A 107,978-nucleotide genomic window follows, 5' to 3' on the forward strand; every position below is an offset into this window, starting at 1 on the left:
TGCACGACTTGGATAAGTAGTTGCATTCTACCACTGGTGTGCTTGAAGTGTGTGTGTGTGTGTGTGTGTGTGTGTGTGTGTGTGTGTGTGTATGAAGGTAACAGCATGTCACACAACCCCTGGGTCCACCACAGAAGAAGAAAAAAAAAGACAAACTCTTCAGCTGCAGTGACAGCTGAGGTCCCTGCTCTCACCAGCTCAAGCTTCACACTGTCACTAACGGAGCACTTTGATATTCAAATGCAGCAAATCTTTTTTCTTCCATATATGGAAATGCAGCTGGAGCCAAAGTGAAGTTTTATAGAGAGAGAAAAATAACAAGGTCTGTGTTATAAATAAGTCTAAGGGTTGTATGAGCATTTTTTTGGATCAGCTTTCATGTCAGTAATGAGTAGTGATGTGTGGCCTACAGGTGGCACAAGTGACCTGTGAATTAGTTAGAAATAATCTGAGTTTAATCCGTCTGAAAAGACAGTATTACAATTCAATTAAGTAAATTTCTCAAATCATTTGCAAAACAGTAAGTGCATATCTCAAAAAAAGCACAGAATGGATTTCCTGAGACTCTCAAAATCAGAAAAATATCAGAAAGACAAGTCCTTGTTTTATTGTTCATAAACAAGGTAGTGAAAATGCTTAGTCATATTATCATCAGTGTATTCTGTAAGTCTTTCCTGACATGAATTATGGTTAATGTTTCGATTACATGATTGAAAATACACCAGACTGCAACTTTTTTATGTGACATTTTAATTTTTAACATTACAAAATTCAAATTGTTAAATGGGGGAGATTGATTGCACGATAATCAATTTCCCACACTTGATTTATGCCATACAGAAAAAATGCAGCCTTGTGAACTCAAGCATAGCAATAGTAGTCAATATAGTATAAATTATCTGTATATAGTTATTTAAGTGTATTTTCTGTATGCTGTAAAATACAAGCGAAACACAGTGATATAAAGGATTACAGGAAATGTGTTACAGTACAGTGCACATTTTTGGGTTGCATAACTGTTCTCTCTACAAAACCTTTGAATGATTGAGGACACAGTTATTTTTCTTCATCCGGCTGCACCCTGCAAGAAGCCTCGGTCGCTGGAAGGCCACGACAAGAACATGATCCACAATTACTGCCCTTATAATTTATCAGGAAAGGACCTTTGTCTGTGGCTTCTACCTTTCCACCATGCAGTCTTATTCCTCTTCTTTTTCTTCACCGTCGTCCCTGTTGATTCACTTGTTCTTGTCAGAAATTGTAGCATTTTGTTTTACTGAGATGAGACTTTAATGAGATGCTATTTTAGAGAACTGGCTGATCAGTGGTTGAGATTCACCTCAGAGCAATTCATTCATCAAATTCAGGACACATGTCTAAAAGAAATGTCTATAAAATATGATGGACAGATTATAACCAATGGGTCATCCATTTTTCATGCACAACTTATGCAATGAACTAAAGCTTATAGATCAGGGATGGGCAACTTAAATGCTGGAGGGGGCCACAGTTTTTCATCGACACTACCACAGGGCCACATATAGGACCGTGCACTTAACCAGATATGATGAAACTGCAATTTTAAATATGTTTACAGTGCAGTAACTTAACATATTTCATGCTCAAATGCATACACTGCAAAAAAAGGTGTGTCTAAAAACAAGATAAAAACACTAAATCTGAGGGAAATGATCTTGCTGCATGGACAGATAATTTCATTTGACAAGATTTCTTAAATTAAGATTATTGAATTTAGAAATAAGCATAAGTTGCAGTGTATAACAGTATAAATAGGAATACAAAAGGTTTGAAGCAAATAAAAAATAACCACTTACTGTGATTTCTTTTTTTTCAGTGCAAGAACAGCAGACCAACATTAATTGCAAGAAGTCATTTTGTGCATTTTTACACTGCACTTTTAAGATTTCATGCTCAATGCATGTAGCTGTACTGAGGGCCACTTCAAGTGAGGGTGCGGGCTGTATGCGGGTCCCGGGCCTCCAGTTGCCCATCCCTGGCCTAGATGTTGTGGGGTAAAATGATTCAACAGAGAACCAGTGTAATGCATTTTGATTACAGTAATATGAAATAAGCAACTGATACAGAAGTCAAATGTACACAAGCCTTTGCAATTTGTTCGAAAGAATGAGAAATCGCTTTGATTATGTGCACAAGTGATGATATGATGTGAAGGCTGAACAAGTACTTTTGAGTAACTGAGAAAATATATATAAATAATATAGATAGATAGATAGATAGATAGATAGATAGATAGATAGATAGATAGATAGATAGATAGATAGATAGATAGATAGATAGATAGATAGATAGATAGATAGATAGATAGATAAATAGATAGATAGAATACCTTTCATGCCAAAACATCACAAAACAATTTCAAGGCTCCTCCGCATCATATTTTAGCCTTCCCGCTTGTTGGACTTCAGCTGAATAAGACTGAAGTTGTAAGCGTGGGCTGTGTGTCTATTTGCCTCTGAAATGTCTTTGGTAACAATGAGGACTGTGCTCTCTCCGTGTCTCGCATATCCATGATGCAGTCACAGAAAAAAAAGGAGAAGAGTTAGGATGAAAGGATCCTAGCTGCCTCTCCAGAGGATGATGATGCTGTGGTGCATGCTGATGCAGATACTGAATATCATTTTTACAGCGTCACTGTGCCTCCTTTTATTTTCCTATCTCTCTCTCTCTATTTGTGCATCTTTTCTTTCTCCATCGCAAACTCCTCTGTCTTAAAGTCTAACTGTATTTTGTCTTAAGGGACTTACAGTGAGTGGATTTCAGTATAATAATGTGCCCCTCACACTGGATCTATTTTTTGTTTATGCACACTTGCATGCATGTCAGTGTAGAGCTTGGCAGGCAGGCCCAGCTCTTCCCTCTTGTGGGGTTACATCGTCTCATTTTGCTGTTATTGTTTGGGGCACAAGTGCACAATGATGTGAAAAGCATCTCTCATGCATTCTGGCAACTCGAATGACAAGCTGCCATCCAGCCTTCTGTTTGGAAGAAAATAAAAATAACCTGGATCTGGCATCGCATCTCTTTGTGTGCACGGTTTCCTTTTGAATTTGTGTTCTCGTGCTGCTTCATTAATTTGACACAGATTTGGTTCAAGCGATGTGTCTCCTGTCTGAATGCCTGTCAGGCAAATTAACAGGCTTTAGTGCATCAGCGTGCGACAAATACAGGTCGAGAAAGATAAAAAAATAAAGAGTCAAATGCGTCAGGAAACAAAGACTTTTAATAAATGAAACAATACTAATAAATAAAGATTAAACAAGTTGCACATTCAAAATAAAATCCAACAAAACGAACGTAACACTGAACAGTGAAGTACAGTACCATAGCACAGATTATTAAAAAAAAAGAAAAAGAAAAAATCCCAACCCCCCAGACATTTACAAATTTTCTTAAAAACTTCAAGAGGCAAACATAGACATTGTATAAAAGCATCATACAGTAGAGCATTTGTCATCTGAGTATAATTTACAAATTTATTGAAGGATAAATACTTATAGCTGATCTCTTACTTGAGACACACATGTGAAAACTGTCATTTAAACATGTGTTTCTCAGGTGAGGTTCCAGCCCTTTTGTTAGTGATCAATAACAGTGATGAGGTGACGATGAAAGCAGTCCATCAATTCATGGGAAACTCACAAATTATCTATAACCGTAAATAACTTTTAATAGCTTTATCCACATCTCCATTGGTCTCTTCTCTGTTGGTGCATCATAGAATAAAAGTCAAGAGCATCTCTGCCAGCGGATATGGCTACATCAGGCGTTTTGTGGAAGATCACTGCAGCTGTCCTTCATGTGAATCTCCAGAGACGGAACTCGGTGGCTGCATCAGTAAGGAGCAAACTTCTGTCTCTCTGGCTTTTTGATGCAGTTGGCTGAGGAGATTTTGGCGGTGTAGGCGGCCAGAGTGGTGTGGGAGGGCGCTGCAGTGACGGCCACGGTGGGGGCGGCGCTGGACAAAGTCAGAAAGGGGACAGACTTCACCCCCAGCAAGCCAGAGAGGGGCATGGCACCGTACGGGGTGCTCAGCATATGAGCCGGGGTCAGGGCGCCCATTGTGGCCAGGGTGGGCTGGGGGGAGGCAGCTGGGGAGCCGGGCTGGGTGAAGGCCATGTTGAGGTCGACCGGAGCTGCCATGGTGGCTGCCTGGGCCGTAGATTTGGCTGTCTCTAAACTATGAGGGCAGAGATAGGAGGGGGGGGGAGACAGAGAATGAAGATTAGAGGATTAAACTGTTGCAGCAACAGTGAGTGAAGAGTCTGGACATTTTTTAAAGGAGAACTCTACAGTCTTAGTCTGGGGAGTACTGCTGCATCTGTGGAAAAAAAAAGCTGTATAAAGCTTTAAGTGGCTCCAGAGGTAGCAGGGCAAAAATTATTAAATGGCCTTAACCCATTGACGCCTAAAACACCTGTAAAACCTCTGGGCGATTTTAAAATAAGCCCCTAAAACCTGAAGTTTTTCTGGAAATTCAACAGAAGTGTCAACACTTCTACTAAATAATAGATTTTTTAGCCTCTGTAGCAGATAGAAATTAAATTCAAAAAGTATTTGAGAGCTTATACAAATACTACAAAACGACGTATCCGCTTTCCAGGCTTCAATGGGTTAAATTATGTCAGTTGTCTGAGCGTGTGACATGAGAAAGAAGTGAGCTACAGACCTCTGTAGTCGTTCTTCACCTCTGCTTGAGGCAAGCCATTTGAGGCTAAATTAGCACATGTGCATGTCCAGCTATTAATGTTGCCTGCATAAGTAGCCTACTTTTGCTTCTTAACCTCTTAAGAAGCCCAAGGTTTATTAAGTTATTAAGTCAATTAAAATGCTTGATTCTTCATGCTCTGAGAGCTGTGTGTTGCCTGCATAGACTGCGGTTACCCGATGCAGCCAGTTGAACGCTAGCAAAGCTGTCTCTGCATGTTTTGCATAATATTTTATTCATTTTTTATTTAACCTTTATTTAACCAGGAAATATCCCATTGAGATTAAGAACCTCTTTTTCCAGGGAGCCCTGGCCAAGAGGCAGCAAACACAGAATACAGTTACATATTTACATAAGACACAGACCTTAAACGCGTTGTGAGAAACAAGTGCATATTGTGGAATTGGCCTCAATAAATCTCAGTTTGGATTTAAAAGTGCTCAAAGAAATTAAGTCAGTTAGTTTCCAGTCTTTCTGTAGCATATTCCATGCATAAGGTGCAGAGTAAACAAATGTCCTTTTACCCAACTCCATACGAGCATAAGGGACAGAAAGCAACAATTGATCTTGTGAACGAAGAGAGTATTTAAGGTGCAAATGTATGAAGGCAGCAGTCCCAATGTTGCCTTATAAATGAAAGTATAGCAATGACTAGCCCTTCGAGTGGCCAGAGCAGGCCATCCTATATAGTGACCCCCTTTTGAGACAAACCAAATCAAATCACCTGTGACCGGTAGCTGAATCCACCAATGGCTGCATCGCCACGGAACACAGTATTTGCATAAAGACGCAGACTAGACATTACATGACATGCTAGCACAGTTATCAAGACTTTACGATCTCGGTCGTAACAGACCCAAAGCAACGTGCTAAACAATCACGAGTGGAAGATGTTACCTTTCAACTCTTGCATGTATTTATTTTAGTCCAATCCCAACCCTTCACCTACCCTTAAAATCTACCCAGGCAGGTGGGTTTTAAGAGGTTAAGTATATTTTGATGCCAGTTTTCTTACTTTTACTAAAGTAGACAAAGCCATTTTTGTGCACTTTTTAGTATTTAATTACTGCATCCAGATAAGCAAAAATAAATAAATCACTGTTTTAATGCTCCACCCGCCAAGCATGCTAAGTGACACAAATCAAGCGCACCCAGGAAGTTACGTGGACAGGTGAAAGCTGGAACTGGCTGCAAAATGCGCATGGTGGATCCTCCAGTGGTTTCTTCTGTGACTTCTGTAACTTCTGTAACTTTTACTTTCAGAGAGGTGTGTGAGGAGTTTCTACTGTTTGTCACACAGACACTGAGTGGACTGGTTATATTATGCATTGAGAATAAACAAGCAGAAAAGAACCTGCAGCAGATTGAGGATTTCACAGTGTGCAAGACTCATATGCAGACAAGTGAGTCCAACCATTTTACTGTGATAGTTGTAACTCACGAGTGTTTGTGTGTGTACTATAGGTTGTGCAAAAACTGCAATTCTATCCTTGCTTTAAGGTCTTTTTTTGTGCTTAATGTTTTTGGACTGCACATAATTCAACAGAACACAGTGAGGGGGGAAATATTCCTTCACTTTTATTGTGAAACCTTGCACCCCCATTTTGGTTGTATTTATGTTGTATTTTATCTGGCATATGTGTTCTTTTTATTCTGACTTGTTATTTGTGTGAACTACTTCTATGTGCCCAGATTTGTTGTGGGAGCCTGTCTTTGTTCCCCAGTAATATATTATGTTTTAACAAATGAACCCTTCTATTGTGTTTGGATCAAATTTAAAGTTAAAATATGTCAAAAATATTATCCAGTAAAACCCCAACCCATATCATAAGTTGCTAACTAATTAATGCCCTAAATGTAATACACTACTCGGCTTCTACGTCACATTGTGTCTCCCTGTCTGTCACATTGGGAATGGCAACTTGTCCAAAGTTCCATGGCAACTAGTGGAAATAGTGCTGCTAGTGCTGTTGGCTAACTATCGATTTTACTGAACAACTCCGAAGTTTAGTTTTGTGAGAGTAAGAAGGGAAAGCTGTTAAAAAATGCTGTTTGAATAAGGAAAAAAGGAGGTTTCAGGAAAAAAATAACTCATACTCCATCTGACCTTCAGGGAAAGATGAACTTAACTGCCTTTTCTGCAAACAGATCAGTTCAGTGCTGAAGAAATTGAACATTAAACGACATCATGACCAATGTCACAAACGGTTTAACAGTTTCAATGAGACTTATTTGCTCAACAATCCCTGTTCATAAATGTTGTGAGAAGAAGGGGAGGTATATGTGGTACATAAATATGTAGCTCACAAAATTCTTAAGCATTTAAGTCAGTCTCTGGTGGAGTTTGTGCAGACTACTTTGTTAAAGTCTGTACAAACTGCATCAGTGATCGGTGTGTGCTGACCCTGTGCAGCCCTCACTGATTTGCTCTCTCCCTTAATTGGCATTCAGTCATAAAAACTTTAAGCACCCCTGTATTTAGCAAATATAAAGCTGAATAACAGAGCACCCCGGAAATATAGGAATGGCACACGATCTTCACCAATTTACTCATAGACTTTCATAGACTGTGTTGTGTTGCATTATAATCTTTATATGGAAAAAATAATTAAGAAAAAGGTGTCAGAGTTGCACTGAAAATACCGAATTACAATAAGACACTACTTCTAATACAAGCAGGCTATTACTCATTCCCTGGAGGCCAATTACCAGCAGCACAAGGACATGCCTCATTATCACGTATCACTCCACAGCGTGACCTTTGACCCTTTTAAACCAATGTGTTTCTCTCCAGCCTGCACTTGCAGTGAGTCATTACGTGTCTGTACTCTGGGTCTTACCAGGAGGTAATGAGGTACTGGGCCAGGTTGATGCTGACCGGTGTTCCTGTGATAGTGACATGGCGGTCGCTCGTCCCGTCCAGCTGGCTGCCGATCTTGATCTGTGCCCCTGATACCTGCCTGATCTCGTTGATCTTGGTGCCCTGACGGCCGATGATTGAGCCGATCAGCTGCAGAAGAACACAGGCAGAGACAGATCGCTGAGTTTGATGGGGAAAGCTGACATGCTTTACAAGGTAAGAGTTCAATAAATCATGCCAGCTTATGTGGGTTTTTTATTATTGCTGCTTGTATTGCTGATGAAAGTGATTCCGATGTAGAAGGCCAACACAAAAACACTAGAATAATAAAAAAACAGCATGCAGGGCTGTTGGGCTGACTTAATGCAGTCCACTCTGAATATTGCAATTACATTGTCTTCAGTGGATTGGTCATCCATCATGCATGTCAAAAGCACTTTTTTTCCCCTAGAGTCTTCCTTAATTGTTAGTGCGTGTGCACCGGTAAAAGAGACGAGATGAGGCACATTTGCCTCTCATTAATCTGAGTGGCTAAAAGGTTATTGATTCCTCAGAGTGGTGATGACTTCCCAAACAAATCACTTCCCAAACACATGCCAGCTAGATGCATCTCTGCACTAATGGAAAACATAATGGGAAAATAACTCAAATATATAACATACAGTCCCATCGGCTTGAGCTCTCTCTCTGCTGAGAGTAGATTAGACAATGACATGAGTTTTATTGCATTCCAAAATACATTATCACTTTTGTTCTGCTTTCATTACCAAACCTGGACCCCGGCCTATTAGCGACAGTAGATATTTAACAGAGCCAAAGCTCGGGGGCTGCGTATCAGCTCAAGTGCAGGGTGTCAGGGCTCAGTGACAGGGTTATGCTGCCAGATATATAGTGAGTGGGGCAGACAGTGATGAAGTACTTGTAGTATGCGTGTGTGCTAGCAGCTTAACAGCGGCTGACGCGTAGGTAGAAATACACACACAAACGCCGTGTGCGTGCTGCACTCGTCCCTGCATTTCACATTCCTTTCCTGAAAAGTAAGCAGCCCGTTCTACAATGTCTGATTTGTCACACAGCGACCTGACTGCTCGCCCTGGCTATTATTGGCTCAGCAGTTTATTCAAGGGGGCGGGGCGGGGGGGGGCGAAGAGACACAGCCAGCCTAAAGAGCAACTCTAAAGACAATGGCCACTACAGACCTCAAATCACAGATAATGTGTCTCCCCCCACTGAGACCAAGAATCTCACCAGCTGTCAATGGACACCAGCTGTCAACAGCTTTGGTGTGCATGACCTCAGACAACAGCATTCCTATATGAACAACCTGAAAAAAAATGCAACCAGAGCTAAATAAATGACACAGGAGATGCCTCAGGTATGCTTGCTGTGGTGATTATTTTTCCTGAGCATTCAAATAACATTAAAGCTTGCACCATACGCCTGGTCTTCAACTATAAGTGGCCTACATATTGTTGAGTTCCTGCTGAGGCAGTCGTTTGAAAGGACACAGGAAGAGGGATGGGATGTTGAGGGTGCAGCCATTTTTCTTCCGGCTAAATCTTCCTTGCGCAGAAGTACAGTACATACTGCTGACTGGGTGTAAGCAGTTTCTCAATGCATCTGTGTGTGCGTGCACAAGTCTCCTTCGGCGTTCAGTATGTGTGTGTGTGTGAGCACAGAGCGGGATTGTGTGTTCGGCCTGAGGGGGGACGGAGGGCTGAGGAGGCTCAGTCATGGCTATAAGTCCTCTCTTCTGGAACAATGGCTGGAGCTTACAGCTGTCCCTGTCACGTATAGCGCTGGACTCTGATGCATTGTGCCGCTGCCCATGTGGGGGTTTACGTGGTTAAAAAAGCCTTCAGGCATTTTAGAAATGTTGTTGAAGGGCTGTGGCTATATGCTATAGAGGACAGTAAAACCCAATCAATCCAGACCCATTTTTTTCTTCTCTGTAGCAAAATAACATTAATTTTATCGTCTGGTATTTTGTCTTTGCCAATACGTATCATTGATGTAATAGCCTGAACTGCAAATGTGACAGTAAAGAGCATTTCAGAATAAAGTGCAACTTATATATTAGCCTATCACAGTGTATATGTGTCCTGATATGTATGTTTGCAGAACATATAATACAGAAAACGATGCTTGAGGTCTCAATTGTCCTATGGCTGTTTATTATATTTGTATCTTGTCTTCATTTAGGCAATTCATAACGATACTCAACATACATTACTGATGTTTAATTAGTTATTTTATTTGTTTATGTTTATTCTTTGCTTTCTCAGTGTTCATTTCTAGAATTTGTTGACAATGTAATACTTTAGAAAATTGTGTTTTTGCTTTTCCTTCACATGAAAACTGCATGTTAAGGTCACCTTCTTCCAGGGTTATTTTTTTCAGAAACTCCATTTTCAGTGCAAATGGAAAAATTGCAGTTTTTCTTTTTTTGGGCTTATTTTGGCTCACTGTGTGTTGTTATCTCCTTTGTTAGGGATGTATCTGGCCAAAATAGTGCTGGTTCTAGCCTTGCTAACAGGATTCTTTTCATGTTTTCTGTAAATATACAGCTACTCTTCCGCTATATTGAAGAGGGCAGTGCTCTTCCTGGGGGCTTGAGTATCCCAAGGTAGCTTGCTAGCTTTTTCATCGCTTTTTTCCAGCTTCTTTACATCTTATTCTCCTTCTTCTCGTGATTGGCCAACATGCCTTCAGGGTCAGGCTTATAATGCTGCCTCATGATTTGGCATGCTCTTGACAGTGATTCAATTGTGTTTCTGCATTTTCATTTCGATGAAAATCTTCTTTGACTAAGGAAACTAAGGAGGAAAAACCTTGTTTTCAAAGGGCTAAATGGTAACAAACCCCACGAAAAGACCAAAGAAAAGACCAAAAAACGATTAAATATTGAGCTACACTGTTGTACAGGGTGACAAGTACCTTTGCTGTACTGTAGTTTATTTTGAGTCAAACCCACATGCACCATTCTGCTGCTGTAAATACTTCCAGGCGTGTAAAAACCTGCAGTCGAAAATAGTCTCCAGCAAATGTTCTATTCACTCCTGTTTGAGTAACGTTTGCTAAACGCTACAGTGCCCTGCTGTTCCCGGAAAATTGTCAGCCATTAAAAAAAAAAAAAAAAAAAATGAAAGTCCATGTTTTTGGCTCAAATCAAAAGATATACACCCTCATTAGGAAGGTACAAGCCTGAGGAAGTCATTGACAAATTGACTAACACATTGTTTGTTTTGGCCTTTTCATAAGATTTGTTGACAGTGAGAAATATACAGGAAAAAATGTCAGCCTTTATTCTTTCATTTCCTGAACAACATTTCATTCTTATGGATGAATGTTGTTCTGTTTTATACTGAATATAACAACTGCAAATTAAATCATAAATCATAAATGGCTTCATTATAAATTTGAGTTTAGAAGAGAACTTTTTAAATGAAATCCAATAGGAAGAAAATTACTACAATTAATAGCCAGATGCTTTCAGTCCAAACCAGGCAAACTAAATACTAGAGTGCAGATCTGAGGAGAAGTGTAGTTGGGCTTCATTTTGAAGTGAATCTATGCATCTTGATTTCGGCTCTCAGATTGGAGAGACGTTTCATCAAACCCTGGCGGAGGCTAAGTGAAGAGGGAAAGGATCTTTGTCTGTTTTCTTATTGGCTGTTTTGACAGCAGACAGCCTCTAAGTAGGTCAGGGAACATGAGAGGATTTACTGAGCACTCATGGGAGTCACTCTATAAGACACTGCAACTGCAGCCCAGACAATAATGCGAAAGGATCCATATCAGCTCAGAATCCCTTTAACCTTGGGTTAGTCTGAGGTTAGAATAATGAGGATAATTAGTAAGTTGCCAACATGTCTCCCGTCTCTTTTGAAGTCACACTCGATGTCTTTGCAGTTGCAACTGCCGCATCCAAAGTCACCTGCTCCTGTGCTGTGTACATGTGAGATGAGTGCTGATTTCCTGTTGTTTTTCTCCCTGTTCAGATGGGGAAATACTAACAACACGAAGAATAAAAATGCATGAGTTGCTTCTGCTTACATCATTGGGAATAAGCAGCTCCTGAGATGTCTGAGAATTGGAGTCCATCCCTGAAGAGAGAAAAAAACACCAGCACCGACTGAATAAAATTGACATATCTGACATTCTGATATTCATTCAACTCTTTTAGTAAGTGAAGCCACACAAACTGGCATTGATAGGCTGGAAAAAAGCCTTTGAGCGGGGAACAGCTAGATATAGTAAAGCAGTTAATTTCCATTTTAATGGACTGATGTTTAACACGGCACTCATTCTTTTCCTTCTCCCAGTTCTCTGACTCTGCGGAACGTATCATTTCACATAATAGTTTCTATGAGAGAGAGCGAGAGCTATAAAGCCTCGTCTCCTCCTTCCTCACTGACATAAGCACATTATCAGTGCTGCTAATGACAGCGAGCCTTTCTTTCTCAGGTCTAAAGGAAGGTTGGAAATTTATGATAAGTTACAGATGGAGGAGGGATGGCAAAACTCTGCGAGCTGCTTATTTTATTTGAAAACTGTTTATTTTATCATTCGTATGACTCTCTGAGTAATGGGATGTAATTGAGAGCAGATAGGGATTATTTTTACTGCTTTACTTACCAGGTATGATAGTCGAAGCAGGCTGGGCCATTGGACTCAGGCCTTGCTGCACTGACAGCTGATGTAGCTTGGCCATCTGTAAAAGGGAGAACACAACTTAATGCACTGTACAATAAACTATAAACGACTCATGTTATATGAAATCATAATATTTCCACAAATGGTCCTGCCGTACCTCTGAGTGTGGAATGCCATATTGGTTTTGCAAAGTGTAGGCCTGAAAGAGAGCATCCTGCATTAGGTAAATTACAGCAATAAAACATCACATGGGCAATAAATCTGCAGCCTCCTAATGGAAGTGCTTCACTGTCAATACATGCCGGTTTTGTTTTTCAGAATAAGAGAAATGAGCATTCGCAGTTCAGCCCTGAAATGTACATACTTTGTGATACACTTATAACAGCCTCTGCCAATGCAGGTTTTCATTTTAAATATCCAAATGGAGTGAATTGAATTTTGCCTGTGGTTCCCATAGCATTAAAACATGTCATAAAGTAAATGATTCAACAAGAACATCTCCTTCCAAATGCAGTGTCTGTTCTTCCACATCACTTGGGGTCTCGCTGCTTTATCTTACAAAAATGGAAGGAGTCTCTGTCAGCCCGTTTTTTCTTTGTGTCTGTCTGTTTTTGATTTTCTGGGTCATCCGATTGACTTCACACTTGGTGGATGTATTACTGAGGAAGGCGAAGTGTGTCTGAGATCTAAGCGACATATTTATTAGTAGTGTGTTCTGTACACACTGTCAGCCTTACAGACAGGGTGAGGAGTTTCGGGTCTTACATAGGTGCCAGTTGAGGTGTTGGGCATCTGATCAGGATGCCTCCTGGGTGCCTTCTTTAAGAAGTTTTCTGGGCACGTCTAACTGGTAAGCGGCCCCAGGGTAGACCCTGAACACGCAGGGAGATTATGTCTCGTCTGGCCTAGCAACGCCTTAGGGCTCCCCAGGAAAAGCTTGGAAACATTGCTGGGGAGAGGGATGTCTGGAATACTTTTTTTCTTTACTTGCGACCCAGCCTCAGATAAGTGGATGAAAGTGGACAGATGGATGTGTACTGGGACCACTACTTATTCATCCTTTATTTAGCCAGAAAGGTCCCATTGAGATTGCAATTATTTTCTTCAATTATCATCTTTAATAATCTGTTTCCTTTGACCTTTGTCACTCGCTACAGTACGTTCAGGAACAGATAAAGAAAGAGAGAAGGAAGAAGTTAAACCTCTGAAGTCCAGGAGATTTTGGTTCAAAATTGTCAACTTCATATGCATTCGTTTCTGTCTCTGTTTAGCATCTTTCAGTCTGTCCTTACATCACATGCATGGCAAATTTTTCTTGACACAAACTTGGGTATCAGTCAGATTTTTAATTTTATTTTAATTAACAAAGTATAAAGCTGCCAGGAACCGAAAATACAAATAAAAGACACAGGTATCTATGGATTTTTTTTCTTTACCATTTATACACAGAAAAACAGCAGAAAAAATAAGTAATAAAACAACATAAAAAGTCCATTTGCATGTAAATTAAAAATAGTAATAGTTTTCATTGTAGAAAGAAAAATCACAATTTAAAAATGGTCTAGAAAAATGGCACAGTGTGAAAGCTCCTATGATTTCAACTGGCTTTCTCAGCTTATCTACATATCATATACAAATAAAGTTATTACTGTACATAAAACGTATATTTTCAATAAAGAGATGGACTCCAGAGGGTTAAGCAGTTGGCCTGGTCTAAACAGTCACATTTTGATCGGGCACTGCACTAGTGTTTTAAACAATAATTCCAAATTTATGTTATAAAAATTTCCCGAATACTAAAAACTTAACTGTAGTTAGTATACAAGTTGATAAAACAATGATGTATGTATGTTTTTTTAAAAGCTTTTAAAGGGGGCCAGGGGCTTCCTGGACCCCAAACAAATCATTAGGATTAAATGCCATTTATGAAAAAAATCCCTTAATAACAACGTATTGGGATGGAGCACCAAAAAAGTTAAAATATATGAAAAACCAAGACAGATAAAGTTAAAACTATCTGCATGTTTATATCCCACCAGGGGTTCCCTAAAAAGTTTGTTTTGCTTTTTCTGCAATTTGGGTGACCTGACCTCTTTTAAGGATTTGCTAAAAGCAAGTTTTACTTGAAAATAGTTCCTCTTTTGTGCTCTAACAAATTATTTATGGAATCATCTCTATCTCTACCTGCAGCATCACCCATCCCCCCGTTGTCTTAAATTATGCATACTCACAGATGTTAACCCCCTTTTTCTCTCATCCAACCCATCAATACTCACTTTAACTTCATATATATATATATCTATCCATCCATCTGTCTATCTATTGTAACTCAATTCAGCCTGACGCCAGCTGTCTGGCTACTATTACCAGTCCATCCTATATGGTCATTAACTCCAGAGGAGAGCGTTGCCATTACAATGCATCAGTACATTAGAGCTGCGTTTATACAGGATAGCACAAAAACACCACAAATTAGTCACAATAATCTTTCAATTTACAGCCTGAGTGATCTAAATGGGAAAAGTCTTTATATTTCATTACCCTCAATTACACTTTTATTTTTTTAAATCTGGGGCTGATTTGTCAGAGGCTGCTGTTTCCGTTCTGATATTATGACAGTATCTTCTATTGCTGTCATGGGAGGAATAGTCCTAAAGCCGAAATGTTTCTGGTGCAGAGCTAGCAGGACTAAAAAAGAGACTGTGGTGGTGGTGTGTGATGGCATCGTGTTTCAGGAGGGGTTATAGCTCTTATGACAGGCTAGAACAATAGCTGAAGCTTACACTCAGCTGTTGTTTTTAATGCCTCGTGCCAGATGATGGACTGTGTAAATGTGGACATACCACACAACCCTCCGATCCTCACAGTCCAATTCCTGCTCTCTGCACTGAAGTTTAAAACCAGCTTCTGCAGAGATATTTCTATTTCATATTCAGAAGAATGGGGATTATTTGCAGTAATGAATGTTCAGTTACCTGCTGGAGGTCCAGGCCACCCTGGGCGACGGAGTACAGAGGGTGGGGTGCAAATTCTGACGCCTCAAACACCTATTAACACACAAGAGAAGCACAAGAGGAAAATACGTAGCTCATTACTGAAATATCTTCATGTTTATAATGTCCAGAAAGTCATTATTTTTGCACTGGAAGTGATGATTAGTGAGTGTAAATGTGTTCTTATCAGCTGAAACACTCCATAGCACATTTGATGTCGAAATAATGAATAAAAACTTCCAATTTCTTTTTTTTTTTCACCCTGCTCTTTCGCTACAGATCAAATTTGGTCTGAGATGGGCTCTCGAGGCTGCATTTCTGACACTTTAACACACCTAACAGGCTTATAGGCCATGACTCATCCACAGACCCTTTCCCATTCCACTTCATTTTCTGCTCTGACAAATTATACAAACATCTCTTATCACTGTGCTGCCTTCATTAAAGCCGTCTCCCAGTGACCAGGACCTCGCCCCGGGTTTAATTTGATAGCTTATTATGGGGAATATCAAAAACACAAAGCCATTCCATAAATTGACCAGAGTCTGAGGCAGCACAAACACTGTCAGAACTGCTGACAGCTATGCAGAATATCTGACTGCTGCTGCAGCCAGAGGAGACGGCAGGTCTCCAGTCCCACTCGCTAATCTTGTGACTTGCTCCACAGGAGGGTGGATATCTGTCTCTTCTCAAACAGCAGCGTATATACCACTCAACCCTATACTCACACACACACAAAAACACCAATCCCCCACCAGGGAGCACCTGCATGAGTCTTGTTTCCCCAGAGTGAGCCAAGGCCTGAAATAAAAGATCGAGTATTGGAAATACCATCCCCGAACATTCTCTAATGACCGTTTGCAGTTTAATTTAAGTTGGGAAGGTGAAAGAGTGTCAAGCCCAAGTGCTAATCAAGTGGTTTTCAAACTTTTCAGCCATGCTAACAGTATGGCAGCAGTGTTGGTCCATCACTTGCTTGCTTAAATCCACACTGCAAAAAAAGGGTGTATAAAAACACTAAATCTGAGAGAAATTATCTTGCTGCATGGACAGATTGTTAAATCTAGAAATAGGCATAGTGAATGCTTAAAATAAGAAATAACTCTTAAAACAAGATAAATTATCCAACACTTCTAAATCTAAAGTTGTTTTTTTTATCTTGGTAAGAAACAAATAATTTGCAGTGCACTCTGCTCGGGCCAGTTAATTGCTGTTTGCAGCTTTAATTTATTTTGTTTTAAGAGTTAATTTCTTATTTTAAGCGTTCAACATGCTTATTTCTAGATTTAATAATCTTAATTTAAGAAATCTTGTCAAGTGAAATTATCTGTCCATGCAGCAAGATAATTTCCCTCAGATTTAGTGTTTTTATCTTGATTTTTGACACCCTTTTTTGCAGTCCATGCTTAAACATCTGATACTGACATTTTATTTGGCTGATAGCCGATGCTAATGCTTCTTTATACTTTTTTATGTATTTCCCCTTCTGTGCCAGGAAAGCAAAGAAATCTTTATATTCAAGAAATAACCGCAGTTCATTGTATTTCTTGCTGGTGTTTTCTTGACAAACATCCTCTTTTCTTTTCTTTCTTGTAAATAATCTGTTTATCTTGTTAGCAGCAACCCTAACTTACCGTGGGGATGTGTTGGATTGGCCACACAGTTTTGAGAAGTGTGCTAGCGTGTCACAGATAAGCTACAGAACTTGTGTGGTAAAATCTCTCACCTGGTTTCCTGCGATGAGGAGGGCAGCTGGGGAGGGGCTCGGTCGGTAGGGGATGGTGGCACCCTTCGGGGGAGACTGATGGGTCAAAAACAAGACAAAGGGCTCAGAGATTGTAGTAGATCTTTATCACACAGCTCTGGAAAAAATTAAGACACCACTCGGAATAGTTCTCAAATCAGCATCTCTGCATGCATGGCAGCCATTACATTCTAACAGAAGTGCATGTCATTCAACTTAATGAGGTGCTGATAAGGTGGTCACAAACCATATTTAATCATATTTAAAAAGGAAAACCAAGTCAAATGGGTGTGGCTAGCACATGGGCTGAAATGTGTACCACCAGAAACTGAATTTGAATTATTTATATTTGAATTTAAATTGCTTAACTTGTATAATTGCATTAAAAAACTGAATTTGAATCACATAATTTGAATTTGTATTGTTCAATTTGAATCTTTGCATTGAAAAACTGAATCTGAATTGTAATTTAAAATTGAATTTATTAGTTTGGAACTGACCATTCAGTTCTCACAATTCAAATTCAGTTTGCATAACTCAATTTCAATTTTCTGCAACGAACATCCGGGTAGTTGAGGCAGAGCAATCGAGCACAGATACACAGAGCGCCTCTTCGGCCAATCAGCACCTCGGTATTCCTTTGTAACATTTGTTGCCACCCGGTTGCCATAGTGCCTCTTTGGCCAATCCGTGGTCAAGGCAGTCTATTTTCTTTCTCTGTTTCATGGCAAGTGGCAACCAGGTGGCAACAAATGTTTGATCCAATGTTACAAAAGAAAACAGAGGTGCTGATTGGCCGAAGAGGCGATCTGTGTATCTGCACTCGATTGCATTGGATGTTCGTTGCAGAAAATTGAAATTTAATTTTGTGAACTGAGTTTGAATTGTGAGAACTGAATGTTCAGTTCCAAACTAATAAATTAAATTTCAAATTACAATTAAGATTCAGTTTTTCAATGCAATGACTCAAATTGAACAATACTAATTCAATTTATGTGATTCAAATTCAGTTTCTGGTGGTGGATATTTCAGCTCATAGGCCTCCCCGGGGATTCACCTCAGCGGATCAGGGACAGGCACTCAGTGTGGTGCCTATAAATACTAACATTTGAAAAAATCTGATAATTTTGTTGTAATCTTAATTTTTTCCAGAGCTATGAGCAATCTGCTCTAAAATGATGTGTCACAGAATGAGACACTAAGTGCAAATGGTGTGCAACTCTTTGGTACATTAAGATACAATAACAATTAATGATGAACTAAACTGCTAATGACACCGACATTATTCCCAGCCGTGTTTTCCTTTTGATAATATTAGTCATTCATTGAATTATTGAAGCAGTGTAGTGAGAGCTCTTTGTGGTATAATAGCTTTGAGCTTTGGTTTGCATCGGAGCTGCTGGCTCTGCAGCGGTTTGCCCTCTGGATAAATCAAACATCCACTGACACGGAGACATTTGGAGATAAAATTCTTCAAACACCAATGACAAAAGGAGATTATACAGCGTACATGATACCATATATCTTATCGAGTAACTGCAATATTGGCGATTCTGTTTTTTGGGTTTTAAAATGTAGAGCATCTTTTCTGCGGGAGCAGTCACAGCAAATTCTTTGTATAACTTTGCATAATTTAAATCTTGGAGCCAAAAGCAAGAAGCCGCTGGTACAGAATCCTAATGAAACTCGCAAGCCTTTGAAGAAAGCCCTGGAAAACTGGATCAAACTAGCAATTAGTCAGTCAGGTCCAGCTGCAATGCTAAAACAAAAAGGACTTGTGCACTCTCATGAACACACAGGGAGAAACTGTGCTTGGGGTTGTTTTTATCTCATCTCCTCCTCGATTTTCTCAAGAGAGCTGTTGTCTAAAGGTGGACAGATTTCGCTGCAGGCCAGTTTGTTTTCTGTTAGCAGCTTAGTGTCCTCTTCAACAACACTGAGCCTTGACCTGAAAGCTGCACCTTTTGACTCCATCGATGTCTCGCATGGAAGAGTACAGCACAGAAGGTCAAAACATTAAAGAAACTATGCACTTCCTTCATATTCCCTGTGTGAGATGAGGATAATGCAACCAATTCTTTGCTCAGCAGTCGACTTCTGTGCAACGGAGTCGTAAGAAGCATTACATAACACCAAAGACAAACACAGCCTACTAAAAATGCATTAACTTCTGCTGCAGTGGGATAGACTATAACTCCATTCTGGTGGAATAAAAACATGCACGTCAACAGCTATTATTTCCTTCATGAAGCTGCAGGAGCAGAGCTCTGACGACATGTCAGCTAGGTGTGGGTATGTGGAGTAAAAGAGAGGCTTCCTACCTCCAGGATTACTGTGCAGATGAGCTTGACACACTGGATTACAGACTCCTGATTCCCAGATATCGTCACCCCTCGCTCAGTGGAGTTGGGCAGCAAATCCCCTGCCACCTGTATCTGAGCGCCGGTGCTCTGCAAATGATAGGGGTTTAAAAAAAAAGATTAGTTTGATTCCGGAGATAAGACAAGCCGTTATTACTCTGCCAAGGCTTCTTTCCGTGCCTCCGTGCTGGCTTTGCCGACCTGATATTTTTTTCCACCTATACTGACGGAGACCAACAGTGCTGTGGTATGTTTAACGTCAAGTCCTGTCAGGTTCACGATAAATGAATAGTCACCCATGTTCAGCAGACATAATTCTGAGTTTTGGCTGATATATTCCTAATAAAGCATGTCTGCTGGCAGGAAGGACTGCTTTTGAAGATTTATCTACATTTGCTGATGTCTCTGTCAGACTGCAGGGTTTACAGAGGCCATTGTTGAACCCCACACATCACAAAATGCTTCTGTAAGTGAGCATGTGTCCTGTGGCAACCAAACAAACAAAACAAATCTGTAACAAACACGTTTGCGTTATGAACACGATGAGAAAATCCGTCTAACCGCAGTAAATTAACTGGATGCCATTGCCGGCGAAGGTAAAGGCTAAAATGAGAGAGACACTATTTGTAGATGGGTACAGAGCTAAAGTTACAGTGTCAGACGTCACTGGCAAAAGATCTGATGCGTTTAATCCTAATGTTTCAACTGGGCCTAAATGTAGTCAGATGTTTTTCCCTTTCAAAGTTGCCACTGCTGAGTCATACTGTTTGTTGTGTTAAGGGATCTATCCGGACTGCATTGTCTCACTAATTTCCTGCCTTAATGGCCTTTAGTCTGGTGGCAAGCTAAGTGCAGATACCGGCACTTTGGTCCAGGCTGAAATTTCTTAACTACTATTGGATGGATTAAAATAAAATTCCTACATGATCCCTAGAGAAGGAATTGTGAGAGCTACAGTATAATGATGCCCTGATTTTTTTAGTCAAGGTCAGAATATCCTGTCTGAGATTTCCAACTTCCAACCTCCAAGTGTTTCAGATGCACAGTGCCAAATGTACACTGACCATGATAAATACTTTAGGCAAGTATACACACAATAGAAATCCCAGCAATGCATGCTCTTGCATGATGATGGATGAATAATAATGCATGAGGGTAACAGAAGCCATTATGGCCTACATTTCATTTTAGATATTGCAACATTAACTTGCATGCCGAATAGGTTTTACTATACGGTGGTATACAATATTTTAATTAAATACAAGCAAATATATTTGTTGCTGCCTGTTACTTGATAGTTTTTCATCAGCAGTGTTTACATCTATCGGTGCTGCCGTTGTTGTGTGACATCAGATTACTGTGTTCACAAACTCAGACTGTAAGTAGCATGCCATTGTACTTTTACTAATAGGAGTTTGGAAATGTTCAATTTCCTAGTTGCCTGGAATGCAGCATAACAACATTCCCATCAGCCTTGGCTGTTTTTCAGTTTGCTGCTCATTACAAATAGGTCTATCTGCAGGGGCACAGTACTAGAAGTTACATCACTAGCTTGTAAGACTGCTGATAAAAACTTCTTACAAGTTTTAAGTATATAAAGAAGTTAGCTCCATCTTTTCCTGCTGTATCATTTAAGTGATGAGCACATTGATGCGGAACACATAGTGAAGACTTTTGTGCTCTAAGTGTATTGTTAGAAATAATCTGTTATTCTGATTTTGATGCTTTTACTTTTGCACTTTCACTTAAGTAAAGTATTTTGAATGCAGGACTTCTGCAGAGTATTTCACTGTAGTATTGGTACTTTTTACTTAAGGAGTATCGGAGTAGTTCTTTCCCCACTAAGGGTCTGTAGCTCTAATGCAATTTGCATGTTGTGATCTATTACATATTATTCATATATGCATTATTTTATTTTATAGCTGTTTTTTTCTGTAGATAAATGTGATCACCACCTTTCTAACCTTTATAATGTATTAACCCTTTGATGCACAACATATTGACACCCCTTCTAATCCACAACATGGGTCAAAAATGACCCACATTCATTTCCCATGTTATTTAATGCTTGCTGTGTTTCTGTGCTCTATATTTTGATATCAAAGTATTTTATGATTGAATATTCCAAGTATTCTTAAAATATCTTGTTTTTAATAACAACAGATCATTATTTCCATTTTGCCTCCCATACTTTATTAAGAAGAAAAGTTTTTGTATTATTAAAAGCTAACTACTTGGCTAAGTAGCTTGCTAAGCTAACTACTTAGCCAAGAAGTTAGCTAAGTAGTTAGCTTAGCAAGCTACTTAGTTAAATACTTAGCCAAGAAGTTAGCTAAGTAGTTAGCTTAGCAAGATACTTAGCTAAATACTTAGCCAAGAAGTTAGCTAAGTAGTTAGCTTAGCAAGCTACTTAGCTAACTACTTAGCCAAGAAGTTAGCTAAGTAGTTTAGCTTAGCAAGATACTTAGCTAAAAAATGGATATGGGTCATTTTTGACCCATGTTGTGCATTACAAGAGAAGTGACACAAAAAGGGAATTTATTCAAAAAATAATAAAGGAAAACATAAAATTAGGATGTTTGATGATCAAAAACAAACTAATTGATGAAAACCTGGAATACTGAATGATGGAAATAATTTAATGCAAAGATATAGAACGTAAACACTGTCGGGTCACTTTAGACCCATGTTGTGCATCAAAGGGTTAACATACTACGCACTATATTCCCAGTGATTCTGAATAGGAGCATATCATATATTAGTGCAAGCAAGAGGGCTTACAGGAACAGAGCACAAAATGCAGTAAGGGAAAAAAAGCAAACAAAAAACAGCAGAATTGTGGAAAATGAAATATCTCTCCCTTCCAGCTGCAGTTTATTTTCCCTCATCTCCAGAAGCAGATTTGTTCTCTCCATATTTCAGTGTTGGTCCAGCCTGTGGAGCAAGGCGAGGAGGATGGAGTAGATTTGTGTTCTGGCTGCTCACCTCTCTGATCTCCTTTATCTTGGCCCCTCCCTTCCCGATGAGAGAGCCGCACTGGCTGGCAGGGATGACCAGCCGCAGGGTGACTGGTGGCTTGGAGCTGATGGTGCCGTTGGCCACCAGCGCAGTCAGGTCCTGGAGGGAGATGTGGGGAAAGGAAAAACTGTAGTGAGTGGGCAGGAAAGAATGAGGAGAGAGAGAGAGAGAGAGAGTCCCAGAGGGAGCGATGAAGCAGTAGGGGTCAAGGTGAAAATGAAAGGGAGAGAAAAGCTGCTGGAGGGTTTGAGCTCCGATAATTAGGACTGAAGAGGTGTTGAATGTGACTCCAGCACGATTTAGAATTCCCAGTGGAGCCAGACCAATAGTGCAATTTGAGACTGATGCCGATACTGATTTTAGAGTGGGAAAATGCATCGACAACCTTTATTTTTTTGAACTGGACTAAAAATAGACTTAGTTTTATGTGGATTGTTCACTGGTTTTTCACCACTCAAATGTACCCAGAGAGCTACTTTTTTCAAAAAGGTTTACCATTAAGTGATATTTAACATTGTTAAACATTATACAAACATGTATTACATTGTCAGCCAATTATACAAATGATAAATGAGAAAAAAAAGATTAAATTGGAATACAATAAATAGCTAAATAAACATAATTGCTGTTCAGTTTCAGTCAATTGCTGACTATAAAAAAAGATGAATAAAACAAAACGAACACCACTTCTTAATCATGCCAAGCAACATTGTCTACAAATATATTGTGTAAAAAAAGTTTTCAGAATGGCCAATATCATCACTTTCAGTTTTATCCATAGTCCTGACCCATTTAAGGAGTATTTCCCCCTGAAAATTATAATTTGTATTTCATTTTCTCCCCCTGTGTTACCTTGTAGTCCTTTAAGTTCTCTTATTTGAGGTGAGTACATCTTACACAAATGACAATTTCTGTCCTTTAAGTATCCCTTTAAGTAGCTTGACTGAATCCGTGGAATAGCCACGGAATCGCTCAAATTTCCGTGAAACTGACACGGATTTCGCTACAATGCAAGTTAATGACAGTCATATCCCGTGGCTATTGGTTTGTTCCAAGTCACGTGACTTTCAAGGTCCCAGCAGTCAGAACAGAAAACATGGTGTACAGTTCTCTCATTTTTAGTGAAAAATCAATATTTTGACTTAGTTTCTGCATAAAAATGGATTTTGATCACATTTGTAGCGAGAAATATATGTTTTATTTTCTAAATATTCACTCAGTGAATGTACATAATCACTTTGTATGTTGGAATAGTCACGGGATATGACTGTCATTAACTTGCATTGTAGCGAAATCCGTGTCAGTTTCACGGAAATTTTGAGCGAATCCATGGCTATTCCACGGATTTTGAGTTAAGCGAAATCCGTGGCTATTTCACGGATTTCTGTGAGATCATGTTGGAATATTTTGAATACTGAAAATAAAATTTCCACAATCATGCGATATCGACCTATTACTGTTTATTAGCTTTACCTCAAAATCCCAAACTATAAAGAGCAAAGGAGGCGCTATTGGCCAAACCAATCACAACGCACCAATGCTCAATTTCTACTTCCTCAACATGAAGCTGGAGCTTGAAGCAAACCAACATCTGCACCTAATTAACCTCTCTGTATCTGCATGTTTCACTGTGCTGGGAGTCCACAGGAGCTCGGCCAGTAATGTAGATGTGGTCGAGTCTTGTCTGTGGTCTTAAAAAGCTGTTCAATCATTCATATGTACTGCTGAATTCTCCATGAAAGGGGAAACATTAATTGCAGCACCGGTGGAGGGCGAGTCGTGCTTTGAGATTTTCACTGCTGCATAAAACTGAGTCAGAACACATTGTCCACATGTCCTTACTCCACACTGAACCTGCTCACCTTGGGATTTATTTCCACAGATCATTTGAAAAGAATCGACTGAGAGGGCGTAATATGCCACTTTCATTTGTTCAATCCTTTTTCTTGTAATCTAATAAAGCTGCCTCGAAATTAGGTTCAATTTAATGGAATAGTTCAACATTTTGGGTCATGCATTTATTTGTTTTCTTGCCGAGAGTTTGATGAGAATATTAAATATGAATCTACAGTCAGCGGCTGGTTAGCTTAGCTTAGACTTGCAGATATTAGAAGTCTATGCATACAAATCCTAGGTAAACATTGGAATATATTGTGTGTTGTGAATTATTAAATGTAGTGAAATACTGTTTTTGATCTAACGCTCAGCTGAAGTGCTGCCATTGGCTCCTGTCATGTTTGCAGATGCAAATTAGCTTACAGCTATTTCTGTGGAATTATATTGATTGTGGATTGTCCCTGTCACATAAACAATAAAGATAAAGAAAGAAACCAATCTGTCCCATTAATAACACTGAAAAAACCAACTGACAAAAAGCAAGAAATAGGCTAAATAACTAGAATTAAGAAAATATGTACATGCTCGAAACAAGTAAAAGTACATTTTTCTTTGTAAAAATTCTTTAAATAAGTAAAAAAATATCTAGGCACTGGAAAAAACAAAAATGTCTAGAAATAAATCCAAATATACATATTTTGAGCAATTGTGGCTTGAATAGCCCAACTGTAACATTAAAATAAGCCAGCAATACTTGAAACGAGCAGGTTTTGGTGGTGGAAAATCCACCAAATCCATTCAATCTACATGCAACTAAAACTCTCAATTGGAGCCAATATTTTAGGTAACAGCTCACCATATACAACATTTGAATAGCTTGAAAAGCATGAAAAAGATCACAATGTCAATCCTAAAAAGAAGTCTTTAAACAATAAGACAGTTAAATAAGCACATAATGATGATACTAATAATTAAATAAGCACATAAAGCTATGGTCAGTAGGTAAATTATACTCAAAACAATATAATTAAGATACAATTGCTAGATATAAGAAGAAAATACTTTTTGTGAAAAATGTCTTTTTTTTGGTCATTTTGTGTTGTTTTTTTGTCATTTTGTGTCTTTTTTTGATAATTTTGTGGTCAATTTGTGTCTTTTTCAGTAATTTTGTTTCCTTTTTTTGTCATTTTGTGTCTTTTTTTTGTCATTTTGTGTCGTTTTTGGTGTGAGCGAGGGTCGCGGACAACATGGATGTTAAATTGGGGGTCGCGACTCAAAAAGGTTGAGAACTACTGCTCTAGAGTAGCTAATTGAGACATTATATCCAAATGTTAAAAGTGACAAAAAATGAAAATGTAAAAAGTAAAATAAACATGCTGTCATTTTCAACCACTGATTTAAGTTAAAAACAATTGAGGTTATGGAAAAATGTAGTCTGATATACCATGACAGTATAGTTGTAGTCCAATCATACATCATTTTGAATGCACAGTATGACATTTCTGCCACTAGGGGTCTCTCAATCGAAACAAAACAAAAAAAGTAGCGAGGGATCATGGGAGTTGTGCTGAGTTGAGCCAAATTATCATTCTTTCTCTCCAAAACTATAGAATGAAGCAGTTTCATATTAGAATTCAGTGTTTCTCTGACGCTTTTTAGCTGACAAAAGACGCCCTGGAGTCAAGCTACTGCTAACGTGTACTTAGCTTGTTCTTCTGATAAATTAATTCATAACTAAAATCTGTCACCCAGTTAAAATATATACACAGTCGCCCTTAAAGATGGAATAAAATATTTTTCATGTCATTCCATGAAATGATTGTGACAATGTGATTTATTTTTGACAGATTAAGTGTATATCTTCTCAAAACTTTTTAACAAATCAATCTCTTCCAAACATACTACAACGAAAATTAAACCACAATTAACAGAGAATTGTGTCTGAGAACAAAATTATTCCAACTTTATGGGCGACTGTGTAGTTAAAACCAAGACCTAAAAAAATGTATCGTAAACAATGTGGCACAAAACAGGATAAAAAGAAAATTTTACATGACTTTTGGCAGACGACCACAATAAAAATGCATGCTCAAAGGTTATATGACACCAATGACAGATCAAATTGACTTATTTTTAAAATCAAAATTAGGATTTTTTTCTATGGTTGAAAATTGTTGGAAACATTTACTATGTAAGTACACAACTTGACAAATTATATTAAATAGGTCTAGATAGATAGATAGATAAATAAATAGATAGATAGATAGATAGATAGATAGATAGATTAAAAAAATATAAAAACAAGGAAATATTATAAATTATATTATAATTACAAGTAAAATATATACTATAACTAGTCTAGTCATTTTTATACATTTTAATGCGGCATATGTACTTAATATAAATAAATTAATAATGGGATCCAACATAATGTGACCATACAACTCACTTAACACCAAACCCTCAGTGGATAAAGTAAAACTATGTCTGTTATCTATATGTATCATATGTATTTGGATCAGGAACCTCACTGACTTGATGAGTGTTTTTAGAGTGCAGGTAGCAAACATCCTGTCTGCTCTCCTGTGGGTGGAGATTGAGCTTTTAATTAATGAACAGTGTGTCTCTGTGAACCTTTGAAATGTAAATACACTGTGCTGTCTCTTCCCTTCAGAGTTCAACCCACAACAAAATGTGTGACAGAATGCAAAGCTCGCTGCTTGTTTTTGAACAGTTTGGTGTTCGCAATAAAATTAGCAGAGTTTGACTTAAGATGGGGACAGTGTGGACGTGTAGCCTCAGGGGACTTTTACTTATGAAGAGAAGTGCTTAATGTTTCCAATAACTGCGAACTTTACGTTTGAAAAGCACATTCTGATGTGGCTCTTGTGCCTCTCTGCTGCGTGTCTATATTTAGTGAGGCGGATCAGGCTCTCTGACGTCTCGTCTCATTAGAAGAGGGCCACGCTGCTCCTCTGTACAATCACAAGACTTCATTTTCTTGATTTGATCTAAAAATATGAGCCACATCTTAACATCTGTGACGTTCCCATAGTTCCCTGTGACATCCTACCGAGAGAGGAAAAAAACTCTCAAAGCGAATTGGCGGAAATAAAGACAGCGGGTTACACAAGCGCTGCTCGCACAAAGAGTTGCTGGGTTTAAATCCCCAAAGCATATTGTGCTGCTTGTTGGATACGGACTCCAGCACAGACAGATTATGTGGCCTTCATGCATGCTGTGCCTCGACACCTGGGAACAAAAGACGGATGATACTGTGGTGCATGTACTGTTATTGGAGCATCTCTTACAGAAACTCAGATCATTTCATTGACATAAACGGGGGATTTTTGGAGTTCCACTATTGGTTATATCTGCTATTGGCCTCTCACAGACAGATCTGTCAGTGTTTGGGTGTATGGTTTCTGATATGCATAAACCTTATATAATGCACAAATGTTGTTTGGGGTTATTTAGAAATGGTCTATTTACCTAAGTTTTACTTCCTCTTATTTAATTTTTCAGGAACTGACTGATATTGAACATACAGTGTTGATGTCTAGTAAGCTATTTATTTTATTTTTATGTATCTTTATTTTCTCAGTTTTCATTTCTAGATTTGGCTGACATTGTAATTCATTGTATGTAAAATGCAGGGGCAGAATTTTATTTTGGGGAGGACAAGGAGGCCCAGGCCCTCAAAAGGGCTTTGGTTTTTCAGAATAAAACATCATTTTGATATGTCTCCTTCAAGGAGTGGATGGTGGTAACAAAAATATTTTACACTGAAAGCAAAATATTGCCCAATGTACTGATTTATCCCATAGTCTCTCCAAACTTGCTAGACATTTACAAAGTTAACTAAATATAGAAATCACTCACACAGAAGAAGTCCTAGCGCCCAAGTGCATGCAGTTTCTTCTGTTTTTTTAATTTTTATATAAGCTAAGAAGTCTCTGTGTGGCGGGTGCATAATGTATAATGTATAATTTTAAATATTCTATCAATATAAGTCAAGTAGTTAAAGTAGTTAGAAGTTAGAAGTAAGTTATTTGTTTAAGGAAACGCCCTTCTTCGTGCCTTTGCGTTGTCAAGTTTGTGCACAATTGATGCACAATCCACATTTTCTTTCCAGCTCAGAAATTTACTACATCAGTTGCCATATTAGTTTCTTTTTCCCCTCCAAAATTGGTATTGGTCTCAAAAATCCCATATCAGTCGCTCCCCATTGTTTTTGCACACATTTGGCAGTGGTTGGGGAAAACTTTATCCATAAAACACAGACAGAAACCCACAAAACTCAACACAGTGATCAACCGCCAAATGAAAGAACTAAGTGAGCCCGAGCGCCTGTGTAATCATAAACTATTGAGACAGAAACAAATGCCAAATCGAATACTCTGTGGCCAAAAAGCAGATTATTCCCCTTTGTTTTTAATTAAACGTGTCACACATACAATAACTCAACTATGGTGGAAGCGGTGCGCAGTGGGTCAGCCAACACGTTGCCATGGAAACTCAAGAGTTTCAGGGTTGAAAAGAGGGGAGTGTGAAAGATCTTTAATGAATACTGCACTGTGCTCCCAGCCAGCGTGTGTTTACTGAAGGCTGTCGACCTGAGCGCCGAGCACCTGTTTCCTTGCCAGTGTCTGCTGTGATGCTAAATCAGAGTGAAGACGGCTCTCATTCCACCATATTAATTAGTGTGGTGATGGACAGTCACCATGGGAATAATAGCAAGTCTGTCATCTATAACTCATTAGTACACCACGAGAAGGTATACAAGTCCTTCTCGTTAACAGGTACAAATTAACAACATCTCCACTTTTCATGAGTGGACTGAACACTCAATGAAAGGTGTTTATAGGACTTCTATGAGGCCTTAAAGCAGGGGTGTCAAACTCTGGCCCGCGGGCCAAATTTGGCCCGCAGTGTAATTTTATTTGGCCTGCGAGGCAATACCAAATTAATATATTATTATTGTACTATAAAAGCTGTATTATACGGCGCATTTACCGCTAATACTACAAATCCCACAATGCCCTGCTGTTGTTTTGGCGCGTCAATCAGGACAGGACCCAGAAACGCGCGCCTCTGTGACAGTCGTCATGGCAACCTCAAGCTAGAGCTATCTCCGAGCTACCCCTTCCCAAAAATGGCGAAAAGAAAGGCAGAATTCATTAACCTGTTGAAAAAGTTTATTTTGATATTTAAATCAGAAGGATGCAAATAGAAAAGAGGCATACGCTTTTTATTTAATTTTTATTTAATAAATTAGTGACATTGATGTGTTTTTTATTTGAAATTTGATTTTGCATGTCTGCACTATTTAGTTGTATGTTTATAAGCGTTGCTGGTTCCATATTTAATGTTAAAGCAAAACATGTTTGGTATATATTAAAAGGTTTATTTGTTCAATGTTGGCCCGCGATTTTATTCAAGTTTTAAATTTTGTCCCATTGTGTATTTGAGTTTGACACCCCTGCCTTAAAGCATAACACACATCATTCTACTTGTAGTAGTTAAAAATGGTTTCACAACAGCAGCTAAGTCCACTTATCACAAATTTTCATCCACGGTGTAATCATATCGGAAAGTTTTTTTCCTCCATCACTTCAGTTTAGAGTTTAATCGATAGTGATAAAAGCACATTAGTGGTGTGTTGAGATGAAGCTCAGGAAATGATTTCTTGTAATAATGTAGTGAAATGGGTTCTTTCCTGCTTTCTTTCTTATAGTTTTTTTGGGGGGCGGGGGGTCATTTTGGCTCCACAAAGACTTCCAAAAGTTTGCTACATAAATTTTTTGCTGGCACCCTGATTGGTTTTGCATCCAGGGTGCAAACTACGGGACAATAATAAAAGACATGGCTCCCCCGAAAACATCCCACATCACCAATAGGCTGTTTTTAAACCTCTGAAGTCCAGGAGATTTTGGTTCCAATTTGTAAACTTCCTATGCATTCATTTCTGTCTCTGTTAAGCATCTTACATCACATGCATAGCTCCTTTTTCTCGACACAAACTTGGCTATCAGTCAGATTTTTCATTTTAAGTGTAAAATTTTAAGTATAAAGCTGCCAGGTACCGAAAATACAAACAAAAGACACAGGTGTCTATGGAAATGTACCTTTTAAAAAAATGTATTTTTACCATTAATACACAAAAAAACAGCAGACAAAATAATAAATAATAAAACTACAAAACAGTCTATTTGCATGTCAATTAAAAATGGTAATAGTTTTAATTGTAGAAAGAAAATTTCTACAATTAACTGGGAGCAGCAATGGCCGACAGGACCCGATGGAAAGACGTGTCATCTAGGATCTCGACGACAGTCGAAGGATGATGATGATGATGATGAGAAAGAAAATTCACATTTTAAAAATGATCTAGAAACATAAATGGCGCACTGTGAAAGCTCCTATGATTGCACTTTCAACTGGCTTTCTCAGCCTGTCTACATATCATATATAAATAAAGTTATTACTGTAAATAAAACATGTGCATTTTCAATAAATAGCTGGACTCCAGAGGGTTAAAATGCATTTTTACTTTGGTATGTGGTCGGTGTCTCTGTATGTTCATGGATCAAACATTAAATTAAGCTATAATTGATGTGTGATTCATGCATGCGGGTGATTTATTGTGACATTTTTTAAATAAAAAATACCTGCATGAATGCAATTATTAAACACCGCTGGGCTCATCTGTCAGTAATGGGTATCTTTATCTGTTGTAGATAAGATGCATTATTAGAAGGCAGCCTGGTGTGCTCTGTTTTTTAATTTTATGCTCATACATTACTGTGTTTATGGACTCTTTTCCTATTCCCTATCTGTCTAATTTGTGCTGATAACCTATAGAATATACTACATCACCTTGCAGAGTATACTGTTCCCTGCTTCAGTTGTCCGTATTGTATTTATGATGTTTGTTTTTGACTCCTGTGCCGTGTGGAGGTTTGATGTTGTCATTAACTGTTTATATATCACATTCGCTGACATAAAACAAGTGAGCCTACATGCTTGCAGCTATGAATGTCTCCCAACCTCCTAAAACGAAATGAGCACCCTGAAAGCTGTGGTGTAGTTCACCCACTGCTGGCACCCTGATTAGTTTTTGGTTTATGGGACATGGTGACATAAGCTGGTTTCACACGTATTTGATGCACAATGAGGGGCTTGCATTGCAGTTAAAGCAGTTACCTCCTCTAGTTTGTATGTGATCATGGTGAAAGCTCTGAAGACGCAGTCTGTGGAGCCGGTGATGGTGATGATCCTCTCTGGACAGGAGCCCTCGGAGATGTTGACCCGAGCGCTGCTCTGTGGGGACAGAAATCTTTGGTCAACATTAAGGAAATACTCTGACCTTTTGCAAAACATGTTATTTGGTTTCTATCTTTTTTTTAAGATGCGAATTGGATGAAAAGGTTGATACCACTGTCATTTTCTTTATCCGCTCAGTATGAAGCTACTGCACAGCCAGCTGCTTTACAACTGAGCTTAGTTAGCATAATGTCTGGAAACGAGGGAAACACTTATAATTATATATAATTGGTTTTAGCCCACATGTTACTGCAAAAAAACAGGAATCATCCTGGTACACTTGCCCAGTGGGGCACCAGAGATCACAAAATGTTGCCTGCTTTGAGGTTATGAGGTTGTCAAAATATTTTTGTGTATGTTAAATACATAAAAAAATCATAACACATAATATCAATAATCAAAAATCTGTCTAAACCCACTTAGAAACATATTTTTGACGGCATTTTATCCTATTATGCAGTCCACACGCAGGTGGTCTATGACCTCTGAATCTCTGTAAGCCGGTCAGTATAATGTTTACTTCTTGATAAGAGACATTTTTCAGAAAATATTTTATTCATCCATCCATCCATTCTCGTCCGCTTATCCGGGGCCGGATTGCGGGGGCAGCAGCATAAGCAGGGCATTCCAGGCGCCCCTATTTTATTCATGTCCTTGTGTGTATTAAGTGACACACAGAGGAAATATTAATATATATATAGGTGATGATATATCATTACCCTGACATTGAATCAGTATCATTATTTTGTAAGGAGGTAAGCCTACTCTATCAGGTTTCCAAGGAAAAATGTTAACTTTTGTTTAGTTTTGAAATTTTTGATCATTTAAGGAGAAATATTTGAATGTCCTCGCAATTATTTTTTCTGTCTGTATTTAATACACTGGTGGTGACACAAAATGAAGGTGAGAAAAACATCAAATGGAAGAAAAAACTTTGCTTGCCGTAGGGGGTCTTTATGCTAAGCTAAGCTAACCGTCAGTGACTCATACCTTCATTTACTGTACACAGGAGAGCTGTACTTATCTCCTCGTATAAAAGCAAACAAACATGTTTCCCCGAAATGTCAAACAATATAATTAATCCATCTTGTGGTTTGGTTTGTGTTCAAAGTGGCCAGAGACATGCTACAGTACAGCACTCTAATGGGAAGGAGAGTCAAAGTGATGTGAGGTGATGGAGGTGAGACTGAAGCTATAGAGCACTTCTGTGTATCTCAGACTGACAGTGTAATATAGAGTTTCTTCTCGGGGCATTGCCCTCGGATGACAAATCTCCTGCCCTTCCACTCTGTGTCCTTGAGTGGAAGTCACATGTGCTCTGAGCTCTGGGATATTTTCTCCAGTCACTCCAGTGAGTCATGTTCCCGCTGTGACTGTAAGGCCCGGGGAGTGGCTGACAGGATGAGGCTCATACAGTTGGGAGGTAACAAAGGCCCAAACTGGCTGGATGAATGGATGGATGGCTACCATGGGTGAGTGGTTTATCCAGCAGCTCTGCAGGGCTGCATTGTCCCATGACCTCACTGTTCCTCTGTTTATCCCTCTGCCTCATAAAGTACAACATAAAGCCCTAGCAGCCAGAGAAAGAATCAAATGTACTGCCACGGTGTCAGCCTAATTACTTTTTAATACAAAGAGTTAACCAAGCGGCATTAGTTTGGCTGCACCCTTGAGATTTACAAAGAGGTAATGAGGGGGCAGAAAGAAGAAGGAAGTAGTTTTTAGCAGGAAAAGAAACGAAAAGGATTTGATGAGAGAGCAGTGAGGGGAGGGGCAGTGAATGATGTAGAGAGAGGATTTAAATTGAAAAGGTGCTGTTATTGCCCAAAAGGCAATTCGGACAATGTACCTGCTCTGCGTGCTTTTCAGATTCAGAGCTCCATCACAGGCAGAGAGAACTGAGCTTTATGAAATATAAGAAAAATGGCAAAGGTACGGCCATTCCTATCCCAACGAGATCAAGAAAAACCTTCTCATGCGTCTATTTCAAGTACATTAGATTACTGTTCTGCTCTCTTTACTGGTCTCCCAAAAATAAATCATTGATAAACTACAATTGAAGGTGATATTCAAAACTTATCTATGGTTTAGCACAGGGGTAGGCAACCTGAGGCTCCGGAGCCACATGTGGCTCTTCAGGCCATCTGCAGTGGCTCCCTGTGGCTGTGACCAAAACATTTATACAAAATGAAATGGCTATCTGTTTATGTTTTATTTTTCATTCAACATTGGTGTAGACCCAAAGCATTCTTCCATTGTAAAAATGTGCTGCTTATATTAAAATATATATATATATATATTTTTTTTTTACTTTTTGGGCAACTTAAATGTGCATCATAGCTTACAAAATCTACGGCACGGCACCTTAAACTCTACATTTTTCCAACTTCAAGTCTGGTGCCAAGGTTCTCTACCTTTTGATTCCAAATTGGGGCGGCTGTTGATCAGTTGGTAGAGCGGGGTGCCCACCGATCGGAGGGTTGGTGGTTCGATCCCTGACCATGGCAGCCTACATGTCGAAGTATCCTTGAGCAAGATACTGAACCCCAAATTGCTCCCGGTATTGCGTTCATTGGTGTGAGAATGAATTCCCAATGGTGGCAGGTGGTACCGTTTAGGGTAGCCTCTGCCACCAGTATGAATGTGTGTGTGAACGGGTGAATGAGCGCAGTCTATAGTGTAAAGCGCTTTGAGTGGTCGCATAGCAACTAGAAAAGCGCTATATAAGTGCAGGTCCATTTTACCAAATCTCCTGAGATATTTGTAAAGTGTCAAGCCTCTTATTTGCACTTTGGTCCTTGCTGCTTTCTGACAAAATCATATTGATAAATGCTCATTATGACCTATTAGTAAAGCTGGTAGGCATTGTAAGGCTTGAAATAAGGTCTGCGGCTCCATTCCGACATTGTTTCCCCTTTTTCGGCCAACAGTGGCTCTTTTGCCCAAAAAAGGTTGCCGACCCCTTGTTTAGCATCTGAACAGGGATGATCACCTCCACATGGCTCTTCTTCACATTCCAAACTTTTTTTATGCACCGGATACTTACATGCATAAACATGACCGGCTACCACAACAAAGAAGAAAGACACTCAGATTACAGCAGACACAGAGGGAGTGTGACTTCATCCTCTGGTCAGGACGCCATCACTCCACTACATCTTTTCATAGTTAATATAAGTTCACTGTTATATAAATGTTCGGAATGTTCTGGCTTTTAACTATAACAAGAAGAGAAGAGAGAGAGAGCATGTCACTCTAGTTTAGTTAACCTGCACTTGCTGCGAGTGTCTTATAGGATTGATTTTAACACTCTTAACGCTCTGGGACCAAAGTACATTATTAATCTTTGTCCTTTTATAATCCTTCACAGCCTCTTAGATCCTCCTCTGCCCGTCTTTTGAATAAAAACTTTTGTGATCCTTTGTGACATTTACTCGATTCAAAACTGTACAAGACAGAATATTTTCTTCAATCTGATAAACCTTTGTGTTTATAAATACACTTTGTATTCTGAATTTGATGCATTCTGGCATCTCATCTTTTTTGGAATTGGGCTTGTGTCACACGAAGAAGAGAACTGGCAACTTAGCCTTCTTTTTATATCCATGCAACCAAAATATTGAATTCACTACCTAAAGCTTCTAGAGATGCAAGTATATGAACATTTTTAAGCAACAATTGAGAACATATTTATCCAGTATTGCCTTTAACTGTCACTCTCCAGTTGTATGGATTTCATTTATGCTTTTATTTACTTATGACTCCCTTCTTTTATTTCTATCTTCCAGATATTCAACAGTTCTTAGCATACCGGTTGTGCTTTTTTGGCTTGTTATTAATATGATTGCTTGGTTTGATCGTGCAGTATTAATTAATTTGCTTATGCTCTTGTTATTTTTGCTTTATATCAAAGCACTTTGAGCTACTCCCCCTTTATGGCAAGTGCTATACGCATAAAGTTTCTTTTTATTTATTATTTATTTATGCATACAATTGCCAGGAAGTTTGAAAAGCATTAGAGGCTTTCTGAGATTGAATGATGTTGTCTCTTGAGGTGAACCCACCGGGCTTGTGGTCAAAGACAGTGAAGGCAGAAGAGATGTGGTGGGTTCATATCTTAGTGTGAGAAATCAGCTCTATGGCATGTTGACACAGTCAGGAAAAAACATGTAATGTAGCAACTGTAGCATAGCTGGTGCAAATAATGAACACATGTCATATTAAAGCTGAAAATGCTGGATACAGTACCTCTTCTCGTATTCGTTTCACAGTCTCTCCTTTCTGAAAAAGAGGAGATGAAGGAGAGCTTTAAAGAGAGTGAAATGTGCTTTGTTTGAAACATCACAGTGTCCTCGACCTCTAAGTGAAACTGGCTATTTCAAACCATGCAAGTCTGATTGGAATTTAGCAGAACAAATTCCGGCTACAGTTTCAGTGTGCAGTGCATCGCAGCGGTGTCCTCTGCACTGCAAAAAGATATCAAATACATCGTCTCGTCTCGAGGGGACGTACACCTGCTGTAACGGCTGTATATGCAGTGTGTGAAGACCTCCTGCCAGGGACAAGAACATTTTGTCAGGCTTGTGTCACGCTGCAGCACATCCTCTGCTGGTTTTTAGATTGTTTCTTCTCCTGTCCCCCATGTCCTTTTTTGGCTTAAGTCCATTCAAGCTGTCACACTTCTGTTCACACCACTGACGATCACTTCCTTACAGCAGTATGAAAACGTGTGTCATCCCCAACACTGGGCTACAACGTTATTAGAATTATATTCTCGGAAAACGTATTATATCTGGTGCGTTGTAATTCTGGTGTTGCTTTTCTATTGATGAGAAAGAGATGAGAGGTTTGCCAAAGATATGGAGTGGTAAGTTATTAGTCCAAGTACTGCAGATCAAGTGGCTCTCTATGTGAACACTATGTGCCAAGCTCATCTCTCTTTCTTTTCTCTTGTTTTTCTCTGTTTTCTTTAGATATTGTGATTTCTGCAACACACTGCAGCATCTATTGTGGCTTTTTTCTTTCCAGCACCCTTTATTTTCTGCACTCATTGTCCCTGTTCTGTCTTCTATTGACGTCTTTTGTAGGTGTTGTATTACAAGGCGTGATAGCTGGAGCTTCTGATGCAGCACAGAGCAGCCAGGCCCTTTCCTAACAGACACTTAAAATGCCCACGAGGGGCCAACAGTAATATGTCTTTGGAGCTCAGTTTCAACAGGAGGCTTGCAGTCAATGCACTAATGTTTTTGTTTGATGGATTACTGGGTTGCATTATGGGTGGTGGGGGTGGTGGCACGGCCTTAAGAGGGTTGGTTTAAGGCAATTATATTTTGGATGGGGATATCTGAAAGGACAATTGTTTGTTAGAGGGCTTTGTGCGCTGCGTTGATTTCTAGACGGAATCAAGACGGAGAGGGAAATTATTCCACAAAGGCTTCTTATGAATCCACATAAAGGGCGCCAATAAGCTATTTGGCTTAGAAAAATGGAAAATAAATATAAATTTACATAAGATTAGACACAAGCATAGTATTCAAAATGTCAACATCATCTGATAAAGGAATATCATTCTGTTTCTTTCATGTAATACCTTTAGACATACTGTATATGCAGCATTTTGCAGTGAAATAAAAAAGGAATTCTCACCTTTCCTATGATGCTTCCGACCTCCTAAAATACAAGGAGATAAAGGTAATCAGATACATGAAATCCTTTTTTTTTTTTTTAAAAAGCAATAACATTTATAATCCTTATAGTGGAATAACATTATTTATTAATTCTAGGAATTTCTGTTATATGATTTATGAGCTATAATACATTAGTGTTGCATGCATTATCAGACTAATGTATCAATGCAATATCCACTATTTGCACTGTCTCAGTGTCAGAGAAAGACATGCATAATTAAAGGTGCCTTCAGTGATTCTAATCCAATACACTTTTTGTTAAATTCAGTGAATATCTCGCTCTGTGTGCACCATAGATTGTATATACACTTTGTTTTGCCTCACCCATTTTCTTCTCTTCCGGTTCTAATGCAATTGTTTTAGTGCAAGTATAGTGCTAGCATGTATGTATGCTTTTTAAACAATGAATGACGTGGGAACATTCAGCAGCTACACTCTGACGACCTAAAATCACATACGGTATATACTTCTATATATTTTTAGTACTTTGTAGTGTCTCTTGGTGTCGATGGATCTACAACAGTACCAGAGCCTATCAGTACCATCACAGAAACATGACATTCTGACAGTGGGAGTGATAACAACACTGTCGGTAGGTGCTTTGTATGCTGACAGGCTGATCTTACGCAGCCAGCAGCAGTCTTTCCCACTGAATGAGATTCTATTTGTGGCGGAAGCTAGAATACTTGCATACACTCATACTTATAACGAAAATAATAGCTTTGTTTAAGCTAAACCCATAAGAACCCATGGTGACACCCGTGTAACAAACACGTTAAATCTTCTATTTTTTGTTACTAGGCTAAGTTTAAACCCATTTAACAATTCTAATCCGTTAATAGGGTGTCCTGTATTGCATTTAACTTGTTTTGAACATATTTCCTGAACAAATTAAAGTCACAATTTTGATAAACAAAAAGACACATGGTTATTTGTATTTATTTCTTATTGATTTATTATTATTATGCTACTTAAAAACAAATCTAAAAAATAATTTGTTGTTAAACAGAACTAATAATGTCACAATTTTGATAGATGTTGTGGAGATGCAGAGAAAAAGGCAAATTTGTGTCTAGTTTTTTAAAATTTTAAAATACGAAATACTATAAACATAAATATTATAATCATAAATACTATAAGCGCCCAATGTAATGTTTATGTCACATCACAGATCTTTGACATTTAGGGATAGTGTTTTTGAAAACACATCAGAAATGGTGCTATATCCCCCATAACTTTCCTTTATGGATAACTGGGTCTGGGTTCTTATGGGTTAAAGCACGTTTTGGCAAGTAAAGGATGATAACGCTGGTAACACTAGGCAAAGTAATCGCATTATTGCTCTAAAATGGAAGTAAGACATGAGAGCAGACTAGCTTCGGCAAAGAAATAGGTTAACCCTTTGATGCACAACATATAAACACCTTTTAATGCACAACATGGGTCAAAAATGTGTTTGTGTTTGTGCTATGTTTGTCTTATTTTTAAGGTTTAACTTTAAAAGAGTTGTTAGAACCACCAGATTACATTGGAAAATCACATATTTTAACATTTGAGACTTATTAGAGCCACCAGATAATAATTTCCATTGGAAAAACACAAATTTAACAAAATAGGATAGTTAATATTTGTGTCTTCTTTGTCAGGTTTTAAATTGGTGACAACATATAAACACCTTCTAATGTACAACATGGGTCAAATGCATTAGAAACGTAGTGATCAAAAAACGTTTTTTTATTCAAAAAGTAAGAAATGAAAACAAAAAAATAGCATGTATGATGATCAAAAAAAAATTATTTGAGGAAAACCTGCAAATCTGAAGGATGAAATGTATTTATTGCAAAGATATAGAATATAAAAACTTAGTCGGGTCACTTTAGACCCATGTTGTGCATCAAGGGGTTAACAAAGATGGACGACCTGACAACTCCTCAAAAGTGAGTCCAAAATATCCCGATCACCCCTGGTGACTGGCTGCAGTATAACTCTTATAAATCCTGACAACTACTGTACATGTAAGTGGATGCATGAGCCAAACTAAACCACTATGATCACTATGATGCGCAGACTCTGCCTCCAAATAACATTACCAGAGCATGATGGCGGTGCACATATCTGGGATATTTTGGCTTCACTTTTGTACCGTGGGAGGAAATCGAGACTTGTTGTCCATTCTTTAAAAACCTATGGTGTGCATCAAAATCATACACAGCCCTGCTCTGTAAATAGGAAACAAGGTGGCCTTAAACACTGTTCTGTGCGTGCCTGTGCACAGCACAGGGTAACATTATGGACATATAAAGTGGCAGTAGGAGTGAGAGGTAAGGTAAATCTGGAGCAGTGGGCATATTTGTTTGGGTGTTAACCCTCTGAAATATTTGGCTATTATGTCCATTTAAAAAACCTGTTAGAAAATCTTTACCATGCCATGTTGGTATCAGTTTTTTCAGCGTTACCTCACCTATATGTCCTGATAATTAATTTTTAAATTTGACATACTTGATCAAAATTTTGAACCCAAAAGAAACAACGGAAAACATAAAATCTGACCTTGAAAATTATGTTTCACACACAGAAATGTACATGTTGCAAATATGAACACAGGTTACAAATATAACAGGTAAAATGAGGATAATCTCTAGTTCTATATTTTTTATACTAAATATATTTGGCATTATCTCTGGTTTTACTTGGCCGAATATAATCCAAAAAAAATCTGGCATGGAGTTTCAAGCCAGAACTTTAGAGGGAAGCTGATGGCAAGACTCAATGTTGCTTCATTTTTATGTCTTCATGTCATGAAGAAGTAATGTGCAGGTTGTTTCATGGACTCCAGAGGGTTAAGTTCAAATATCAACAATCTTTCTCCAAAATTGCAGACTCCACCTTGAAGAAAGTCTCAAGTGCTGAAGCTTGCAATCAATTAATTTATAAACAATGTGAGCGCACTGCAAAAAAAGAAGAAGTTGGGTGAACTCAAAATGTCAAGGCAACAAACTTCGATAAAATTTTAAGTTGGACAATTAAACTAAATATTTTAAGTTTTGTTTTTGAGTTTGCTCAACTCTGAATTCAGATTTTTGTCAACTCAACTGTAAGTTCTACTAACTTATAATTTTACATTGTAATAACTGTCTCCTAATGTTTCGACCACAATTTTGAGTTAGCATTGATACGCTAATGGCTACTCTTGTAGCTGTAACAAGCAGCGCGGCTAGCATCAGTTAGCCGCTAGCTTTCGCTAATGACAGAATTTCACCGATTTCCCGCATTTCACAATAAAGAAATAAGAGTTAGCAGAACTATTGTCCCTTGTTGTGAACCCCAACTTAAAGATATAAGTAACAACATCTCACAAACTTGTTTTTGAGCAGACAACTGGCTTCCTTTGTTGTGCTAACTTACATTATTGCCCTAAATGTCAATAATTTATATTTCCAAGTTTTACCAACTTAAATCACTGTTTTAGGCCAAAAAATACAAGTTGGCTTTTTTGCAGTGCAGGAGGCTCGTACCTTTCCGTGCATGAGCAGTCGTAGTGTGAGGGTCACTCCCAAGCCCCCGTCTGCAAAGTCCTGCTCACAGTTCATAGTGATGTGGGAGTGGCACGCAGGGAGACGCATGAACAAGGCTCATTCGCTGGTCACACAGTCAAACGAAGGCCAGTGCTCGTTCTCTGGCTCTCCAAGGTCCTTCAGTGCTGCTCTAAAGAGAGAAATCAATGACTTAAGAATTTCCATCCAACCAAACAAAGGTGAGAATCAAATCACAACCATATGCATTCATCCTTTCTATCCATTGTTTGCTTCCAAGATGTATCTGGTGCACACACACACACAAGCAACTCACTCAGTCATTATTCACTGAACATTATGTTCCACTATTAAACTAATGGCCGTGTTATAGTGCATTTCTCGGAAGCTGCACGTTCCTACTGTATCTAACCACATTGTTGACTGAATGATAATTCCCGGAGATCAAAGACATTCAGATGAACAGAGGACAAATCAAAGCCGAAATCAAATATATTTATACCATCAAAGGCCTTTGAAAGACCATTGAAATCATGAATCTATGTGAGGAACTTGCTCATTAGTTTGAGCCGATGTAATATTGATGCTTATTCATAACAAAGTCATAATGAAGACCATTGTGTGAGCAGGATATTGACCAGAAGCACCAGCAGTGTCAGGGATGTTGCATCTCATCAGAGCTTTGGGGTCCTAACAGAGTGTGGGTGGCCATCGATGACTAACACACTATCTGTGCATCTTCATTAACTGACAACCAGTTTCTCTCGCAGCGAGTTGAGTGATTTGTGAAATTGGATGCAAACACAAAAAAAGAAAAAGAAATTTCCTTTCACCCGAGCGTGGCGTGAGTTTCATGCAAAGTTAATCAAATTCAATTCGTAACAGTTTTTATAAAACTGAAAATGTTTGGAATTTCTTTGGGGACCTGGTTTCTATCCACTCCATCACAGTCAGTGGAAGAGAAAAAAAACATGGTTATGGGTGGAATTTATACGCAGACAGCAAATGAGGTGCATCTGTGATTCTGATCCCAGAATCACAATGTGACAGTGGCTACGTGCATGTCAGTAATGTGACATATGGTATGATGATTAATGCCTGAGTCACCTGGCTCCTCAGTCTCAGCATGATGTGTATAATTAGTTCATGGAATCATTCATGTTTCCTCTTGATTTATATTTGCTTGCATGTGTCAGTGTGGACAGGGGAAGTAGATATATGTGATGCATAAGTATAGCTCCACTGTTGATGCTGTGTGATTAGAAAAACCTAAAGGCAAGGTCAGTTTCTTTATATTTTCCAGAGCATTTGACGAATGCTTTCCATAGTGGTGCATTAGTGGATTATTTAATTCCATCATGTCAGAAAATAGTCATCACAGTCGCATTTACCACATATGTTTAGTTCTTCGCCCTCTCATCCACTTCATGCTTTATTTATTTTCATTCATCCATTAATGATAATTAATGTGCATTTTGTTTGACGATATATTGTCCCAGAAATAATTGAGATAAGTCATTTTATTGTATCTATAGGACCATTTTATGACACTGATATAATGATGATATAATAGCTTTTAGTTAGCAATCAGAAACAACAGCAAAATATTTCTCAATAAAAAACTTTTTAAAATTCTGTTCTTTTATGCTGTGAAAAAATGCTTAGGTACTGCACCCAAGTCTTGGAATGGCTGTGAAAAGCCTGGTATTTATTCTGTCACCATGCTGGCTGAGATGTTGGTGACATTGTTATGTAAACAAACACACATGGGAAAACAACAGGTGATAAACAATATACGTATGAACATGACCTGAATAACTTCTGCTGAACTTGATAAATTGATATTGTAGTTATTGTGACACACTTAGGTGGTTATTTTATTTCTTTCAACTGACAACTTGCCATGTCCTGCATTTGGTGTACTGTTTTCTGTTTTTTTTGCAGACATGGCAAAAGATTTGTCAAGAAAAAAAGGTTATAATAGCCATCACAATATCCTACAAAGCTAAGGTAGAGTTTTGAAATGTCTTGTTTTGCCTGAAAAACAAGCTAAAACCCAAACAAGTTCTCTTTTCTGTCACATAAAACAAAGAAAAATAGCTAAATCTCAGTGGAGGAGCTGGAGCCAAACAATATTTGGCATTTCTAAATGAGAAAAAAAAAAAGGTTGACTCCATCAGAAGTGCTTGTTGGATGGTCAAAAAGTCGGTAACACTTAAATACAATAACCATCATTTATAAATGGTAAACGGATAGTTTATTAATGTGTAATCATCATTTATAAACTGTATATAGACCATTTAGAACGGTAAATACATAATCTATTAATATTTAACTAACTAAATCATTTAAAATGGCTAATAGATGGTATATTAATGTAAGTTTATAGTTACTTTACCATTAACAAACAATGAAATCATAATTAATAGTTTATTAAGTTGCACTCATTTTAACACCATATTAAGTATGTTAATGATTTTGAAACGATTCATATACCTTTAAGAAATTGGTTAAAAACATTGAATGATTAAATATGTATAGCACTTTGTAAATGGTTAATAATTGGTCTATAAACCATCTATAAACATTACTTAGTTGGTTATTGTAAAGTGTTACCAAAAAGCCTTGAAAGAAAAAACAAACCAATCTTTTCCGATGTCACATTTTCTGATTCCAACCACTTTTAGTTAGTTTATCCAAACCTATTTAGAAGAAAACAGAAGAATCTCCAGCCATAACACCTCAGTGAGGAGGCTGCACTTTGGCACAGCGGTGCTCGGAGCTGAAACGCCAGCATGTAAACATACTCACAAGGTCGATGTTAGCATGCTGATGTTTTCAGGTACAGTGTTTGGGGATCATTGAACTCATTTGCACCCTTTTTCCTCCAAATTAGCTCTGGTTCTTGAACCAGCTCTGCTCATGAGTCTGGAACCTTGGTGCTATCGGGGGAACCATCTCACGTTTCCACCAGTTGAAACGAGTTGAACCTTTGTGATAAAGGATATGTCTTGAATGGGGAGCGCTGCACAATGCACAAGGGAAGTAAACAGTAGCAGCAAGACGATGGATTGCATTAATTACGTGCAAGCTTTGTTCTGTTATTACAGATATTTGTTTTTATCTAAAGAACAAACCTGGACCAGCTAATAATGACAAGAAGCAGTCGAAGGCTATTCATCCTCTTTTTTTCCAACCTGTAGAATATAATGTTCACTTCTGCCATCTCTTGAACCATCAAATCACTTGAATAATTAATGAATCATCAAAGTGGTTGCTGATTCATTTCTGATAATTAACTAATGTATTAAAAAGCTTATATTAGCTCTGCTTTCAATACTATAAAATGCATTCGAATGTAATTATGCTCCAGTTAGAATCCTTCATGGATCATGTTAGCACTCATATTCAGTAACAACACAGTAACAAACATCAAGGCCGCTTGTTTGACTGCCAAGTGAATTCCAGCCAGCCTACATAGCCACTGTATAACAGCCCACTGCTGCAGTCTAACTGACGCCACCTGGCATATGTGTGTGTCTTTTCTAAATCTGCGTGCTGTCTGTAGATTTGGTGAGCTATGTGAGGAGATCATGTTTAATAAATGGGTGTTATTTTAGATGAGATCCAATTCCTAAGAGACTTGTTATGCAGGTTTATTGCTTTTGCTTAGTGCACAAGGCCACCGCTGCTAGGCTGATTTATTCATGCTCTGGATGCTTGCAAAGACACGTTATAATGCTCGCACACACATCCTTCTTAAGATCCTACAGAGCTTGACTGCCTGTGTGGGTTTTATATTCCCTCCATGGCCGCGCCGCTGTCTGACATGCCAGCCCGTCAAAACGTTGTAGTAAGTGGAGCAAAGTGTCATTGTGCTGGATTAGATTGAACCAAATGAAACTTCCTCTGCTTTTTTTTTTTTTTTTGAGGGAGAGAATTGCTCATTGGATTGACTTATAAAACTATCAGTTAGACGCTCATCTCCACACAATTTCCATAAATATCAAACAAACCCAGCCCAGAGGGTCGACTGGAGATAAACAAAAAAAAGGAACATTTTCCTTGCGGTTAGCTGCAGACATAGCGGCAAATAATCATGACTTTAAGCTTGATCGATGCATCCTGAGCACATGTGTTATCACAGAGCACATTTGTGCAACCCGTGGGCTAACTTCATTATGTTTAGGCACTGAAGGGCATGGCTAAAATGTTAGCATTTTATTGCATTATGAGCTAATGGTTGGAGGGATCATTATGTGCTGCTCTGTGGGTTGATAACAAGGCATGTGCTCTGTGTCTGTGTGAGGGCGGAGAGTCTCTGAACTCCTCATTTCCAGAATCCCGAGCAGCAGCGTTCCAGGATGAACAGAGACCCTCTGTTCTAAATTAGACCTGGTAACTCAGAACAGGGAATTAGCAAAGTGCAGACTGCAGCGCCAGGCTGCCAAAATCCAGTCAGAACAGGAGAGAGAGGCGGAGAGCACATCCACTGTCCTGCTCCTCCGTCACTGACTGTGTAACCTTGGTCCTGCTCTGCCTGACTGACTCCAGTATAGAGGAGCTGCTTGTTATGAGTCACTGCTTTTATTCATATTTATATACACTGAATTAAGCATGGCTTTGTGAAACCAAATGACTGACACAAAAGCAAATGTCCCTAAGAGGCAAGTATTCAGTCTGCGGCTGGCTAATTAAAAATAGCAACTAATTTTTTATATTTTTGGCCATCATTTCTGCCAGCGATGATATCATCGTAAAGTCTGATGTAGCTGGATAAACCCCCGAGACCAGGTTGTTAACAAACCAATAGAGAGGCTCAATATGAAACTACTTTATTTAGAGCAACACAGAATGTGAGAATATGTCCATGTTTTTATCTGTACTATGTACAAAACACCATCACTTGTTGTAAATAATAAAAAATAATAATAATAATAAAAAAATATAAAAATATATATATATATATATATATATTATATATATATATATATATATATATATATATTATATATATATATATATATACAGTTGAATTAATGTTCAAGGTAATTGGCTTTGGATTGTTGGTTATTTATTTTTTGTTGGTCAGACAAAAAGTAAAATTTGAAGACATTAATATAAATTCTGAGATACTAGCATGTCCTTTTTTTAAACTACTTTTCTTTTCTTTTTTTTTACATTTCGTGGATTAAACAATTAATCGATGACTTGAGAAGCTAATAGCCAGATTAAATCAAAATGAGAATAACCATTAGTTGCCGCTGTAGAAAGAATAATAATATAGTATAGCGTAGCCTACCCATGATATACCATTCAAAAGATACATAAAACTACTGTATGAACTTCACTCATCTCATAACATATGATAAGCACATATTTACATGGTTAATTGTCTCTTATAAGGATACAGTTATAATTACACATAGGGCCTGGCCTTTTATTTATTTATTTTAGCTAGAATGAATATATGACCTTCTTCTTGTTTGTGTCCTTGTGTGCTTTTCACCAATATGTGCTCAAAGGGCTGCTTTCCAAAAAAATAACTTTATTGAGGAATATTAAACATTATTATAAATTATCCATCCAATCCAACCAATTCTAGAAATTAACACACAGAAAATTATTATTTTTTCTTAAATAGCTAAATTAACATGTAGGTTAGTGCCAAAATAATAATAATAATAATGAAAATAAAATAATGAATGAATTAAACGGCTCAATAAACATCAGTGTATGTTCAGTATAGTCAATTGCTGACCATTTAAAAAAAAGAATAAACAAAATATAAAACAATTAGCCATAAACTACAGTAAATTACAGTAAAACACTGTCAAATTTCATCAGGAATGGGGCGTAAAATTAAAAATTGTGTATCACCGTAGTAGACACTTTTAATTACCGTAAATCAGAGAATAGCACAATTTTTACTTTTACTGTCATGAACTGTGGGAAACGCACAGTTTTGCTGTAAAAATATAACATTTTCATGTAAAGTTAATGGAGATTTGCCATGATGTGTGAATGAATGACACAATTACCTTAAAAATAACGAGAATATTCAGTCTAAATTAGTTTTTGCTGATATTTAAATATACAGTAGAAAGCCCCCTCACTGTATTTTTTACGGGGAAGTTCTGGCAACCACAGCTGCCGGTAATTTACCGTAAATTTAACAGATTATTTTTTTACAGTGCATCGCTTCCTGCATTATAAGTTCTCTAACATTGGTACCAACATATATGTGACAAAAACAAGACCCAGTTAAACCACAGAATATGTAATAAACCGCAATTATCCTCTACAGTATCGAGTGTTTTGTTTTTTGGCCTTCATTCCATGATGCATACATCAAAGATGTCCAACTAAAAGCAACCAGCATACGTCCTTTGACAGCTGCCAGCAATATTTTTTTTTTCTTGCCATGTTTTTCAGGAGCATCCACTCCAGAGAGTCTGTCGAGATGAAAAGGATGTTGTACAACCCGCTCGTCTAGAGAACTGGACACCTGTTTGGAGACAACCACGTCCCTAACACAACCGGCAAACAGACGGCTCGGGGCCGGATTAGGGGAAATGAAGAAGGAATGAGGACATGCCTGGTGTCCATGGCGACAGATAGAAACAGGGTTCCCCTCTACATATAGGACATACAGGGGGTCGAGGTATAGAGTGTCTGCTCGATAAACACACAGAGGCAGAGAGGATAGGGTGTCCCCCGGGTGGGCACATATAGAGCAGTAAGTGAGAGGGTGTCAACGTGTGTACACGCGCATGGCAAGGGCAAGAGGTGAGAGACCATTCACACACACACAGACGGCCACATTCACAGGTCTGTGTGCACCAAAACAAACCCACATACAGCTGCTGGGATGAAAGAAGGCAACAATTCACACACACTAACGCACACATGTGCAGAAGTTGACTTGTTGAAACACAAGAGCGAACAGGCTTTGATCTGCTGAGAAGCTCCACGGGACTTTTTTCTGCAGCCGTCTGTCATGAGCGAACTCAAAGTGCTGCCGTGTTTGAGTACATGGGATGATGAGGGAAAAATCACGTACAGCTCAAGAGAAGAGCCCTCTACAGGCCGCTCTTCACTCGTGGTCAGCCAGTCGGAGTTGTCTCCTCCAAACTTAAATGAGACCCTCAGGGAGCAAACACCTCCACACATGCACACAGGAGAGTAGACACGAAAACACATGTAAACATTTGGAGTTCCTGTCTATAAGTTTTATTACATACTTTACTAAGCAGTGTGTGTAGAAGCTCTAAATCAGGGATGGGCAGTGACGGTTCTCGACCAGTTTTACTGTGGGGGCCCAGGAGGGGCCAGTGTTTAATCAGAGGGGCACATTAAAAAACGGCAAAGATTATATTTCAGCATTCAAAACCTTTATTTTAGCTTATTTGATAATCTCATTTAAGTTTATTTGGAAGATACTAAAACATTGATTTAAACAATGAGACGAACCAACAATAACAAATATTTTTGTATGACAATGACTTTTATTTTTATTTTGAAAGTGCTTTAAAGTGAGAATAATCTTACATATATATATGCATTTATTGCACAATTAAACTATTATACAATGTACACATTCTGGGTTCCTTTTGTGCATAATGAGATATTGTTTGATAGGTGAGAATTGTTCCGTCGTTCATCGCTATAAATTGTTAATTTCATTATTAATTTGAAACAGGGGCCACAGCAGGGGCCAAGGGCCTCTTCACAGGGGCAGTGGCCCCTCTAGGCCCCTGTGTAGAACCACCACTGGGGATGGGCAACTTAAATGCTGGAGGGGGCCACAATTTTTCATGGACACTACCACAGGGCCACATATAGGACCATGCACTTAATCAGATATGATGAAACTGCAATTTGAAATATGATTACAGTGCAGTAACATATTTCATGCTCAAATGCATGTATAACAGTATAAATAGGAATACAAAGGGTTTGAAGCAAATAAAAAATAACCACAAAGGAAGATTTCTTTTGATCATTTACAGCAGTTTTTTGTCACTTCTTCACCACTGCAAACTTGTTTTTTAAGAGCCTGACTGATTGTAGATTTTTAAAACTGATTCTGATAGCTGGTACTTGAGAATAAGATGTTATTTTATTCTGGTAGAAATGTTTTGGCAAGATTCCTCAAATTTGGTTTAGTAGGAGCTGTGTTAAAGATATGTCTTAGTAAGATATTTTACAGTTGAACAATCACCTATCACGACAAAACAATGAGTCATTTTTTTTTACACTAAACTTCAATGAAAATTATGTTAAATATGCAAAAAAAATTGTGATTTCTTTTTTTTTCAGAGCAAGAACAACACCAACATTAATTGCAAGAAGTAATTTTGTGCATTTTTACACTGCACTTTTAAGATTTCATGCTCAAATGCATGTAGTTGTACTGAGGGCCACTTCAAGTCAGGGTGCGGGCCGTATGCGGCCCCCGGGCCTCCAGTTGCCCATCCCCGTTCTAAATAGTGTATTTCACTCAAACGGCACATTCAAAAGAATACTTACATTTCAGCAGAATTACGATTTTGTGCATGTTTGGATTAGCTTTAATAGCATCACAGCCATAAGTCATGCTGGGATTCATCAGTAATATTGCTTTATGAGCTGAATAGTGGCTTTAACACAGTTGAAAGAAGACATTAGGTCTATATATGTGCAACCTTGTGCAAATGATGCATTCTTCAAACCTCCTCCCAGGCCTTCAGCAATTATATCTCATGCTTTATTAGCTGTAGCTACAGTAAACTTGAGTTAAGGCTCAATAACACTCTGTGTGGGTGAACTGGCTGACAGTGCTGGCAACTTAATCAAACCCCACACAGCTGTTATCAGATTTACTTTAAAATATTGCAAAATTATGATTGGTGACAGGAAATATGTGGCATATTTTTTTCCAAATTAAACCCCGCCCTGCTAAACCATCATCCCACCAACATATGTCATAAACAAGCAATACCAACTACTGTAAGAAACAGCCATCATAGCAAAAATGTTCAGTTATTTCCTCACAAAAACATAATTGGTTGTGCAATAATGTTTAGAAAAGAAAACAGATTATTATTATTATTTTAGGAAAATTGCATTTAATTTGCATATTGCTAAAAAGTGAAAATAGAGAAAGCACATGAGGGAATTTATCTGATCTATCTGTTCCATTTTGTCTATTAAAACAGCAGGAATTGGATATTTTTGAGTACATTGGCATTTAAAAAAAGTACTAATTAAAACAGGAAAAGAAAACAAGTCGTTGGGGATAAATTGGAATGATTAATGCACCTTTGAAATATAACAAAAAGTATGCCTCTGGGTTCTGCATTTACCCTGGTTGCTAGGATGAGGGTCCACCAAAAAACCCTCACACAAATACAGGAATCTCTGTATTGAAACCAAAACTTTGGCAAAAAATTGAAAAAGAATGAGTTTTCTGGGACAGTCCATCTCCAGTTTTTCTCTTACCTTTAAGCTATTCATCAGTCAAGATTGTTTTGGTGTGAGTTGCCAAGTCTTGAGTGTGAGATATCGACTGTATAAATGTCTGCCTCCTCTTAAAAATAATAGCAGTAGATGGCAATTCGCTTTTGGTGCTCAAAGTGCCAAAAGAAATGCATTTGGAAGACTTTATACAGCAATGTCTCTTTCCAGAAAATCATGACCCAGTTTCTCAAGATAATCCTCAGATGTAGTTGTGAGCAGTTCAGTTTGATCTCTACAGTCCACATCTCACACCAAAACAATCTAGATGGATGAATAGAACTATATATAAGAGGGAAAATATGTGTATTTTTCACTTTAAAATTTGACTTTACCCTTCATGTACCATATAACAAATGTTTACTATACCCATATTTGGCATCTATTTTTTCTTCACCTATATGATCTGACAATTATTTTTTCACTTTAACCTACTTGATCAACATATTAAATACACAAAAATCATGAAATCCGAGTTGAAAAATTATACTATTTACTACAATAAAAACCACAAATATGCTCAATGAACTGTTTTGGAACTTGAAAATGTGAACATAGGATGCAAATATGAACATATAAATATACATATAAAAGGTACAATTTAAATATAATAAAACTATATACAAAAAAGTCCTATAAAAACGTGTATTTATAGGTGTTTTTTCCTTGTTAGCTGCAACTCTTCAATCAATCAATCAATCAATCAAACTTTATTTATATAGCGCTTTTCATACATATAAATGCAACTCAAAGTGCTTCAAAACAAACTATGTGCAAAATTTCACAGAGAGCTACACCAACGCTCAAATATTTCTGTACTATCAAATTAAAACTATCATATCTTTGGTTTTACATGACCTAAGAATGTCAGTGTTGAATGTTTTTTTGTTAAACATCACATGATCTGATCAGAACGGTACGACCAGAGGGTTAACCCTTAAGACAAATTTCAACCCTTGAGAATATTGGAGGATATTACATACGGCCAGAATGTGTAGAAAAAAACATACGGACCCAGGGGAGGTGGGTAATATTTTGAAATATACATTTACGAGATTAAAGTGGCAAATCTACGAGAAAGTAGAAAGTTTAAAGTGGTAAATCTGCGACTTTTTTCACGATTTGCCACTTTAAATCTTTGAAATCTAAGACTTTTTTTCTTGTAGATTTGCCACTTTAATCTAGTAAATTTGTAACTATTTTCTCGAAATATTTTTATTTTTTATTTTGGATATCCACTGAAGTGACCAAATAGGGTTCTTCGTCCGATAAAGGGTTAAGGTTATCATATAAAATATCACTTTGAGGGGCAACTTGAACAATTAAAAGCAGTTGATTTAAGCATGAAAAGGTTCCTCCGTCGTGGCTGCACTTGTACAATCTCTCCACCGAGAAGAGAAAGAAACGAGACAGGGGGAGAGAGCTTTGGCTGTGAAACACGAGAGGCTTGAAATTAAAGAGCAGTGTTTCATCTCTCAGCGTGTCTGTCTCAGCTCTGTCACATATAATGGGAGGGGTCAGCCCTTGGGGCAGAGGGGACTGTCCTCTCCTATCAGCCCACGGCTTCATCTGGTGTTAAAGCATAACCGTGTCAGCCTGCGGTGTGAGCCGCCTGTCAGCCACAGAGCCCCAGAGAGGGTTATCAGACCCCGGGGCTGCTGCTGCTCCTGGAGCAGAGAGGAGGCCAACAGCCACGTTCACTGCAGCTACTAAAATGTGGACTGAGGCTGATAAGATTACACTAAAGCAACTAGGGTTGTCAAAAGTATCGATACTGAAAGTTGAAACCTGGTCTCACAGAAATCCGTGAAATAGCCACGGATTTCGCTTAACTCAAAATCCGTGGAATAGCCACGGAATCGCTCAAATTTCCGTGAAACTGACACGGATTTCGCTACAATGCAAGTTAATGACAGTCATGTCCCGTGGCTATTCCATGGATATTTTTTCCTATTGGTTTGTTCCAAGTCACGTGACTTTCAAGGTCCCGGCGGTCAGAACAAAAAACATGGTGGACAGCTCTCTCATTTTTAGTGAAAAAATAATATTTTGACTTAGTTTCTGCATAAAAATGGATTTTGATCACATTTCTAGCGAGAAATATATGTTTTATTTTCTAAATATTCACTCAGTGAATGTACATAATCGCTTTGTATGTTGGAATAGTCACGGGATATGACTGTCGTTAACTTGCATTGTAGCGAAATCCGTGTCAGTTTCACGGAAATTTGAGCGATTCCATGGCTATTCCACGGATTTTGAGTTTAGCGAAATCCGTGGCTATTTCACGGATTTCTGTGAGATCATGTTGGAAAAAAGTATCGATACTAAAACGTTATATTCGGATACGATACTCATTTTTAAAAGTATTGACGTTAAAAAAACCCTCATTGGATGGATTGGATTGGACACTTCCTCACCAAATGTAAAAAATATGAACTAATTAGAGAAACATATTTCCAAAAATTTGAATGTGTCAAAAAAGGTTTTTTAAAATGGTCAGATGAGGAAAAACTGCCGTTCCTCCTCAGGGAAGAGTCACAGAGCTGTAGATTAGATTAGCAGCAGTCTATGTTTCTGCCTGTCACACACTGAGAGAGCCAGTGACACACAGCAGTTGTTTTTTTTGTTTTTATTTTTAATTTTATTTTTTCTTCTGTTTTTGCTGGGACAGTTAGATTGTATACATTATATGTTGATTGTAATTCAATGATTGTAAATATTGCTTTCTTTTATTGTTATTAGTTTTTCTTTTCTTTTAAAATGAATAACAGAATTATAATAATCTATTGTAAATATTGCTTTCCTAATCCTGTTATCTTTTTTTCTGATGCTTGCTTTGGCAATATATACATTGTTACGTCATGCCAATAAAGCCAATTGAATTGAATTGAATTGAAATTGAATTAAATTGAAATTGGATGAACTCAATTAAATTGTGGGCAGAATTTCCATCCAACAAATATATGTAGCCCAAACTCAAAACAAGTACATCGATGCAATATAATGTACTTGAGTTAATGTAGCTCACTTTTTTACATTTGGTCGAACTCAAATTAAAAACGTGTATGTATTGTATTTAAATTTAGTTACCTCAACTCATTTATGTCAAGGACAGCTAAAATTTAAAAAATTGTGTTCGTTCAACCTAAGAACATAGAATTGGAAAACTGAAAGTCATTCTCTTTGGGTTGAAGGGAAGGACAGGGGAGTAAATTAATACATTTTAGGTTACACTTCTTAAACTACTTTTGATTTGATTTCAATTGATGTATTTTCATTAGACAAACAATACATTAATGTGTCACATCTAAGAAGGGCTTGAATCATTTTTTTGAGTGTAGGGTTGTCACGATACTAAAATTTTCAACTCGATAGGAAAGTATTCGATTCTCGATACCATTTTCGGTACCACGAGGATAAAAACAAAGACCCCAAAATTTAACAGAAATATTTTTATTAACAAGAAAAATGCAACATGTAAAAATGAACAGAATCCAAGATGGCAGCTTGTGTGGTTAACCTGGTTAAATAAAGGTTAAATAAATAAAATAAAAAGAACCACAGGTTAAATATTTATAATAAAAAACAATTGTGAAAAAAGAAACTGCAACTATGACAACAAGCTTCAGGTCTGAGGTAGTGCAAAAAATAAATAAATACAATAAACGATAACAATTACAGGGTTGTCAAAAGTATCGATACTCAAAAAAGTATCGATACTTTTGACAACCCTATAATTGACACAGTGTCAGTATACATAAGCATAGAGTTAATACGTTTACATAAATGTTGGTGACTGAAAAGTGTTATTTTCTCTCTTAAAGTCCCAGAATGAAGCAGAGAAAAGTCGACCTGCAACCAAACGGCAACACACACAGCCGAAAATATTATTCTAATTGTTATTGTTTATTGTAATTATTAATTTTTTGCACTACCTCAGACCTGAAGCTTGTTATCATAGTTGCAGTTCTTTTTTTCACAACTGTTTTCTATTATAAAAATTTAACCTGTGGTTCTGTTAGTTTTTACATGTTGCATTTTTCTTGTCAATAAAAATATTTCTGTTAAATTTTGGGGTCTTTGTTTTTATCCTTGTGGTATCGAAAATGGTATCGAGTATCGAATATTTTCCTGAATATCGGTATCGAGGTGAAAATGTTAGTATCGTGACAACCCTAAAAGCAACGTGTTAATAATAATCTGTGGCGTTTTAAAGAGTGAATGACACTACAAGACTTTTTGCAGATTGTATAAATAAATTGCTGACAAGTTGCGATGAAAGTTTCTAATTCCAAGTCAAGACAAGACAAAATTACTGATGTAAGAATTTCTGAGCATCTTCCAAAACTGTGTGGGATTTCTGGCTGACATGATGAATTTGGAGCACCATCAAGTTGGTTATTAAACAAGGTTTTTATTTATAACAAAATACTGTAATATCTCCCTCATCCCCCAGACATATTTCTGCCTATTTCAGAACTAAAACTCTCTTATCTTAACACAAAAGCAGATTATTTCTCTCCATCATAACAACTGTCACTCCTCTTTCTGCGATGCCATGACAGCTCAGGAGGAACACAAAAAATATCGACATCAGAAACATTCCCATTTGCAAAATCTGTCATATCTCAAAGTGGCACGAATCAATACTTTCAGGGCTTCTTGTCAGGGCAACTTAGAGTCACGTCAATCAGGCTACAGAATCTGCATAATAACGAGTGAATCCAATAGGTAATGAACAGCAGTGATAATTGACACTCCATTATGGTAGTCTACCCTAAGCAATCAGTGTCTGTGACCGTCAGGATAGAGCAGTATTTAGTCAGTTCTGACTCAATACTTATTAATAAGTGTGTGGCCTTGAAAGAACATGGCCACTGTGCGGAAACATACATTGATCAAGTGTTGTTTTCACAAAGGAACCCATCTCCTCATTAGGTAAACCCGAGTACCTTCCTCTTTCTCATTATTGCCAGCAGGGATGAAAACAGCACAAACATACAGATAATGAACCTTACGGGGACGTGTTTCTGGGCTGTCAATTGTTATCTCCCGAGTGGCTGCTGGTTCCAGACACACAGTGACACCGTCTGAGCCTTTATTTACACTGGCTTTAGTGAGAATGGGGACAGTGTGGCCCGAGACCTCTACTGCACACAAGTCAGCTGGCTTTCCTTATCTCACTTTAGGGCTAATGCTAACTTTAATTATCGATTAATCTGTTGTTTTCTTGAGCATAATTTTGGCTGTAAACGAGCACTAAATGTTGAAACATTTGTATCTTCAAATCCCTTGTTTTATTTGACATAAACAATACATTTAAACTACTAGAATATATTGCTAGAGCGCAAACTACTTATTAATCGACTTATATTGTCGGCCGATATTGTCCTACACTGTAAAAAATGTCTGTAGATTTTACAGTGAAAAACTGCTAAACCATGACAGTAAAAGACAGTAAAATGATAAATCGGTTAATTCAGTTTCAGTAACAATGAAACACCGTAAATGTATATTTCAGCCAAATTAATTTTTTTCTTTTTTTAAAATACATTACTCCACTGTAAAATACACTGGCACCGCATTTGTAGCAAAAATATACTGTAATATATATACAAGCTGTCATTTTTGCATTTATAATTCATAAAAATACTTTTTCTAACTGTTAAATGTACTAAACACCATATATCTAACAAAAATATACTGTAATATTTAATGGTAAAATCTTTAATTCATTCATTTCCTTGTCAGTTATATGGCAGAACAGCGTTTCTTTTGATAGAAAAACTTTTATTTTTTACGGTAAAATATGTAATAAAATGCCATATCAACAGTCATAAACGGGAAATCAACAGTGCTAATATCATTTTACCGTAATATTCCAAAAAGTTGCACCATATTTATTACGGTAAAGTTCTGGCAACCACAGCTGCCGGTTTTTACCGTAAAAACAACAGTTTTGTTTTACAGTGTATCAAAACCATGTTGGTATTTATCAGTATTTGATATATGTTGTCAGATGCTATTTATTTTTATTCATTCTTGAAATTGTCAGCAATTGACTGATACTAAACATACAGTACTATATAGCTATTTTACTGATATCTATTCTCATTTAAATGGTCAGTTATTGAGTGACACTAGGCAAACAGTATGGATGTTTATTTATTTCATTTTTTATTTATTCTTTATTTAAATTGTCAGTAACTGACATATACTAAACATACAGTATTGATGTTAGCTATTTCATTCTTATTTATTCTTTATTTTTTCACTGTTCATTTTAAAAATTGGTTGATAACGTAACACACTGTGAAATAAATAAAATAAATAAACTGCCGGATAATCTTTAATAAAGTTATTTGTTAACAAAAGCTTTTGCAAAGTCAGCTACCCTGACCCTGACATCAGTGATTTTCTTTCCAACTCTAAAATCGAAATCCTCACATTTAAGAAGCTCAAACAAAAGAGGCATCTGTCTTTTTTGTTGCTTGAATTGTGACAGAATTCTGCCATTGGATAAATTGACTAATCGTTGCAGCTCTAGCTCTGTAACAAGCCAGTCTTTTTCAAATTATAGATCTCTTCCAGTAAATTTAGAAAAATCTCTACTTGGCTTTGTACATCACGTGCTGCAGTGCTGTTTTCATTCGATTATACAGTTTGACTTCTCCAGCGTGTTTATCCCTCTGGACTCAACGCTGGAATTTTCTGGTCATTTGCCTTGCCTTGACTTACAATGGCATGCTTCTTATTATTAGAGAGCTTCTATTAGGACCATATATCATTCTGAATGGTTTTTTTGGCATGGTGGAGAATACACTTTGGCAGGGTATTAACTCTAGCTTTTATCCCATCCCTCTTGCTGGATGAAGGTCACTCTCTCTATCTGCAAAATGACTTTCCTCTCTTCTCTTTCATCCCTGCTTTCCTCCCATCCTCCACACCAGGGCATGAGTCAGAGAATCTGACACCTCGGAGGAGAGGAGAGGGAGGAGAACAGTAGAGAGAAAGAGAAGGGAGACAAATTGAGAAAGAAAGGGGGAGAGATGGGGACAGTTGGAGGGAAGAGAGACGAGCTGATCGATATCTCAGAGAAACAAGAAACCTGAGAGCATGTGGACGGGCCCCTGCTTCCTTGACAAACAAGACACTACTAAAAACAGCAATTAGATTTATCAAATGGTGCAGGAGTCCTCGCTCTGATTGGCTGTACAGTATCCTTCACAGTGGCGTACAGTCCGGGTCCAAAGTCATATTGTTTACATCATCATGCTTAAGTTAGCCGAGTGGCCTGTGTGTTATTTGCTATACAACACTACCCGTGCACGTTGAACTGAAACTACATATTACATAAGCTCCTCAACAAACCAAGCACAAACCCAAAAATAGTGCAGTCCCTGTTAAATATTTCAGGCACTCGGCAGCTGAAGAGGGGGATAAAAGGCTTCTCTCCTTCTTGGTCGCAATACAAAAACAGACACACACACACACTGATGCAGATGGCCAATTGAAAGAAAACCTCCATTTAGTACTGTAGAGCAAAGCGGATTACTGTCACGAAGGCAGTCTTTTAGCTTATTCGCTTGATATACAGCACTTACTGAGTGGAGTGGCGTACTTAGCATACACCTTTCTGTATTTCTTGGGTCTCTTTCTGTACTGTATCGACTGCATGAAAGCTTCTCTTTGATGGTAATTTCTGAACTAAATAAATCACGCTCATGAGACTCTTTGCGAGACACAACAGGAGAGTCATGGGGCCTGCTGGGTCAATGTTTGGAGCTCAACACAGAGCTATCTTTTCATAGCGGGGACAGCCCGCGGCTCTGTCAGACACTGGGTCAGTCTTAAGAACAGCAGCGAGGGTCACATTCTGCTTCAGAAGAAAGCCCCTCTTCATAAGCACAACAACACAACAAAGGAATCTACACTGTTTATTTGCATGCAAGCAGCACTAATCAATGAGCATTCATGTGATTTTTTTTCATGTCGTTCTTATACAACTACACCCTCCAACATAAGGATAATAAACTGGAATCTATTGCAATCGACAAAGCTGGAAAAGAGGGTGATGAGCCTCAAGAGTCTGTAGTTATTAGATAGTGACAAGCACAGGTTAATTGCTGAAATGCAGGTTAATTGCTACAGGGGATTTGTCTCAAATATTGGAGAGGAAATTAATTTGAATCACAACAACGCTCCTGTGACAACAACATCTAAATTAACGCCTGAGTGGAGATGGAGGTACTGACTTGCCTCGTAAAACGTGGGGTCCAAAATCATGTTTTAAGTCTACATGGAATAGATTAAACACAGAGAACAATTAAAGACTAATTTGATATTGACATTGCTTAAGTAATAAAGAGAATAAAATACGTTTTGGGACGTTTTGTCAATGTTAACAATCCTGCTCCCCTGTGCTGTTAATGGCTACATTATCTCAGAAAGCTCCTCTTGTACTTTCCTCATCAGTATGATTTCTCTCTGCAGAACTGTTTATAAGACTAAAGCTGCTGCACTGGGCTGCATTTACTTGATGACTGCAAGCTAAAACTAAGCATTGTGCCTGTTTCAACCCCCCCCCCCCCCCCTTCAGTCTGCAAGAACAGCATTTTAGTAGATGAGTGGGATTATTGGCAGTTTCCAGACGTTGGAGCAGCACGTGTCAGGTCTGGCTTCTGTTATTTATGAAGCCTCTCGGCCCCAGCCCTCACTCTGCAGCAGAGATGCAGGTGGGGTTTCATTATTGAAGATGCTCTTCCACTTCTTATTAGATCTCCGACTCTCAGAGTGCATTAAGGAATTGCATTTGGACGGAGAGTCAGCAATACATAACGGTCTGTCTTTGTGCCCCCTGGAGTTCCTCAGAGACACGTGTGCCCCTCACATCAGCCAAATGTATGTAAGCCTTATTCCCTTTTCAGGAATAAAAAGTGTTTTTGCACTCAGGCAGACACCCCCATCAACACACACACACACACACACACACACACACACAGAATAAAATTCTAGTCTTTATTGATCTCTGTTTTGTGTTTGAGAAGATAAACCTGAATCATGTTCCCCTGCTTTTTCAGTAAAATAGTGTGTTACAATGTAAATTAATTCTCCCACAAGCAGCTTACAGTTACACCAATAAGTGATGTGCCAGTATCCAATTGTGTCCTATTTTGCTCCATGTTTGTTTGAGTGGTGCACATGTAAGATTCATGAGCGTCTCCAGGCAGCAGGGAACATGATTTCCTGAATCAATCAGCTGGTCCACTATCAGCTGCCTTTTTTTATATTGATTCTTTTGTAGTGAAGAGTCTAAAGATAGACAGTCTCATAAATAACATATGGGCCCATTGTGCAAAAGTGGATACATTTAGGCCATAATATGCAAAATGTGTGTTATTAAAACTGGAAGTGGGAACAGTGGGCACATTTTTATTCCAGCTATAACAATCTTAGAGAAAAATCAAGACCAATTTGTATTGAAGCTCACAGTAATTAAAATGTTGACAGGCCTGTTTGTACCCTCAATGCTAAATTAAAATAATCCTTCAAATGATTTGTGTTTACTGGCTGGGAATGTCTGGCAAACAAAATGGGAACTACTATATTAAGGGGAATAATCATAGGCGTTAAAGAGTGTATTTGTGTACTACAACTATACATTGTACTTTGCCAAATGTGACGCTGAAACCTGGCAGAATGGAGTAAAACATGTCCAGCCAAATAACACCTGCACTGGATTTTGTTTTTCATTTGGGTCAGCTTAACAAGACAGTTTTTCTATCCCAGTGTAAGACTAATGCAATTAGGCATCTTGGTGAATAATGGTGCTGTCACACACACTCGCTGCCTCAGCACCAAACAGGCGCCCACAGTAGGCTACCGGACTTGTTGAGAATGATCTCTGTGTTCAGGACTGGCCTGGCCAACAGGGTCCACTTTCATTATCATAAAACCGTCATCACACAAGAGACCAATTGTCTCCTCGGTCTTGCTGTGTCCCCTGCTCATCTGGTGACTTTGTGCCATATGCTGGATTTAACAACCCCAGTCACTTTATAGCCCCTTTAATTCACCTCCAGCATATGAATCTAGCAGTTCTGGATATAATTTCAGCTCATACTGTGCTCAAATAAGTAAAAACACAGGACAGTAAGATTTAACATAGTCAAAATTGTCTGATTCTAGCTTTAATTCGGTGAGTTTGTATTAATAACACACGTCTCTCTATTTGTTAGGTGCAATTCTAGGAACACTAAATATGACAGTGGATAGCGCAGAGTGTCACCTATCGCATGAGAGCTGTTTCAAGTTGCAGAATTGGGAACATGCCGTCCAAAAACGTGCCTTTTCCTAAATAATCAAAGTCACTTACCTGTTTTCATGTAAAAGGTCGCAGGCTGCAGTTCCCACTAAAGTATCCCCATGGATGTGTGTTGTGACCGGGCTTTGTATCCACATAGAGTCCAATGACGCGGACGTGTTGTGCGGACTGTCCTCCCGGTGTGTCAGCAGACTGGAGTGCAGGGCGCCTGTGCGCTGAGGAGGGGAGACACGCACACACGCACACACACACACGCACACACACAGAGACACTCACACACTGAAAGATGCAGCCAGGCGGCGACCACCCCGCTCACCCTGATCACTAGCAGCTCGTGGGAGAGATCCGAGTGCTCTCTGGGTAAAAAAAAAAAAAAAAAAAAAAAAGTCCCCTTGGCTCAGCCGTGTTCAAGCCTCCGGTATGTTTGTATCCCCGCCTCGGCCGGTGTGCTGATCCTGTCCCCGCAGGACCTCTACTGGGAGCTCAGCGCGCGCCTCTCCGTGCGTCGCACCGCAGAGTGACACATCCAGGATCTCCGAGGCTCCGCGCGGCGTGAAATCAGAGCATGACCGGGGAAATTATATTTGCTGAATCAATCAGACTGCTCAGAAATGTGCGGCATTACATTTTCTCAATTAAAGTGAGTGTTTCAGTTGATTGAAAATAGGCTCAGCGAGGTATCAGTTTACATCAAAACATAACGGCTGCTTTTAATATTCGATCAATTTACTGCTTATTTACTATTTACGCATTAATCTGCTGGTCTAATACGCTACCCCACACCTTTTGAGAAATTGTCTCAGGTTTTACTGTTCCAACAAAGCTCACCGTAGATTCAATGCAAATCTTGACACCGAATTTCAATAAAATGAAAAAGGCAAAGAGCAATGGCCTGTTCAAAGTCGGTGGTGCAAATAGAAAATTTAATCTCTTGGGATTTTCTTTTGAAGTTTCTGGTGCGTATGAGATCAGCAACTTTTTCTCATATAGCGCCATCTAGTGTATTTATTTTGACATTGCACCATCAAAGATTTCTAAAAATAAATAAAGAGGCATATCATTAGGGGTGTGACAATTTCAATTCTGACTCGAAAATTGATAGAAATTAAGGTTCATTTTCAGTTTTCTAAGTCATCAACAAGATTGGCAAAATAAAATATAAAAATAAGATAACAGAAATGTCACTGTCTGTTCTTTGTGGGGTTCTTTCCATAAAAATATGATAGTTATATCACACTTGATACCATGTATCCAATGTTTTTAAATAATTATTGAATGTAAGTGACGATTGTCAGGGAATAAAACCTGATCCATGATCAAGTCAAGACTCAAAAGTATTTAAAAAAAAAAATATGGCAGCCAGTGCTGACAAAACAAATCTTTACATCGCAAGTTCAATGAAATATTGACATTAAAGTCAAATGTCCAATTAAATTGTTGATTTGGAGAATCTTTGTATTGAATACTGATTGAGATTTCCATTTTATCCAGCACAGCCTCTAGATTAGTAGCAATATAATATATATATATATATATATATATATATATATATATACACATATATATATATATATATATCACACTATATACATAAAAACACTAAATCTGAGGGAAATTATCTTGCTGCATGGACAGATAATTTCACTTGACAAGATTTCTCGAATTAAGATTGTTAAATCTAGAAATAAACATGTTGAACACTTAAAAATAAGAAATTAACTCTTTAAACATGATAAATTATCTAACATTTCTAATTCTAAGTTTTTTTTATCTTGGTAAGAACCAAATAATTTGCAAAGCAGTGACATTCTTTCCTTTTGAGACTCGTAGGACAAATAAGATTCAAGGATCGGAGTGACGTGAATCAGTCTTTATCACACCAAGCAGAAATGTGATGAATTTTCACTTGACAAACCAACTCATTAATTTAAAGACATTGAAGTGAGACATCTTGACAGCTCCTGCTGCTTCCTGTATAAAGGAGGGAACATCAGGGTAATTTGAGTGTGACATCTCCATCCATTTCACAAATTATCTCAGTTGTTTCTCAGGTGCCTCTCATTCCCGACAAGAGGATGGATGTGAACTCATATTTATATTTGTAAATAGAATGCCTCTGTTCATCACTGCATGACATTTTTAGTGCCGTCTGTGTAAGCTCTTACATTTTGTAGCTTTGTCTGTCTGATGGTGACATTTTCTCTTGGCTGCTAGTCAAAAGAGGACCAAGTGGCAACATAAAATAAATAAGTAGATATTTACAGCAGATTCATTCGCACCGTTTGTTATTGTTAGCAGCTGTTTATCTCCAAAATGTAAGATCAAAATAATGAGTGGGTTTTAAGCACATCCAGGGTCATTTATCGAGACAAAAAGGATGCAATTATCTGATGTTATTTCTAAAACCCTGACCTAGTGCAGTGCCACAGAGCGAATAAAACCTATTAGACCCTAACCTTGAAGGAAGACACATTACTGTATTATGTCTTAAATCTTTTGACAGGGAAGCATAACTTTACAGCAAGCTATGGAAGAATAATATGGTCTATTATTGTTTAATATGTCCCCCATGCAAAAGCAACTTAGTGGGAGTTTCTACATAACTGCACTCTATGAATCAATCACTTAAGCATATAAAAGCTTGGCTGAATGACGAGCTGAGGTCCATCTGGTCCAGTGTCAGAGTGATGTGTTGTTTTTTTCAAACAGTAGGAGGTGCTGTGTGATTTCAAATCCATCTTGCAGAGACAGGGTGCTTTGTTATAAAGAAGAAAAAAGACAGAAAAGAAAAATGCAACCTCCACTAGGGGTGTGTGGGTCAGACTGCTGCCAGCCATCAGTCATGTTGATGTGGCTTTAAAACAGCTAAGGTGCACTGTTGGGTATGACACGGCCATCAACTGGGAGAGGGAATTGTGATTGCATCAATACACTTGCCACATATAATGCGAGGATATAATAAACACAGTGAGATCTGCACTGAATCATGACTGGACAAGCTGTGAAAGCTCAGTGAGGGATTTATTTGCAATTAGATGTTGAGGTTGTAGTTCTGCAAGAGTGTAAAGGTGTGAGGATAAAACAGAGATAATAATAATAATGCTAGTTTTGGTTTAATTTTATGGTATGGATTCATTTTCATCATGATAGAAACACACACTGGGGATAGGCATCAGGATTTATTTGCAATTAGTTGTTGAGGTTGTAGTTCTGCAAGAGTTTAAAGGTGTGAGGATATAACAGAGATAATAATAATGCTAGTTTTGGTTTAATTTTATGCTATGGATTCATTTTCATCATGATAGAAACACACACTGGGGATAGGCATCTGTATTCCAATGATTTCTAATTTAGTTTGGTTAAGCCTAAATTGCCTGAAGTGTTTTCATTTCATGATCATTTCTGAAATTGAGCTGGAAAATTAGATGATGATGTCAAATTCACAAAAGCTTTGTTTATGCTGATTTCAACCACGGCACACAGACCCCCCATTTGCATTGGCAAACATAATGTATATCATCCTTGCTTGTCTGGGAGCATTCAAGCTTAACAAATACCTCTCATACTAAATGACACTGAAACAACGAGAGATGACACAAGGGCAACAACTACAATTACTCAGCCGTGGAACGTCTCTCTTCTTCCCTTCCAATCTTCCCATGCACAAACAAACATGGCTTAACATTCTGCATTGGATTTCACGCCGTTTCTTAACTTTGTCCTGACAAATAGTGATTGAAGACATATTTTTGCTTTTGTCTGCTTCCACATGCCGGAGCTCAGAGTAGCTCGTGGGAGGAATAGCCTTTCATTAAAGTTACTTCTGCAGCAGCTTGATCTTCTTGAAAGCTGCAGTAGTCTTTGATTCGCTCTCAAGCACGGAGCAATGGTTTGACATTTCTTTTTTTGATGTTTACTTATCAAACATGAAAGAGATTTCTTGTACAAACTTAACTATAACTTCCTTTAAAATGCACATGATAAGTCTAGATGAGCTACAGGTGTTTGGATGTCCGCTGTACTGGTGCAAAGACTGAAAGAGACCCAGAAATAAAATGCTGCAATGTCCTATATAGTCTTAACTACTGTGGCAATGATTTGCATTTAGATGCAGAATGGTGGTGTTTATTAGAAGGCACATTTCCATATATCTTCCTTTGAAGATGTATGGCTTTGCTTTGAAGCGAGTATATTATTTTGAACAATGGCTGTGAAGGAGACATTGGACTTGAGTTGGAATACTAATATGAGATTTAGTATTAAATAGCTTACAGAACAAGGATTATGTTTGCATGCTCTTAAAGTGTTGTTCTGTTTTGCATGTACCGAGGACATTGAGCTGCCATATTTCTATTTATTTTTGTATGAATATGACATAATTAACTTAACACAGTTTATCCAAATACAGTTAAAAAAAAGAAACATGACAGAAAAAGGCACGGTACAGAAAAAGTAATAAATATACTGCGGAGACAGAAGACTGAAGATCAAATGAAAGAAGAGAAATTAAATGACAGTTTTATAAAAAGACAAGGTTAAAGGAGATACATGTTAGAGCAGCTTTAAAAGCTTCCTAAGATCCACAGGGGGGCTGTTCCTTGTGATTAAAGCCACTTTTAGTTTTATGTTTGATATTTGAATCAAAGGTGAGATCACTGTGGAAGAAAACCATCTGATATTCATCACAGAATTCAGTGTTTTTCTCGCTGTCAGTGACTTCATTTGTATGATTAAGCTCTCTGCTTGGCTAGTTACTTGTTTGAAGAGTCTATAATTGATACTTTTATATCAGCTGGCGATGTGAAAATAATGTGACAATGTGAAAGCAGTCGTCGCTCATAGTGATGAACCTCCAGTGAACTGTATTATCACCTGAATCTGCAGCTCACTGTGGTTTTATGAAGCTTTACACTGAATTTAAGCTCTTTTTTTAGCTTTCTGGCTGCAACTTTACTGTTTTGGTTCACTCACTACTCTCATAGTTCCAGTTTTAGCCGCCACAGAAAGCTATTTTTAGGGGAGAAAAAACTATAAAACCAACTGTACACTACATGCTCAGCAACCAAAAGGCAAAAGTACCCAGTTAGTGAAGCATACAGCAGCTAAAGAGACAGATTTTTCTATCAGGAGAAACAAAAACAGCACTTCGAGAGAGTGAACTTATATTCATCAGGTGGACAGAAACACAACTCCAAATGAATGATGACGTTGCTCCACTTGACCAGTTACTGAAGCCTAATCACCATGATTTCAGTTGCTATGCTACAAATACCAATGCACCATGTATTATTCAGGAATTTGACAGGAGTGATCACTAGTTTTTGCTTCAGTGGACAGAAATGGAAAAAAAAGATTGAATATATTAATATAGCAGGAGTAGGATTTGTCCATAGTTCATAGATGACCCCTCCTCCAGGGGCTCATTTACAGCGAATCAGCCAGCGAGTTTAGCCACTTTCACACTAGCTAGTGTTAAAGACATTTCTGTATCTTGTCACAGGCACTCTCCTTCTTTCAGAGTGAACTCTACCCTATTTAAAAACGGTTGGACACAGCCTCAACCTTTCCTCCAATTCAGAGTAGCTCTGATTGTTTGGGTTTACCAGACAATACCAGCTAGCCTCCAAGGTTGATCGGTTCTCTCCTTCCACCTGTGCTCCATGCAGACAGAAAGGCACTTCTTGGTTTATGCATATTCAATGGCTTATCCAATATGCATAGGTTTAGGAGACATATTTGGTAATATTTTTTACGAACTTGACCCCTAACATTAGCATCATGTTAAAACATAAGGGCTGTTTCCGCTAATACCCAGAATGAGGAGGGTCTCACTTGGCGAAACGCCCCTAATTTGAATACGAGCCATCCGGAGCGGACTTTTGTCGGGACTTTTTCCGTCCCTGTCGAAGAGCAGATTACTGATTGGATAGATCGCTAAGCGGTATGTGACGTATTACAACAACACACGCCATTTGTAAAAGCCGGCGAAGCAGTGTTGCTAACTTAGCGACTTTGCTGCTATATTTAGAGACAAATCCAGCGACTTTTTCTGGTGTTACTGGAGACTCCTTCTTACTCCTGGAGCAGTCTCTCCCAGCTGCAGAGCCGGAGGGAATGTTAGCATCCAGTCTGCAAATTGCTAATAGGCTAACAGTTAGCTCTGTAGCAGTACAGTGTGTATGTGCTGCTGCTACAGGAAGTTCACTTAAGCTAAGCGATTACGCGACGGTCGAAAACCAAACGTCACTTCCGGAGTCTCGTAAATCCCTCTGGGGGCTAACTTGTAGCGGAGACACGCAGAGTGAGCGGACTTTTGAGAGGGTGTGGCCTGAGAATTTGCCTGTGGCCCCTTTTCCCTCTAGTGGAAACACGGCTATATAAACAGCTGAAAGAAGGTCTGGCAGAAACTGACTTCTCCCCGCGAGTCCTTTTATAAAAGCAACATCCAACTTAAAACATCTGAAGTCTTCTTCCTCATTTGTGTGTGAAGTCCAGCATCAGCATTTTCCACAACAGCAAGTTAATAGACACATTTGAGTCCAGACTGGAGAATTTCTCAACTTTCTGACTGATTGCAGTGTCAAACAGGCCACACCAAGAAACTATGGATGTTCTCTATTATTTCACCCAAAGGATTTTGAAGTGCCAAAATTAAGCTCAGTGTGGGAGGCAGTGTCTGACTCCTCCTAACTAATCCAAAATTGAACAAAGAAGTGGAGCATAGATTTAGCTGAGGTGGGCTGAATGAAACCTGGTTGCTGAAACATGTCACCTGTGAGGGAACTTGCCTGTCACTGAAAGCAACCACCCCCTTATTACGCATAACTTAATATGATTTAAATGGGACAGTTATACAAAAAATTTCACCCCTGTACAGCTGTCATGAAGTGGAAATTAGCTATAGAAACCAAAATAGCTTTTTTTTTTTTTTTACCAGGCTGTAAACATGTTTATTTGGAGGTCGCTATTGGAGCCGGCCTCAAGTTCTCATTTGTGTAACTGCAGTATTCGCCACTTCCGTGTCGGAGAGGTTGCTGCCTCACAGAAATGTCCAGCTAAAAGAAAAGAGAAGGGAAAACACAGACAGGGGGCAGACAGAAACAGCCACACACTTCTAATTAGTCATAAGTAATGATTATGAGGGATCATTTTTCTGTCTGTACACTCTTAAACAAAAGACACTAGCTCAACTTAAAAAAAATTGTTGTAACAATTTGCATTTATCTTTTTAAGTAATTCCAACTAAGAAATTATTGAGTATTTCCCATGAGACTTTTATAGCTGGACTACCTCAAATAGTCTCGTACAACCAACATGATTTGTTTTGTCCTCTACAAGCTTCATTATGTTGAACCAACTACATTTTCATATCAACAATTTATTGTTAATAAGTGGTCAAATTACTCTATATAAGTTGCTATAACTCCTTTATTTTACTTTCTTTCTATTCAGAAATGCTAATTGCAGTCCATGCTAATTGTCACCTCAATTTTATTGAGTATAAGTAACTTATTTCACTTAAGTCAGGCGTATTGTAATACAATATTAAGTTTCATTACCTTAATACCTTGTTAAGTGAAGGCAGACATGCTTATCGAAAATCAATATATTTCTGAGTTAAGACATCTTTCTTCATTTTTAATTTTGATCAACTTCTTGAAATAAGTTATCAACTTAATAAAACAATGGGCATGTAACAAATTGTATTCTTATGCTGAAAAAGCACATATTTGTAAGTCATACTAACTAACCTCCTGAATCTTTTCTCAGAGTTTACTTTGTTTGTAAGGAAAATCCTCATTGTGCCTTTAAGTCCTTACGTCTTCTGGTTTCTAAGGAGCAGCGATGGCCGGGTAGCTACAGAGACAGTGAGGTCAAATCCCAGCAACAGCCTGAAAAATGTGGGTAGGAGTTAATTATGAAAGCTCTAGCCTCTCAGCTATCATCTATGTGTCCTTGAATAAAGCTGGCTTGCCTCAACACTGCATGAACACAGCTTAAAGGTGTATTAATAACTGTGTGCACTTTGAAACCACAGTAATCATATTATTTATTCCTCCATGGTAAATGTCACACTTTAAGTGAGCTTTCTCACTGCAACATGCAGGTGATAAAACAAGATCTTATTTCATTGCAGCTTTAAAAACAGCCTCCATAGATTTGAGATGGCAATGTTTTGAGTGTAATGACAAAGAAATCCTTTTTCCATAGATCAAAAACAGGATGACATCACTCTTACACTTTGACACCACTTTAACATTAAACCTTATGATAGTTTCAGAGCCTTGTGGATGTAAGACTTCCTGTAATAACCCTCTATAGTTTATAGAAGAGACATATCACTACTGAATTTCTCTTTCATTTAATAATTACAAGTCTCCTCCTGCAAATAGATAAATGAAGCTTTGTTCAAAACCGTGTTCTAGTTTTAATTGAACCACTTAAAAAATGGAGATTACATTCAGGTCCTCTTTCTAAATTTTATGATTATGCAGCAAAGACGAATGTGTAAACGTTTCAATAACAAGACCTTGGCTATGGCCCTGGGTCGTAGGTGCCTTAAATTAGTGTGTGTTAAAAAAATGAGGATGAGATCATGGCAGATGTGAGAGGAGGTGCTCCTCCAGGCTATGTCTCGAACAGGACAAAGGATAGTGTGTCACCGGCAGGTGCACAAATATGCAATTTAGAAACATTATGACGGTATGGTTTCCAGTGTTGTGGTTGGAAACAGCCTCTAGGCCGGAACCTGATCTGATAAGTATGGTTGAAAGTGTGGGAAGTCCTGGCAATCATTTCAAAGAAGAGGTGCAAAAGAGGGAACTTTAAAAGTACATAAATAGAAATGAAAATGAGATTGTGACTATTCTTTTTAATTTTAAATTACAAGTCCCAAAAATGATCCGACTGCTGTTGAGGCAAATATGCAGCAGATTAAATGCTGTAACCTTTTAATCCTTATTTTGCATTTTAAACAAAAAAGTGTGGAATAAAGTTAACTTAATAATAACTTCCTATCGCGGGGCCCCATCAAAGCTCTGGTAACTTCTGAGGCATGCAGGGCTATCTGCTGAGTCTCATGTATCAGGTATGAAGAGTACCTTCAAACTGCTTTTGATCTTGAGAGTGCACTGAGGTGGGGAAACAGGTAATGAGATCTGTGCTGGAGCACAATACTGTACTTGTCCACAATATCACTATTGTGAGGTAGTAAATCCTTTTGTAACTTTGGAAAGAAAGTTAGCAGTTGCAATAGAAGAATGCCTGTATTTGCTGACAATGGCATTGAAAGGAATATGCATACCAATATTTAATTCTGAATACATTTATAACTTCAAATAACAGGAGATCCCCAGCACAATAACTGAATAATGAGCTCATTTTTTGTGCGTTGCATTTATTCAGAGCAAAGGATGATTGTTTTGTTCCATGTCAGGCCTCCATCAGTGCGGAGGATTTGCAGTAAAAATTCCTGACATTCAGGATAAAGGCTCAATGTTTGCAGCTAACAAAAGGACCAAAACAATTACCAAGAAACGCTGTTAGAGAGCTGGTTAGCGTGCCAGTTTGTGCCTGTTTCTGTGCCCTGGGCTTAATTATTGAAACCATTGTTTATTCATCTTTTTTTTTTTTTAACCCTCTGCTGTCCCATGCGGTATGTTACTGAAAACACGTTTAGTTGCATGCATTCAACTAAGAGCTAGCTAGCATAGCCATAATTTTCTGCTGAGGGGAACTGAGCAGCTCAACTGGGGATTAGCCCTGGGTATTAAACCTCATAATGTCTTGCTAATGACTGAAATGTCACAGTTGCATTGAGAAAACTTGCAAGTGCTGTCAAGTTGTTTTCTTATTGTTTGATCAGACCTTAATATATAAATATAGGATATAATTCAAGGAAATAAAGACATTTCATTCAGGCAACTCTGTTGTACTGTTGCTAATGTTGATATGTTTAGATCACGGGTCTCAAACTCCATTTACCTGGGGGCTGCTGGAGGCAGTATCAAAATGACCAAAAAAAGACACAAAATTACTAAAAAAAGACACAAAATGACAGAAAAAAACTAAATTACTTAAAAAAGACACAAAATGACCAAAGAAAGAAAAAAGAAAAATTACTGAAAAAAGACACAAAATAATTTATGAAAAACACAAAATTACCAAAAAAGACACAGAATTACCAAAAAAGACACAAAATAATTTTAAAAAAGACACAAAATTATTTAAAAAAGACACAAAATTACCAAAAAAAGTAATTAAAGGGACCTTCCACACACAACACGGTAAAGTGCCATTCATATAAAACTCACATTAAACTTTCATATCAAGGTGAGGGCCACAAAATATCGTCACGGGGGCCACAATTGGCCCGCGGGCCACAAGTTTGAGACCTATGGTTTAGATTCTTTTATTTCATTTTTTAAAGGATTTTTAAAGAAAAACCTCTTCTGTTTCTCAATTTAAGTAGTTGGAATACGTATTGTTTGGCATTGGTGCTGAAACTTGGCTAGTAGGCAAAAGTAACAAACATTTTCTGATAATACCCAAACTTTACTGTGGCTCCATCTCTCTCAGAAGCAAATTGACTGTGTTGATGGTGGAGGAAGGGCTAATGTCTTCTACTGACTTGATGTTTAGGACACCAGACTCTTACTGTATGTTCCAATACCCATATTACCATACTATAATGATTTAGAAGGCAATTTAGTCAATGCAGTATGTCAAAAATACCAAAATATCCTCCTACTTCTGGTCACATTTTGCAGCATGCAAGCCAGCATGCTTTTCTGACTATCCTGACCCACAATCCTCTGCACAGTATATTTATGAGCCAGAGGGTCAAAGTTCAAGGTACCGTGTTTGATGAAACAGTAATTGTATGCATGCTACATGTAACAGTACATATTATCTAAAGGCAGCTGCAGCATGAACTAAAAGTAAAAGAAAAAGTATGAGATTTGGAAAGCATTTATAGATTATTTTCCATCAGCAAATCTGAGCCCTCGGAAGACTTTATAGCATGCATCCAACTGTATTGTAAACACTACAATATGGGTAAGTTCCAGTTGGACGGCTACAAACAGTTTTGTGTTGGACACTGATTAACTATACTAATACAAAAGTCTTTGCATCAGCATTGCTGCAATGCTTGCAGCTATGATTATTTGCTTGGTATTGTACTTTGCAGAATACAAAAACAAAAAGGAAGCGATGACTATAATTTACATCTAACAGATTAAAAACAATGCTGGCAGATAAACAGAACAAATGCATTAAGATTTACATTCTTTAACCGCACTTCTGAGCCTGAGGGGATAACGGAAAAAGATCCTTAAGGTTTTGTTTGGCCGCACATGCCTATACACATTCCAGGAATGCAGAGAATGGCGAGCAAGCGACAAGAGAGGCCTTGTATTCGTAGGTCTATCTTCTGCCCACCCTGTAGATTAGCCTCTTATCTGTTAAATGAGACAGTGCCGACAGATTTGGATAACAGGACTTTGGCATCGGCACCGCACTCCCTGCACTGAGAGCTCTGCTGTATCACAGAGAGTCCCTGTGCCAGAGCTGAGCAGCACAGACAGCCTTGGACCAAGCAGTGGGTGGATATGGGAGTAACATAATAGGCAGCTTCAGATGCTGCCATTTCTTCTCCTTGAGCGCAGCTGATGTTTCTTTTCTTTTTTTCTTTTTTATGGTCGTCTCTTGTCAAAGATATGACTATAACATGGGATTATGAGTGATACACCCCAGAGTTTCAATTCACACTTTCCCACATATCACCTGGATGGAAGCGTGGCTGTGATTCTCGTCGCTGTTGACTCATTCCATCTCAGTCTGTGCTGCTATCATGTGACTAGCCAGGCAATAAGGCAGGCTGAAATGCATCCTCCAGCTCTGGCTCATGATTTGATCTGACTTGTAGTCTCCCTCACCCCGGGCCGGAATTGATAGGTGGCGTTAAGTGCACACCTGGGACCCGACGTCGGGTCGTTGCGCTTTCTCCCCATTTCCATCGCCCATGAGCCCAGGGCCTCCGACAGATATTAAGCAGGAGCACCGCTCCGCACACTTGGCAGCCCACGCAGACTAACCGAGACAGAGCTGCCTGCCACGCTAGGCGTGAGTGCCAGTCACCGTCAGGTTCAATGGACGGAACTGGAGCACATTCCTGAGACCTTACACGTTGCTTGCTAGTTAATAAATCTCTTAGCCGGCTGAGGACAGAAAACACAGGAAGGTGATGATTATCTCGACCAGAGAGGTAACAGGAGAGGACGCAGAGTCAAGTTACACTGAACAGGCATGTCAATCTGTGCAGGGATTTGACTTTTCCAGATTCCTTTAATAAAGGGGGGTCGTGGATGTCTGAATCAAGTTTCATGACAACCATCAAATAGCTGTCAATCACTAAAAGACCAAAATATCATGTTGATGCTAGAGGAAAAGTCAGAGGATCACTAAAGTCAGTGGGTTCCATCCTTTGAGGACCGTTAATGTCTGTACAAAATTGCATCACTATCCACCTGATAGTTGTTGAGATATTTCAGTCTGGACCAGAGTGATGGACCTAGAGTCAAACACATTGCTATCTTTAGAGAAATGCCCCTCGCAAGGTTAAAAATGAGTATATTTGGATAGCTTGCTTTGTCACAGTCCCATCACAGTAGTTCTGTCGGTCATGTCTTCCAAATTATTCCTTTGCAAGGGCATGACTTGGTGTTGAAAGGTTGGTAACACTTTAAAATAACCATCATTTATAAATGGTAAACAGTTTATTAATGTTTAATCCCTTATAAACCATATATAAGCCATTTAGAATGGTAAATACATCATTTATTAATGTTTAACTAACTACATCATTTATAAATGGCAAATAGATGGTATATTAATGTAAGTTTATAGTTACTTTACCATTAACAAACAATTAAATTAAAATTAATAGTTTATCAATAGTTTTAGTTGCACTCATTATAACATTTTAACCCTCTATGGTACGGTGTTGCCCTCAGGCAACATACCCATTTTTTGGCCTGTCAAATTTCTACAATACAGGTTTTTGAAAGATGCGATACTTTAAAAAAAGGGGGAGAGTATAGGGAACCACTAGCAATGCTTTAATTTGTCATCATTTGACCTCCAGGAGGCCATATTTTTGCAGACTTTTCCAAAGGAAACAACTTTGCACCGTAGGTGACCTTTATTTTTGATAGTTTCATCCACTTAGACATTAATTTCAATGGGCCGTTGGTTCAATGGTACAATGTTGCCTACAAGCAAAATTCAGACAGGAAACCAGTTGAAAAAGTTACTTTTATAATGTTATTCAATTTAAAATGTTACGCATTGAAGCTACTAAATCTTTTACTTCTTTTTTTTTTTTTTTTTACATCTTTTCTTTATGTTTATTAAATAAATGATGTTAATGTGTGCACCATTTTGGGACAATGTTGCCTACGGGCAACAAACCCAAAAACCTTCCAAAAAAATTACTATGAAATTGTTTATTTAGTCTATTTTAAGACAAAAAAACACTCCAAACATATTTTTCCTAACTGGCATCATAATGTGTACCATAGAGGGTTAACACCATATTAAGTATGTTAATGATTTTAAAATGATTCATGTACCATCAAGAAATTGGTTTAAAGCATTTAAAGATTAAATATGTATAGCACTTTGTAAATGGTTAATAATTGGTCTATAAACCATCTATAAACATCGCTTAGTTGGTTATTGTAAAGTGTTACCGAAAGGTTTTGAGGAAATAAGGGCTCAGATGAAAAAGCAAGTGTTTTTCAACATATGTGATTTCATTCCATGTAACAGGGGGAATGGTCTGAAGTCAGAGTAGATAATTGCAGCAGGTTGGGAGAAATTATTATATGAATATATCAACAAAGCTATTTAAAATAAAATAGAAATATACAGAGGATGTCTTTAGTTTTGTTTTTTGTCAATATGGTCAAATTAATCAACACAAAATATGAGGAGGCACTGGTGCATATTTTTATTAAGACTAGGATGTCTAAATGAGTGGGAGTCAGTTGTTTTTACAAAGTGTTGTGTTTGTATTGTAATATCTATTCTGAACTTTTTGAATCTTGCTGCTGACAAATACTCAAAGATTTACTTAAACTAATACTGAAACTGATAAAAAACTAAACATTTTAAAACAACAAAAACTATTCTGAAATAAGCAAACCCACACTGTAATCTAACTGAAACTCAAGTTAATTTAAAACAACATATAAAAACAGAATAAAAATCATAATAAAATAAAATTCCTCTTCTGCAAGGTATTTTTCAGAACATTTCGATTGTTTTATGCTTGGATACAATTTCAACACTTTGACAAATACCCAAAGATTAACTTAAACTAATACTGAAACTGATAAGAAACTAAACATTTTAAAACAATAAAAACTATTCTGAAAGAAGCAAACCCACACTGTAAACTAACTGAAACTCAAGTGAATTGAAAACAACATATAAAAACAGAATAAAAAAATCATAATAAAATAAAAATCCTCTTCTGCAAGGTCTTTTTCAGAACATTTCGATTTTTTTATGCTTGGATACAATTTCAATGAATGTTTCTTTGTCATAGAATAATAATAACTGAAGGTTTCTTAGGTATAGCTATAAATAGGTATAGCTATTAGAATGAAACCTTGGGTTACTAAACCTGTCCAAATAAGGTATTGATGAGAACTGATAGGTAAATATGATATCATAGTTCAAATGTGCAAACGGTTTCCAAGGACTAAAACTCATGATGGTGTAATCACATTACAGCACTGATGGATTGGGTTAAGGGTATTTCAGGCAACTGCAAAAGAGTCGCAGTACACATTTAGTGGCTGTTGAGTATTCAGTAATCGGGTTTTGATTTGATTTCTGCTCTTCATTGGGGTCATCCTGTGGCCATGCCATTTGCTGATTTCTGTATTTGCTGATGTCCTCTTGATGTGTTTCATAGTCATTAGGCCTGTTTGTCTCTGATAAGAAAACTATTACCCCAGTCACAGACGCCATTAGGGGCTTCTCCTCAGACTAGCATTTAGCATGAGGTCTCGTCAAGAGCTGTGTGTTTACACTGTTATGGAGTGGCTTGATCTGCCACTGGTCCGATGTACACAATTGCTAATGTCCAATCCCCTGTAATTGCCTTCGGGGTCTCTGATGGTGGATTAATTATACAGTGTAATTTTCAAATTATCGACTAACTTGCCTCAGCAAGACTCGGATGTGATTCATTTACACAGATACATGTAAATAGGAAACTACAAGTCCCAATTAGCTTTTTAATAAGTCATACTATTTTGTAAACAATTAGTTTTTTTGTAACACTAAAGAGGATGTTTTCACAGAGCATTGACTTGCTAACAGTCTATTTCAGTAAAAGCCTGCACCAGTGATGATTGTACCTCTTGGAAAACCTTATTTGTGCTGAGCAGCGAGAACAGATAACTGGAGGCAGGCACAAACAGGAGCAGTACTTTGGTCGAAGCACTGTGCTGAAAGGAAATCCTCCTTCTTCCTGTTCTATTATCAGCTCAACATAGCAAGTGACGAAGTAAGCAGACACCCACTGCTGACCAAAAACAAAACTTCTAGCAGGTAAATGATCCTGAAACTTTCTTTTTTTCTGAAGCTGTTTGTGACATAATGGCCCTGCAAATAACTTTAGCCCCATGAGAACCACACAAAAAAAACCACTTTTATATGGAATTGGAAGTGATTTATGATTGTGACAAGCACTGTGGGTTAAAAAAATAGATCTGTGAGCACAACATGAAAGCAGAAAGGGTCTTTCCGTTTGTTATTGAGTGAAAACGAGAAGGGTTGTCTAGAGTAATCTACCATTGTGAGAATGGGAGATTGGCTCCATTGAGGGTCTCACTACTCAGCCAACCCCCCTCTGCGGTCCAGCAGTCCGCTCAGAATAACCCTTCTAATAAGTCACTTGGAAGAAAATGTGGAGAGTCAGCTGATTCGTAATCCGCTCTCTTTCTCGCTCTGTGCTCACACATCAAGAGTCAAATTGATATGTGCAATCACATGAAAGCCCCTCTGCGGTGGGGCTATCATGGTCTACTAGACCTCCAGGTGTTTTTGTGTATGTGAGTTTTGGCAAAATGAGAGCCGGATGATGCATTTGCAATGGAAATCCCTCATCCATAATATGCCTCAAGTGTAAACAATAGGATGAGAGAACAACATCTGCGACTTCTTCTCAGCTGACATTGATACGATTTACATATTAAGTCTGTGCTGATGGTGCACTAATTAGGTTTAGAGACAATTAAGAGGTATAACACAATTACAAAGAAAAGGTTCTCATTACCCTGAATGTGTTATGTGAACTGATTTCATCACTTTTGCATGTTCACTTTGAATAGAACCTTAATTTAGACACAAAACTCATTCTATTCTCCCAAGTCTACATGCATGCAACATGCATGCTCTTTGTTCATACTGTCGCCTTGCAGGGGTGAACAAAGAGTCAGGAGGATTGAAATGATTGACAGGTCTGTGAACTATTACAGACAGGCTCCGCGTCTCTATCTTAAAATCCTAATCATGCTTGCCAAGGGTTTTATTTGTATATGAAGGCTCTTTCTTTGTTGCAAAGCAACATGGAGTCCATTTTTGCTCCAAGATGCTCACACTGTTTATGATAAGGTATGATGATGGCATCACATATTTCACGCAAATATTTTCTGTTGAGTAGAAGACATTGAATCAGCTCCATTTGTTGGCAGAGCGAGTAATAAAAATGCCCATTTCCACCGACACATTTGGCAGTATAATGGCATCTGTGATTGTTGTTTCATTTTAAGTCTTTTTTTTTTTTTTTTACTGTGCTGCTTGCCTCTTGCAACACTGGCTGTCAGTTGGGGAGACGTTCTTCTTTCTTTAAACTTCTCCTTCCTCTTTCAAGTATTGCTCCCAATAGAGCTCATGCCCTATTTAAAACCATAATAATGCAAGCTAATATAACCAGTCATTCATATCCGCTCAAAGAGATCTGAAAGAGAAAAAGAAATGTCACCTTCTGTCTGTTCCGCCATAAAAGGGGAAGGTAGGAAGTCGTCAAGGTGAAGAGAAGTAATGTCAAGGAATCTTTCAGAGAGTCAGAGAGCAGGACGTGGATTGAATTTCTACTCTATAATTTCATAAACCATTACACACTGGGACATACACAGTATGTGTATACTGTATGTAATATGATAAAAGCCTTATATTGCATGTCATATTATTTCTGAGATTGCTTTTAGATTAACTGAAGTAGTAGAGGAAAGTATACTAACTTACTGAAGTACAGTACAATTTGAGGTATTTGAGTACATTTCAGTGAAAATATGGTACTTATATTTTTATTATTATTATTATTATTATTATTATTATTATTAATATTATTATTATTCCAGAGATTCTAACAGACTAACTGAATTTCCCCTCTGGGATAAATAAAGTAATTTTGATTTGATTTGATTTGATTTGATTTGATTTGATTTGATTTGATTTGATTTGATTTGATTTGTCTACATTTATTTGTATTTCGGAGCTGCTTTACAGATATAGATTTTACTCAATAAATACATGATTTATAAAATATAATGCTGTGCTATAGAGTATATAAAGCAGGTCAAATGTGCTTCAACTTGACCAGCTGTAAAACTAAAATGCTGCTTACATATTAAAGCATCAATGACAATATAACAAAGATATATTGTATAAAGTATATGTTTAGTAATGTAATTCTCTGAAAGGTACCACTCGGCCCACAAGTTATTTTATTTTAAAACTTAACCACATTCATTTTTTCTCATGATACCTTTTGGTACTTTTACTTGAATCTTGTAACTGTATTTTTGAGTGGTATTGCTACTTTTTCTTCATTAAAAGATAGGAGTGCCTCTTCCAACGCTGGGTCTAAAAATAGCTACATTTTATTTTGTTTTTCTGCGGACAAGTTAATGTTTTAAAGCACACACTGGACATATATACTTAATAATTTATCCTGACAGTACTTCATCCGTGAACTCTTGAACCCTTAAACAACCACATGCTTGAATCTTGTGACTAATGTAACAGTTGCCTTCACTCAGCAGCCTGAACTCACTGATGCAAATGCACATTATTGCAAACTCTGTGCAACATGGTTGTATGAGAAGTCCTCTGTGCTAAGATCCCCTACATCAGGGATGGGCAACTGGAGGCCCGGGGGCCACATACGGCCTGCACCCTCACTTGAAGTGGCCCTCAGTACAACTACATGCATTTGAGCATGAAATCTTAAAAGTTCAGTGTAAAAATGCACAAAATTACTTCTTGCAATTAATGTTGGTCTGCTGTTTTTGCACTGAAAAAAAAAAGAAATCACAGTAAGTGGTTATTTTTTATTTGCTTCCAACCTTTTATATTCCTATTTATACTGTTATACATGCATTTGAGCATTAAATATGTTAACCCATAAGAACCCATGGTGACACCCGTGTATCAAACACTTTAAATCTTCTAGAATCTCCCATATTCAGCTTTATGCTTCACCTTAACTCATTAAATCCCTAAGTGACGTAAACTGTGTGACTGGAAACAGAAATGTAAAAGTAGCTAATTTTAAAAAGCTTATTTTTTGTTACTAGGCTAAGTTTAAACCCATTTAACAATTCTAATCCGTTAATAGGGTGTGCTGTGTTGCATTTAACTTGTTCTGATCACATTTCCTGAACAAATTAAAGTCACAATTTTGATATGTGTTGTGGAGATGCAAAAGAAAAAGGCAAATTTGTGTCTCTGTACGCAGAAAATGTGTCTAGTTTTTTTCTATTTTAAAATAAAAAAATATCATAAACATAAATACCATAAACGCCCATTGTAATGTACATATGTCACATCAAAGATATTTGACATTTAGGGGTAGTAGTTTTTTTTAAAAACATCAGAAATATGTTCTATGTGGTCCACTTATAGAACACATCCTTTAAGGATAACTGGGTCTGGGTTCTTATGGGTTAAGTTACTGCACTGTAAACATATTTAAAATTGCAGTGTCATCATATCTGGTTAAGTGCACGGTCCTATATGTGGCCCTGTGGTAGTGTCAATGAAAAATTGTGGCCCCCTCCAGCATGTAAGTTGCTCATCCCTGCCCTACACACTGTCAATAAAAAACTCAGAATATTCCTCATCCAGCTGATGTTTGGTTTTCACCCATGGCATTATGAATGTTGATACCAAAGTCGATATAGAACTGTTGAATTGACAAAGAAACTTGAATTTACAACATTGTTTGGGGAAGTGTAGAAGTGTTTTGAAGATAAGATATAACACAGTTTTCATCCAACACAAACAGAAAATAAGTCACTGATTATTCCGGCATAGTTCTTTGAACAAATATAACCTTTAGACCGTGTTCATCTCAGCTGTTTGACTTTGACTTTAGAAAACGTGCAGCATTTAACCTAAACAATTAGTCACAACTTAGACATTTTGCCAGTCTAAGTCTGTTACAATAAACCCCACGGAAGACAGTACAGATACAGAATTAGCAAGAGAGAGATCTCTTCAAGGGTGCATTTAACTTTATTCACTTGACTTTTTAAAGTTTTTATTGCAAGGAAAGATATGAGGTTATATTTCAGGCCATTTATGTATTTCAAACTTGCTATAGTGCTTTGTTTAACTCCCTTTGTTGCACTCTGTCCTGTATCGTTTTATTTTGCACAGCTTTTTGTTGTAAGATCAAAACAGGCTCATTCTCTGTACAGTCATTTCACATATTCTTGTGATGAAGGGCTCAATAAAACAAACTGACTTTTAAATCAGATACAAAGGATATTATTAAAATGTTCTTTGAGAAAGGCCGATGCTTAAGGAACATCTACCAGTGTGACAAGCTGTTATTATATCAGCCTGAATAAAACTTTTGCACTACAATGCTGCAAATAACAAATGAATTAATTTATGGTTTTTCGTATAATGTTTAATCTATTGTGAAGATGCAAGCATAGGTATGCATGGCAGGAAATAAAGCTCAAGCCATGTCTGTTTGCTGATATTTGCTATACAGAGTCACAGAAAATGAAAGCAAGAATATTAAACTTTTCTTCTATTTGTCTTTTCATTTAAAGATGAATAGAGACAGAAACAAACCTGAAAATCAATAAAGTACGTCAATGCTTTCAAATATAATATATATACAGTTATATATAATGATACACACAAAAGACAACTTGACAAAAGATCCAGTAAGGATTTGCAGACAGAGGGTACTCCAGTGTTCTCCTTTCACCTCACGTGACCACTTGTCATGGCAGTTCAACATTAAATTGAGTGTTTGTATGCACTGTGCTGGTCGTTGTGCTGAATTACCTATTATATGTAGGCTCCTATTTAATATTCCAACCTTGAGTGAGGCACTTAACCCATAAGAACCCAGACCCAGTAATCCTTAAAGGAAAATTATGGGGGATATACCACAGACCAAGTGGACCACATAGAACACATTTGAAAAAATTATACCCCTAAATGTCAAATATCTGTGATGTGACATATACGATACATTGTGCGTTTATTGTATTTATGTTTATGATATTTCTTATTTTAAAATGAAAAACTAGACACATTTTCTGCTTACAGAAACACAAATTTACCTTTTTCTTTGCATCTCCACAACATAAATCAAAACTGTGACATAAATAGTGCTGTTTAACAACAAATTATTTTTCAGATTTGTTTTTAAGTAACAAAATAAGAATAAATCAATAATAAATAAAAACAAATAACCATTTGCCTTTTTGTTTGCATCTCCATAACATATATCAAAATTGTGACTTTAGTTTGTTCAGGAAATATGGTGAGAACAAGTTAAATGCAATACAGGACGCCCTATTAACAGATTAGAATTGTTAAATAGGTTTAAACTTAGCCCAGTAACAAAAAATAAGCTTTTTGAAATAAGCTATTTTTTCACATTTCTGTTTCCGGTTGCACCCATAATTTGGAGAAGTCACTTCTTGTCACAATCATATGGGCATATGACAACAGGGTGTTGAGTATACGTTGCTTGGGGAAACTCACCAAAAGTGTAAAATATGACATTTATTGATTATTTCACTTAAAAGGGATGTAACAATGGATGGCTATTGGCATAGTAATAACACTGTGTGTAAATTATGTAACTTAAGAGAAATAAATGACTTAGGCAATTCTTTTGAACATGCCTTTGTGACTTAAGCAAGATATGGTAACACTTTATTTTGAAGGTGTCTACATAAGAGTCACACAAGCCTGTCAGAAACATGACATGACAAGTATCATGAACATTAATGTTACTTCAAAGTGTCATTAATGTTCATGACACATCCCATGTCATGTTTATGATACGCTCATGTCACTCTTATGTAGACACCTTCAAAATAAAATGTGACTTGGGCAATTTTTTGAACATGCCTTTGTGACTGAAGCAAGATATGGTAACACTTTATTTTGAAGGTGTATACATAAGAGTGACATGAGCGTCACAAAGTCACAAAGGCATGTTAAAAAATTGCCTGAGTCATGTATTTATCTCATTACACACCGTGTTATTACTATGCCAATAGCCATCCTTTGTTACATCCTTTTTGAGTGAAATGATCAATAAATGTCATATGTTACACTTTTGGTGAAGTTTTTTTTGTTTCCTGCAAAACTTGAAAAAATGAGTTAGGCGATTATTTTAACAGGGTGACGTGAAGTGTTTGTTACACGGGTGTCACCATGGGTTCTTATGGGTTAAGTGATTGCCTCACTCAAGGTTGGAATATTAAATAGGAGCCTTAATATAATAGGTAATTCAGCACACTTACCGGCAACGGATTAGAATTGTTAAATGGGTTTAAACTTAGCCTAGTAACAAAAAATAAGCTTTTTGAAATTAGCTACTTTTTAACATTTCTGTTTCCGGTCGCACCCATAATTTGGAGAAGTCACTTCTTGTCACAATCATATGACCACCACACCAGGGTGTTGAGTATATGTCACTTAGGGATTTAATGAGTTAAGGTGAAGCATAAAGCTGAATATGGGAGATTCTAGAAGATTTTAAGTCGTCACAGTGTTAAAAATAATCGTCATTTTTTGTCAAAATTGTTTTTTTTTTTTTTGCCTAAATCATCTCCTCATGACGCCGGCCACCTATGGTAAAATCGCCTACATCCTCAGTTGATCAGATCATGTGATTTTACCCCTTTAAGAAAATGGCCTATGTCAAGTGGATTTATTATGCCTAAGTCAAAATAAAATGTGACTTAGGCAATTTTTTTGAACATGCCTTTGTGACTTCAGCAAGATATGGTAACACTTTATTTTTGAAGTTTTTTTTTGTTTCCTGCAAAACTTGAAAAAATGAGTTAGGCGATTATTGTAACAGGGTGACGTGAAGTGTTTGTTACACGGGTGTCACCATGGGTTCTTATGGGTTAAGTGATTGCCTCACTCAAGGTTGGAATATTAAATAGGAGCCTTCATATAATAGGTATTTCAGCACACTTACTGACACAGTGCATACAAACACTCAATTTAAGTGTCCTCAACAGTTTATCTTTTCACCTGCATGTCTCTAAATAAAAGGGAGGCGGAGTCATGCTGGTATTGGCCTCAACCTGTAGACCTGTAGTCTGCGAGGAGGACCGAGGCAGCCAGGGAGGGGTTGCTACCGACAATACAGAGCACACAGTGAACTATCTGTAAGACTAACCAACCCGGGGAGACATCTGTCCCACTGCCTGTGCCCAGATCGCCCTGCTTCCTAACTGCTAGATATGTGTTCGAGGCTCTGAGGGGGGAAGCGCATGTTTAATGGCATTGTGGAAGTGTCCGCTGCGGCGCTCTCCGGGTACAAGAGGAGACATTACGGCGCGGGGTAGCTAACGTTAGCTCGCTAACAAGGTCAGTTTGAATGTTGGGTTGTGTCGCTGTTTTAGCAGAGGCATGGCAAAAAAATGCCACCTTCGTCATGTGTGCCAGCGCCGGTTCATTGACAGATTTAGCAGGGAGTCCGGTCCGCTGACAGGACAGGTAACCAGCTGTTTTTACCATCAGCAGACTCTCTGGACGCTAGCTGGTTAGTTAGCCTCCACTCGGTGGCTAGGGTTATTATTCGATGGGTGAAAGTGGAAAAGGAGCTGGTTCACTGCCTTATCTAGGTTACTGCCACAAGCACCAGCATCAACGCTGTAATGTAGCGTTAAACTGCGATATTTTTAAAGAGAGCTAGGCATTTGTGCGGTGGATGGATGCCCCAGCAGCAGCAGCAGCAGCTTGTTTCCGCCTAGAATAAAACAGGTGCATCTATCTGTGCGCTAGCGACGCACACATGCAGGATAGCACTTTTACGCAGCTAGTTACTGTATTTAAAGCTTTTCATTTTGGGCAGTTTTTAGTGTTTGACATAACCATAAAGACGAAGTTTACTTAGGGTGGGCTGTTAAATGATTTATCAAGGTTGAACGTCGAAGGTGGTGTTATCATTTCCAAAGGCCTCGTCTACATACTCTAATGGAAAAAAGGGGGCAGCTGAAACGGGGCCCGGTGGCTAATGCTAATGCTAATGCTGCTTAGCTTTAACACAGTAACTCCTGGGACACAAATGTCAATTCTGAAACCTTTTTCATTTAGATGGAATTGCCGGTGTTTTGTTTAATCACACGGACAAATGTAATATGTTGTAATCAACCCCTCTGGTTCCTACCGCTGCTGGTGTTATATTGGGAAGGGCTGGTTTAAGTCAAGTCAAGTGGATTTTATTTATATAGCCCAAAATCACAAATCACAGATTTGTCTCAAAGGGCTTTACAGACTGTACATGGTACGACATCCTCTGTCCTTAGAGCCTCACATCGGCCAGGAAAAACTCCTCAAAAAACCCTTTTAACAGGGGAAAAAGAAGAAGAAACGTCAAGGAGAGCGAGAGTTTAGCCTAACTTACTATTAGTTAGCGTGGATTTCCCAGCTTTAGGTCAAATTGCTTCGCTTTAACCTTATGTTGTCATATAATGTAACGAGTTATAACGTGAGGCTCGTTATGTTACAATCATGATCAGCTGGAAATGTAAATCACTTTTCACGAGGTAAGAAATGGATGGAAACGGATGCACCATAGCTGCTCATTTTCAGATACTTGTTGGGAAGCTTTACAGAGCACAGATTAAGCTTTCACACTTGAAACTTTACTCGTGATTTAATGCTTTAGATACCACTGATGTAATTAAACACAAAAGAGATTTGCTAACCTCCAACAGTGGGTTTTGACAGCATACAGTAGTTTTCCTGTAGTGTTAAACGAGTTGCTCTTAGGTCATGATGCCAGGTTAAACTTTCACTCAGCCAAGGCCGAGTTTGTGTTTTCTCTCCACATATTTCATTACTTGGTTGAACAGTGTAGAGGGCAACACAAGGGAAACATCCAATTGCAAAGCAAGCTTGTCTTGTGGATATGTTTGTTATTCAGCTCATGCACTATCTAGAGGCTGCTGGATGTGGTACGTCAATTCAATTGGCCCTGAGTGCCTCTGTGCATTGGAGCCCTAATTATTTTTGATAGTTTTCAAGTTTTAACTACTGTTGAACTGCAGACAGCATAGATACGGTGGTTGTAAATGGTTCCGTCCCCCCCAGTAGTGCAGGCGTCATTCTGAAATGGGCAGAAATCAACCACACTCTAGCCTGTGGCACTTTACTGTTTACCATACATAAAAGGACTCCTCATAGAAACCGTGAGATGTTAATAGGTGCTCAGTGGAAAATTAAATTGTATTATACTCAACTCCCAGGTAAATATTGTAAATAACACTTTTATAGAACCTTTGTTTTTGCAATTAGGCCTTTTGAAATTACATGTCTTAAATATTTAAACAAGACTGCCATTAGCCCCAATGCTGTTTGAAATTGTCACAGTGATAACAATCAGGCACAATTATCCCCTCTGTGATTAAGGCAGGTTGTATTTTTCAACAAATAGGCGTTGTTTTCTTCTAAGAGGGATGGTGATGAAGTACATGATGAGTTTTAATTGTGAAGTTCGACTAAGTTCATCCTCTCAACAACAGGCAACATGGCTTCATCTTGTTAGGACATGTTTTCATTGTTGGCCTTTTCCTCACATGACACATCCTCATTAAATGTTCCATTATGCATGTTTCATGTTAATATTGTTTTGTTGATTTCAACCGCATGTTAGAACACTACAAATCAACATATTAAAACGTTTCACATTTCTTAATGAGATGTTGTTTGAATTGGATTCTGAATTACTCGCACACTGAAATGAGAACGTGATAAAATCTAGGCCACATTGTGAAGCGCTTACTTTGATGCTCAGATGCTGCTTTTTTCCCCACACATGTGTATGTGTGTGTGTGCATGTGGCAACAGCCCGAGGTGTGCTCATTCTGAATTAAATGAAGCTTATGGGTAAAACCTATTTTCATGTTAATGTTAAGGTTTTTACATACAAACACAAATTGGTAGATGAATCAAGCAATATGTTTTGCCTTTACACTCAGCAGGCATATTGTAGGCCATTGAAGATCTAGCCTTTACGGAAAAGATTTCTCCTTTGTTGTTTTTTTTGTCTAGGATCTTCAGAGTCAGAAGAGGGTTGTGCAGGGTGAGTGGGTGAACTGACTCAGCCGGTAAAGATGCCAGATAAGGTGCATGTCTCAACCTGGTTAATGGGTTATATGAGACATGACTCGGTACTCCCGTCTTTTCCAAATAGGTGGTAAAATGTCACATTTACAAAACCACCAAGTCACTACTTTTTCACGTTTTCTTGTTGATATTTCATGTTTTTCAGTTGTGTGTTCTTTGATACACTGAAAATAATTGGAGTGACATTTACTTAAAAAAAGCAAGGCAAGTTTTTCCACACAGAAAGTGTTTGTAATCTTTACTCAGGCTGTTTCTAAGTAATGTTTATTTAATAGAACCATTTATTTTTTATGAAAATTCACTGATGTCCCTCAATTACATTTTACTTGGAAATATCAACTAATTAAACCAATGAACTGGTTTACTGACTATTACTTGGAACAAATTATTCAATTTTCATACAACACTGAGGGAACATAATAAAAAATAATCACAAAGTAATGCACTACTTGAAAAACTGCTATTTTAAAGTAAAAGCACTGAATTTGTATTTCTTTGTAGAATTTATAAAGATGATTGAAATAATAAGTACAGGGCCGAAAAAATATTTTTTTTTTCAGCGTATTTCCATCTAGCATTTCAAACTAAATACAGCATGGTGGAGGCTACATTAGTCATGTGGATGTGAATTGTTATGTATGCTCAAGTTTTCTCAGCTGGCAGTCTAGACATAACAGTTAACTTCTGTGCCAGAAACACTGCACAATATACCCACATTAAATAATAATCATAGTCCTTTAAACTGAAAGCCGACTACATAGATTACATCATATGGTCTCAGTTGTTTTGGCTTGCATGCATTAGCCTACATGTTTTTATTAGTCACTGAAGTAGATGATCTGACACAATTGATTTTCCCAGCAAACTGAAAACTGTTTTCTGCTTTAGTATGTAGGATGAATCATGATTTCTCCAATGCAAAAGCAGTGTGTTGACCTGTCTTAATGGCACTGGCTGAGCTGTACACCACTATAAAGAAACTTGCTCCTTACAATTGAATGATAAGTGAAGAGTAAGGTGGGCAGATATTGTAAAAGAGAGTGAAGGAGAGAGACTGTACTAAAGCCACGGAATATAACGTTGCAAAACTAGCTGTGGTATGAATTTGGCAGGTTTTCAGAAGGCTGAATATTGATTTTTGTCAGAGATAATTTGAACTACACGAATCATAGTAAGGTAGTCTTTTGTTTTTTTATTGGATTTTCGAAAGGGTGACTTATCTTTGGTACGAATTAAATGAATAGACAAATTTGCCACTCATGAGGTCCAAGGCCAAATCTTTTAAAAGAGAAGATTAAAAACTTTATTCCCTTTTTATTCTGGCTCTTTGTAACATTATATAACATAAAATTAGAGGCCTGTACAGACACTACAGGATTTCTGGCCATTACTGCCGATTCCCACAGAGATTCTGATCACTCCCGCCTGCGACAATGTTTTCTATTGAAAATTTCTCTGCCCCATTCAGCAGGGAAAATACAGTCACTCAACTGTTTAATAAGCCTTCTTTTAGAGTACATGACATGCAAATGAGCCTTATTAAAAGGGGTTTAAAGGAAGGGAAAAAAACAGCCTTAGACAATGAATGAAAATGGTATGGATTTTTGCTTTTGCTTTTGTTTTGTCTTCCCCCACAGCACCAGATACAACCCAGTTGTTTTAAATGTTAGAGCAGCAGTGTTAGTGTTATTTTCATACAATAAACATGTATATGATCAATTGTTTCACTCAAGTGTGTGAGAGACGGAGAGAAAGCGAAAGGATGATTGAGAGAAGCAAACTCATTTTCTGAAGCTTAGCTTTATTTGCTGCAGCATTTGGAGGTACACAGTTTACTGGAAGGCCGTGCATTTGCATGCATGGTTTATTTTAATAATGACTACCTCTCCTTGAGTTCATTAAATTTTATAGCGTATCCCCCCAAATATGAAGTTGAGTGTCTGTACGTGCCTGTATTAGGGTAAATACATGTACATGTGGTGATTGAAACATTTGTTTTGGCTCCCACGAGATTCCTATCCCATTGCAGTACAGCCCTCTTCTTGTATGAATCATCCAAATATTGTGGGGGTGAGTTCAAACGGCATACCACACTGCTAGAAAGATGGGGTTTGTATAAAATGACTGATTTCGTGATGCAGGTTGTTAATCAAAACATTGGCCAGTGAATGACACGTACTTTTTCTAAGACCCTCTGTAAGAAGACTAATGGATTTGGGGCAGTTTAGAAGAGGCAATATTTTGTATAAGTTGACGTCACACAGCTTGTGCCAGTCAGGCATTAGGATTCCAGGCAATTGGATGACCCTTCCCTGCCCGTTTCTGAGTGCTACAGGATTGAGGTTGGCTGGGTCAGCACAATGGAGACTCTAATTCCAACCCCCAGGGCACCTAATTAAAACTTACAACCAAGACAAACAACCTTTGACACTCATGCATCTCGTGAGAATCGCTATTACTGAAAATGCCATGACAGAGAAGTGAAGATCAGTAGGAGATCAATGTGTCTCTTTTTTTAATAATGTTTATTGCTTTGAAACTACACATGTAGAATATTAAACGGAAATGCAAATATATATTATGCTGTTGGCATAAAATATCTAATTGTATAACTAATGCGTTGTTTCTAGCTTCTTTGTTTGGTGATTTATTCAATCCAAATATTGCCTCAATTATAAATTATAGTGGGAAAACATGCTGTGTCCAAAATCACTCCTTCACACATTCAGCAGTCCTTATATAATACTGTCTCTCTCTCTTAATTACAAACACCCGAAATATAATTTTAGCTGTATATGTGTGAAGTAATATATCAACTGCATAATTAAAAATTTGCTTTAAGGCAACTGTCAATAATTACTGACATTTATAGAGTGAATTTCACGCTACAGAGATTTAGTGAAACAGTTTACTTCCTCAGTCAGGGATGGAAATTGAAAAACCAGTTCCAAATTGTCCGATCCATTGGAATCATAGTTCATATAAAAGTGCATGATAAGCAGAATCAATAAGGATTGGTTTTAATAAAATCCATAGTTGAGGGTAATACTCTGCTGTAGCACCATATACAACTTTCACACTTATGGTAAACGTGTAGTAAATGCATGACATGCAGTGGCAACATGCTATGTAAAAAAAAAAAAAAAAAAACCACATGGTTTGGATGATAAGATGTGTTGAGATCAGTAAGTATGAATTGGTGTCAGCAGAAACTTGACTGTGTAACCAGTACTACTGCTTCCATGATTGTTCTTTTTTCACTTGTCACTTTGTCACACTCATGTTTGTTTGTTTCTGTTTTCTCACGTAGCTGGCTGACATGGCTGTCTAACAGGCTGCCAAAGATCTCTTCATGGATCACAGAGGACAACAAAGAGAAACCACTGCATCTGCGAGCACAGCCAGTAACTAGGCAATCTGACCCACAAGCATATCATCAGACTGACGTCAGTGCATGTGGCCTCTTAAGTTGTTCATAGACATCTGTTGGGCAGCCCAAAGGCCTATTGCTATGCACTATAAACGGAAAGACATGAGCTGTGGGGATGCTGGGAGGAGCAGGCTTCTTTCGTGCAGGACTATCCCTCTGGTAATAGGGCTTCTGGTGACCATGGCCCAGGGCACTGTGCCAGAACAGCAAGAGACACTGGTGGAGATGATATCTGTGGAACTAGAGGCTTCTATGCAGTCCTCTGTGCTCTCTGAGCTCCAGTCTGCAGCATCTTCAGTTGGTGAGGGGCCGCCTACAGCTATCCCAGATTCCTCTGCAAAGAATGGGGGAGTGCACACTGGCATCCCTGACTCCTCTGCAATAGTGGGCCAGGTGTTCCAGTTAAAAGTTCCCCCGGGACCTGCCAATGCAACCTGTAATGTCCATGTAAGTAACTTACACGTAATAGTCAAAATTCAATGTTGAGATAAATCTATTGATTTTATCAGGGCAATATTTACCATGTAATATTGAATCCCTCGTAGCATATTAATAATGTGTTGGTATTTACAAGTAAATTGCATGTAAATTATTTAACATTAATTGAAATCAGTCAGTGAGAACAGACTTTGTGTTGGGGAAAAAAAGAGACTCAGAATAACAAAATGGGGAGTATGGGAGGACTTTGTTGCTGTACTTTCTTTATTAGTTTAAACAGACCCAACCCTGGTATCATTTGTGATCTTTAGTATAATGGAAGAATAACAAATGAGCATCACAGAGGACGTGTGTAAACTACTTTTCTATTGTCTTTATGTCCCCGACGGGGACTAGAGTTCTTTTTTTTAACTTTAGAAATACATAATATAAAGTGTTTATGCCTTCATTTTTGATCACTGATTGAAGCTGACTTTGGTACAATTTGTTCCAGTCTGATTTATGAATGAGATGAGATTATTATTGGCCCAAGTGGTGATGCAGAATGATATCCTGTCATACAGTAATAACTCAAAATGAAGAGTGATGACTCACATAGTTATTATGAATACAAGCTCACTCGGCTTCCTGTTCATATTTGGTGAGATTTGATAAACTGAATGGAATATGGAGGAGGGTGGGAATTGGGGAGATAGTGAAAGCATTTCTGCGTTTACTCTAGATTTTTTGAAAGTTTTTGCACTTATCTATTCTGTTTGATTTTTCTAGTTCCTGCTTCACTGGAAACTTGGTCAATGTCAAACCGAGAATTAAATAAAATGTAATATGTATGTGAATTGATTAACCATTTTTAGTTATTACCAAACATTTCTAGTTACAACTTCACAATTGCCCAATTTACTCTTTGTTTCATATTATTATAAAATTCAGAGTAGAACTAAGTCATTTTAAGAAATCACCTGGCTCTTTAAGTTTTAATGGCCAGAGATAATTGATTTGGGGGTGAATTATTACCCAATGAAAAAAAATAATGAGTTATTCTTTTTCTGACTTGCATCTCAGAAGTATCCCTGTAGTACAAAATGGTTTATATTTTTCTCTTTTTCCTCCTGTAGCTCACTGAAATGGGAAAAGAGACTTTACCCTCCTGGCTATATTGGGACAAAGAAAGCTGCATTCTGAGAGGCTTGGCCCTAGAGCAGGACAAAGGTGTGTATCATATCTTGGTGTCTGGAGAGGAGATAATTGAGAAGACTGGCAGCCAAGTGTTTCCCAGTACGGTCTTCTCTATTGAAGTGTACCCAGAAGAGCGGGCAGACACTGAACCAGCCCTGCTCACTCTACAGTCTGATATCAGTGGCATCCAGCCTTTCACCTGTGGCTCTGAGGAGTTGGTCACTGTCCTCACTGTCATCTTGGATGCTGACTTGACAAAGATGGTTGCTGAACAGAGGGTCAACTTACTGGCCATTATGAGAAAATTCTCTCATGTGCCCCTGGAACACATGAGGGTGGTCCCTGTTGTCAACAACCGCTTATTTGACATGTCTGCTTTCATGGCTGGACCCGGGAATGCCAAGAAGGTGGTGGAGAATGGAGCCCTGTTGTCATGGAAACTTGGATGTGCGCTTGACCAGGCCAATATACCGGACATTAACAGCGTCCAATCCTCAGCAAAGGATGGGAACATGTCAGCCAGGCTAGGATACCCAGTGGTCGGCTGGCACATTGTCAACAAAAAGCCCCATGGAGTGAAACGGGTCAGACGGCAGTTGTACAATACTCCGACTCCAGTGCCCTCCCTGCTTCCTCCAACGACACACCCGGAGCCTCCTGTACGTGTTGTTCCCACCCCAACTTCGCCCTCCATTGCCCCGGCTACAGAAAACTCTGCTCCCCCTGTCAGAGGCCCTTTGCCTCTTCCAGTGAAGCCCACTATGAGGGTCAGAGATCAAATAGCCCACACACCTGTGTTTGGACCTCCCCAACCCACAAGAGTAATAGGAACTACAAGCACCATCCCAATTCAGCCTACCATGACTAGACCTACATTTGTGGAGGCCACTGCTTTGCCAACACCACCAAGCACCACCAAAAGACCCAAGCCCTCTACCACAAGGAAACCCAAGAAAACCAAAACCTCCACCCCAGCCCCCCGGGAACCTAAGTCCACCACACCTAAACCGCCCAAACGCACCACTCCTCCTCTCTCTTTAGCTCCAGACTCTAATCAAAACCCAGAGATCCGTAACGCCATTGATCAGGTGAATGCATGGGTTGGGACATACTTTGAGGTTAAGATTCCTCCTGATACATTCTTTGACAGGGAGGATGGTACTACTGATAAGCTGCGTTTGACTTTGAAGAAGACCCCAAAAGAAGCAGTGAATGAAACCTCTTGGATACAATTCAACAGCACTATCCAGCTTTTGTACGGCCTCCCAGAGGAGCAGCATGAGGGGAAACATGAGTACTTTATGTTGGCCACTGATAAGGGGGGGAAGAGCATCATGGATGCATTTGAAGTTCAAGTCAACCGTTGGTCAAGTAATGACAAACCATCGGTTGTGTTTGCTGCTCGTTTTCATGGTGACCCCAAAACGTTAAGCAATGATGTCCATAAGAAGATTCTTTTGACCAAAAAACTAGCCTATGCCCTCGGTGATCGCAACAGCAGCACAGTAACTCTGAGAAGCATCACTAGAGGCTCCATTGTGGTGGAATGGACGAACAACAGTCTCCAGCAGAGTAGTTGTCCCAAGGACCAGATCACAGTTCTCAGCACCAGGATCGCGGATCCCCAAGGGACACCTAAACTGCCCTTCGTTAAAGCCATGGAGCCTGAATTCAAAACCATTAACATCTCCATCCGTGGTACCAATAAATGCCAGAGCTACACGTTCATCCCACCAGGAGAGGTGCCGATGCCTGTTCTCCCTACAGCCTCACCTTCACCTGGGACAGGTCGTAGGAGCAGTGACGATGTTTACCTGCACACCGTTATTCCCGCTGTAGTGGTTGCTGCCCTGCTGCTTATAGCTGGGATCATTGCCATGGTCTGCTACCGCAAGAAGCGCAAGGGGAAGATGACCATAGAGGAGCAGGCCACTTTCATCAAGAAAGGAGTCCCCATCATATTTGCAGATGAGTTGGATGATTCCAAGTCGCCCCCGTCCTCTAGCATCCCTCTTATCCTTCAGGAGGAAAAGCCCCCACTTCCCCCTCCAGAGTATCCGAACATGGCTGGCCCCCACAGTACCCTGCTTAACCAGGATCTACTGGAGGAGTATTCTGTTTATCAGGATGATGATCCTAATGCACCTCCTTACCAGCCCCCACCACCATTTACTGTCCCCATAGAGGGCAAAGGCTCTCGCCCCAAGAACATGACCTCATACAGGTCACCACCTCCCTATGTGCCTCCCTAACGCACACTCGAGCTTTCAGTTTGGAAAGCAGGTGCAATGTAGGGATGCTTGTTGAAAACTACTACAAGAGTAATTTTACATGTGTTCAATGAAATGGCTTTGACTTTGTAGAGGAGCAGGCAACCATACCCACATATTTGACCATCAGATAAGACACTATCGTACAATTCAACTACTGGCACAGGGCAAATGGATGGGGAACAGTTTGTTATTCCAGCATTCTTTTTTTTTTTTTTTTTTGTCCTTCAGATCTGCTTTTGACTTCTTGCATATTCTTTTTTGTCTGTTTTTGCCAAGAAGAGTCACTTTTATCTTCAATGATGTACTATTTCTATTGTATAGAAAATAATAAAGAAGCAGGAAAGACTGAAGCCCACAGGGCCTTTGAGCAGATGTCACCATGACAACAGACTTGAGGCTCTCCCTCACAATGTTAATCTTTATGAGTTCTATATCACTCTTATCTGTCCTTCGGCTAGGTTTACTAAGATTTTGCACCTGTTATTTCTAGAGGGGAATGAAATACAAAAAGCCAAACTGAAAGCATGAAACACTTTATTTACACAAAAATCTGTTTGTTTCTTCGACTTTGATCTCTCCCCGTTCTCTCCTATGCTTTGCTCCCTCTTGACAATAACATGCAAACCTTGCACTTATGCAAATTCTTGTTAAACCTTGCACTATGTGTCTTGCGCATAATTGAACGCAGTAAGTGGTAGTCCAATAAGGAGAAAAGATTTTTTCTTTTTGTATCCTTGTGCTCACCACATGACTGATATTCCTCTGGTACTTGATGACTAAGGACATTACACTGATCACGCCTGTTTGTAGATGTAGCCTAATTAAGTTACAAAACAAATAATGACTTATTTTCTTTTGTTAATGTGTGTGCCACTGAACCTGCCTGTGAGATGACTGGTTTTGCTGTTGCCAAGGTGATGTCTGTGGTCACAAGGCAAACCTTGTGGCGTTACTACAACAATAATGAAGGGGCCAATGGTATGCTGTGGTTCACAGCTGGGAGAGAATTGGCAACTTAGTCAATGAGGTGGATCCACTGTCTTATATTCAGTTGATTTTGTTGTATGAGGGGTGGGTGGGCTTAGAGTACTGTATTATCACTGCTCTGCCTCGAGGTGTTGCACTGTTATATTTAGTGCACTGCCTGTTGTCAGTTCAGATGAGGCATGGGGACAAGGGGATGTACATAATTGTGTGCCTGTGAAATTAAACAACTCCATAATGTTAGTGTTTTATCAGTAAACATAGTCGGGGGAAAGGGAGGGCCAGAGTGGGAAATAATTTTATTTTTTAATTGTATGTCTAGATTTATGATCACAATCATGAGAAGAAAAAAAAACAACTTTATAGTTTGTGAGGGTACAAAAGAACGTTTACCTTCCCATCACAAAAAAATAATGCATTATCTCAATATGATGGGGAACAAAGAAACCACTACAATATGTGAATTATGTACATTTCATATCTGATATCACCATAAGAAAAAATGGTTAAAAATCTAATGTTTTTACTGAGTTTTTGATACAGTCTTAAACTTGTTTTATGAAAATATATTAATAAAATGTAATACTATTTGTAAAGCCTCAAAAATGGTGTTTAGTCCCTTTTTATTTGAGAAACAGGATTCAATATACATGTCTGTTTTAAAGGGCTGATTACGACATTAATTAGAATGCAATATACACTAAATTCAATATGTGTTGATACCATACAGTACATGATTTATTTACATGGTCAAAAGCATTGATGAGCTTTGTTCAAGGTAGAGAATTTTAAGTGCAAACTGTGAAATATGTTAGGGTAGTATTTTAAGTTTAAAAAGTAGGTTTGAAATATTGTACAGCCCACTTTGCTTTGATTTCGCAGTGCCTCATATCAAAGACCTGTGGCCTTTTGTAGCCTTGCTTTACAGTATGTTGTCACATTCTTGTTTATGGAAGCAGGTTACCATAGGGTCCAATGGTTGGCTGGTTTTGGCAAGAACATGAACTATACACTCTTTGTTGTAATAAACCAAATACCCAGCAGGCAGACCCCGTGAGACAGCGCGATATTTTAAGAGAAGTGCTCCCTTTCTCTGGAATTTAGGTGGGCAGTTTGTCTTTTTTCAGTTTTTTTGGCCCTGTGTTCCTACATCTCTTGGAGAAATATCAATAACAATGAGTAATATCTGCTCTCAAATTCTTTTAGTATAGAGCTTGTGTAATGATGGCTTATTCCGGAGAGGTCAAAAACAGTTTCACTGGTTGGTGACCCATGCTGCCTTGACAAATGTGTGTTTTTTAGTACAGGCTACAATACAAGACATTTTAAGTTCTTCTTGTGTAGTCCTAGAAAGAGACTTGAACTGAGTGTAATTTCAGCAATAATTGTGTCATTTTGGCAAAGTTTCTTTAGAAATTAATCAAGGCATTAACTATTCTATCTTTTGTACATTTAAAGAGCCTTGTACTGTTAAAGCTCATACAGAATCACTGATTATTATTATCTCCAGACTCATCTTCTAGACCACGACTTACTGCAAAGACAAAGAGCTGTCTTATTTTTAGCACTGACGCCTACCTATAACTCATACAGTCCAGACGTGTGGCTGTAGTTTTGTATAAAATGTGTGTTGTACTTTAATTTCTTCATTGTCAGTGCTGTAATTATGTTATCTTCCCTGCTCTCATTTGCTCAGTCTAAACCTGTTATTATGACACATAATTGGTGATTATGAGGTGGGTTATGTTGCAAAATGAATGTAATAATCATTTATCAATTAGCCAACAATCATCTTACTGTGGGCGACTGACTTACTTACTTTACATGCTATCATTTATATATAAGTGACACTGGACTGAAAGGCTCTGTTTGACAAAACAGTGGCACCCGGCAACATAAATGACTTTAATTAATGAAGTGCATTCTTAATGAAGTTACCTAATTTACATAAAGCCTTTGGCTTATGTGGCTCTATATATAAATATATATATTTAATCTATCTATCTATCTATCTATCTATCTATCTATCTATCTATCTATCTATCTATCTATCTATCTATCTATCTATCTATCTATCTATCTATCTATCTATCTATCTATCTATCTATCTATCTATCTATCTATCTATCTATCTATATATATATATATATATATATATATATATCTATATATATATATATATAGATATATATATTTATATATATATATCTATATATATATAGATATTTATATATATATATATATATATTTATATATATATATATATATTTATATATAGATATATATAGATATATATATATTTATATATAGATATATATAGATAGATATATATTTATATATATATATTTATATATAGATATATATATATTTATAGATATATATATATATATATATATATATAGATATATATATATTTATATATATATATATATATATATATATATATATATATATATATATATATATATATATATATATATATATATATATATATTTATATAGAGAGCCACATAAGCCAAAGGCTGAATAAATATATTCATATAAATAAATCATTGAATCATCAATGAAGGGAATATAATTCATAACACTTTCTGTATTCTATTAATTTAGTGCCTGAGGGTTCTACGGAAGCCCTGAAAGGCAAGGTGAGAAGAAAAAAATCTATATTGTAATGTTAGCTGTCAAGTCAGGTGTGTGTGTGTGTGTGTGTGTGTGTGTTCTTATACTTCCTAGTGAGGACCAGAACACTGTTTTAACCAACAGAGTGAGGACATTTTTGCAAAGTGAGGACATTTCGGCCGGTCTTCACTTCTTTTAAAGGCTTTTTTGAGATTTCAGACTTTATTTTAAGGGTTAAAGGTTGCATGATATTGATAATTAACTGAAACTGTATTGTGTGGTTACAAAACTAACTAAAATTATATTGAAAATGTCCTTCATTTTCATCTTTGTCAAAGCTTTTTAAAAAAAAAAAAATACTAAACTAAAACTAGCAAACTCACTCTAAAAGCAAACTAAAACTGACTGAATTTGAAAACAAAAAATCACAACAAAACTAAAACTAATGAAAAATTCCAAAACTATTATAACCTGTGTGTGTGTGTGTGTGCCTGTGTGAGTGAGACAGCTAACGCTATAGCCTAGTGCAATTAAACTTCACTGCATGTAGTACAGTGAGCTGCTCACAGCCAGCTCTGTGCGTAATTTTACGGGTGTACACATACATTAGGCTACCCATCAAAGGTGAATGAGAAAGGTGTGTCCAAACTTTTGTACGGTACTATAAAATCTTGTGTCTATCTCCTTAAATCACCTGAAAGCAACAGCACTCTGCTACAGTTGAAACACACAGACCTCCTGTGTAACAGCCATGTCAAGACGCATCAGCTGTAATGTACAAACAATGCCCAGATGTGTACTTCACTTGTTATATGTTGTTACATTTATTACATATCGTTAGCCTCATAGCATATTTGCCTAAGTCATATTTGAGCGTTTTAGAAAACAAGAAAAAAACGATACGTACATCACACTGGTCTTTTTTTGGAACGAAAACAGAGTACTTCTGCTCACTGAACGCTATTCCGAAAATATGAACAGGTTCACTGCAAAAACTCAAAATCTAACCAAGAATACTTATCTTATATCTTGTCAAAATGTCTTATTTCTAGTCAAAACAAATCTCTTTACAAGTCTCTCTTTAACAGTGTTTTGCTAGCGTTTACATCACTTCATCATACCTTGTCGCAGAAATGTGATTAAAAGTAAAAACACACTTCTCCTAATCCCTTTGATTGACTGAAATTACATTTATTGTCTAGAAAGTTGAAGAAACATGAACTACCTTACCAGATATTCATCTGAAGAAGACTTATTACTTCACTTGTGGTCAGCAGAGCCCTCTTTGTCATGCGGTTGGCCATGTTTGTATGTAGTGGCAAAAATGCCACACAATGTCAAAGATATGACTAAGGCAGAAAGTGATTTTGGACTCTAACGTGTGTTCTGATAGGCTGAGAACATAGGCAACAAGACAGAAAGATGCAGCAGTAGTAGGAGAATAAAGATAGGCAGATATCACAATTTGGCCAAAAAATGACTTAGGCAATTATGCTATGAGGCTAATGATATGGCATTTATTGCATCCAGGTGCATCATATACACATTAGGTAGGTTTACGCTGCCTGCAGACACCATGATCACAGTCGCCCATCCAAAGCAGTCTCTTCACAATATGATTCCATCAGATCTTATATCTACACTGCTTAACCCAAGTTGGCACCTATGCACAGTCCCATTATGGTTTATAGACATTTGTAGTTAACTAATAAGGTAAAACATTTTGTTTATTCTGCATTTTGCTCAAGTTTAGCTTCCCTTTGTATCGTGCGTCAGGCACTTCCCTCAAAACAGCCTAATTAAGCCTAAACGTTTTTCTTGTACATACCAGACACTATCTTCTAGGTATGAGATAGTAACTCTTACGTTGGAGTTACTATCTCATATGTACGAGATAAACTTTTGGTCAGCAATGCCTAAAAAAAAAATCACCTTGCCTTTCAGGGCTTCTGTAGGGTTCTATGTTCTGAAATGTAAGAATTTTATTTGACATGATAGAAAAATTTAATTGAAAATCTTTGTCTTCTTGACTTGGTCTTATAACAAAAGACATTTGATGACATCACCTTGGACTCTTGGAATATGTGATGAAGAATTTTTTTTACTGTTGTTGGATGATTTATTGACCAAATAATTAACTGAGAAAATAATCAGCAGATAAATTGGAAAAATAAAAATCATAAAAGTTGCAGCCCTTAAACAATTATGGACTGTTTAAAAAGTCATTCAAACTAAATGTTATCTTCTAAAAAAAAAGTTGTCATTACGGAGGTTTGTTATCCTTAACCCTCTGAAATCTTGGGCTATTATGTTCGTTAAAAAATCTGTTAAAAAATCTTCACCATGCCATGTTGGCATCAGTTTTTTCAGCGCAACCTCACCTATATGCCCGATAATTCATTTTTAACTTTGACGGACTTGATCAAAATTTTTAACCCAAAAGAAGCAAATAAAAACATAAAATCTGATCTTGAAAATTATGTTTTACACACTGAAATGTACATGATAAATATGAACACAGGTTGCAAATATAACATATAACAGGTTACATGAGGATAATCTCTAGGTATATATTTTTATACTTAATATATTTGACATTATCTCATTTTACTTGGCCGAATATCATCAAAAAAAATCTGGTATGGAGTTTCAAGCTATAACTTTAGAGGGAAGCTGATGTCAAGGCTTGACGTTGCTTCATTTTTATGTCTTTACATCATGAAGAAGTAATGTGCAGGTGCTTTCATTGACTCCAGAGGGTTAACCTTTATTTCATCTAGTAATTTTACACATTCTGCAAACGTCCTGTATGACATATAGCATCCACCAACAACTGCAGGAATGATTACCGCTGGCTGTCTCTGTTTGACACCTATGGCACACAAAATATACAGTTGGAGGATGATATTTTATTCGGCGGGAAGATGATCAAGACCGCTGACAGACAGGAGTCAAATCATGTTGCAATTCAGCTGACTGACAGCAGCTCTATGGGGTCGAAGTTGGAAGAAGGCACAAAAATGCACTATAGGAAAGCTGTGATTGCAAACACTCTGTGCCTTTTTTTTTTACAAGCCTAACAAGCAACTTGGTCTAACTCAAAATCTGTGGAATAGCCACGGAATCACTCAAATTTCCGTGAAACTGACACAGATTTCGCTACAATGCAAGTTAATGACAGTCATATCCCGAGGCTATTCCAACATACAAAGTGATTAGTGATTATGTACATTCACTGAGTGAATATTTAGAAAATAAAACATATATTTCTCGCTAGAAATGTGATCAAAATCCATTTTTATGCAGAAACTAAGTCAAAATATTGATTTTTTTCACTTAAAATGAGAGAACTGTCCGCCATGTTTTTTGTTCTGACCATCGGGACCTTGAAAGTCATGTGACTTGGAACAAACCAATAGGAACAAATATCCATGGAATAGCCACGGGATATGACTGTCATTAACTTGCATTGTAGCGAAATCCGTGTCAGTTTCACGGAAATTTGAGTGATTCCGTGGCTATTCCATAGCCTGGCTAATACCAGACCAAATCTCATTGGAGATTAGGTCTGGACACCTTCAATGCTTTTCTCCGTAGAGGAGGTGTGGTTTACGATCCTCCGGAGCCGTTTATTGGACGCTTAGAATGTCTATCAAAGCGTCTGTAGGTAGCTCTTAGCCAGTCAGATCAGTTATACCAGATGACGTAGTAGATCAACAGAAATGGATGTTTGTTGTGTGTGTGTCTGTGAGAGAGTGTTGTTTGCTGCTTTGCTTCTCCAGTTCTCGCTTTCTGCAAGATTATTTATTTTCACGCTTTATTCCCCCTCATGTCATTCAGCCACACACATCCACTGATTTTATGGGCAACAAACAAGCTGCTGCGGGTCTCTCGGCGGCTCCGCTGTCCCCCGGCTCGTAGCCAGATCACCGCCGGTGCGGCGCTAATAGCCCCGCTACCGGTGATCTCGCTACCAGCCGGGGGACAGCGGAGCCGCCGAGAGACCTTTCGCCTTTCAACTTTCGCTCTAAACTATTTAAAACACCATCTACAGCTAAAGAGAGTTTCGCGTTGGCAGCAGCCATGTTGGATCCGGAAAACTACAAGCTTCCAAGTGCCGAGTAGTACGCGTCATCGTCTCACCGTCCCTCCCCACTCTGTGATTGGATCCCTAAAACAGGGCTAAGATTCCTCTCTAGTTTCCAGACCCCGCCGCAGTTCGAAATTAAATTTGAGCGCGCAAGGCAGTCTGGGTATACCCAGGCTAGCTATTCCACAGATTTTGAGTTAAGCGAATCCGTGGCTATTTCACGGATTCCTGTGAGACCAGGTTCCTAACAACTGTTCAAACTGCACCTTGTTCATTTGAATTTGAATTTCTAGTTATTGACACACAGCACAAGTTGCACAGGACTTTCTAAAAAAAGTACAGCTTTCTAAAGTACATCCACTGTATGTAGGGATATACTTTCTATTAATGCCGTCCATAAAGGATCAGCTAACTGCTACAACAGCAGTTGAGTAGTTTGAATCTACAAATGGATTTGAGCTGATCGATAACAGCAGCAAATAGTAGGTAATGAGTGTGTATCAGAATGTGGAGTTGAGACTATTTCATGCCTGCCAATCTCTCACTTCATCAACCTCCCCCCTCCTCTCATTAATAATGCATTGGGAATGAAAGTTAATGTATGTGATGAAAAATGTATAACCTCAGAAAAACCTATAGGAAGAACTGACCTTTCAGTTGTTGATGTGTGTGAGGCGCTGCACTTGCAAACCTGCTGTGGATGCCTTAGAGCTCTGAGCACAAAACCACAAGCTTCATCCGTTTCAGGACTTTTAATTTCCGAAATAAGAGTAAACAGAATACAAATGCTTTGCTTTATAGTTGTTAGAAACTGCTTCAAAGATTCCTACATGTGCGCATTCAGAGTGTATTAAACACCTGCTGTATCTTTGCTTCTTTAGACAGTGGCAGCACACTAATCAAAACAGGTGTTTTGTTAGCGTGTTAATAATTCCTGGGGTCCTAACAAATTCTAATTAGGCCTGTAGCCATGTCAGACCAGGCTCTCATTGCAAACAGGAGGGTAATTATTTCCACTGCACAGTATTATTGACACAAACTTTTCTCTTGATTAAAAAAGTAAAACTAATCAGCCTTTGTATGCACCCCAGTGCTTGAGGAGGCGGTAAGGTGATCTGCTACTTAGCAGTGGAAATAGCAGAAAGGATGTGATGGTGGGCAGCTCCAGATGATATGGACAACTCCGTAATAGGCCTCATTAGATGCCCAAAGCCCATGAAATGTGGCACTCTGTTTCCCATTAGGCTGAAAGCACAATGATAAAAGAAAATATCATAATGATGAAGGGTAATTGTTAGGGAAGCAAGGGGTATGTATTGCATATCCATAAAAAATGTTTTGCACATTGTGCCTATCATATTAGAGCACAAGGACTGGGCTTTTGCCCTGTGTGTTATAGATTAGATAATAGAAAATGAATGAAAGCTACCGTCAATGCCAGTTTCATTTGGCAGAATCCTAAAATCCAGCCATGCAGGTCCTATTCCAATTTTACTTTCCGTATGTAAAAACTATTAAATGTTTACCAGACCAAATGCCAGCCTCAAATGTGACATTTTAAGTAAAGTCATAATATGGTAGTGCGTTCAATTTCCATAAAAAAGTAATTGTATATGATGCCTCCAACTTTTGTAGAAAAAATAAGTCAGAGTAAAGTATGGTGTCCAAATTTCATGAAAAAAGTCATAGAATGGTAGTGCGTTGAATTTCCATAAAAAAAGTAATCTTATATTTAGCATCCAACTTTTGTAAAAAATAAAAAATATTTTTTTAAGGAGAAGCAAAAGTAATGCTATAGTATTTCATCTTTCGTCAAAAAAGTGTCACTTTTTAAAATGCGTAAATGTGCTAAAAATTGCTGTATTATGGCCTGTCTATTCATATTATAGCATAGTATTTCCAAAAATGACAGGAAAACACCATGTCAAAAGTTGTTTTTTGTCCAAAAATTGAAAAATGTAAATGCTTTAAATGTCTAAAAGTGGTTCTAATATGCTATAATATGTATCAACAGAGTATAATATTTGACCAAATAACACCATATTAAAGGATTTTGAGAAAACATGAAGACAAAAAAGTCATACTATAGTATGTGAAAAGAAAATATCATAATGATGAAGGGTAATTGTTAGGGAAGCAAGGGGTATGTATTGCATATCCATAAAAAATGTTTTGCACATTGTGCCTACCATATTAGAGCGCAAGGACTGGGCTTTTGCCCTGTGTGTTATAGATTAGATAATAGAAAATGAATGAAAGCTACTGTCAATGCCAGTTTCATTTGGCAGAATCCTAAAATCCAGCCATGCAGGTCCTATTCCAATTTTACTTTCCGTATGTAAAAACTATTAAATGTTTACCAGACCAAATGCCAGCCTCAAATGTGACATTTTTAGTAAAGATGTGTTGATACTGTAGTTCTGGCAATAATCCTCATTAAACCAAAAGAGAAAACGTGGGTGGAGGAAAAATATATTACAGTTTTTCTCTTCAGTCACTTTTTTCATATTCCTTAGTTCAGAATTGAAATTCTCTGAACTACTTGTCCAACCCCCACATCATTTAGTCACATACATGCATAAATAAATCATAAAAGCGATGTCTTATTCTTTTGATAAAATTGCAAATGCTTTGGCACATTGGAGCAAAATATTCTGTACTTTGTACATTGGCTGCTTTTACTTTCATTATTAGTTTCTTATACTGTATCTGTTGTTAAACCAGTTCTCATAATATGTCAAGTCAATTTCCCCTCACATTTGTATAGACTTTATTTTTGTAAAGGTGTAAAGAAATGTAGGAGAATGTCTTTAGCAAGTTTTTCTCAGTCGCTTTGGTGCATTTCTCACATCACTATTTACATTTGCACAACAGTTAATGCATTTCTCAAAACAATTAGTACAAACTGCAAAACCTAGTTGATAACCTGCAAAAGCGTGTCACTGTCATTTTTTCATTATTACAGTTTACTCTGTAAATGTTTTCCAATGCAAAAAACCTGAAAATGCTCCAGACAGCACTATATATTATTTACACAGCCAGTGGCGGTTCTACACAGGGGCCTCCAGGGGCCAATGTCCCTGTGAAGAAGCCCTTGGCCCCTGCTGTGGCCCCTGTGTCAAATTAATAATAAAATGATCAATTTATAACGATGAACAACGGTACAATTCTGACCTTTTTTTTGTTCAAACAATATCTCGTTGTACACAAAAGGAACCCATAATGTGTACATTGTATAATAGTTTAATTGTGCAATTAAAGCTAAATATAAAGATCATTCTCACTGTACTGCACTTACAAAATTAAAAAAAAGTAATTGTGCACAAAAATGAGAAATGTCATTGTCGTACAAAAATAACTGTTAATGTTGGTAAGTCTCATTGCTTCAATCAATGTAGTTCTTCCAAATATGAGACTTTTAGCTAAAATAAAGGTTTCGAATGCTTAAATATCGTTTTGACAATTTTTAATATGCCCCTCTGATTAAACACTGGCCCCTCCTTGGCCCCCACAGTAAAATTGGTCTAGAACCGCCACTGTACACAGCCATTTGAAAACTACAGTAAAGTGTCACATTACTGTATTTATTGAGGTAACTGAGTGTACACTAAATATGTATGTTTCACATTTTTATTGCATATGCTCTTTGCAATTCTAATTTGTTCACAGCATTGTGCAAAAGAAAAAAAACCCTTATTTACAACAAACATAAACTCCCTTTGGGTAGAGCTGTAAACAATATTGTAGTACATATTGGAACTCAACATACAGCATAAATAGTATTGTAAATCATTCATGCACATCAAGACATTCCTCTCTGTCTGGCCACATAGTTTCATCTACATCACAGCCATGCAGCGAGGAAAGTATCTCCTCGAGTGGTGAATCCACCCTCTGCAGTTCAAGCTGAGGTTCGCCTGAGAGAAATTATTTAATTGAGGAGACATTTTCAGGAAAAAAAAAGATTTAGAAAAAATATATAACATTTGCTTGACAGATTTTGACAACTAGTTTTTAGCATTTTTGTATGTAATAACTCAAGCAATGAAATGAGGACTATTAGTTTTATATTGAATGACTATCCAGCATTCACAAGTATAGTTCATTTTGACTGACATGACATGCAAGCAATGATTAAGTCATAAAACAGCAGATAGTTGTATGAAAGCAATTGATGCATGTCAAAACGCATTTGTAATTTGTTGTAAGGAATGAGAAACTGCTACTATGATGTGCACAAATGACTAAATGTTGTGGAGGTTGAACTAACTGTTGTGCAAATGTTAATAGTGATGTGAGAAATGCACCAAAGCGACTCAGAAAAACTGTAACCAATGATCAACCAGATCTCTAAAATAGCAAAGAGATGCAACTTATGAATCAAAAAAATGATCAGTGTCTACAGCCAGGAAGAAGAGGAGGAACGGGAGAGTGGTGTTGGTTTTCACACAGGCTAATTGTCACAATTATGAGAACTTGCTCCACAGAGGACGCTGTTAGGACATTTTTGCAGAGCTGGGGTCAGAGGTCAACTGCAGGTCATTTCAGGAGTCCAGCACAGTGGTTCTGTGGATGATGTTTGAGGCCTGGAGAAATACCACGAGGCAGCTTTACCCATCTATAGCACCATGGATGACTACCCTCCACCTAAAATAAAGAAAACATTTGTTTAACGTGCATGAGTATTGGTATGGTATAGTATTTTTTTTCTTTTTTTACAGATGGCACAGAAGAGCTTAAAGTAGTCATGTATGTTGGTCTTATTTCATCTTTCATTCTCATTTATATGACACACACTGTTCATGGTTTCCATCAATGTACCAAACAGAATTTGGAGTCCGGGGCTATTTTGTCCATTTTTTAATCCTTTTCATCCGCCTGTATTCAATACTTAAAAAATGTTTAAATGCCATGTTTTTTTTTCAGCACAACCTCACCTCTATGACCTAATAATTTATTTTTTACTCTGACTTACTGGATCAACATTTTAAACCAAAAAGAAACAAAGAAAAACCAACATAAATGTGATCTTGTGATTGTGTGTGATCCTGTCATCCACATCAACTCTGGTTTTTATTCTAGTGTGACTCTATTTTATTTGTGTCTTGTGTGTTTAGCGTAACAATGTTGGTCATTTTGTGTGTTTTTGTGTCTTTTTTGGTCATTTTGTGTCTTTTTTAGTCATTTTGTGTCTGTTTTTAGTCATTTTGTGTATTTTTGTGTCCGTTTTTAGTCATTTTGTGTCTTTTTTAGTCATTCTGTGTCTTTTTTTAGTCATTTTGTTTCTTTTCTGCTTTGTTTTTACGTCTGGATGTGATGAAGAAGTCATGCTTTGGAGCTTTTGGAGACTCCAGAGGGTTAAAAGGCAGCAGCTCTTGCGTTGATCGCCATCCCTAACTCTTCTTCTCTACATGTGGATACCTTGTGCTGCTGCGGATGGACTCAGGGCCAAGCTGATTGTTTCTCCTAACCAGATCACTAATCATGTAATCCTGGTTGGCATCTGATATGTCTTTATATGAAGTCGAACAAGATAGCCCTAAGTGTATGAAAGTAAAACATCAACTACAAATGAGAATGTAAGTACTGTCATTTAAAAAAGAAGAGCCCTGTACCTCCATGACAGGAAAGGCATAAAATAAGTACATCTGTATGCTGAGGGAGGGGTTGTTATCTGACAAGAAGCATAGAGGAGTGTGACTAGGAGATAATTCAAAGTTTAGTTCAGTGTCTTGATGTGTTTGCGGCAATGTACATTTCTTTTCAAGTAACAGTTTATTATTTAATTTATCTTCTTTCTATTCTGGGGATAAACCTACACTACAAACTATGTGAGCAGAATTCATGAAATGTTACAACACCTTTGTATCTTTGGTCATTCAATCAGCGAACCACAAACAAAATTGTGTCAAGGCTCCTGAACAATCACTTCATCCACCACCCACCCGGTCCCCAGCTCTTCAGAAGGCATACAAGGAAATCTGAAGGTGCACCAAGGTTTACCTTGTTGTGCATTCTGACCAAAGAGGATAGAATGAGGAGAAGCCACAGGGTCATGTTCTTGGGGAATCAGTGTTTGTGTTAAGTTTTAGTTGGTGTTTGTGATGTCCTCACCCATGTTGCTTTTAATCAGCCAGTATTTAAATTTCCTTAATGTCTCACTGTTACAAGTATATCAAACCATCTTGTTTTGTTAGCCTTATTTTTCAATAGATATGTTTTGTTTTTGATAAAGAAATCCAGCTTTTTTAACTGTGAACCTGTCTTTCATTTTGAAAATGTATTTTTCATGTAAGTTGTAGGATAATACAATGCCATGAATGGTAGTGGTAGTGCATTCAATTTCCATGAAAAAAGTAATAGTATATTTTGCCTCCAACTTTTGTAGAAAAAAGTCAGAGTAAAGTATGGTGTCCAAATTTCATGAAAAAAGTCATAGAATGGTAGTGCGTTGAATTTCCATTAAAAAAAGTATTCGTATATTTAGCATCCAACTTTTGTAAAAAAAAAAAAAAAAAAAGGAGAAGCAAAAGTAATGCTATAGTATTTCATCTTTTGTCACTTTTTAAAATGCGTAAATTTGCTAAAAATTGCTGTATTATGGCCTGTCTATTCATATTATAGCATAGTATTTCCAAAAATGACAGGAAAACACCATGTCAAAAGTTGTTGT

General features: G+C 37.8%; 2 protein-coding genes and 1 long non-coding RNA gene across 3 annotated transcripts; 2 read left to right on the forward strand and 1 right to left on the reverse strand.

Annotated features, from left to right (window-relative positions):
- Positions 1 to 3,244: 3,244 nt before the first annotated feature.
- On the reverse strand, positions 3,245 to 60,944 carry LOC131971633 (poly(rC)-binding protein 4-like). The gene is made up of 14 exons (XM_059333161.1): positions 60,637 to 60,944; positions 40,743 to 40,932; positions 37,187 to 37,210; positions 35,789 to 35,821; positions 31,421 to 31,537; positions 22,346 to 22,477; positions 19,322 to 19,450; positions 16,983 to 17,057; positions 15,239 to 15,310; positions 12,421 to 12,462; positions 12,246 to 12,321; positions 11,664 to 11,713; positions 7,588 to 7,757; positions 3,245 to 4,219 (listed from the first exon to the last, which is right to left on the reverse strand). The coding sequence occupies exons 2-14, from the start codon at positions 40,848 to 40,850 to the stop codon at positions 3,874 to 3,876; spliced, it is 1,374 nt and encodes a 457-aa protein (XP_059189144.1). The 5' UTR covers positions 40,851 to 40,932; positions 60,637 to 60,944; the 3' UTR covers positions 3,245 to 3,873.
- On the forward strand, positions 5,845 to 13,122 carry LOC131971635 (uncharacterized). The gene is made up of 3 exons (XR_009394396.1): positions 5,845 to 6,014; positions 7,591 to 7,823; positions 11,609 to 13,122. It is a non-coding gene; the product is annotated as an uncharacterized LOC131971635 (long non-coding RNA).
- Positions 60,945 to 83,287: 22,343 nt separating the features above from the next.
- LOC131971630 (dystroglycan 1-like) lies at positions 83,288 to 96,395 on the forward strand. Its single transcript, XM_059333157.1, has 3 exons — positions 83,288 to 83,532; positions 89,606 to 90,172; positions 91,279 to 96,395. Exons 2-3 carry the CDS (start codon positions 89,750 to 89,752, stop codon positions 93,589 to 93,591), a joined length of 2,736 nt encoding a protein of 911 aa, XP_059189140.1. The 5' UTR covers positions 83,288 to 83,532; positions 89,606 to 89,749; the 3' UTR covers positions 93,592 to 96,395.
- Positions 96,396 to 107,978: the final 11,583 nt, after the last annotated feature.

Source organism: Centropristis striata, chromosome 5 (assembly GCF_030273125.1).
Source record: "Centropristis striata isolate RG_2023a ecotype Rhode Island chromosome 5, C.striata_1.0, whole genome shotgun sequence".
Classification (NCBI taxonomy): Eukaryota; Metazoa; Chordata; class Actinopteri; order Perciformes; family Serranidae; genus Centropristis; species Centropristis striata.

Excerpts from the sequence above, each read along its gene's own strand:
- LOC131971630 (XM_059333157.1), top strand. The coding sequence starts at position 89,750 with ATGTGGCCTCTTAAGTTGTTCATAGACATCTGTTGGGCAGCCCAAAGG. Across the intron at positions 90,173-91,278 it reads ATGCAACCTGTAATGTCCAT|CTCACTGAAATGGGAAAAGA; the intron begins GTAAGTAACTTA and ends TTCCTCCTGTAG.
- LOC131971633 (XM_059333161.1), bottom strand. The coding sequence starts at position 40,850 with ATGCGTCTCCCTGCGTGCCACTCCCACATCACTATGAACTGTGAGCAG. Across the intron at positions 22,478-31,420 it reads TCACATACAAACTAGAGGAG|GACCTGACTGCGCTGGTGGC; the intron begins GTAACTGCTTTA and ends ATCTCCCTCCAG. Across the intron at positions 11,714-12,245 it reads TGCTTCGACTATCATACCTG|GGATGGACTCCAATTCTCAG; the intron begins GTAAGTAAAGCA and ends TTCTCTCTTCAG.